At 39.7% G+C, this 144179-nt stretch overlaps 1 protein-coding gene across 1 annotated transcript; it reads left to right on the forward strand.

Annotated features, from left to right (window-relative positions):
* The first annotated feature begins 5845 nt into the window (after positions 1-5845).
* Positions 5846-63194, forward strand: LOC135709597 (uncharacterized). The gene is made up of 3 exons (XM_065231987.1): positions 5846-6407; positions 62523-62623; positions 63096-63194. Exons 1-3 carry the CDS (start codon positions 5846-5848, stop codon positions 63192-63194), a joined length of 762 nt encoding a protein of 253 aa, XP_065088059.1.
* The last annotated feature ends 80985 nt before the right edge of the window (positions 63195-144179 follow it).

The raw sequence follows: 144179 nt of genomic DNA on the forward strand, positions 1-144179 counted from the left end.
ACGATAGTCAGTTTGACCGCCAATGGATATGGGCCCAAGGCCGTAGCCAGGTTTCGAGCTAAGGACTAGCGAAAAAAAAATTTAGTATGGAAAATTTGGCCGAATGCCAGTTTACCGAACGCCATTTCACCGAACGCCATTTCATCGAAAGCCTTTGTGTTGCTGAGTTTAGGGGGAGGGGCAACTGACCCCGCTGTCCCCCTCTGGCTACACCTATGGGTATGACTTTGAATTCTCATGTGATTTAATGTATCGCTTGATAGATTTTGATTTAAAAATGGATTTGCCACTTCCCCGGGAATACCCGGAACATGTCCGGGTGTGGCCAACATGGTAGTGGTCACTCATCATGACTCTTATTGATCTTATTATTGAATTCTCATATGAATTGATTTATCGCATGGTGGGTTTGGCACGTTTGGCTCTGGTCTGAAGAAGACCCATACTCACCGGAATATGTTCCGGCCATTGCTCTGCAACCAGCGGAACAAATCCAGAAACATACAATAACGTTCTATGGGACCATGGTATCTTTCTACTGTTCAATACTGTGCTAAACTAATGCAGCATCGTCATGGAATTGTGACTGACTTGCGGCTGTTTTTCTCATTGACGTTAAATGTAATCGCAAGTCAGTCCCACTCAGATTTTGGCCATAAAATAAAAATTTCACGAAATTTTATCCATTATTTTTTGGTAAATAAAGATGCATTCTATCACATTGTACGTTTATTTTTAAATTTATCCCTCTAAAATAAGTGTCAAATCAGAAAACTTGTAAAATCTTTGAACGCTGTTTTCTCATTCCCAGGTTTTTACAGATGGGACTGACTTGCGATTATGGGCAGATTAGTAACCGGTCACTACGATTAAAAAATCCAAATCTTAAAATACTTAAAAATACTTAAGAATACTTATCAGATACTTCGAAAAACTTAATTGATACTAGAGCTTTAGTTTAGAATGGGATGCCCCTAGAATGTTATCGTTGATCTGTAAACTTAATTTTAAGATTTTCAATAGACCATAAAGGTTAAATGAACCTTCCACCATGGGGGCTTCAAGTAGTCTGTTGGTGAGTAAATAAATAAATAAATAGTTGGTGCTTCATACAACGTTTCATAAAGCACAAACTTTGGTTCTTCTCTCCCTTGTAGCGTATTTTCTACATTGCTAATTACCCTAACCCTCTCTTTAAAATCATTATCGCCGTAATTTCCATGATTGAATTCCAACTCCGCACTGGCATGATCACACGTCTCCGAGAATGAATAAAATCCGCGATGGTGTCCAGCCGACTAGGTGTGAAACAGCTGTGAAGAAATTGAAAAATGAAAGAAAATTGCCGAGATAAGGTTTCAGCGATTGCGTTAGTCATTACTATTTCATGCACTTTTCTGCGATTAGCTTGTCTCCGGAGAAAATGTAATTATTTTTGAACTACTAACGACTGCCAGAGCCCACATTAACATACACCTGCCTTCGCAGCGCCACCCACCGTCATATTTCACGGATAACTCAATCACAGCCAGCAGCAGCGAGGGGATTCCTTTTTCTCGCCAGGAATTTTCGCATTCGTGGGAAAACTTTTCTACATTTCGTCGGCAGTAGAACTCAGACTTTCTCTCCTACATTCATACACACACACAAACACGGTTGCTCGTTACAGTTGCACGAAGCAATGCAAACTTTTCACGATTGGGAAAAATGACAATTTAATTTTCCTTTCCCTTGACTGCTGCTGCGCTGCTGGGAGAGAATAAGTCGCTTGCTAAGTCGAACGTGGCGCAAACTTTATGTGAAAATATTAAAATTAGATTTTTGCTTCCATGGAATTCCACGAACCGACTTTTGCAGGCTCTTTCGTCCCCTTAGTCGACCGAGGTGGTAAGCGATCCAAATACCTGGTCCGGAAGCCAGCGAGGGGGAGCTTAGAAAGAAAACGCAAAGTCCCCCCCCCCCTATCCTCGCGTTCCTGCCCAGTGTGCACAGACGGAGACTGAAATTTCAATACTCAATTTCCGTTCATAAATCACGACCACCTTCGTTTTGGATCGAGCTCAGGAGGTATGAAGTAGCTGGCAGCGGAGAAATGAGAGTTTGAATGAAGAAATCCCGGAAACAGTGCTAAATATATGTGTCTTTTTTCATTCCTTTGCTCTATCACTCCGCCAAGCAACTGCAAGTTTTCTTTTCACATGTGTGTCTCACTCCCGTTCCGATCGAGTGTATTGGAGTGTGCATTTCCAATGGGAGAAATGTAAAGTGAACTGTGGGTTTTTAAAGATGTCAGAAGTATTGAAAGTAGGGTTGATAAAAACTTTTGCATAAGCGCCCAATTCCGTCATATGGAACAAAAATTTCAGAATGTGTATATCAATGATTTCGACATGAACCAATCAATCATACGTATGGTGCGGAAGATTGGTTCAATAGTTAGAACATAAAGATAGGAACGCATAATATTACTATTTACACCCATTTTGTACGATCGGGGGCAGACTTGAAAACTGTCACTGTAGAAGTCCCGAAATGACTGATCATAGTCACCCTTTTTTTAATTTTATCACTCTCGAATCGGTTTGTGATGTAATCATCTGAAAAAAAAACATGCCACATCGTTAAGCATGTGTTAAACTAGTCCTTGATCGTTCGGTTTTTTTTTTTAATTTTTTTGACAAAATGGCAGCCTTGCAAAGTTGAAGTGCCAATTTTTGATCCTAAGAATATGTCTTTGATCGGCTGTAAAAAATCGAAATTAAATGATAGACGAAATCCGAACGATCGTGGACTGCACAAAATAGTACTGAACACGAATGTATACATTTCGAGAAATTTTTGGCACTGGTTTTGAAAATATGATTCCGAGATAATCGCGTTTAAAGTTTCAAGTTGGCTTTAGTCCACTATAAGTGAATATTTTTGTACGTCGCATAACTTTCACAATTTTCATCGGATCAACTTGATCTTTTGAGGAAATATTCTTGACTTTATATACTATACTTTAAGACAATAAAAAAATCGATTTTTTGAAAGTTTGCAGGTAGGCGTAGCCCCTTAAAAGTGAGTGTCATCTCAGCAGCAATTTTTCTATCAATCAGTATTGTTGACATTCGTTTACCTATCATTGATGATAATCGTGACATTAATTTTTTCCTGCGGTTCTAGCGCACAGTTTTGGTGGCCTTCCCACGAAGAAACTGAAAAAAAGTTTTTTTTATTTATTAATATCAACTGAAGGATTCTGCATTTTGAACGGTTGTTAAGGCCCAAACGCAATGTGGACGGAAGCGGAACGGAAACGAGAAGTTTGACAGTTGTCACAAATGACATCAAGATGCCTAACCGAAGTCAATTTGATTCTAACTAGCTTTCAATCCGACAAATACGCTAACTCAGATCGGGCTTTTCCGCTGCCGCTGCCGTTCCGCTTCCGCTGTCATTGCGCTTGGCCCTTTATCCCTATCCGAATAATTTTAAACTGATAATATCCGACTAAAATTATCCGGATTTAAAAAAGTGGATAGGGATAATATTCATTATTTTTCTACATGGATACTATCCGGAGTTCTCCGAACAGCTTATGTTTAGAATAGGGATGTTTGATATCAAATATGTACCCATAAATATGTGAATTTTTGGAATCGGATGTCTAGAGTCTGGAAATCGATATCCGACGCCATTTTGAAATCCAATATGGTGACGATTTTGTAAAAAAAGAGGCCAATACGCTACAATATGGGTATTTTCGGAACGGGGACGACGTGTACATACCGAAAATTAATTTTCGACGCCATTTTGGAATCCAATATGGGGGTCATTGGGTTTCTGAAAAAGCAACAAATACCCATCAATATGGGTATATTTGGAACGGGGACGACGTGTAGATACCGAAACTCGGTGTCCGACGCCATTTTGGGCTCCAATATGGCGGCCATTGGGCTCTAAAAAAGTGGTAAATACCCTTCAATATGGGTATTTTTGGAACAACGTTGACGAGTAGATGCCGAAAACTGATGTCCGATGCCATTTGGGAATCCAATATGGTGGCCATTGACATCAGAAAATGTGGCAAATACCCAACAATATGGGTATTTTTGGAACGGTGACGACGTAAAAATGCCGATAATTGGTGGCCATTGGGTTCAGAAAAAGTGGTTTACCCTACAATATGGGTATTTTGGAGACAGGGATAATCGGTAGATTTCGAAAATCCTTGTCCGACATCATTTTGAAATCCAAGTAGCAAATACCTTACGGGGACGACGTGTAGATACCGAAAATCAATGCCTGACGCCGTTTTGGAATCCAATATGGCAGACATTGGTTTCAAGAAGATTCAAACACCCTACAATATGGATATTTTCGGATAAGAGACGACGTGTAGAAGCTGAAAGTCGATGTACGATTGAAGTCCAATATGGCGGCCATTGGTTTATAAAAACCTGTGAAATATCGTACAATATGGGCATTATCAGAACGAGGACGACACGTAAAGGCCGAAAATCAATGTTCAACGCCATTTTGGAATGCAAGATGGTAGCCACCTGTTTTAGACAAAAAAAAAACTACAAGGGACAGCCCTATGGGATTGTGCGCAATGGTGACATAGGACTACGTGGAAATTGAGTTGGGTTCACAAAGTGTACCCCCATATAGAAATCATAGACGTAGTCCTACGTGAATAGTTTAAAATATTATACGATATGGTCGCCATCCTGGATTTCGAATAGGCGTGTGACATCAATTTTCGGTATCAACCCGTCGTCCCGTTCCAAAAATACTCATATTTTAGGGTATTTACCACTTTTTCTGAACCCAATGACCACTATATTGGATTTGAAAAGGCGTTGGACATCGAATTTCGGCATCTACACGTCGTCCCCGTCCCGAAAATACCCGTATTGTAAGGTATTTGCCAGTTTTTCGCTCCCATAATGGATTTTAAAATTGTGTCGGATATGAATTTCCGGACTCTAGACATCACCCCGATTCCAAAGATACCCATATATTTATGGATACATATTTTATATCAAACATTCCTATTCTAAACATACTGTTCGGAGTACATCAGGATAGAAAAATAATGGATAATATCCAAGTTAAAATTATCCGGATAATTTTTTACTTGGATATTATCCGGAGGGAAAGAAATGTGCATAGGAATATACTATGTTTATTTCTATCCGCTGGATAGGTCTATCCAGATAATTATATTATCTATATAGATTAGTGACATTTAACGCACGCCGTGTAAAGTTGTTTATTATTTTCCTATGGCTAACCTAAAAAATGTATGAAATTATGTCTGTCAAAATGAGTTCGACAGCGATTAGCTATGTATTTTCCTCGGATTTTCACTAAAACGCTCTCACGTATTTGATTTTGTAACCAAACACGCGAAGAAGTCGGTGATTCTCGCAAATAAAACCTCGATCTCGCAAGGAGACAATACCAAATGATATAGGAATCATTTCTCTACCTAATTGTGGTGTATGCTTTCAAGGTTGAGATTTTAATTGCGAGAAATCGGTGATTGGCGTGTTTTGTTACAAAAGTAAATACGTCCAAATCTCAAAATTCTCCAGCTCACGATCATCAAAACAACAACAACCCTAACTTGTTGTCTGTGTCACACTCAGTCTTGACTTGACGTCTCATCATCTACTCACTCAGTCGGCACTCAGGTTCCGATTGATTGATTTATCTTTATTAAGGAGGCTTACTCAGGTTCCGAATGTCAGATATGAACGTCACTCTTTCGAAGAATTGTCAGATAGCTCAACAAGTCAGTCGGCAATGTGTGATCTGTCGTATTAGGAAGGCTGTTCCACAACCACCCATGATGGCGCCCCTACCCGAGGTGCGAGTTACGGGACTAGTTCATCCCTTCACGCACACTGGAGTGGACTATTTCGGACCGATACAGGTTAAGGAAGGATACAGTTTGGTGAAGAGGTGGGTGGCGCTTTTCACGTGCCTCACGGTTCGCGCCATACATGTAGAGTTGGTGCATAGTCTATCAACTCAGTCCTGCATCATGGCGATTAGGCGATTCGTGGCCCGTCGAGATTCCCCGGAGTCCTTCCACAGTGACAACGGAACAAATTTTCTGGGGGCCAGCAACTTGTTGACCAAGGAGATCCAGGATATCCATGAAGACTGCGCGGCGACGTTCACCAATTGGGCGACCAGCTGGGAGTTCAACCCAGCATCGGCGCCCCATATGCGCTCAATGAAGGTCGCGATGTCAGAAATTGCAGGTTATCCTCATCACCCAAGCGACGAAGTACTACAGACGGTAGCCACAGAAGCGGAGCCGATTGTAGATTCCAGGCCGCTCACCTACATTTCACTGGAGTCTACGGAGCAAGAGTCTCTAACGCCGAATCATTTCTTGCTGTTCGGTACGAAGGGAGTCGTTCAACCAGCAACTTCGGTGAACTCAGTAGTAGGGAGCAGTTTGAGGGACAGTTGGCACCTTCCGCAGCACTTAGTGGACCAGTTCTGGTGTCGATGGATACGCGAGTATGTGCCCACTATTACGAGACGCTCTAAATGGTTCGAACCAGTCAAGCCTTTAGAACCAGGGGATCTTGTCCTCGTCGTCGACGAAGGCAAACAGAACGGTTGGTTGAGAGGACGGATTATGAAGGTGACCAAAGCAGCGGATGGACAAGTTCAGCGAGCAGTAGTGCAAACCAAAAATGGACTGGTGAGCCGACCTGCAGTGAAGTTAGCCCTCCTGGACCTTCGGAAATCTGGACGGTCCGAAACTACACGGGTGGGGGGATGTTACGATACCACAGGGCATTCTCATTGGTAGCTAGGTGAGTGCCGTACCACCCAAGAGCTGGCAAACAGCAAACGTCAAACAGAGCATAGCCGGTGACGTGCCGCTCAAACGTCACTTGCAGCATAAAACGACAACGTGATCGAAGAAGTTATAAAGTGATCGTGAAAGTTCTTAGGAGTAATTTAATAGTATAAAATTGAAAATATTAATAAGTTAAATTCTACCTAAAGTTATCTTAAGTCTAGATTTTTTGAACTATTGTCTAGAGAAGTGAATGAAATATCAACCTAAGTAAAATTATATACATTTTTTGCATATTTACGAGCAATGTAAATTCTAACCCTAAATTTCTTATAGATAACTAGTACGGCTAGTAGTACGGCTGGATTTATATTAATTGTTTACTTTTACAAACCTAAGAGTAAGTACTTATTGAAACTTATCCTAACATGCAAAAGTTGTTAAACCTAATCACAATTTATAAAACCTAGGTCAATTTATTGCTAGCGGAAATTCACGTTCATATAGTTTCGGGTTTGAACAACACGAAAATGTAAGTTTATTTTAATTTAAAAACCATAAAACTAAAACAAATATACAAATACAGCTTTGAAGTTGCTTATGCTGCTATCAAAACGTGTTTACGTGTGCCCGAAAATCTATCCGAACATGATCTTTGATGACCTTGAGTTATTGGAGATCAGCTTCCGATGTTTTGGGAACTGCAGACATTTCAATGAAGTCGACTTCACAGCGCTGTTGGTGACACGAACTCAGTGTTTACTTTTCATTGCCGCTGTTACAGACTCTGGACGACTTGTTCCAATGTTTTAATTGATCGCTCAAACCTTTCCAAAAGCCTCTGAAGACCGACCACTGATTCCATTCCAAGGTTTGGCAGTATGTAAAGCGCCTGAACCCACGTTTTCTTTAGCAATTTGCTGTTATTATATCGCCTTTTAAGATTTGTGATTTGCAAAGAATCTACTAACGACTGCGCTCAACCTCCAAGATAACTCTTAAGGTAATGGAATTTTTCTACTTCTGATAAATCTGGCTTCCGGTGAATCAATCAATCAATGAAAGCTCAGCCAGTTTAATATGATCCATCCTTCCATGCAACATTGCAGCTGATTCATCAAGAGCTGACGTATCTGTGAATTTCTCGGCCTTGTCATGCAAAAATTACTAGACGTCATTAGCAAATCAAAGTTGGCTCCCGTGGAGCACTTTTTTAAAATCTGATTACTGCTGCGATGGTAAAAAAGCTGAAATCTATGTGCACAGCTTAAAATCTGAAAAGAAATTAATTTTTCTATATTATATGTCTAATGAGTAGCCTTTAAGTTTTCTACTATCTTAGCATCAACCAGATGTTATTAAAATAATTTGTTTGCAAAATAAATGCATGTTAAGATTGCACTCGTATGCGAAAAATTTGAAAACATCATCACTTTCATAGTTCTTCTATCCTCCACTGGAGTCAACTTTGATTTGCCAATAGCATTGGTTTACAAAATCCGAACGTTGCTTTGAAAATGCATCACTTTCAGTGTATTCCTCGTGAGTTTCGATTGAATAGAGAGAATCACTAGTTTTCTCCCATAGATCATCTAAACGTTCAAGACGCACGTGGGTTTGGCTAGCAGTGGTACCCTCCGAAAGTTTACAACAAATTCGCAGATATTGTTGACGGAATTAACGCGACTTCAGTGGTAGCCCTTCCTTGGATCTTGAAGGCACCTTGACGAATTTTAAAATAGCATCGTCTAAACGAATTTATGGACGATGCACCCCGGTACAACAAATCCAAAATCGAAAGAAAATAGAGGTGTAGTATCTAAATGGCCCACTTAGGCTAAACATATACTATGTAGTCTCACCCAGAGACGATGTTTTATAAGTGACGCGCGGAGGAGAGAATAAAAGTAAATCTGGTTGCACGGCCATCTAAGTTATTTTGCTGCCAGGTTTGGCAGCCCACAATTTTGTGTCTACTTCGAGTGACTTTTAATTTGAGCGAATACTTTTTTGATCGTTTCGGTAGTATCGGTATTCAAACGAAGTATTTGAATAATCAATTTTTGACAACACAGAGTGAAACCAAGTATACCATATTGGAGCGGATATTTTACAAAGCAATGCGCAAAATTATGCAATCTGTGGGTCATGCTTCCTACCCTATATGAATGAAATCTCGAATGAATGCATTTGCTCGTCGATTTGGCTTAACTGGTAGCTCGCCAACGCATCTAACACTACCATCATTACCTGATATTGGTGTTAGTATGCGTGGGTGAGCTACCAGTTAAGCCGACCGATGATCAAATGCATTGTTTACAAAAGCAGATATGTCCATTTAAAAAAAGTAATCGAGAAGTTCCTTTTCTGAAGTCTTTCACCAAATTCATTTGTTATTAAAAACTTGACAATCGACAGCGGCTTTGTAATTTTTTAAAAATATTTGCCTCTTGGCATTGATGTAAATATAGACAAATTATCTCAAAAGATTTTACTTGTGTTTTATTTGTATTGCAAAAGTCAAATAGTATCCAATTGCACTTTTCATGCGGCAACCATAATGAAATTGTTATGTTTATGTTGCCCAACGACGTATTTCGGGTATCATTCAAACCATTTGTAGAATAGTTCAATAAGTTGTGTTATCATTCGTTTATGGCATTTTTTATTGGGGAAACTTAATTATAATCATTTAAATCTTAAAAATTTAATTTAAACCGCCATCTCAATACTCCTCACGCTTTTCCTCTTGAAGAGCTCGTGTTTATTTACATTGCTCGATTGGAACCACGTTTGACGGTTCGATTGGAACTTTTGGCTTCAGTCTTCGCGCGTCTCTTGTTATCGTCTCTGGTCTCAGTCTCACCTTTGAAACTAATAGCTGCGCTCGATGACCGAAGAATTCCAGAAGCAAACTTCAATTTTCTAAAAGCTCGTTGCATACTGATTAATGAATTGAATTCCATAGGGGAAAAGTTGGCTTCGGCAATACCTTAACCTATTATCGACAGGGGGGGGAGGGTGTGGTAACCAAAGTCCTAGAGCACTCAAATTTAGCCAATAGTTGCTCTGAAACACAATATATCCACATGCCAAAATTAAACTCTCAAGGACATTGTTTACCCTCCTGACGATAATAGGTTAAGGTATTGCCGAAGCCAACTTTTCCCCTACGGACATATTTCAAACTAGAGTCCAGACGACGTTCTGATGTGACGAATTTTATGATTTTATGATTTTTCCACAGACGATACTCTTACCCAACCGCAACAAAAAAGCTCCTTCACCGGTGTTCCGTTGGGTTGGAAAATCGTATTCATCGCAAAACTCGAAGGAGGAAGCAGCAGTTCAGTTCAGAAGAAAGCAGCCCAGCTGAGGGAAAAAGCTGAATACTGGACCGGAAACTGTTGGTACTGTTGCTTCTACTGTTGATGGTGTTCTTGACGGTGGCAAACATACAATACACCCACACACACACACACTCCATGGAGAAACAGACAAGCCCGGAGAAATACGAGGATCGGAAAAAGTTTAACGAATAAATCAAACCAGGCACTACACTACCTACCGACTGCCGACTGCTCCCAGTTCCAACGGACGAGTAGTGTAAATTTATTGCGATAGAAGAAACAGCCAGCGTCTTCCTCTGTGTGTGTGTGTGTGAGTGTGTAGTGTGGAACAATCAGAGAAAAACGAGCCTTCGGGGCTCAGCTGCCAGCAGGCTTCAGCAGAGGGCAGCAGCGGGGTGTTAATGGGACGATCGTGATTTTCGGCACTTTCCAGCTTCGGCAGTGGGTCGTCGACTGCTGTTGGAATATACTTGGGACAATCCAAGCATTATTGTGAGATGGGAATAATTGGAGCTGGATATTGAGGTAGGGTGTCGAGTTATTCCAATCAGGGGATTGCATTTTCCAAGCTTTACTTTGAGCAAAACGGAGACAAATGAATAAATAACTTAGTTTGACATTTGTGTCAGTGTATGGTTATTTTGACATGGGCAAGAAGGAGGTTGTATTACACCCCACACGCATCAATATATTGACGCGAAGGGGAATTATTGACAATAATATTGATGATGTGAATTCAGAAATATTGTCAATCTCGATATATTGACGTCAATATAGAATGTATTGACAATACGATTATTGTCAATAAAAGTAATCGTGTAGGGTCCACTTTAGATTTATTTCGTCCTCGTATGGCTTGCAGAGGTGGCCCACACACACTTGTTCGGTTTCTGGCTTGATTGAAAGAGGGAAAAGCAAGGTAAAATTGCAACATCGGCAATACCTTAACCTATTATCGTCAGTGGGGCAAACAAAGTCCTTGAGTGCTCACATTTAAATAATCGATAACACAAAAAATGGCGCTAAAGAACTGCATCTATCTCCTTGACGATTATAGGCGCCAAGTTAGGAGGACATTGTACTTAAGGGCCGCCCGTTAATTGTCATACATTTTTTAAAATGTTGCACTGAAGTATAAAAAAAGTATTCTTCAAAAAACATTATTGAGTCTGTTTACAGAAGCTGCTATCCCAATGAAAAATTTCAATCCAACCGTTAATTCAAATAAAATTTTTGAACAAAGTGGCCACTAAATCGGAAACCGGAAAAACTGGGAAAAAAACGGGTATAAACAGGAATGTTATTGCAACCCTAACATATTTTGTTGATCTATTTTGGTCCTACATGCATTAATTTCACATCATATGTCACTGCTGTTGCTTGCAATGACATCTATCGGAAACCTTTATAAAACAGCAAAAAAGGGGTTATATTCCATTTAATTCCACTTAATTAATTTTGGTATCCATGACAGATACGTATTTCGACTACAATGTGCATTTCATTACTTCAACAAGCATAACCTGTTTTCCGTTAGTGGTTCACAGAGGACAGTGCACAGTGGACCAGGGATTCAATTATACAAGAAAACATATTAACGCTCTAGCATTGCATCCAATTGAGTTGACGTCTTCGCACTGCACTAGTTTCTTGAATTAATTAGGGCTACAATTTGGTGGATAAAAATAGTTCTAGATAGAGCTGGGATTAGGGCCTAACAGCTTTTGTAAACAATCCCAAGTAACAATTCAGTAACCATTTAGCATCCACTCTGATTTATGATGGTTTTATAACGGAAATGAACAATCCATTTAGTTTAAATATGGCATTTCAAAGTGTAATACATTCCTACTTAGTAATTCAGCTTTTTGCTGTTTTAAAAACCTTTTATAGTCTGGCAAGAAAGTCAGAAACTGTCTTGTTTTAAAAATAAATTTAAAACAGTAATCAATCCCTCCTTAAAACTGTTCTGTAATTCAAGCATAAACGTCATTAGCAATTGTTTATTAATGTCATGATAAAATACTTTATAAACGTGTTCTATCATTATAAAAGCATCCACTAAACAATTAGGTCTTGCATTAGAGAAAAAAGCATTTATTGTTGCTTTTTAGCCTTTTTAAAAACATCACTAACTCACCAATTACTTTGTTTACTAATTCAGCTTAAAAGATGGTTCCTCATAGTTAATAAATGCCAAATTTATGACAAGGAAATCTCGAAGGATAGACGAAGTAGGATGAAAAATTCAAGTCGATTTCAGCAAAATGTTCTTCTCTAGAAGAACCAGCACACCATCACCGACTGACCATCTTTCAAAGAAGAGTAAAGTGAGCGGGGCTCTCGAATTCATAAAACATTGTCGAAAGATTAAAAACATACCAGCCTTCTCCAGATCTTGCGAATAGATGACACTCGAAATCGATGTGCGGTATAAGAGGTGAGGAGAAAGGAAACTAGTGGACTCTTTCGTTCTCGCCTCTTCTTATGCAGCAACAGACGTGACGTAACGTCTGCTGTTGCATAAGAACACCGTCAGAATGAAAGAGTCCACTAGTTTCCTTTCTCCTCACCTCTTTGTGCGGTAACTCGAAATAACATCCGACAGCAAACCACTGAAATTGTTAGTTAGCGGAGATTAGGTGGTTTCCGATCCATAGCAGCGATTTTATTCGGCGAAAGAATCAACTCTTCGCAAATTTCATTCAAGCGTACATCCCTGCATCGTTGGATGGTGCACTTCTGTAACCATCCGGAAGAAGAGGATCTTTTTCGGGAACGATTACGCTTCCAGCTGTTCGAAATCCGAAAACTATCTGAGTAACTGCTCCCAATCCATCGGGAGAAAACCGCCTGGAAGAACACTGGATCCCACAGCGCAACTAAATATCGAAAGATAAACAAACTTTGACGTTTAACTTTTTGCAGCCAACTTTGCCTCCATAAATGCTGCCATAAATCTGAACGGGTTAGGATCAAGCGAAATGGCTTTAGATAAATACAATTCAGCCTGCAAATTTTCTTCATAAAAGCCATTTTAAAACCTCCATGAAAATCAACTTTTATGCCACCGCCATGTTATAATTAGTTTGCTTGTTTTTTACAAGCTTCGATTTTCAATCTATATTTCCTTAGATATAACTAGATGTTGGTAAATTTAGCAATGAGCGAACATTTAAATGCAAAAATAATAAAAAAAAATCTCGGCCAAGCTCGATCTGAAGAATTTATTTTATTTTTCAATGGTTAATTAATTAGTGAAATCGACGTTTTACGAGGGTGGACCTAATTTTTTCGATGTTTTCACGTAAATTTTACATAAAATTTAATATGGCACTTAAAACTAGCCCATCTAATGAGAACTATTGTAATAAATTTGGATAGTCAACAAGATTTTTATACCATCAGTTTCTATTTTAATTATTTTGATAAGATCGGATTCATAAATCCTTTTCTGTCTTGATTGATGCTTTCCTAGTGGATTCAGCATGCGGCTAGGGGAAATGGCTCTGAAAGGGTTTTTATTGTTGCTTTATTATAGCTTTTATTGTAGCTTTCAAATGGTTCTCAATGCGTTCGTCATACAATCTTTTGCAGTAAATCAATCCTGAAGAGTTTTGAGAATACACTCTTCAGAACCTTCTCCAGGGTAGGCCAACTAGACATATTCTAGTCTTAATGAGGTTTTGGTGGATGCATTAATGACAAAATAGCCTTGACCAGGGTTTTATGAATGTTGTTTTGTAGTTGCTTTGTAGTATTTCATAGAACTTGAAATGTTACTTGGGAATGACTTCTATCGATGATTTTTAGAAATTCAAGGATCGCCCACGCAGACCAACATGCTCATCTTGTAGGGAAAGCCTTCACCTATCCGATGGTTATGTTGATCTGCGTGGGTGTGCCTTGAGTTCCTAGAAATCATCGATAGTAGTCATTGTTTAAAAAATCTGTTAGGCCCTAATTCCAGCTCTATCTAGAGTTTAAGTGTTGGCCACAAAGATGGAGTGGCGATACTTTTTTTTCACAAGATAGAAATTTTCTGTCTTGGGCAAAGTTGTAGAATATAGAGTTATATGAACTTGAGCACAACTTGACATAGAGGTGTTTCAAATACTGCCTTTAAACATATATGAGTGTTCAAGTTGATTTGAAAATACTTCATTTCATACTGTTATACAACTGAAAAAGCGCAAGTTTCGAAGCGTCATAAAACAAATCAACAATTATATAACATGTTTTGCAAAACATCGCAATAACCAAAGCCATTTACAGAAAGTATTCTCCAAAACAAAAATAGGACATAACCGAGCATGAGATTCGAAATCAGGTATTCAGCGTACTAGGTTTGGAACTTCTCTAGTAGACCAACTCCACTTCTTATTAAAACATTTTTTATTATCCATCAAGTTCTCACGCATATGGCAGAAAACCAAGCGAGAGGAGGAGCTTGTAACAGTAGATTATGGTCTTATAACTTGTTTTGGAAAACATCATAATAACCAATAAATTTTTGGTGTAAAATTATAATTTAAACAAAAATTAGCATGGGATTCGAGCACTGGTTCATGGCGTGATAGGTTTGTACTTCCCTAACTTGACTAATTTCGAAAGATGACTAACTTAAGCTTACTATCTATGATGTTCTTCGTCAATGGCTGGAAAATTATATTCTAGAGAAAATGCATTTGGTTCGTCATAAAGATGTTTTGAAAAATACTGGAAGCGGCATCTGAATTATCATTTCAACTCCTTTATGAAAATCGAACTAGCATCTTTTCATGATGTGTTGTGGTATTATAAAAATAAGATGCACATTTATATAACTTTTAAAGATCAAAGTCAAATACGATCATCTTGGAAGATGAAAAATCTGAGAAGTAGTCAGAAAACATTTACAGAGCTCTTTCAAAGCTCATGATGACTTATAGAACATGCTCTCGAATTCTTATATAAAAAGATTTTTTGTGTGTTACTTGGGATCTTCGAAAAACTGATGTACACGAAGTTTTATAAAATTTGACTAACATTCATGTTTTAAAAATTATATTTTGAACAATCGTTCCAAAGAATACTTTTTATCTCTTATCCTCGATCGATACTGATGAAACTAATCGTTCCAGATCAATACTCGTGTATTGTTATGAAAATATATATCACATGATATTTAAAAAAATGCGCAAGTCATCGCAAAATGTTATCGATTATTCAAAATGTACACCAAACACTTTAATTCTTAAAAATATTTCAGTGGCATTTTGAGATATATTCAAGATATTTTAATTAGACTCAAACAATATATTTATCTGAAAAAAATACAGGAAAACTATTATGGTGCTATAAAAAATTAAAAAAAAAAATCAATTCAGTGCCAACATTTCAAACGTGCGTAATTGCATTTGTAAACAATGGTTTCAGTCGTTGATTTCTCGCGATTGAAAGCTCACTCATGAAAATGAATGACACCAGCACGCAGATGAATGTTTCTTGTATCAGCTAGCATTTGTAATTTGGAGGGGTGGGTTTTCATTTGCAAGAAATCGACGTATAATGGCATTTTTTACAAAAGCAATTACGCCCCTTTGAAATGTTGGCGCTGAATTTTGATCAAACTTGAAAATTCAATTGGAAAAACTATGCAAAACAACGTTGTTCAAGACTGGAAATTGATTGGACTATTCTGCAAAAAGTTATCAACATGGCATCCTTTACCGAGGATAAGCAAATAAGATAGTAGAATTAAATGGAAATTACTAATCCTTCTCTCTCTCATTATATAGGTAATCTACTAAGACGCCCACATTCATCAGGATCCTATACTTTCTTCTTCTTCTTCGTCGCATTTCAAGCTTATTGGTTTTCGAATATTAGCTTATTGCGTGCTCTCGAGTTAGTGTTCCATAGATGCACTTCCACAAATATTAATTGAGAGCTTTCGATGCCTGTACCATTTTTGCATAAGTATAATTGAGTGATAAGCACAATCATACTCTATATGCCAACGGAAGTTGATCAATTTTCCAACGCGAAAAATTCCTAGACTGAACCAGGAGCCATCAGCCACCTTCAGCATGGTCTTGCTTTGTAGCTGCGCCTTTACCGACTGAGCTAAGAGAGAACCCCCCCCCCCCGCCCCATACCGACTGAAATAAAGGAAGCATCTTTTACCTTGCTCATACATTAATGGTTGAGGGGACTTGAAGTTTTTCTTCAAATCCACAGGCAAAAGAGTGCGCGTTTGACTTGCTCATATACTGTCTGCGGCTGTGGAATATTTCTAGTGAAGTTTATCACTACCTAAAGCCACACGTTGCCGAAAGCATCAAGTCCCCTCATCCAATAATTTATGAGTTAGGTAAAGGAGTGTGCGTTTGACTAGTACTGTCGCATTAGTGGCTCTTTGCTCAATTTCAACTTCTATTCAATTTTCACACTGCCGTACTCTAGCGGAACTATAAATCTACCCTTTTCACAGACCTTCCTCCAGATAATAAATTATTGCGCTAAAGTTTCACGTTGATATTAGTACACCAAAAACTCCATTTACGAACCAAACCGGGGGTTCTTAAATCGAATTAGTGTGTAAAAAACCTCGCTTTTGAAAATATTGTCAAATACCCCAAAATATTGGTATTTTTTTAATCGGAGTGACATACAGGAGCCAGTAATCCATGTATGACGCCATGTAAATTCTGAAGAGCTTTGAGTGGGTTGGTTTATTTTCTTTAAATTCCGTTATAATTTCTTATCTTTTGACAGATACGCGTATTTCGTCTACTACTTGCAGACTTCATCAGTGCCGAGTACTCATGGTGTACTCAGTGGTGTTGAGTACTTGGCACTGATGAAGTCTGCAAGTAGTAGACGAAATACGTGTATCGGTCAAAAAAATAAGCAATTACAACGGAAATTAAAGGAAATAAACCAACCCACTCAAAGCCTTCATAAAGGGATTCCGTTAAGAGGTTCGCGACAAATTTAAAGGATTGAAAATTCTGTCAAATATCCCACACTATGAATAGTTTTGGAATCGGAATGACGTGAAGGGACCGGAAATTTATGTCTGTCACCATTTTGATATCCAAGACGGTGGCTTCCAGTTACAGGAAAACTAGAAAATTCTGTCAACTACCCCACAATATGGGTATTTTTGGAAGTGAAGTGGCGTGTAGGGAACAGAAATTGATGTCTGACACTATTTTGAAATGCAAGATGGCCCACTATATGGGTATTTTTGGAATCAAGGTGACGTGTAGGAACCGGAAATCGATGTCTGAAACCATTTTGATCCAAGGTGGTGGCTTCCGGTTACAGAAAAATTGGAAAATACTGTCAAATACGCCACAATTTGGGTATCTTTGAAATCGGATTGACGTGTAGGGACCGGAAATCATGTTTGTCACCATGTCATGTCTGATATCTAAAATGGTGGCTTCCGGTAACAGAAAAACTAGGAAAATCTGTCAACTACCCCAAAAGATGGGTATTTTGGGAAATGGAGTGGCGTGTAGAAACCAGAAATCGATGTCTTAAGCTATTTAAAACGCAAGATGGCGGCTTAAAAAAAACTTGGCAATTCCGGCTACATAAAAACAGAAAAATAAAGTTCAATAACTTACAATATGCTAAGTTGAGAGCACGCAATAAGCTAATATGCGATATGCAATAAGCTTGAAATGCAAAGAAGAAGAAGAAGATGGGTATTTTGAGAATTGGGGTGGCTTTTTAGAACCTGAAATCCATGTTTGACGTCATTTTGAAATCAATGATTGCAACTTCCGGTTTCAGAAAAACAGAAAAGTACTGTTAAATACCCAACAATATAGGTATTTTTGGGATCGGGATGACGTGTGAGAACCAGAAATCCACTTCTGGTCCCATTTTGAAACCCAAGAAAGCGGGATCAGGTTAGAGAAAAAAAACTGGGAAATACTGTGAAATACCCCAAAATATGGGTATTTTTTTTAATCTGGATGACCATCCAACATCTTGGATTAAAATTGCGTCATACATGGATTTCCGGTCCCTACACGACCCCTAATTCCAAAAAAAATCCGATATTGTGGGGTATTGCACAATATTTTCCAGTTTTTCTGTAGCTGGATGCCGCCATCTTGGATTTCAAAATGGCTTCAGACATAGATTTCCGGTTTCTACACGTTACTCCGATTCCAAAAATATCCATATTGTACAGTGTTGCTTTTTGCCGTTTTCGTGCGCTTTTTTAATTGCTTCTCAAACATTGATTTTAGGGGTATAGTTTGTTCAAAGATGTTTTTGCATATGTTAAACCGCTTCTTTTGATGTATCCACCTTAAATTAAGATCAAAAAAATATTTTTTTTTTATCTGATTCCGATAGAGACTTAACGTCTGTAACCTAGGGGCATCCCACTCTAAACTTTAGTTCCAATGTTTATTAAATATTTTTAAATATCTCGTAAGTATCGCTAAGCATTTTTAAGTATTTTGTTTCTAGGTTTTATTTTCATCGTAGTAACGTTTGTTTATGACCGGTTGCTAGTGCTGTGTTTGTTGTTTTTTTCTCCATAAAACCATGGGACCGTCCTCAGGAAGATCCGGAACATCCGAGAAAGTGGAAAATTCACAAAACTGATCCTAGAGCTCCGTAGTTTTCTTGAAAACGTTAAGAACTATGATATCAGAATGAATTTGGGATCGTGACATAATCAAGGACTCAGATGGCCATCGGACTGTCCTCCGGAAGTTTCGAAAAATCCGGAAAAGTGGTCAATGTGTGGAACTGATCCTAGAGCTCCACGGTTTTTTCAAAAACACTTGGAACTGTCATATATAAATTAATTTGCGGTCGTGACATAAACATGTACCTAGAAGGTTATGGGACTGTCTTCCGCAAGATCTAGAACATCTTTTAAAATGGTCAATCCTCGAAACTGATCCTAGAGTTCTGCGTTTTTTTTTTTCGAAAGCATGTGGAACATCCGTAAAAGAGGTCAATCAATAAAACTGATCCTATAGCTCCGCAATTTTTTTTACAAAAACATTAGGAACTGTGATATTTGTGGTCGTGACAAAAACATGAACCTGGATGGCCATAGGAAGATACGGAAAATCCGTAAAAGTGATCCAGTGGTTTCTTATATCACAGTGTTTAAAAAAGAACTGCAGAGCTCTAGGATCGATTCGCGAATATGAACCCATGAATCCCGGCCGGTATTGCCCCACGAACTCTTACAAATGGTGACAGGCGGCGGCATATAATCTGGGAAAGTGCCTTGTAGGCAGCGCTCAGCATTGTGATCGCGTGGTAGTTGCAGCAATCCAACTTGTCGCCCTTTTTGCAGATTGGACATACAACACCTTCCATCCACTCATCCGGTAATATCTCCTCCTCCTAAATATTGGCAATTACCCAGTGCAGCGCTCTAGCCAGTATTTCACCACCGTATTTTAATAGCTCACTTTATTGTTGGTCTACACCAGTTGCTTTGTTGTTCTTTAGCCGACCGATCTCCTCCTCAACTTCTTGAAGGTCAAGGGCCGGTAGCCTGTCGTTTTCTGCGCGTGCTCCAAGGTCTTTTGCCGTGCCACCTTCGTTTTCTGCTGCATCACCGTTGAGGTGCTCGTCATAGTTATGCTTCCACCTTTCAATTTTATGGAGTGACCATTTTACGGATGTTGTTGATCTTCCGGAGGACGGTCCCATGGACACCCAGGTTCATGCTTATGTCACAACCCCAAATTGCTTCTATCATCACAGTTCCTAATGATAAAAAAATGCGGAGCTCTAGGACCAGGACCGCGGATTTACTACTTTTACGGATGTTCTGAATTGGTCCATGACCCAAATTCATTCTTATATCACAGATCTTAATGTTAAAAAAACGCGTAGCTCTAGGATCAGTTTCATGGATTGATTACTTTTACGGATGTTCCGGATCTTCCGGAGGACGGTCCTATGGACATCCAGATTCATGTTTATGTCACAAGCCCCTATATAGGAACTGAGACTGTTTTCTGGCTAATTGTGAAAATTTGTGCCCATTAATCTAAATTACAGATCTTGCGCCACTTGCAAAACCTTTCAAACACACCTTTCAAAAAAACGTGTAACAACTCTTTTCGCTTTTTAAAAAAGTAGACGACTCTATTTCCAATCTTTTTGCAATCAAAACCATCTACAAACCCTAGAAATTCTAAAGGTATCACAGTTTTTGAAATTCATTAAGAAATGGCTAAGTTATGACATTGCAAACTTGCCGTTACACGTTTTTCGGAGGCATCGTATTCGGAGTGTTAAAGAACATTTAATTACTGTACAGTCAGTCTAGCGTGTTCATCATATGGAAGTGATTCATATTTGTGGAAGAATGTATGTTGTTGTTGACTGTATATACTATGAAATAAAAGCTGAACACAATGAAACTGTTTATTCTCAAGACTACCAAACATTTAACAGACTTATCATAGTTTACCAAACCACCGAATCTATAAATAAGAATAATTTGAAAATAACAAGATGGTTTTTTAAACCATAAAATGAAACATGAAAAATGGAGTATTTTTATAAGCTTATCGTTCAGCTCATTAACCCATTTAATGAGCATGCCCCCAATATCGCCACATTTTTTATAATCTGTGACGTAAAATCATTGTAACTATCCACTAGAAGCTAGTTCAAGCCTCTAAGGGAGCATCCATTAAGTACGTCACGCTCTGGGGGGATGTTACAAATGTGTGACAAGCAATGCATTAGGTAGTCGAACATAGTGACGAATGGGAAGGGGGAGTACATTTTCTCTAATTTTTGGGAGGATTGCTTAATACATGCTTTCCAACTCAATGGTTCCAACACTATTGGTTTTTTTAGGGTGAAATAATAGATTTTCTTTAAACGAAACCTTTAGGACCATAATTTCCACATGAGAATGTTCAAAGTAAGCGTCTGTAAGAAAAATATCAGGTGAATGGAATGTTATGATACTCAATTTTAATAACCGTTCTAAATTTTGTTCTGAACCGATTTTTCGATTTGCACTTGTCTAACTTGGCGACCTTTATGAGCTTCAAGTTGAAGGGCATCGTATGGGGGGGGAAATCCATGGCAATGTTGTTCATTTCTGCGGCCCATAATACTACGGAAGCTATGAGACTCGGCTCTAAGGATGCCACAAGTTCCGATACCAGCTCCCATTAGCATGAATGTTCGTAGTCATTATCACAGGATCAAGATCCTAGTGGGTGAAAACTTCGGTGAAAACCTTCGTGAAAATTATACTTATAACAAAATAGTCATTTCCAGATCTGTATTTTGAACGATACATTTTAACGAGCACTAGTCGAAAGGTTCCAATGGCCATCAGCATAGCTTCCTCCTGGGACTGGATCAAAGAGTCACGTACGATACCGTCAGTGGCGTGTAGTTAATTCTATTAATATTGAAACTCACAACTGTTTGACACCGAGACTTCTGCGCCGTCTCTGAAGGGGACGTGTCTACATCCCTGACTGCTGGTCTAAGCCAGTCGGCAGTTGTTGAGGTGGACACCAAAGGCCTGTTTTGCTCCCGGGCCTCCGGGCGTTGGCGAGGTAGGGAGAGTTTTCGGATTTATGAGAAGCTTTACGAAAAGGGTTAATTTAGGCTTTAATTGAATGGTTTTATTGATCCAATGGCGGGCGGGAGGTGAAACACTTACACTGCTGCAATGTCTATGTCAAGCTGCCGATCCTCGTGGCTATCGGCGGCTGTAGTGTGAACTTATCCCAGATCCTGGGAGACCACGGACGTTTGCTGTCCCAGAGGTTGCAATCTCAGTCTCCGAAAGGCACACTATCACCGCCTTATAGGCTCTTCACATACTATCTTCCAAAAGTGCACTCTAACAACGTGCCTCACGTCTCGTTATTTGAGGAGCAAAAACCCCTAAAAATATCGATTGCTTAAAAATAACTTTTTTGTTTCAAGAGATAATTAGTTACAATGTTCAGCAAACGCATCTGTTTAAACTTGCAAAATATAGTTGTAGAAGAAACCAAAATTGTAGAGTCTCAAGAAAATCAGTTAAACCAAAAACATGATTTAAAGGTGCCTTTCACGAAAAATGATACATTTCTCGCAATTTATAAGGGCTAGAAATTGGGGTGTTCAGCAAAGTTGCTTAAAATAACATTTGCTACCACTTTATTGCAGACGTTAAGTCTCTATCTGAATCAGATAAAAAACTACTTTTTTTGATCTCACTTTTAGGTGGATTAATCACCAAACCGTCTACATCAAAAGAAGCGGTTTAACATAAGCAAAACATCTTTGGACAAACTTTACCCCTAAAATCAAAGTTTGAGAAGCTATTACAAAAGCGCACGAAAACGGAAAATTGCAACACTGTGTATTGTGGGGTATTTCACAGTGTATCCCAGTTTCCCAAAATCGAAAAAAAAATTGTTAGGTATTTGGAATTTACTTCGTATAAAAAACCTTGTTATTTGGGATTTACTTCGTAAAAAGAGGGACGTAAATTGAATACTGCGTAAAAAAGACTTCTTAAACTGAAGTTTCAGTGTAACAGGAAAATCGAGACTACTTAAGAGAAGTTTCGAGAACATCTTGTAAATTCTGGAAAATCAGAGATTTTTAGAAATTCCAAAGAATTTCTGGGAAGTACAATGAATGAATGCATTTCAGGAAAATTCAAAGAACATCGAAAAGTCGATCAACATTCCCAAAAGCTTAAAAAACCTCACAGAAGTTCGTGAAAGTTCAGAGAATTTCAGGAAAACTTTAAGCTTATGGGATCTTTAAGTCCAATCAATGAACATCTGGAATAATAGTAAAACTCTAGAGAAGTTCCATCAACTTTTAGAAAAATTCTCACGGAATGGTATGTGATTTGATGCGACACATAAGCCTTTTGGTTTTAGAAGAATCTGGCAACGTTACGGGGTCAAGCAGCGTGACCAGAGATTCTATGCCTCAGAAAATCCCGACGGCACCGACTGGAATTGAACCAAACGGCCTGTTTGAAGTGAGAGGAAATCACGCTTACCACTACATCAAGGTTGCTGCTAATGTTTCTAGTAGTAGGTTTTGTAAAGAATGAATGTGCTTTTTAATATTTTTGAAATCAATCTGAAGAATAAAGATTTTAAAAGTGTTTTTTTTTTATAGGATTTGACCCCTCGGATTTTTTAGTATGTTAAAATGTAAGAATTATTATGAACAACCGTTAGAAAATTCTAATCCATATGCAATTCCTTATCGACTAAAACTTATTTCAGCAAAATCGATCTATATTTTATTTTATTTTTTAAATCCAGGGTTGTAGCCCAAAGGGAATTAAGAATATCAAAATGGGATTCATTAACTTCAGAGAAGATGCAGGAAGAAGTGTTCTGAAACCTTCAAGGCCAAAATTAGCGAATTTTTTGGATATTTTTCACTCGAAAATTATGCGACATATTTCAAACAGGTTTTCACAAATGTATTGTTCTTACATACGTGTTCGAATATCATTATATAACATGTTTACTGCTGATTTTTTTCCCCAGGATGCCACTCCCAGGATGAGGTTTTTTTTTTTCAAGACATTCCGCGGCACGAGCAGAAATTATCTGAAATCGAAAATGTCAGCCTTTCAAAGTTAAAAAACTAAAAAAAAAAAAAAAAACAGGTAAAGACTGTATTTTTATCCACTCTAAAATATCAAATTTTAATGATATACGAAATCCGAACGAAAATGACCTTAAATAAACAGTTCTAAACAATAAACAAAAACAATTGAACAAATCGGATGTATTGAATTTTAGTTATCACGGACACCGAATTTGAAATTGAGTCTTCGATAATCGCGATTAAAGTTTTAAACTATATTCTCGGTATCATAGTTCAGAAAAGTTGAAAGTCGCATAACTTCGTAATTTTCTGTTGGGTCGACTTAAAATATTGGTAAAATTGTCTAAAATATGTAAACTTAACTTAACTCACAGCATTTCTCGAGGGAAAAATTGTTCGAGATAAGAAAGTAAGAACAAATTAAGAATCAAAAATTTCGAAAAATCTTGACATGTGGCAAAAATTGTGAATAATCCGGTTCTTATTTCATTTCATCAGGTTTTTAAGATACTGGATTTTGAACGTCATGATTCTGATATTTGAAGTGAAAAAAAAGTAATAAAAGTGATAGAAATTTTTTTTTTAATTTAGAACTAGCTAACATAATCAAGATTTAACTATATTTCTAATCGAAGGAATACACTCGAAACTTGCATGATTGTGTTTCTGCTTATAACTAGATAGTAATTAAACATTTTTTTACAAAAAATTGGACTCTTTTTTATATTTTAAATTTAGTTAGTTGTGGTTAAACCCATTTGGTATCAATTTATTATTTACATGTACATTATACAGGTAAGAGCTTTTTCAAGAAATTTATTTAATCAAAAAATATACACAAAAAGCACGCATTTTTTTAGGTACTGATCCATGCAAACTATCCTGCAGCTGGATTCCGGGCATACAATTCATCGAAACGAAAGAAATTTAAACATATTAGGCATATGCAGTAATTGAAATTTCTGCCCGGAATTTAGCTGCTGGAATGCAAATTTGTGACAATATAGCTAAAACACCAAGGCACGGATCTTCCCTATAGAGAATGTACAAATATGGCCATAAAATCTAGATTCATCATTCAAGATTCCATCTGATTCCAATAGCTGGAAAACATTTGAATACTTTCTGATCAACCTACAACCTACCAAATATCCAGTGAACTTTACTAATATCTTGGACTATATGGAAATCTTTTGAATATTTCCTAGGAAGGATGTTTGAAAGAATATCTTGTAACTTATGCAACGTTTCCTGAACATCTACAAAACTTAGGTTTTACAAAATTTCCTCAACTTCTACGAAAATCCCTGAATTTATTGCAAATTCCATATTTTTTCGATTTCTTTAAATTCTACAAAAATCTCTGAACATGTTTGCACTTCTGGAAAGCCACCTAAGACATCTACAAATTTTCTTGAACACATAGAAAGTTCCTTGAACTTAACGAAGTTCCCAAAACCTCCAAGAAGTTCATGGTGCTTTTTTGGAGTAAGATCTCTGAAAAATTGCAACGAAGTTCCCTTAACTGAAGCGGAGATCCCTGAAGTTCTTAGAAGTTTATTGAACTATTTTTAGATCTTTTAAAAAATTCCTTGAACTTTTTCAAAATTATGATTATATATATTATTATATGAAGTTCTACGCAGCTCCTCAAAATGCTACGAAATTTGAAAATCTTCTAAAAAGTTTGCTGTTGAATCTCTATAATGGAATAGTTCATGAGGCTAAAAAAACTGAAATTATGTAGAGGTTCCCGAACAATAATGAGCTTCCCGAAAATAAAATAATGTTCCTTTAACTTCTACGAGGCTCCTCAAATTTAAATGAATTCTCTACTTCTACGCAGTTTTCAGAACTTTTCCAAGTTCCTTTTTTCAACGAATTTTTCTGAAGGTCTATGAATTTCCCAGAATTTCTACCAAGTTTACTTAATTCCTACGATCTTCCCTGAACTTCTATTTGAAGTTTTACGAAGTTTCCACAAGTTAAAGAAAAATTCCTGTGCTCATGGATAATTTGTAGAGCCTGAAGACGTCTTATTGCCATCGATTTGATATAATATAATTTCTCAAAATTGTTTCTTCTAGTCCAGAACATAACAAAAGTAATCAACATTAAGGACTTTAAAAAATCTTTGTTGGTGGTGCAATTTTATCACTGTTAAATAGTAGCATTGAACTTAACAAGCTTCACAAAATACCGGTGAGTCAAAAACAAACACCAAAAATTCTGGAGGGGGCCTAGATAATTCTGAAGGGGGCCTGGCCCCTTTGGCCCCCCCCATTAGTTACGCCAATGGGTAAGACCAAGGTGAATGCATATAATCGATCGGAAGAATAATTTTATAATTTGACACTTCCTTATCCGAACATCCAAAAAGCAGCAAAACTCATGGAATTGAGCTTAAAGTAATTTTTCACATAGTAAATGTTTTAAACTGATTTAATTAAATATAATTTATATAGATTTTACATAAGCAAACTTTTCTACGATTACTGCGTCAAAAAATAATCGATACAGCATCATTATTGGCCACAACAGCCCTCGCAATTCAATAAATAGAAGTCATAATAACCTCCACTCAGTAACGATAATTGCCCCAATCATCAATCGGCAACGTCTGTCATTAGTTTGTGTTGAGATTGCTTTCTCTGATGTGTATAGCCCATGCCTTTTGCTGCTGATGCTGCTGCGACAACCAGCTAGAGCACACTCTAAACACCATCCATCAAACGGTCTATCGTCGTCGTTCCGGACCAATTAGAACACACCACTAATTGACATGTGTCGACCTAGGTGAACAGATATCCCTCTGAAGAGAAAAGCAAAAAGGCACCAGACATGCAGGCAGTCCCCAGTCAATGCTCAGCGAGGAATATTACTGCTAACCGTTCCGATCAGCTCTCGACCCGACGATAGCAAAAACCAAAGTCCAATTGGAGCTGTGCTTTTTCTGGCTGTTGTAAATTACCCTATCAATTATGTTCATTATCAGCAATTATTAATCATGCTGTCAGTTTAAAATTGATTAATTTGAAATGAAGAGGGAAAACTTTTTACCCTCGGTCCTTTGGCCAGCAAGACCACGATTTCCAAACAACGCAGGCCACCCACCACCCATCAGGTCATCATCGTTATTATCTTGGCATTGATGACCCTCCATCACCCTGTGTGCATCGGTTTCAATTTTTTACATGTTCCATTCTCATGATATACTGCGATTCCGATGAACTTCTGAATCAAAATGAACGCATCTGTCAGCGATAATGTCCATAAAGGGGATTTTACCTCACTGCATGACCGATCACAGCCACGAAAGTTCAAAATTCAATCAATGAACGCGGTAGGAGGCAACTGACCTTTTGCTTGTCCATTAGCGAAAGCATTACGATCTTCGTGATTTACAGCCATACTTGGCATACACAGTTTTGGTCACGAACTGCTCATTTGCTAATAGCTTTACATAGAGTTGACGAAACATTCTTTTGAAGGCAGAAGATAGAATAGAGTTTAAGCTTGTTATAGATATATAAAACAAAGTAGATTTTAATTCTAGTAATAAACTGTATTTGTTTTTGCGTTGTAAAAATGAAGTGAGAAATGCTCGCTGCACATCTTGGACTTTAAGAGTAAAAATTCATTGGTGTTGATTCAAATGTTGTAATATAGGAGGAGCACTACACCAGCCGGTTGAACACAGTTTTCCATGAATATGTATTGCGCATTGAGTCGGAGGCAAAGCGGGATCTATCGTCTTTTTGGACCTACGTGAAGAAACTTAGGCGGAAGGTTGCGTCCATCACACCTATTCACAAAGCTGGAAACATCCACAACGTTGAAAATTATCGCGGAATTTCGATTCTAAGCTGCCTCCCAAAAGCTCTGGAGAAGATCGTATATGAGGTCGTATATCAAGCGGTTGGGCCAATAATTACCGAACATCAGCACGGCTTCGTGAGGAAACGCTCTACAACAACCATCTTAATGGTGTTTGTCAACTTGCTGATCAACTCCATTGAAAAACGACGACAAGTTGATGCGATCTACTTGGACTTCAGTAAGGCGTTCGATAGGGTTCCACATGTGCTTGCAGTGGAGTAAATGAGGTGTATGGGTTTACCTAATTGGGCCACGAAGTGGCTACAGTCTTACTTAACTGACCGCTCAGCCTATGTGAGCATTAACGGTGTTAATTCGCCTAGTTTCGAGATACCCTCTGGTGTTCCCCAAGGTAGCCATTTGGGGCCTTTCATTTTCATCCTGTTCGTGAACGATCTGTGTAGTCGACTGTGTTCTTCGAAACTTATGTCCGCTGATGACTTAAAGATCTTTCGTACAATTAAGTCAAGACTTGACTGTTGCGCACTACAGAAGGATATTGATTCCCTTTTGCGCTGGTGTACATTGAATGGTATGCAGGTTAATGTCACAAAATGCTGCGCAATATCTTTTAGCCGTTCACGCGAGCCCTTACGACATGACTATAGGATAGGACTCAGTAGTTTGCTCTTCGTTTCTTCAGTTAAGAATTTGGGTGTTATCATCGACTCTAAAATCAGATTCAATGAGCACATCTCCATGATAACTGCTAAAGCATTCGGCACATTAGGTTTCTTGAAACGAAACACAAACGCATTCCAGGACATCTACGCACTGAAATCACTATACTGTGCTCTCGTCCGCAGTCTTCTAGAGTATGCTGTTGTTGTGTGGGCACCCTTTCACGCTATTCAAGCTAACAGAATCGAAGCCATTCAGCGAAACTTCGTAAGATTCGTGGATTGCAACTCTCTTGTGAGCCAAATCTACATCAATGCTCGTCAAAGAGTTCTACGTAGTTACACGCTTCTGTGACAACCAACCCATCGGACCAACTATGGATTCAACGAACCGTGGACTTTGTGCTGTCGTGTGTTTAATGAAACGTTTGATGTATATGATTTTAAAATTAGTAAGTCTACTTACAGACATAGAATTCGACACCTATCCTAGAAAATATCTTTACAAGATTATGTTGAAGATTTAATTAAATAAATAAATAAATACGTATGGCGATTTTGGTGGAAAGCGGTCCAGGCATTCCAGAGTTATGCTAGAATAATCATACATACAAACATGCAAACAAACATTGACTTTTGAATTAGGATGCCAATGAAAATTATCATCTCAAATTTCAAAAAGATACTCCCTACAAAATGTAGCTTCTAAAAACAAACCTGAGTACAAACGAGTGTAATTCAATCGTTGAAATACACAGTGTATTTTGCTAGAACGTTTTTCTGAATTTTGGTTAAAAAAATTTCTTTAGAAAACTTAATTCAAATTTATTTATTTAACAAGGCTGTTACAACTAAGGCTTCGATAAGCTTTTTCTTAACCGGGAAGCCTACTTTTTCGTCGAATAACACATCTCGATAATGGTATAGTCCAGCTTCTGCAAATGAGTCAAAAACTCTTCACGGCTTTCGCAACTTCTTCATCGATAGCATCAAAATCGTTCAATATTGTCAACAAGTTCAAATCGTTGTTCGGTGCCATGAAGGAAAAAACCATTCAATACAAACATCAATATTGAAAATCTCGCATGCAACTCATGAAAACATTCTAAGTCCCAGTAAGTCGATTCTTGACAAGAAAAAGGTTTCCAAGATCTCGACGTTTCTTACATTTTTAAACTATTTGGCATCGAACTTTTTTTTTGATTTACACAATTTCATAAGTATTACAAGCAATCAGCATCCTATTACACTAGACACCCCGCAATCTGATGCTATCATAATTTTCAGCAATGTCCGAAATGCTCACGAACCCCCAGCATTTGACAGAAAACTTACTACCACCTCAAGGTATCTTCCAAATAAGCTTCAAAATTGCATTTTTTTATAAAATTTTAAATTCAATCCTCTATATCGATAATACGCGCGCGAGGCTTTAACCTTTGTAGACTAATTATTTTTTGTTAATATACTTCTATTAAATCAAATATTAAAAATCCATCATCACCATCGTGGCGAAAAGAAATAGTTTTTGCAGTGCTACAATAATTATTAAAAAGTCGTTATGACAGCTATTCATATACAATAATCCGTTAGAGATAACTTCGTCAAGATACATAATGTGTCAATTCATAAAAAATCACTGGATAACCAAAAGACATTTTTAACGTTTGAAATGCAACGTCTTTTAAATTCTGTAAGTGTTGCTGAACGTTTGATATATCTAGGCATCGAATTGAAAACATTTCTTGATAGATCTGGAATTAGGGCGTAACAGCGTTTGTAAACAATGACTTCTCTCGATGATTTCTCGAAACTCAAGGCACGCCCACGCCAACCAACATAACCAACGGGAAGGGGAAGTCTTCCCCTACCCGATTGTGACGTTGATTTGAGAGGGCGAGCCTTGGCTTTCTAGAATTCAACGAGAGAAGTAATTGTTTACAAAAGCTGGTACGCCCTAATTCCAGCTCTATCTAGATTTATTCCTTGAAAATATAATGAATTTTGTGAAGTACAAGTCAAGAAATGTGGTGTTCTTATTTTAACCGCGTTTCTAGTATTATATCTCTGAAAGTCACTTCCTCTTTCAATTCGATCACACAAATATCGAGGCAGCAAACCGTTAACTACTTTAAAAATGAACACCATAGTTAAATATAAAATTCTTTACTTCACCGACAACCATTGTAAGGCGTCTAACATCAAAGTTGAGGTAGTGAATAAAGCTTTGAAAAAAATCACCTCTTTTATCCTGCCTTATGAAAAATGTGATGTTCAAGCACAACATGGGCAAGAGTGGGCTAAGGAAAACCAAGTTGCATAATCTTTATTATTAAAGACTTTTTTTCGTCAATCTCTTCGATGACATTTTCCTTCATTCGGCTTCGATTTTGGACCTACGTGAAACACAAACAGACAAGCACTGATTATGCAGGGCTAGATGAGCTGCTCGATCGATTTCAGTCCCAGTTTCTTGAGCCGGTCTGGCTCCCTCCAGATTGGGATCAAAGGGCCAAAGGCAGCACAGAACCCTTCCAGTATGAGCGTGGGTCTAATCTTAATGGCATTCAAAAATCGACAAACATCGTCGAACCCTTCTTCCGTCCGCTGGGAGTACCTGCGGGTACTGGTTGGGAGCACTTCAAACGTAAAAGAAACCCTTTTAGATCCGGGAAGGTACTCACCGGGGGACACTTTTCAACGAATTCAAACACATTTTATTGCAACCTGCAAGGAAGCAGAAAAGGGACTTGCTCGATTTCACATTAATGCTAAAACATTTCTGCCCGTTGGAAACGCAGTTAGCTACTCCCAGCAACAAATTGAATCATCGAGAGAATATCGGAAAAAGGTTGAATGGAGTCCGCCTCGCAACACTGCTGCTTTCAACGCGAAATATTCAACATCAATGTGACCTTGATAGGAGGAAAAACCTTTTCCACGAAAAGCAGGCTGCCCTTGCTCATTCACATTCATCACGAGCGTCAATCGCAAGGTAGCACTGCAGCTCTGCCACTTTTGCAAAGTATGCTTTCAAACCGCATATTTGCGCCCAAAAATGACCACTACTTCCCGCTAATCGCAGCTCAGTTCTACTCCCATGAGAGAGTGTTGTAATAATTTACAATAATTTCAATTTCAATCACGTTTGCGCGCCACTGCAGCACCAACAGCACCAGAAACTGTGGGAAAGTACGCAACCGGCCCCTGATATGGCACTTCTACCATGATGGCAACCAACAACGTGTCAGGACTATGTGGTAGGGTGCCAGTGAATGTATGGGGATAACAGTAACCATCGAATTGTACGCAAACTGTTTATTTTTTCGAAAAAAAAAGATCCCAAGCACAATTTGGGCTCATTCGAACATGATTTTGGGATGTCGCAAAGCGGTCAAAGGTTGAACTTTTTTCGTCAAAAAAAAGTTGTACCGTGGACCCCCGTTTTTTTCCCGTGATGGGTTTATTCATCACTGCGACCATAACTTTGATCTATTTTGATATATTTCCCGTTTTTATATTGCTTTATCAGTATGTCATATCACGATTTTGTGACTGACCAAAAGCATTTTCCCAGCCAGATATTACATTTCTAATGAAATGTACTACTTGACTGTGACCTGCATTTCAAATATCAAAGGGTTCTGCCAGCCCCTTATCCTGAAAATACGCCTTTTATTGAAGATTGCTGCACAAGAGCATAGCAGGAACACGTGTTCAGAGTCTTCCTTTTCTATGCCACAGAATCGACACATGTCCTCTTGAAGTTTTCCTATCAACTTCAAGTGATAATTACATGGACAATGTCCTGTTATCAAACCAGTATAGACACTTAGATCTTTCTTTGATAATTCAAGAATTTTGCTAGTAATTGAAATGTTCGAAATTATGAACCGTTTCGATTGCCTAGCAATGGAAGTGTTGTTCCAATTGGTCTCCACTTTCATTTTTTTTCCATATCTTGATCTACATTTTAAGAGAACAAGCAGAAACTCTACATAATGATTCTGGTCCTATGAATTGTTGAGATCAGCGTTGCCAGTATTCCAGATTTATATGGATTTTCCAGATTTTTAGTCGTCTTGCCAGATACACAGACAGGCCACGTCTATTTCCAGATTTTTTAAAATATGTTTCAGATTTTCCCAGATTTTTGAAACATGTTGATTTAAAAATATCACTGCAATTAATTTACCATCTAATCAAAAATGTAAAAAGCAAAACTTGCTACTCAACGTCTATCAACGTTGGACATTACATAATTATGGTAATTCTGCAAATAGTTCACCGTGAAGTGTAAGGTGAATTCCTTGTGAAATAAAACGAGAATTTCAAGCTACTTCTGAGTAGCTAGTAGTAGTATAATTAGGAAATACTGAAGAGGATTTCAAAACAATTTTTACCTACCACGCAGTTCAAAGGTAATTATCGGAGTCTGAGAAGAGCGTGACGGTCATTCTGAAGAGTGTACTAAGGAAATTATTATGATTTTTTTTCTTCAGAATTTCATAGAGAAAAATGGACACACAATTGTGCCAATTCTTGGGAATTATTACCAATTTGAGGGAATTGTGGAATTGGGGAGTGATTTATAAGAGATTAAAAGAGGTAATGCTAAGAACTCTTAGAATGTTACTCTAAAAGTTTGGATATTATCAAGATTTTTTTAAGGGGATATAGAAATGAAGTATGATGAAATTCTAGGATGATTAAAATGGAACTCAACAAAAGGGCGAAAATATCCTGTGAAGAGTTCCAAGTATAATCAGACTAACGAAAAGTTTCATGCTCTGGGTCCCAGAAAAATATAAATTCCGGAATTTAGAATCATTTCAAGATCCTGAGGCTTCCAAAGTGAAGCTATCAGACTTTCATTTTAATAATATAATAAAATTATTCCTTGGCATAAAATTATTCATAATGGTCATGCGAAAAGTGGAGTTATCCGTAGATTAGGTAAACTGTGTGTGAGTACCACGAAGTAAGACTTTGATTCCCACGTCAGCCAGGTGAATTTTGCTTCAAAATAAAATTTCCTACTGGTTGTTGCGTTTGTATGATGTCAAGAATTAAATTGTTAATCTGATGAACCTTAGGGTAATATTAGAATTATTTTAAACTAATAAAATCTTTAAATACTGGTACTGTATCAAATAGGAACGACTACATCGATTTTGATTAGTTAAAACAAATCCATCCCATAAAATTTACTTGATTCTTTGCTTTTCATTCTTTTTTTTTAAAGATACATTTTAAAAAATAATTCTAAACATATTTTCTGCAGTATTTTACCCACATTTGACTAAATTTTTCAAATGCTGCGTAATGCAAATTTTAACTTTTTGGGCACACTGTGTCAATACTTTTCAACTTTTGGATGTTTTCAGCAATGCTAGCTAGTAATTCGCTTTATATAATTTATTTAAGCATGTAAATTATAACCATTTTAGTACTTTGAATAAATTCCAGGTGATCATACCGACCGATTTTTACGGGAGATTGGCACATAACTTTGATTTCAATATATTTATGTTAAAAACGGGATTTTTTGAAGCATTCCAGATTTTTCCAGATTTTTCTGAAAATGACATGGCAACGCTGGTTGAGATGATCCTAGCCTGGCTAACGTGTCGGCTTTTTCATTCCCTTCAATTCCACAGTGGCCAGGAATCCAATATAGGTTTACTTGGTTATGACAGGCCAATTTCTGAAATGACATTGCACATTTTCATACGAGTTTTGAATTGCATGTTGCTGACTATCAGACATAATGAAGATATTCGAATGTTTATAATTTCTGCGCAAGCACATTACAGAGCATTCAAGAGATGCTCGAATTTCTGCTTGGAACAAGGTTGGCCAGTAACCCAAAGATATTGAGATATCTATCCCTGGACCAGTTACCCCTGCTCCCACACGATTGTTCAATTCTGTATAAATAACCAGTTGAACCTGGACTGATGGTTGGTCCACCACTTTCCCAAATATTACGATGAAATTCTGCTGCATTGTATGAACGATCGAAATTATATTTTTTTCCATCCAGTCTTCATTTTTGACGTAGGACTACGTCTGTCCGCAATATATTGGGGGTGCAATTGAAAAAAAAAATAAATAAATAAATAAAGAAAACCGCGCTGAGGCATTCCACGAAGGTTCGCAAATCGATCCTGACCGATCATTTCTAATTACGCTGAAACTTTGCACAGTTGTTCCTTTTTAGTAAAGATGCCAATTTGTTTTATCAGTTCTTCAAATTGAATCATGACTACTTTTTGAAAAGGGCCTGTATAAAAATAGTACTAATGAGTTTAAAAATATATATTGCCGAAACGCTTTGTTCGATTGATTTGGTGTTCTAAGCAAAGTTGTAGATATTATTTTGGCAATTGTGTAAAAAATATACACTGTAAAATTTTTTGATTGTTTCAATGAAAAAAATATATTTATTATTAAAAAAGTTAATTTCTCAAAAAGTACATTTTTGAAAATTTTCGTTTTAAGCCTCATTGAAGCTCATAAAGTATCTTACTAACTGGCAAAGTTTGGTGATGTTAAACTCAAAAACAAAAAAGTTATGGTTTTTTGAAAATTTCACGATTTTTACATTTTTATTAAAAACATATGCTCTTTTTTCCTTATTTTTTATTCGGAAACCTTATGGACAGATGATACATAATTTATTTTCATTGTAATACACTTACTTTCTATTTTTATTTACATCACTTCTTAAATACATCGAATATTTTGGCATCATTATCATTACAGTTTGAGTAACGTTTGGCTTTAATTTTATTTTCTGAAACAGGAATGAAAGAATGAAACTTTTGAGTTCCTTGAATTATTGTTGCATTATTATATTGCTCGTTGAGGTGTGAAGCCATACTTTCGTATTCCTCTGTTGTGGCAAAACTAAATGATAATTTTGTTAATTCTTCTTCTTTTCTATTATTTGCCCAATTATAAAGCTCTCTTGCATTTTTTATTAGATGTTCACGTTCTTTGGCCAAACTTGCTCTAGTAGCCATACGTTTTATTGTACCTCCAATAGCGTCACAAGGACTTTTCCCATGTAATGTTGCAAAGAAATGCCATTCGGCTTCAATTCCATACTATGATTTAAATTTACAAAGGCTAGCAAAAATTTTCCGGTTCTTGTACTGTGACGCGGCTCCATCGGACATAAAATAAATCTTGTTGATATTTTTACTTTGGTTAATGCGTGAAAAACTTATCATTTTAGAAATAAATAAGTTAACAGCCACTGAGTCATGCCTTAACTCTTCACAAATTATAATAAAACTTAAATGTTTAACTTGCATATTTTCTCTAAAATATATAACAAATGGATGAATGGTAGCTTGTTGGACATTCCAGTGATGAGACTGAACTTCATCCTGTAACACAAAGCTGTAGTTTTCGGAAAAATCGCAAGTAACTAAAAATTCACCTTCTTGCAAATTATTTCGTTTTGATTTCAAAAAATTAGATTGCTGTGTTTTTATAAAATCATGTGGTATCAAACTTGTCAATTTCAAGCAGAAAAATGAAACAAACTCGTCTGCAGGCTTTACAATAGTTTCTAAATCACATCTATCCGTGATAAACCACTGTTCAAATGAAAGCTGATCAATGCATTTTTTCTCTAATTGTTTTAATTGTTGTCTCAAAGTCATCATTAGTAATCTTTTTTGAATGGCTTGTCGTTTTCCTTCTTTCTGCACAGACACATAATCTTTTTGACCAGGCATTGCCCGGCTTATATCATCATCTTCAAAAAAATTTATGACTGCCAATTTTGTTTCATCACTTAAGGCTGTGCCATATTTTGCGATTTTTGACGAATGACCTTCCTTTATCAACTTAGCCTCTGTTGCAATATATATACTAGCATTAAATTGATCCATAATTTTTTGTGTTGACCATGAATAAGGCAATAACGATAAAATTAATAATTTTTCACTTCTTGCAGTGGATGCATTGGAAAACTTTTCCTTCATGTTTTCTAAAACTTCTTTGAGTTCATTCACTTCGTCAGCCTCAGGCGCGAAGTTGAAAAGATTCTTTCAAATACCTTCGTTGATTTCACGGTGCTTCTTTTCGGGGTAGCGAACCTCGACTACTTTTCCAATAGGGCTTGTGTAGAAAAGCGCTTATAAAATAAACATTTTAATACATTGTAAAAACGGCTTGCTTGATTGCTATGGTGTCTTCGAGAAAGTTATTCAAAATTAAAATGCAATTCTAGAAAAAATATACACGGTTGAAAAACATGTGTTTTTTATGAAAATGTAAAAATCGTGAAATTTTCAAAAAATCATAACTTTTTTGATTTGAGTTTACCATCACCAAACTTTGCCAGTTTGTAGCAAACAATATGAGATTCAATAAGGTATAAAACGAAAATTTTCAAAAATGTACTTTTTGAGAAATTAACTTTTTTAATAACAAATATATTTTTTTTTCATTGAAACAAACGAATTTTTTTACAGTGTATATTTTTAACATTATTGCTGAAATTATATCTACAACTTTGCTCAAGACACCAACTCAATCCAACAAACCGTTTCAGCAATATATATTTTTAAACTCATTAGTACTATTTTTACACAGGCCCTGTTAGAAAAGTAGTCGTGATTCAATTTGAAGAACTGATAACACAAATTGGCATCTTTACTAAAGAAGAACAACTGTGCAAATTTTCATCAAAATCGGAGCCGACAAATTAAAAAAAATTAAAGAATTCTCAATCTGTAAAGAATTGCTCCGCTACGAAAAGTGGTCAGGTTTTGAGCACTTATAACTCTGCCAATAGCGGATGGATATTAATTCTAAACAAGCCAATCTATTGGAATGTCATCTACGAATCTGCTAAAATGAACACTTCATCAATTTTCAAAAGGTCACTTTTGAAAATTGCACGAATGTGCAACTGTTGCTATAATAATGAAGCGAAAAGCGCTTTCCCTAACACAGATTTAAAAATCGAATTCACTCCAGTCTCACCAAACGGTGTTTATTCAATCACCGCGTGTGGTGAGTGGTGGTGTTCAGCGTCCATCATCATCATCATCAGCAGCAGCAGCAGCAGTGCTTACGGCGCGTGGCGTTATAGATTGCTCTCCAGTACACAAATAAACACTGAACGGTCCGAAGAAGGAGAAAGAAGTTTCCCCGTTACTGATCGGATTTCAGTTGCTCGTCGTGAGCCGCTGTGGGAAATCTATGCCAATCGCGTCACCACCAAACAACATACAGCTCGCCAGCCTTATCTCTGTAAAACACCATAATAGCTCAACATTATTCAACCATCACGACAAAACGGTCCTTTTGGACCACCATAAATTAGTTGAAAAGTATTTTCTGAAACACTTCTCGCGTTTCCTTTCGAATAGACCAATCTACATTGATCGATTCTCTTCATCGACTCTCTCTTTCGTTTCGTGCAATTTAAAAAAACCAAAGTCGGTCGCGGCATGAAAGTGGTATGATTTTAATCCAGCACACACGAATTTTAATTCTTAATACGCCAATCGATAATTTCATGAATGTGCAACTGTTACTATGAATTAAAATTATCATCGATTACCTTTTTGATGCAAAAAAAATCTTCCCGAATTTTCTTAATAAGAGGCTGGGGTATGACACATCTAAATCTCGATTTTTGATGGTAAAAAAATCTCACACAATCGAATCAATAAACGAAAAAAAAATTTCATCTCTTGCATCTAAAGCCATCTACTCACATCGCTTTCCACCTTTTTGCAGGAAATCTTTAAAATCTTCATCAATCTTCTTTCTATCTACTGAGCGTGCGCGTATCTCACAACAGAATTTTTTTTTGCAGCATAGATAGATAGAGTCGCCCACCTCGATAAGAGGGGCTAAAATTTGCATCAAAAACCATAAACTTAGGTACCGTCCGGTATGCTCAGATTCTGTGATTGATGTGTTGTCCCTATCACAAAATTAATTTTCAAATATTAAAATTAATGGGCAGTTCGATATCTTCAAATTTCAACAATTGTAGTGCGAAGTAAGTGATATTTGAGAAATTTTTTGCGCAGCATTTGGCTACACAATACAACCGCGGATCACTTGAACGCGCAAAGGAACTACAAGCGGACAAACTTCCGAAGAAACAGCTGAAAACTGATGCTGAAAGAAATCGATGACATGATCAGAACAGTGAGAGACAAAATTGCTCTATCTACTGGTTGAAATGCTGGAGAAGGGTCTTCGGTCTTCAATACAAGGTAGAGCAATTGACTATACCCCTTTGAAACAAATATGTCCATTGTTTGTGACGTATTAATTCACCAAAAACATCAATTGAGGGCTACTATGCCATCGTCTTTCACCAAAACGGTCATCAATCGATCCAAGTGCAACCCATGAGCACCTTTATCATCTCCAAGAACATCGAGGAAATAATTCTACAGCATTGTTCTAATGCTTCCGGCCTTTCCATTACAACAAATGACTGACTATCTCATTTAAGAAATCAATTTAATTTTTACTATACTTATACTGTAACATCAAAACTACCTTTCGTAATCCTACGTCAAATCTACGGTCGTGTCTTGGATACAACCTCTTACTTTTTAATACTAGAGAATCAATATCAAACATTTTTAGAATGCTAAGGTTTCCTGTTAGATCACCTTCAAGGAAGTACTTTTTTCGTTGAACCCTTAAAACGCTCCTTTCGGCTTCTAATGGAATAAATTGATGCAACGGAGGCAGATAAAGCAGAGCATCTAGTGCCACGCTGAAATATAATTCAAAGCAGCTTGCATTCAATTTGCATTGGCATTGTCAAATTTTTCTCGTACTTTTATGACTATGTCATCAGCAAATCCAATTATTTCAAAGCCCTTTGCTTCTAAGTTTTTGAGAAGTTCGTCAACTATTAAATACCATAAAAGAAGTGAAACCACACCTCCTTCAGGACACCCTTTTACAGCTCTAACTGTTATGGATGAGCTTCCAAGTTTAGCTGAGATTTCTCTTTTAGAAAGCATCTCATTAATCCACTTAACGATGCTTTTGTCGAATTCACGCTTCAAACATAGTGTTTTCTTGGATTTATAAGATGCATTATTAAATGCTCCTTCAATATCATTGAACGCATTTCTTTTGATTCAAAAGATTTTTCTAGTTTTGTAACAAGCGTGAGAGCTGTTAGAGCTGTTACTGTTGATTTACCAGCTTTATATGCAAACTGATATTTTCTCAAAGGTATTGTTATCAAGTACGTTGATTTTATATGCTGATCTATTATTTCCTCCATTATTTTTTAGCATAATGGATGATAAACTGATCGGCCTGAAGGATTTAGAAGAAGTTTTATCCTCTGAGTTGTATTGCTCCCAGTTAGTTTTCCTGGGATCTCTTATAGTTTCAATGATTTGTTGGCACCTCCATCATGATTGCTGCGATTTCTCTTCTAATAAATTCTGTTATCGAATTTTTTAATTGTTTCGTTTGCTATAATGGCAGCTCTTGGAGATGCTACCCTTCATCATAAATTAACTTACATGAATTTGTTGGAATTCCTAGAATCCTACTTTTATTTGCTCATGGCTCCCGGATTAGCACTACATCCAGTTTGCTTTCTGTGAATCGTTTGTAAAGTACAGCGGTTGCTCCCTTTGCATGGTACAGATTCACTTGAATATATTTTATTTGCTTACTTTTCAAGTTGTTGATTGGCTCTGGCGCGCTTATTGGGTTGAACTTTCTCTCCAACATTGGTTCTCCGGTTACTGATAGGTGGATTTATATTCGCCTGGAGATTTATTTTTCTGTATCACAGCGCTGATCCTGTATTTATCACTCGATCATCGTTCGTCGCTCGTTCATCGTTGACTGTATTGGCGTTGACGAGAGCTCTGTAACTTTTTACTCCTATGGAGAAATCTCATTTGTAACTGTCAGTCTATGTGTGAAACATGGCGTACTTTTTCTTACTCCAACGCAAGACCCCATAAGGAACTGTCAAAATGTGTGTGAAGAAACGTCACTTCGGGACTGGTGTCAAGGCGAATTTGTAGTATGACCAGAATCTAGTTTTTTCTCCCATGTCCTTCTTCCTCCTTCTATGGATGCTCATGTGGGCTGCAGCTCGCTGCTTGCAGGCAGCCTTTCGTTGTGTACTGGAGAACACGACCACCAATCACCGATTGGTGAGACCGGTTGGAATTCAACTTTGAAATCTGTGTTAGGGAAATCGCTTTTCGCAGGTGAAAATTTTAGTTATCATAGCAACAGTTGCACATTCGTGCAATTTTCAATACTGAAATTCTGAAAAATGACAAAGTCTTAAACTGAGCAGATGCGAAGACATATTTCTGATCGATTGGTGATAAAATTATTGAAATTGGTCCAGGGGCAGCTGAGTTATTAACATTCAAAATCTTTCATAATTTGGTTACATGCTCCATTTTCGGTTTTCACAAAGTGTACCCCCATGTTTGCATTACGGAATCTCAGTTTAGGCACTTTATTCGCACGATAAAATTCCTCACAAGAATAAGTTGTGTAAATTGATGATAAACAAATTCTATTCGTAGGAAGGATGAAATTAATATACAACATGTCCAATACAGTAGGTTGCGTTATAGTCATAAATAAGTTGCGCAAGTCAAGCATATGTTATATAAAGATCCCACCTCTTGTGTTTTTTTCGGTATAAATAAGTTGTATATTTGCTGTATAAATAAGTTGTTGTTTGTCACGAGGAATATCATCAAGATATGCAGCATATACCCGATCATTTTGCTGGTTGTGGTGCACCTGTAGCAGAAACATTTTCTCATCCGAAAACAGAATTTCGCAATCACGGTGCGGTTTGAGCAGTTTCCGGCATCTTTCGACTCTAGCTATCTTTTGCTTTCCGGTCAAACCATGCACCCGCTGTTTTTTGTAAGCATTCAATCCAAGATCATCTTTCAAAATACTCCTGATCGTTGGCTGCGTCATTCCGAGTTCTTTGGCCATGTTACGCCCAGACTTACAAGGATTCCGCCGAATTCGCTCTCTCACTCGTTTGATAAATTCCGGAGTCCTGACACTGCGTTTTCGGTCTGCCCAAGTAACAATTTCCAGTTGAAGAAACGCTTTCGTTTTCATTTTGTTCAGCTGCACGTTGAATAATAATTGCACAATGTGTTCACCACAACTTTTATAAAACCCTTGTTTACACTGGTTTGGAGAACCTATACAACTGCAACACAAAGGTGTTGTCTAACGTATTCAGTAAAACGTTTACTCAAAATCAATTTCTTGTTGAAGAAACGCTTCCATTGTGATTTTATTCAACTGCATGCTGAATATTTAATAACTGTACAATTTGTTTATTACAACTTCTGTAAAACTCTTGTTTACACTGGTTTGGAGAACCTGTTCAACTACAGCATTATATGTATACGCGGTATAGGAGTAGAAGCAACTTTTATACAACGTTTATAGATATATATTTAAACTCAAGCTTTATTATTTTGGTGAAAGCTCTTATACAACGTTTGTAGACACTTCCTGACAGCTGCTTTGAAATTTAGTAGAGAGGAAACCTGAGAGGCGTTTGTTGCACTCTTTTATGACTCCTAAATAATCATTGTACAGCAAGCGGTGAAAAGCGTTTATAGCACTTTTCAATGACTCCTTAACAACCGGATAGAAGCAACTTTTATACAACGTTTATAGATACATATTTAAAGTCAAGTTTTATTGTTTTGGTGAAAGCTCTTATACAACGTTTGTAGACACCTCCTATCAGCTGCTTCGAAATGTATTAGAGATTGAAGCTGAGAGGCGTTTGTTACACTCTTTTATGACTCCTAAATAATCACTATACAGCAAGCGGTGAAAAGCGTTTATAGCACTTTTTAATGACTCCTTAATAACCGTTGTGTAAGTACTCACAATATTCGCAGATTAAAATTAGTTTAACAATTGTCGTGGTACGCCAAAATAATTGCTTGTACAGTTTTTATTAATTTAATTTATTTGTGCACATTGAAAAAATATGTAATTATGCCATAATTCACATTCTGTGATCATGGAGGAAGTAGTAACAAGCATCTGTTTAATCTTTGATTGATATTCTTTCAATTAATCTCTCTTATCATTAATTAAGAGAATTTATCTAGAAATGTTATCGTTGATTATATGATATATGTCTTAAATTAATGTTTGCATTTATTAATAACACCTATATATAATTTACCTCTACTCCACCGAGGGTTTCACGAAGCAAGATTCGAACTCATGATCCCGGTTAGCCAGCCGCTTCTGTTTCCATCTGCTCTATTCTTGAATACATATTTTGACCATATGAGAGAAGTATATGAAGCTCATCTTGAGTGACTTCTCTTGCAGTCGAATAATTGCCTTACGGTCATATAAACATACCTATCACTTGTGCTATTTTTAGCAACAAAATTGTGGTCGAACGTAAACAATCATTTAAGAGTGCTCCAAGCAGCTTTTGAAGCTTTTAACCAAATGGCAATACAACTACATTCTTGTTCAACTCTGGAAGCTATTATTCAACGTTTGATCATCTCAGGTGTTTTATAAGAGCTCTTAATTGTTTGTTGGGTGTTATGGGAGGGATTTTCCACGAACCGGTTTCCTTGTACCGTTTAATGGTGCGAAAGATGAATCTTTCGTTTATTCCGAGTGGTTTCAGCGTCTTCAAAATAGAACACGGTCTATGATGCTTCGAAAACAGGCTTATCACGAGTTCCCTTTTCGCGTCCATGATTATCACGACTACGAGTATCAAACGAATGAAAATTCAAAACAAACTTGCATGCCGTGTTGACATTTGAACACACTCTAAAAGAAAAATATGCAGACATGTATGTGATTAACCCATTTGATACTACAATTGCTTAAAAAACACTGACAGGAATTACCTTTCAGCTTTCACCCTGTATAACAGCCAGCTGCAACGTGCCTTCTGATCGCGGCGAGGGCAGGCAAGCACGAACTCTGTGACCGGTCTAAGGCAGAATACCTGGAGCTATTCGGCACCACCAGCCGTTTGACGGCACTGATGCCGGGCGGAGACGAAGGAGCAGATGTAAGCCGGCATTCCCATGTGCTTTCAAGATCGTGCTCAGTGGATGCAGTATGATCGCAACTCGTTCGAGTGATTTTCAGCATTTGCGGTGTACGAGCAACCAGCCAGCAAAACTCAACAAGCCCGTGAGTAGAAAAGTACAAGTGTTAAGTTTAAGTAGGACAGGAAAAGAAGGTGTAGGCAAGCTAGGATCGCCTAATAATTGTGGGATATGATGTGATGTCACACAATGAATAAATAACCTGCTCCAATTTACCCCTACCACATCCACTAATTTTCGCTGATTTAGTGCGCATATGGTCCTAATCAGTAGCGGGTGGTCTGTCGTTTCTCCTTCCACGTCAGGACCTTCCTTTGCAATACCGATTCGTGCCTTCCTGAAAATTGACCTTTGCTCATTTTCCACTTTCTATAAACGATTTTCACACTGTCGTACTCGGAACTATCAGCTCTTTACTTACTTCTCCTCATACATCCTATAAAATGGAGATAATTGTGAAACAATTAAAACTAAAACAATTCATCAGTGTTCCTTTTCACTTATCTGACATGAAAAAAATAATTTATTATTGAAATTCCATGTACCTCTGCGAGATATTCCAGCTGAAAAAGTAAGAGTTTGTATCCAAGACACGATCGCCACCGATACGAAAAAGAAACTTGAACGCGGAGCCGTTTTATTCGGCTTGGTGCCGTGCTATGGTTATTCGGTGCACTCCGTGCGGCTCCGTGCCAGGGTCCGGTGTCAGATCGAATACCGTGCTTCTTCTTCTTTTTTTTTATCGCAGTCTACCTGTAGCTATTTTTTCTGATTGACCTTTCCGGCGATACTGTACCTCTTTACTCCTATGGGAAAACCCCACAAACAACTGTCATTCTGTGCGTGAAGCATGGCGGGCTGTTCCGTACTCTGTCGCTCAAATGAAAAATATCAAAGGGGCTGTTCATTAACTACGTATACAGTTTTTTGGGATTCTTGACCCCCCTCCTGAAATTTTAAAATTTGTATGGACCGTGGACAAATAGCGAACCCCCCCCCCCCAATGTATAAGTAGTTAATAAACAGCACCTAAGGAACTATCAATCTGTGAAGAGCCAATGCCGTCAATGCGAATTGATGCAACAGCGATTTTCACCTTGTAGCATGAATACGACAAATATAATTGCTTTAAAACCATAGTTTTTTTTTCAGCAAGGTCAATTCAAAGTTAATTTTGTTGTTCTTTTTTTCACTGGCGAATACAATTTGCGTCACTATAACGTTATTTAGAAAACTTTCTCTAGTTTAATAGCAAAAATAATCATAGACGAGAATGATGAGTAGTAAAATTAGCACCAGAGCATCATAGAAATTCTGAATTAACATTAGAAAAGGGCCCTTCGGCATTTGTAAACAAACCGTTCTAAAGACCTTTCCTCACAAAGCGAAGGCCACCCACGCAAACCAACGCCATATCGTGTAGGGGAAACTTTCCCTTATCCGATGATCGTGTTGGTTTGCATCTTAGGTGACCTTTGCTTTGTTAGGAAAGGGCTTTAGAACGATTTGTTTACAAATACTGATGGGCCCTTTTCTATGGTTGATCTAGACATTTTGCTTCACTCGAGTTGTTCGCAGATGACAGGCGTTTCGTTCTTGTGGTTTTCTTGTTTCTTTATTACGTAGTGCCCATCGGAGCGACGAAGTATTTTCACCCTGTTATTCATAATTTTCAACATTTCGAAAATGGCCAACACATCCGTATCCGAACGGACCCTGTTCCTGTCGAGAGAAATGACAGACGCAATTAAGAACGCGTTTTAAGTTTGCTTCGCACCATGGATTCTTATGTAAAGGGAAAACCTGCTTGGCCATTTTTCTAAACTATTTCAGAACAAATTTTTTGAGTTCATCGAGCATAATGAAACTATGACACAGAACAGAAGGAGAAGTGCAAACAAATCGGTGAAACAAAAATGGTTCGTTTTTCTGCTCAACAAGCGATGTGTTGTGGTAGCGTTCCACACGGACTTTCTATGTGCACTCACACTATCATAGCATGCTGCCTATCTTAACTGCAGGCAGAAGATGCCTTCTACCGCTAGGTGCGCTAGTGTTCGCAAATGACTAGTGGAGCCACTTTCTGATCCGAAGTTCCACTCCTGTGACTATGAGCTACTTGCTATTACTTCCATTGAAAAACTCAGTTTTGACAAAAACCCAAATGGGACCGAGTATAGCGCATCACCAACAACGAACGATTCGAAATCATGAGCGGTTCGTTGGCTCCGTGCCGCACGGTGGCGAGCCGAAGCCCGTAGCACCGCGTTCGGGTTTCCCTGTGGGTCGGTGGCGTGCTAACATGTTGCACCGACACCGGGTGCTTTATCGAAGAAACCCAGAGCTGTGTATACATGAGTAGGTTGCCACCGTACCGCACCGAGCGGTGTTTTTACCAAGTCTGGATAGTGGTGCTCATGGGTTGCACCTGGATCGATTGGTGAACATTTTGGTGAAAGACGATGGCATAGTAGTCCTCGATTGATGTTCTTGGCGAGTTAATACGTCACAAACAATGTACATATTTGTTTCAAAGGGGTATAGTCAATTGTTCTACCTTGTATTGAAGACTGAAGACCCTTCTCCAGCATTTCAACCAGTAGATAGAGCAATGTTGTCTCTAACCGTTCTGATCATGTCTCGGTAACATCGATTTCTTTCAGCATCAGTTTTCAGCTGCTTCTTCGGAGGTTTGTCCGCTAGTAGTTCCTTTGCGCGCTCAAGTGATCCGCGGTTGTATTGTGTAGCCAAATGCTGGCTATATCGATAAACTCGCAAACAATTTCTCAAATATCACTTACTTCGCGCTATAATTGTAGAAATTTGAAGATATTGAACTGCCCATTAATTTTAATGTATGGAAATTAAATCTGTGTTAGGGAAAACACATCAATCACAAAATCTGAGCATACCGGACCAGTTATGGAAAATCATTTGCATTCATTTTATACATTCATTTTCATGCCTCTAACTTTTTTTTATCAACAGTATTCCGCAAAATGATGTATGAAGCTTTTGTAGGTTTTGTTATTAGCTACAACTTTTGTTAACAAATCAGATCCGTATCGCTTATGCATCACAAACTAGAGCGGGCAGAACTTGTTACTGTTTTTCAGTGAATGTAAAATACATTCACTGAAAAACAGTAGTGACTTCTGTTCGCTCTGCTTCGGCATGCATAAGAGATACGGATCTGACTTGTTTACAAAAGTTGTAACTAATAACAAAACCTACAAAAAATCTGCAATTAATTTTGCGGAACGGTGTTGAAAAAAAAGTTAGAGGCAAATGAATGTAAATGATTTTCCATGACTGTACCGGAAAAAAAATTGAAAATTAATGAAAATTTAACTTTATTGATCACAAACTTTCGAGTCTCGCACATTCCCATGCTAATTCTTAGCTCTGAATGAAGTTTTGAGTGTACTCTAACAAGTAATGAAGAGTTTGCCTGCCTCAACCTGCCCCATTGGAAATATAAGCGATTTGAAAAATTTCGGTTATTATGGGAGATTTCAAATTGTACAAGAGCCGGCTTGGAAACAAACTTTTTCAACAATTATTTTGCAACTTTTGGAGTTATATTCGGTTGGTATAGTCGAAATATATTGTTAAAGAACATTTTCTTATATTTCATGACCAACTTTTAAAAAGGGCTTAAGCTTTTGTACAAAACGAAGTCATCATTATCATAAGTACCTGTGTTATTACGATTATAGAAGCATATGCGTAAGTATGTACCTACGCATATGCGCGGATGAGTTTAATTTATACCTAAGTCTGTACTTAACCTACTGTAGTGTCAATTTGAAGCCATAGTGTATTTTGTGTAGCTTTTATTTAAACTACTATAGTGTAATTCAAATTTACGGTTGATACCAAGTGTGAGCATGGATAATAGAACCATTATTAATCTATTAGACGCAAAATTAAGCCATAGTGACAATGTTCACAGAGCCATTGAATTCATTTGCGAAAATTATAACATCTCGGTGGAAAAACGTAAACGTCTCGATGAAAAGATCCATAAAATCGTTACTAAATACATCAACAAATGGCATGAAGCTAATCGCACGAAAGAGCGATTTGATCGTATTTTCAGAATTGGCTTGATGGAGAATATGGCATCGAGGAATTCATCGAACAGGAGCAATGTGTTGCCTCAACTTCGGCCTCGGGAACAAAACGTGGACGACCTTCAAAACCTTTCTTGGATTTGAGTGAAAGAGGAAAACGTCGCGTCATCGATAAAGAAGCAGTTGATCCAAAATTCGATACCATCGAGAAAGCTTTGTTATTTGCAAGACGGACCGCTTATAATCGAAAGGATTTTAATTTAGTTAAAGCTATTGGGCATATTTGTAATTTGGGATGATGTAAAAGTATCATATTCTTTTCATCACCGCTGGCCATTGGCCAGCGGGGCAAACGACTGGGTAATGCGTACCACCAGTACCGCGAGTACTTGAAGGATAAAATAGACCCCATTAGTGGTCCATTAGCCTCTTACCCAGTAACTCCTATCCCTACCTCCTCGTGGTGTCTCCTGGGATATGAGCAACCTTAGCGAAGATCGGGTAACCAACCCCGGTGGGAGCTTTGGTCATATGCTGACAGGGAAGGGGGCCCCTAGCGGGTTCGGCCTACACGGCCTGAGCGTCTGTTCACCATGGAGGTGCGGCTAAAACAGCGTCTGACTGGCATCCAGCGGCTGAATAAGAAATGCTGTATTGTGTCAGCTAAATCTAAGATGGCAGCCCCATCTACACAATAACTGAGCGTCTGTCCACCATGGAGGTGCGGCTCAAACAGCGTCTGCCTGGCATCCAGCGGCTGAAACAAGAAATGCTTATCCCCGAAAGCTATACCCAAGATGGCAGCCCCATCACGGCGGATAGGAGACCTTAGGCTAACTACCTACTGTCCCCGAAACTTTACAACTGTTACAGAAACCAATAGAGAAAGATCACGGACTGATATTACGGCAACGACTTTTAGCGCAAAACAACGGACAAGAATTGGAACATGGAATGTACTAACGCTAGCCCAACAGGGGAAGCTGGCACAACTCGCCAGCGAGGCTCGACGCATGAAGCTCGAAATCCTGGGACTAAGCGAAGTCCGTTGGCCAAACTTTGGAGAACACAAGCTGCCGTCGGGACAGGTACTACTCTATTCTGGTATTCGAGGTGAAAACGCTCCCCACCACCGTGGAGTTGGTTTCCTGCTTAGCGCCCAAGCAAATGCGGCGCTCATCAAGTGGGAACCTATCAATGAGAGGATAATCGTTGCCAGATTCAGAACGCGGGTTCGTAACCTAACCATAATCCAATGTTATGCACCAACCGATGCTGCCGAGTTACAGGACAAAGAGAACTTTTACAGTCAACTGAATGCAGTCGTGGATAAAATTCCGAGAGGTGACATCAAGATCTACATCGGCGACTTCAATGCGAAGATCGGCTCCGACAACACGGATTATGAGCGTGTCATGGGGCGCCATGGTCTTGGCGAAATGAGCGAAAACGGTGAGCTGTTGGCAGAGTTTTGTGGCAATAACGACATGGTGATCGGGGGTTCGCTCTTCCCCCATCGACCAGTGCACAAAGTCACGTGGGTTTCCCGTGATGGACATACCGAAAATCAAATCGACCACATCTGCATCAGCCGAAAATGGAGAAGGAGCCTTCTTGACGTTCGGAACAAACGCAGTGCCGACATCGCGTCTGACCACCATCTCCTCGTTGGAGAGATCCGCCTTCGTATCGCGCGGGTCCAGCGGCGGGAGGAGCGGCTAGGACGGCGATTCAACACACGCCGATTGGAAGATCCAGCAGTAAAAAGGTCATTCGTCGAGGAACTGGAGACCAGAGCTGCGGATATTCCTGATGGTGGCAGCGTAGAAGAGCAATGGACGGCGATCAAGGATGCCTTTACTGAAACGAGTGAAAACAACCTGGGCGAGCTGCGCGCTCAGAGAAAGGAGTGGATCACGGATGACACCTGGAGGAAGATAGAGGAGCGGAGAAATGCAAAAGCCGCGATAGAGCGGGCGAGAACCAGAGGAGCGAAGAACCAGGCCCGCCAACTGTATTCGGCTCTCGAGAAGGAAGTGAAGCGCTCGTGTAGGCGGGATAAGCGAGCGTGGGTGGACTCCCTAGCCGATGAAGGTGAGAAAGCCGCAGCAACAGGCGATATCCGTCTCCTCTACGATATCTCACGACGCCTGAGTGGAGCAAGGATGAATCCTAGGATGCCAGTGAAGGACGCGACTGGTCAGTTGCTCACCGACCCCACTGATCAGCTGAAACGCTGGTTTGAACACTTCGAACAGCTTCTACAAGTTTCGTCGGTCAACCAGCCATCAACATCTCGGCATGAACCGCCAAGAGTGCGACGCATCACTCGCATCAATTCTGAGGCGCCATCCCTACCGGAGATCGAAGCTGCTATCCGAACCATGAAATCCAACAAGGCTCCCGGGGTCGATCGCATATCAGCAGAGATGCTCAAAGCTGACCCCATGCTATCTGCACAAATGTTGCATCAACTATTCTGCAATATCTGGGACACCGCGACTTTTCCGGCTGACTGGATGCAGGGCGTCTTAGTGAAGGTCCCAAAGAAGGGGGACCCAACTGTATGCGATAACTGGCGTGGCATTATGTTACTGTGTTGTGTTCTCAAAGTTCTATGCAAAGTTATCCTCAACCGGATACAGGAGAAGATCGACGCGACTCTCCGACGGCAGCAGGCGGGATTCCGTGCTGGAAGATCCTGTGTGGACCATATTGTCTCGCTCCGCATAATCTTGGAGCAGGTCAACGAATTCCAAGAGTCCCTTTACTTGGTTTTCATTGACTACGAAAAAGCTTTCGACCGACTCAACCACGAAAACCTGTGGGGCGCCCTAAGGCGCAAGGGAGTTCCGGATAAAATCGTCAACCTCATCGAAGCTCAGTATGAGGCTTTCACGTGCAGGGTGCTGCACAACGGAGCCCTATCTGACCCTATTCGGGTAGTCGCTGGAGTGAGGCAAGGATGTATTCTATCACCGCTACTGTTCCTCATCGTAATCGACGAGATAATGGTTGGTGCGATCGACCGTGTGCCGAACCGTGGGTTGCTCTGGCAGCCTTTTACAATGGAGCATCTAAACGACCTAGATTTGGCGGATGACGTTGCTTTAGTATCACAACGGCGTTCTGACATGCAGAGTAAGCTCGACGATCTCGCCGAACGCTCCTCAGCGGCAGGTCTCAACATCAACGTCAGCAAGACTAAATCGTTGGATATCAACACGGGAAATCCATCCAATTTTACGGTAGCTGGTCAGGAAGTGGAGAAGGTTGAAAGTTTCCAATATCTTGGCAGCCAGATAGCGTCGGACGGCGGAACCAAGAGTGACATAGGTGCACGGATCAAGAAGGCAAGGGCTGCTTTTGCGAGTTTACGAAACATCTGGAAGTCAAATCAGATTAGTCTCCGCACGAAGATCCGAATTTTCAACTCTAACGTGAAATCTGTACTGCTGTACGCTAGCGAAACATGGTGCGTATCAGCGGAGATCACACAGAAGCTGCAGGTGTTCATCAACCGATGCCTGCGGTATATAATTCGTGCTTGGTGGCCTCACAACTGGATTTCGAATGCCGAGCTCCATCGACGGTGTCACCAGAAGCCGATATCGACAGAAATTCGGGAACGTAAGTGGAGGTGGGTTGGCCACACTCTACGGAAGAGCGGAAATGAAATCTGCAAACAAGCGCTGGATTGGAATCCAGCCGGACATCGCAGCAGAGGCAGACCCAGGGGCTCATGGCGGCGAAGCCTAAACAAGGAGATTAAGCAAGTCGACCAGAATTTGACCTGGGCCCAGGTCAAGGCGAAAGCAAACAATCGCCCAGGATGGAGATCTTTCACGTTGGCCCTTTGCGCCAGGGATGGCGCTCAGGACACTTAAGTAAGTAAGTAAGCATATTTTAAAAAACCAAAAAAGCTCTAAAACCATGCTGACTCAACTAACTGATCAACGAGGAATGATGTCACCAGAAGAGGCTTTTAGTGTACTTATCGAGGCTGGATTGAGTAGATTTTAATACGAAGTAATACATAGTGAATCATCTTCAAGATTTCCACCTTACTATGTAATCGGAGCAGTGAAAAAAATATGCGCCCCTCCTAGTGAATTCATCGAAAAAAGTGCATTGAAAATAAGAGTGCTGATGGAAAATACAGTGAAACGAATCGTCCAAATAATTGATGCACAGCTCAACTAGTATATGGATAGCAACGATCTAGTTTCTACGGAACTGGTTCTTCTATGTAGCTGGGGTATGGACGGATCAACTGGATATTCGCAATATCATCAAGTGCTACCAGAAGGATGTCAGGACGATTCAGATGTATTTTCGTCCACTTTAACACCAATTCAGTTGTTCATGTACAATAATCGAAAGAAAATTATGTGGTTTAATCCCATGCCTCAAAGTATTCGATTTTGTAGGCCATTCATCCTTGAATTCATTAAAGAGAGTAAAGTTATTCTGGCTACAAAACAGGATGTAGAAAAAGAAATGAGTGAACTAACGCCAGTGAAAATTGAACTCTCAAACGACTAGTTTATACTTGTTGATTTTGATTTTGTCCTCAGTATGATAGACAGAAAAGTCTTAACCTATATCACTGGAAATTCGTCGATGCAGAATTGTCCAGTATGTGAGGCAACACCAAATGTAATGAGTGATGCAGAGAAATTCGAGGAAGGATTTATATCAAACGAAGAATCCTTGCATTACGGCATATCTCCACTTCATGCTTGGATAAGATTTTTCGAATGCCTTTTGCATATTGCATACAGAATGGATATCAAAAAATGGAAGGTAACGAAACCGTTCAAAGAACTATATGAACAAAGAAAAAAACATGTGACGACACAGCTTTACGAAAAATTTGGAGTAAGAGTAGATCAACCACGATCGGGTGGAGCAGGTACCAGTACTACAGAAAACGTTTGTCGAAGAGCATTTGGAAATCCCAAGCTTTTAAGCTCCGTGCTGAACATTGATGAAGAGTTAATTTTCAGATTCCGGAATATATTAATTGCTATTAACTGCCAAGAGCCAATAAACTCGGAAAAATTTGATGCATATTGCAAAGAAACATATAGGCTCTATCTTAAATTGTATGATTGGTACAGAATTCCTGCAACCGTGCATAAAGTTCTCGCTCATGCCGGAGAAATAATCATACATTCACCAGCACCACTTGGTTCATTAACGGGAGAGGCAGCAGAAAGTCAACATAAACAATTGAAAAAATATCGAACCCATCATGCAAGAAAACGATCAAGAGTAGAAAATTTACATGATGTCTTTATTCGTGCCATTAATTAATCGGACCCACTCATCAGTTCCATTTGTATGGCAAAAAGACGACAGTTAAAAGTATCCCTGGATTATCCCGACATCGTGAAAAGTTTCATGATATTTGAAAATTCTGTAAGTGATTCAGTAGTTGATACTAATAATCTCAATGCCTTGGAGGAACTTATGAAAGCAGTCGATGAAATTGAAGAAGAATTTGTTCATGATGATATTGTAACAGAGGAATAAAAAGAAATTCGTTGAAACATATTTGATTTTGATTATTGTATCATGGCTTTTTGTATTTTTTTACAGAAGATTTGTTGAAAAAAATAAACATATTTCCAAAAAAAAACGGTTTTTTTTTATTTTTTACGGTGTTCCCCCCAATAAAACCATGGTAGGTTGTCTTTGTTCAATAGATTTTATTCTCTGAAAACAAGCTTGAAACTGTAACCGTTGTAAAATCGTAAAAATTAAATTTTAATTAATCAAAAGTTAGGCCCTTTTCAAAAGTTGGTCCTGAACATGTTTAGAAGTGATAACGCACACCTTATATTGATGAAACAAAGCAAGAATAATAGCAGAAATTGTGAAAAAAATGATAGAAATATTTTTGACCGCCTGGTTGTATGAAAATGCCCCATAGTGCACTGCTGCTGCTGCTTATGATGATGACCACTGGACACTACGACTCACCACACGTGGTGATTGAATAAACATTTTTTTTTCCGTTGGTTTGTTTTTTCCGTCGATCTTGTTTTCCGTTCTGAGCACCAATGCTACCGACGTGCCAGGAAGGCAGCTCCCACACCTGGACCCTACCACCTATCGACCCATCAACTCATGAACCGGGGACCAACGGCTTTACTTCCCATCCGAAGGAAGGCTTGATCAGAGATGTTATGAGAAAAAAATTCGATTGAATTCGATTTTTAAATCTGTGTTAGGGAAAGCGCTTTTCGCATTTTCATTATTATATCAACAGTTGCACATTCATGCAATCTTCAATAGTGAACTTTTGAAAATTAATTAGGTGTTCATTTTAGCAGATTCTTTGATGACATTCCAATCGATTGGCTTGCTTAGAATTAATATCCATCCGCTATTGACAGAGTTATAAGTGCTAAAAACCTAACCACTTTTCGTAACGCGGTCGATTTTGTTGTCGAAACACGTAATCCTACGTCAAAAAGTTCAAACTTTGACCGCTTTCCGGAACCCCTAAACCAAGTGCCATTGGACCCTCATTTTTGACTGGGTCTATATCGATCCAGTGAACGTTTTGCATGCAGTCTGTTTGTTAAATTCAAGATGACCGTTCTCATTGGCACCCTACTATACAGGGTACGTGAGGTCCACGATATTAAGCTCAATTTTCAAGCGTACGTGTGTGCTCTACTGCCAATCATCGTCATCATCATCATCATCGGGGAGGGATGGTGGTGTTGGGGAAAAATTAGCTCTCGAGTAGGAAATTATCCCTAGAATGAGATGCACACATTGCGTGCTTTAGTCGCGTATTGCCCGACTAAATTCATGTCAAGTGCGTTGGCAACGGTTACATCACCGTTGCAAGTGCACTAGAAAGCGTCGATGGGGTGTGCGATGATAGCACGTGGCAGTTAGAGCCACTTGGTGTTTATACTGCGAAAGCAGGATAATCTCAATTTTATGAATTGAAGCAATCACTCTTAAAATATAATACATTTGTTCAGGCTTTGAAGAAAAGCGCTTTGAAATTCTCTGCCAACGTTCAGATCAAAATAAACGGGCATAGACAGCACCGTACTCAGCTGGTGGTAACGTTGGCACCTGCTTGAGCATAAATGACCGCACATATCGTAGCTGCTACGTCTTGATTGACTCAGTCAGAATCGATATAATTAGGGGAAATGTATGTAATGTCGGCTTTAATGCCCGTAATTTGGGCCCATACATAAATTCAGCAATCGAAAAAAAATTCTATAGCGCCCAAAAATATCCATTAGTACCGTTCCAATGACGCGTTCATCTAGATTATATTGATACATAGCAGATTTTTAGCGATGGGCCCAATCTTAGATCCATAGGCCAACATAAGAGCCATTTCCTCTATGTAATTATAATTTAGCAAAAATTAACATTTATCCTAAAACAGACTCTTCAACATGTTAAATCTTTTTTTCAAAGCACCACGCAACAATGTTGTTTAGCAAAATAACTGCCTTCGTCTAAACGCACTAAGCAACCGTGTTTACGACTGGGTTTTCCCGACCAAAGTCGTTATTTCGATTGCCAAGTACAACATCGAAATTCAAGCATACCAGTCATTGCGTTCCAACCGCAGCTCGAACAGTTCCCGGTAGTCGAGCAGTAGTTGCTGGTTCACTCCGTGTCGTGCTACATTATGCTGTGTGACTGGTCCCAATTTACAGCCGAGGAAATTATTCCTGGCAATTACTTTCGAAAACCGCAGAATCCACCCACAGCAGCAATCTCCTGCTCCGGAATAGGTACGATAAGTACACAGCATCTACAACAGCTCTATTTCCTGCTTGCAGCAGGAGAAGTTCAGAAAACAAGCACTCACAGAAAACTTTCCAGAATCTGCGGCGGTGGATCACGCACCGATTTTCACCCCCTCGGTGGGTTTTGCGAAATCCGGCTGAGAGTGTAGTGCAAATATTTGCGCCACAATCAACGAGGCCGCCATGTATGTGGTGATGACATAAACATTTGCCTGTTTGCACGTGGGTTTGCCAAGGTGGTTCAGGTTTCTTTTTCTTACAATTCCAAAACATCACCTCCGAAATCAGTCACGCTGCAATTAACAAACTATTTTGCTTTAAATAAAAACAATCCATTTGCGGCATCATTTGGGTCTTCTCCCTCGCTGCGGAGTTCTGATAAATTGTGTGCGGTTCGGGGTACAACCAACGAGCGACAGAAGGAATTTTCACAATTAAGCCAACCGAGGACTTGGTTGCCATACCGGGGCTGTATCACGGCTTCAACAATAAGAACAAGAAGCACCAGAAGATACCGGCTATAATAGAGGAGTATCTATGTAGGTAGGTACCTACGCGTTCGCTAGGGGGGTGCTCCCAAAGGTCAAAGGCGGAGGGGCCTAAAATATCCGATAAATTTCAAAGGCATCCCTCCGGGCTGGCTGGTGCTATTTTGCTTCGAATCGGAGCGCTTTGGTGCACAGAAAACCACAGGCAACCATTTTGAGGTTAAGAAGGAATAATTAAGGCGATGATGGAAATTGTTTGCTCGGTTTGTGCTACGGCCAAGTTTGTCGCACTATCTTGAAACTGCTGTGGGGTTGCAAGGTGGGGGGAGTCTTATGGGAACCAACTATAGATGAAAGAAAAATGGGTTCATTTTACGTGTGTTTGCCAGTTCAAGTGAATGAAAAATCACACGACAGTTGGTTATGGGAATTTTGCTAGACTATTATGCCGCTGCTTCGCAGTTCGGTTGATAGAGAAATTGATGAGATTTTCATATTTGATCCGCTTATCATGAATGAAAAGACTCCTGTTGATGGAATACTTGGAGAGCAGTTTCGTTACCAGAGCAGTAATCTGATTTAAAATTCTTTTCAATTTTGTGTTATTTATAGAATTCGAAAATTTTGCATTATATACGATCAAACTTCCAGCATAAGTAGATTCCATTATTTTATTACATTTTGATTTAGATTTAGACAGGGACGTAGTGAAGGTTGGAGTAAACGACCCCCGCCAAACGCGGCAAGGCAAGGCGGTGAATACAAAAAGGTTTTCTCAGCAACTTCTCGACGACATTAATTTCATTGTCATTTAATCATTGAGCGTAATACCTAGCTGCAGAGAAAAATACTGATCGTCTATGAAAAAATACACGGTAAATAGTAAGATTTCCAAAAAAGTGTTTAAAGCTTAAATATCTCGAAATGTCCATGCTCAATATTAATAAATTTTTAATTGAAAAAAGCTCATGAAAGATGCAAAGTTTTTAAGTTCTGCAAACCTTGGACACTTATAAAGAAGAGAGAAGGATTAGTAATTTTCTATTTAATTCCGTTCCCTTAATTGCTTATCCTTGACAGATACACGTATTTCGTCTACAATGTGCAGACTTCTTACGCGTATGCAGTGTGGTTTGGGCTCCATACCATGAAACTTATATAAATCGTAGAATCAGATCAAAATCAGTTTATGTTATTTGCTCTTAGGAAACTAGCCTAGGGTTAAGGGTTGTAATATGGGTGTAGTCCTTTCATTCGGCCTATCACGCGAATAAATAATTAATTAAGGAATAGTACCCAAAAAATGAGGAAAATATTGATCACTTATGATTGATAAATGTGTGCCACAAACAAATCAGTTTATATCAGAATATTTCAGTACATTTTCAGTAAATAATAAAATTGGTTGAGAATATCACTCTGTTCAGAGTTTTTAGCCGCCATGACTTCTCAGGTTAAGATGGGAAGGTTGCACTGACGATCATAAAATGGCCTGATTATGGCATTTATTGAATGGTCTCACCTGATAATACACACTAGATGTAAAGCTCACAGTTACTGTTTGAATATTTTATGTTTATTTTAATTGAGAATCAGTGTTTCCTAGGGAGTTTTCCGATTTTCGACACACTTTTTATGTGATTAATGTTTAAATTGTAAATGTGAAAACGCGGATAAAAGTGCTCTTTTACATTAACTTAATTTAATGTCTTCGGCTGACATATTCCTGAGTTAAATTTCCATGAGATAAAAAGAGAAGGCAAAAAAACCTACGCAGTCAATGAGTAGAATTGAAGTGGACAGTTAGGATATTTTTAAATCAAAAAGGCTCAATTAATTCGCTACGGTCAACAAATGTTGCATTAAATGGCAAGCAGTTCACTATTAGACATACTTTTATGCTCACTATGGTTGATGGGAAAGTGTGTAATGTAGCAGCTGAAACACCAACGATGAAATGTTATGTATGTGGCGCAAGTTCAATGGATTTCAATAATCTTGGTGTTAAAATGGAAATTAACACAGATTCTCTTAAATTCGGATTTTCCATTTTTCATGCCAGGATTCGTATTTGCGAGACAATATTACATCTTTCTTACAAGTTGCCGATCACAAAATGGCGGTTAACTGGCAATGAAAAGCAAATCGTCAAAGAAAGAAAAGAACACATTCAAGAAAACTTCAGAAAAAATTAGAACTCCTTGTGGATTATTCGCCAGGCTTTGGATATTCGGATGGCAACACTAGTCTAAGATCCTTTGCTGATCCGGAAGCCACTGCTCATATATCAGGTTTGATTTTAATTTGATCTACCGTTTTAAAGTTACATTGGAGACACTAGCTAGTGGTTTTAAAATTGATACGGAAAAGTTTGAAACAGCGGAGACATTCGACTGTATCCATGATACGATGACTCCAATTCTGCATAAAATTTTAATCCACAGTTATAGAACATGCACTGCCACCAATAGGGCAGTTGTCAGGAGAAGCTATACAACATGGATGTACTGAATAGACTGCTGCTGAAATCGCAGGTAAACAACGTAATTATTATCATATGTGAAAGTAAATAAATATTCATTTAGGATTAATAAAAATTCCACGAAAAAAGTCAAGGGTTTGGACGACAGAAAAATTGCAAATGTTACTCTCAGAGGACTTCATGCAAGAAAGCGAAAATCGGCTGAAAAAATAAGAGATGAAAGAAATATATCGAACTGACGTTTCAAATGAACAAGAAAATGTCTTCTCAAATTCGGAAAGAGGTTTTTTTTTTCATTTGTCTTTTTACTTGTTTTTTTTTGTTTTTGAATTGTTAAATATGTTGTTTTTTGTAATACTCGGGGTAATATCATTACTCTCTTAAGGTGAAAGTTGATGGAATCCGAAAATTGGCCGCTATTTTGTTTATTTTGCCTTACCATTTCGAATTTTTGGCGCCTTGATTCCCAGAAACGACAAAGTTTCCGTGCATGAAATTGTAATGACATGTATGCTGCAGTTCAGCAAAAGAGTGATTACAATTTGGCACACGAAATCCTTTTAGTTTCTGAGATCTGTGTCGCCAAAAATTTGAGGTGGCAAGGCAAAATAAACAAAATAGCGGTCATTTGTGGATTCCATCGGTTTTCAACTTAAATCTCAAATTTTTATATAAATATCTTCAAAGTGTTTTTATGTTACTTCATACGCGAAGTTAGAGATTTTCAGAGTTGGTTGGAAATGCTAACATGAAGCTTTAGTGTGATAATTTATTAGCTAGAGAATGATCTTTATTTATTTATTTATTTATTTATTTATACAATACAAGAATAATAGCACAAGTAATCTACAAATGATTTTCAGAGTATATGCTACTATTACACTACCGATGTACCTATCAACCTAGCTGAAATAGTTGCTGCATAAGTTTTTGAATGTTGTCAAACTTCTTGCTGTCTTGCATTCCCTCGGTAGTTCATTCCATAATCGAATCGAACGATAACACATTGATTCACTTAAAAAATGTGTCGAGCATCTTGGAATAATTAAAACACTTGACCTAGAAGATTGCGAGTTAATAAAGAAGTTTCGAAGATATATCGGACTTTCGTTTAAAATTTTAAAAGTTTAAATACACATTCTAAGTTTCATGTAGTTGACGAAATCGTAGGCGAGTAATAAATTAGAAAAGTTAGAAATGTGATCGTATTTCCGCAGGTCGTAAACGTATCTGGTAACGGCATTAAATACCAAGTTTAATTTCTTTGTATTTGTCTTAGAAGTTAAACTAAAGAGAATATCCCCGTACAAAAATAACGGAATAATCAAGGATCTAGCAAGGTGAAGTCTGATATGTTGAGGCGTGGAGTGACGTAACAAAACTAGGGAGTAAAGCGTACAATAAACTTTGCTGCACACAGCATTGACTTGAGCATTAAAGTTGAGGTTACAATCCATTACAATACCAAGGTTTTTAATTGTGTCAGAATACATAATGATATCACCACCCATTTTAACTAATGAGATATCCTGAATACCAGTTCGTTTTTATCTAAAAATAATAGTTTGTGTTTTTACCCTATTCAAAATAAGACCATTAGTTTCTCACCATTTTAAAATATTTTCTATATCACTATTTAATAATGATATAGTTTCAGAAATATTATTCAATTTGCTAGAGATGTATAGTTGACAGTCATCTGTGTGAGGTGCACAATTGACTGAATGGATTACCATTCAGTCATAGTGCAATATCCATTGATGAACCCCTCGACGAGCTGTCAACTGGATGAACAGGATGAATCTATTCATCCTCTTTAATCTGACCACCCAACGACGCTTCAATCAGCAAGCATCTCGTTCATCCTCTTTCGTCGCAGTGCAGTTGAATAGGTAGGTTGTGCCTGCTCTCCAAAAGGGTTGGGTGATTCCGGTGGGATACGGTCCAAACCTCACAATGGCGATCCTGCCAGGTTTTAGCTACTATTCAGTGCTAAAATAAATTGAACCATTTCCATTAGAATCACCCAACGATTTGAGAGGGCTAAGAAGTGGAAATTGAAGTGTTATTTAAAAGAAAGGCTAGTCGTAAAGTCCAACGTGTATATTCGTCAAATTTTCGTCTGGTCTATGAGAAAGTGTGAAGCGCGAACCGCGAACCGCGAGTGGAATGGAATGATACCAACAAAAAAAAAGTGTGCATTGTCAATGTTCCTGATAAGACATTTTGTTTTGCTTTGACGCGTTTGTTTTTTTTTTCTTCGTTACGTTGCCTTTCAAAAGTGACAATAGTTTCCTGCAGTGTAATATCACAAACGAAGTGACAGACGGAGCGGCTCGAAATTTGATTTGACGCACTTACATTTACAATTTTCGAGTGTACCTCACGGCAACACTATCTACTCATATGTACTAGATTAAACTAGGGGGTACCGCCTGTTATCTCTTTTTCTCTAACGAAAATTGAAAGGGAGAGCCTGTTGTCAAACAGCATGTCATTATATCGCTTCTTTTGTATAATGAAAGACCATAGGCCAAAATGATTAGGGATGAACACATCGGGTTAACATTTGCTTACAAGTAAACGATGTTGAGCTGTCAATGACTCGCGCTTGTTGCAACTGTTGCTACAGATTTCTTCAGTCCGTGCTAGAAGCCTAAGTCACAGTCATTCGCAACCGAGAAGACATATACATCGTTGTTAGACGCCAAACAGAACCCGGCCATACTCGGTATGCTGGTATACATTCACTCCTCCGTAGCGGAACTGGAAGGATCCACCCAAGCTGCCGGATATCAGTTTTGTCTGCTCCAGCTTCTTCTTATTATTCTGCAGAACCAGACAGTGCGAGTACTGGTCGTGTTTGCCAAACCAACCGGTGGAATACTAATCAGAAAGCCGATTTCTTAGGCACGTTGCATTTGTCGCAGTAGATCGTCACTTGCCGCTGCACTTTCATGGAGCGGATTACAATCGCCGTGGCAGTAGTTTCGTCGTACAGATCGATCACTGGATCGATATCAACCCGATAGGTATGGCCGGCATGCTTCGCGTAGTGACGCTCGCTCATGTCACGGGGAATCCTTTCCGAACAGGTGGCGCATTGAAACTTCTGTAAGAATCGATCCGGACATAGGATTTGATGTCACGCTTTTGTCTCTTGCTGCCTCGACTGCTCAGCCTCTTCTTATTCATCATTCAAAACATTTTCCGGTACGGGTGCGGGTAGTGGATGTCCCTGTCGAATTGGTTGATTAGACGAGATCATCGTCATCGACAAGTACCAGTTATCAAACTTTCCAGTTATCATGCAGATGGAGCTTTCAACGAAGTAATCTCTTCCACCTATGCAGCACAAGCTCGGTTAACAAGCTGCGGCAAGTTTTTACGTCGATGCAAATGGGAAATTGGAATTCAATCTGAAATTGAAAACCAACCCTAATAAAATTGTTATGGTTATTTTGCTTAACGACGTGTTCGGGGTATCATCCAAACCATTTGTTGAATAGTTTTATTATTTGGGTTTTCGTTCATGTATGGTAGTTTTTTATTAGGGAAACAGTAAAAAAAGTTGTTGAATATTACAGCAGCTAAGCTGCACATAACATATACACATTAATCCAGTCAGTAATGTTTTACTGGGTTTTTGAATTGCGGACTGTTCGAAAAAAGTTTAAAACGCTGCAGGAAATTCAAAAATATGAAACTTTTTCTGAACTTGTACAGATAAAGTTCTGTTAATCTAATTTCTTTTTTTTTTTCCTTTGATTTGTTTTTCGTCGATCTGGTTTTCCGTACTGAGCACCAATGCTACCGATGCCAGCACTGATAAAAATCCCCTTATACCTTTTGGCAAATTTCCATTGCTGATTATTCATAAAATGTATAAGGCTACCACCTACCAATTTGTTCCGAACGGCCGGAAGACCAAGCTGAGGCATGCGATGCTCACTATGCCCCACTTGTTCACTATGCCCCTCTTACCCCTACCATAAAATCACAACGAAAATCATGGTATATGAGAAATGTACAATAAAAAAGGGGGCTTGTTAGGCTAAGCATCTTAACAATAAAAATATTGATTGTTGTCGAACAAATTTGATCTCATCAAATTAATTTTCATTGATAATTGTATCGTTAAAAACGAAATTTATTGTTTCTCCTTTCCAATAATTTAATAATAAATTTGTAATGTGCCCAAAATTCAACCGTAAAATTCATTGTAATTTCGTTATTTTATTATAATTTTTTTTTTGCGGCCATCCTCGGTATGCATTCGTTACTCCGTAGCGGAACCGGAAGCTCTCGACGAGGGCGATCTAAAGGAGGAGAATTTACTCCGAAATCATGCCGAGATCCATCGAATCAAAGAGGCGATCGACGTGCTGGAGGTGAGAATGAAGGAGGATTGGATGAAACTTATTTTTTTTTTTTTAATTTATTACGGCTAGAGATGCTGTATGTCAAGCGTTTGAGCATGATTGCGGTACGATGCACTATTCTGGACTGGTCTACTATACGTGGCAAAACTAGTCATTATACCTGCTACGTGTACCTTGTTACCTGAAGACGAGGAGGGAATCTTCGGATTCATGGAGGAGGACATCAGAAATGAGGAAGCTCGTATGCGAGGACAAAAGTGTTACATCTGCAAGGGTTGATGCATATATTATGTCACGCTCTAGGGGGGGGGGTCTAAGATTTTGTGACAAGCAATGCATTAGGTATTGGAAAAACTTCACGATAGGGGGGGGGGGAGGTAAATTTCTCTTCGATTTAGCGTGACATAATTAATGCATGGGCCCCAAGGAACGGTATGCGAACGTTTTGTGTTGCACGAAGAAGTGCTTCCGTTCATTTCAGACGCTTTGTGGGATGCAGAATGAGTGCCTGTCGCATTACGTGGATACGTTCCAGTCGTGGTGCGATAAGCACGTAGCGCTGGTGGGTAAGGTGAAATAATCCGGGACCGAAGCCTGTGGGATTTGCTACGATGAGATGGGACCGTACAGGAAACTGGAATCGATTCGTGCTGTCAGAATGTCTGGTTCCATCGGAGCTGCATGGCACAGTTTGCCCAATCGGCGGGGTACTTTTTCAAGTGCCCTTTGTGCAACAACAAGGACGACTTTAGTCAGCAGATGCAGCAGCGTGGCATTTATATTCCACTGCCACGAGGAACTTCCGTCGAAAACTTCGAGGAACTTCCGTCGAAAAATTGCTTCGAGCCAAACCGGTCGTATCAAATCGTTGACTTCTTCGGACAATGAAGACGAAGCATCCTCCGCCGGATCGTCGACCGTGTTCGATTTCAACTATCGTGTGAATTTAACCAAAAAAGCAGTGCCGAAAATCGATGGTAGAATTGCAGTCGATCTAAGAGTTCATCCGTTCCGACACGGACACGCTAACGAATGCCTCGGTGGGACATGAGATCGTGCGTCCCAAGACGCCTGCCAGAAATCTTTTGAAAAACTGTTCAAATTGTAGCTTTTCGGGTCGAAAACCGTCCCACGAAAACGGTCCACCAGCGAGTCTGATCCGGAGTACGTTACAGCGAAGAAAATTAGGTTGATTTAATTTTAATGGTGACCTTCCTTAGACGGTGAATTTTCCAGCACTAGTCAGGTCTTTCACACGGCGCAGTGGATTACTGCCAACGGTGCCACCTCAAGTGGGAATGCGATTCGAAACCGGGTTGACGTTGATGCTCAAAAGTGAGAAAATGTTCCGGATTTCACTACCCACATTAAGCGAATGTCAGCTGGTATTGGCGTTGACGGCACTGTCGAAAAATTTGCTCTTCCAGCAAATGTAGACAGTTTCTTATGGGAATTTTCGATGGAGTGAAAGGATAGTACGAAGTCCGCAGTGTTTCACGCACAGTCTGACGTTTGCTTATGGATTTTCTCATAGGAGTAAAGAGCTACAGAGTCACCGTCAACGCCAATCACGCTGCTTTCAGGTACTGAGGGAGAACCTTCCAAAACTTCTAGTGTTTGGACTGGTGGAGATTGCTTAAGTATGATCCCGATGAAAACATTTTGCGTACACGTATACGTGACGTAGTGTGCGTAAGATAAACGTCAGCAATCTCTATGACACAAAGAATGCACCTGAAACCGACGGAGTATCGCAAGTGCTGTGGTGAGGCAGAAGGAAACAAGTTAGCACTTTCATTATCACGACGTTCTTATGCATAATCTAGTGTGACGTAACGTTGGATCATGCGTAAGAACACCGTGAGAACGAAAGAGTTGTCAACATTCCTTCTGCCACACCTACAGTAACGCACACGGTTCCCGCGCTGATTGTTCCTTACTTTCTCACTCTAATCAAAATTTCCTTCGCTGAGTGAGAAAACAGCACCACGTCAACGCGAGCGAGAAGGAGGGTTGCCAGATCATTGCACACAAAACCAACTTGAATTAATTCAAAGCAAAAATACTAGCGAACCTGGCGGTGAGGGGCGGAAGGTGGACTAAAATTCTATTACAGAGAACCACATTATTTAAATTAATTTCTTCGGAGAAAGTCGTCTGTCACTTCGTTTGTGGTAATATGATTGCCGTGTTATCTTAGTATAATCATTTTTGCTGCAATCATAACAGGTATCAAACCTGTGGTGGGACGCCCGTGGAAAAAGTGGTTCAAGACGGCTAAGTCATGTAATCATTGCCACGGTGTGGGACGCCCGGTGGAATGATTATTCAGTGATTGGACGACAACGAAGAAAAATCTTCCGCGGAGTGGGACGCCTGAAGGAAGATAAGTATGTCACGAAGTGGGACGCTCGTTGGTGAACAGTGGTGTCAGATGCCTACTACAAGACTATCTTTGCCATGGTGTGGGACGCCCGGTGGAAAGATTACTGCAAACCTTTAGTGACGAAGTGGGAGGCTCGTAAGAAGGTCTGTGAATTTGTTTTTCCACAAGTTGGAACGCCCGTTGGAAAGCTACTTCCGGAAGTAGTAAAGGATTTTTTTAAATATACGTTCTACCGGAACACCCACTCGAAGAAGGCAGATCTTGTGGATCACCAGGTTATTTAGCGTGGCGGGACACCCGCTCAGAAAAGGCAAGTCGTGAGGATTGCCTGAGTGTGGTGGAACACCCACTCGAAGAAGGCGGATCTTGAGGATCTCCAGGTTATTGAGCATGGCGGGACACATGCTCAGAAAAGGCAAGTCGTGATGATTGCCTGAGTGTGGCAGAACACCCACTCAAAGAAGGCGGATCTTGGGAATCGCCAAGTTATTGAGCGTGACGGGACACCCGCTCAGGAAAGGCATGTCTTAAGGATTTCCCGAGTGTTGTGGGTCACCCACTCGAAAGGGCGGATCTTCAGGAATAAAATCGCTCAGGAATAGATGGTCGATCATAGAATGACGCGGGAGAATCTCGAAGAGACGTATCTGAGTATGTTGAGTCACTCGATCATGAGTGCCTTAGTTTGAGGATTACTAGAAGGTAAAAAGGTGATTCGTGATGATAGCTAGAAAATTATAATTTAATTGATTACCCTTTCTGACAGTTGAACGTAGTTAGAAGTGAGACACCGATTCTGAAGAGAAGAATGAATCGATTAAAAGGATCAGAAAGTTGAGGGTTCGATCATTGTACATTTACTGAGATCCAGAATATTGGATCAGAATACCGAATAGATTCATACGGGACATGAAATTCACTGATCAGATCTCTTGAAGCTAAGCCGGATGCGGCGGTTTCGATTCCCGTTCCGGTCGAGGGAATATTTTGGGTCGGAAATTTACTCAACTTCCCTGGGCATAGAGTATCATTGTGCTTGCCATACAATATATAAATTCATGCATTGATATTGGCATCGAATGCTCTCAATTAATAAATGTGGAAGTGCATTTAGAACACTAAGTTGAGAGCACGCAGTAAACTAATATGCGCTAAGCAATTAGCTTGAAATGTGAATAAGAAGAAGAACAAGAATCTCATGAAGCTTTTGCTGACTTCGTGGCTACAGTATTTGTCAGTATTTGTGCAGCAAATGCTAAAGTCATCAATATTTTCTTTTTGATGGAGTTATTCCTATAAAGGAGTTTTATTGCAAAAAAAGACCCAGATTTTATCCACCGATTCTGTTTTAACTTTATATTTGTTAAGACGAGGGAATAGGACAATTTGTTGCAATAAATCGATTGGAATTTCTCTGAATAAATTTGAAGCCATCCGGTAGCAGTAACTACTCCAGTGAACAGATTTATTCAAATATCGTTTTAATGAAAGATATACTTCACTTCTTTGGATGTATTATATTTCAAAAACAGATTTGGCACTTCTGCAATGGCATGCATGAATTTTGAGGAGAGTTTGAATTTAAGGCAATGAAGATTAGAAAGCAAGTTATAAAAACTGACAAGAATGCAAAATTCTCAGAAGTCTTGATGTTTGATTACTAGAAATCATTTCCAAAAGTTCAGATTAAAAAAAAAATTGAGCACGTTTCTTCGGGACCTTCTGGTCTTATAGTTACCTCTATGGTAGCATTATGGTTTGCCACTTGTCATCCGCAGTTAGATTTCCATTTTTTTTTTGGGACTTTTACTAAGACGCTATGAATCCAGTTGGCTGAAAAAGTTGCGGTGCATCAGATATTAAAGAAAAAATGAACTTTGTGCAGGTATCATGGGGTCAACATCACAGACCATATAGGCTGCTGAAATGGACTGATATTATTTAAAGAAAAACAAGCACCCTAAAGCTATGAGCACCAGCGATTTTTTTTCTCGTTTTTCTTGAGAGAAGGAGTGGGATGTGAGGTGCACAATTGACTGAATGGATTACCATTCAGTCATAGTGCAATATCCATTGATGAACCCCTCGACGAGCTGTCAACTGGATGAACAGGATGAATCTATTCATCCTCTTTAATCTGACCACCCAACGACGCTTCAATCAGCAAGCATCTCGTTCATCCTCTTTCGTCGCAGTGCAGTTGAATAGGTAGGTTGTGCCTGCTCTCCAAGAGGGTTGGGTGATTCCGGTGGGATACGGTCCAAACCTCACAATCTGCATATAAGTGAAATTTACAATTTGATAAAACGTTGGGCATATCATTGATGAACATAGAAAAAATTAGGGGTCCCAAGATGGATCCCTGAGGAACCCCACTCAGAACATGCACTTAATTGGATTGCATGTTATTAAATTCAACATACTGTGATCGGCCAGCCAAATATGATTCAATTAAATTCACTGAGGAATTACCAATTTTAAAACAACTAGTGAGTTTTTGGCAGCGTTTCCGATGATCAAATGAATCAAAAGCTTTGCTGAAATCTAAGAGCGCCATCATGGTTAACATTTTGTTATCAAGAGCATTTCTTAAATCGTCTTCAATTTTTATAAGAGCTGTAATCGTGCTGCAGTTCTTACGATAACCAGATTGTAAAGAACATAGCAGATTATGATTTTTAAGATATTCGTTTAATTGTTTGGATAGAATTGATTCAAAAATTTTCGACAGAGCACAAAGTATGCAAATAGTGATAATCCTTTTCTGTAGTTGGATTGTCAATCTTACCATGTAACCAACGGGTTACAACTCGTTCTTGGATAGTCCCGAAGCTAAATGATTTGTTTGTATTCAAAACTTTCAATCAACATTCCATCTTTACCAAAATGAGTCCCATGGTTGTTCATCCATTGCGCGTAATTTCGCTGTCAGGCGTTAGGGCGCGTTTCCAATCGCTAGAAACGTAGCTTTGTTAGAAATGGATGAGAAGCTATGGAAGGGGAGTGATCTCACTAGGAAATAGGTGCAGTAAAAATAATATATAAATAAAACCAGGGCACAACCTATCTATGATAAACATTGTTTTTCCTAAAATGACATTGAAATCATTGAAATGGTATTAAAACCCAACAGAAATTAAATGAATTGATAAATATCAAAGATAGCAGTGTATGCTACAACTAAACGTATTTTAATTTCTGTTAATAGCTAGGATACTAATCGAAGGCGCGACTAGATTACTCCCAAACAAGAATTATTAAAAAAAACCTTAGATAGGGAAATCTAGTTTTAAGCAACCGTCAACACAAATCCTGCTAAATCTCGGGAGCACGAATGGCGTTATCATCTGCACGAAACATGGCGTCTACAACTCTGGCATCAACAGGAAGTGGGCGATTACCGAGAGAGAGAGAGAGAGAGAGAGAGAGAGAGAGAGAGAGAGAGAGCGGGGATCAGCGACAGGAGAGCAGAGGGTATATAAGGCATTCCACCCAGTGAGAGGGTCTCTTTTGATTCTTGGAAAAATCACCAGGAAGTTCGACTACGCGATTTTTTACTCGAGTGCTATTGATTGGAGAATCATCTCCGAAAAAGTTACATCGGGCAGTTTGAGTGCGGTAAAAACTTTAGGTGGTGAGACTGTGACTTATCACTGACACATTTACTAGGAGGTGAAAGAGGTAGAGTGGTGTCCTTTGGACCTTTTGTGTGGTGGTTTTGATCGGATTGCCTGGGGACGTTAATGATCGAACCATGCGACACGTGCCCGATTTAGTTAGTTCCCTTCCCTACCTATAAAATTCCACTCTAGTGCGCACAGAAGAAAATCTGGTGATCTCGAGAGTGAAAGAAGACCGTCCGTCAACATACGGTCCCGTGTAGTCGGTGAATGCCATCCTGCGCGGATGAGAAGACTTGTGAACGAATCCTCGTTCGATATCCAGGCGCGGCCTTGCTAGTGAGCAGCCGCAAATCATCAGCCCGAACGCGATCGGCTAATTGCCGTCAACATAACGTTCATCCGTTAACACGCGACCCGACCCCAGTTGGTAGTTCGCAACCCATACCACTACAAACACCCTGCGAAGCGATCGGCGTATCGCACGATAAGGTACGTGAGTAACCACTATCAATCTCTCCCTCGTGATTTGCCCACTATTGTGGTCGATCTGCTGATCGCCAGTCCGGCTGGATCCTCCGAGCTTGACGGCGCCCATCCAACCATCGGCCGCAACGCAGCATGCTAGCCACCGAGCGTTTCAATTAAATTTTGCAAAGTGAATTGCTTTGAATAAGAACTTTTCAAACCTATTCCAAATTAGTTTTTTTATTAATAAATATGTACACTTCAAATACTTTTGGTTAAATTGAATTTGGATATGTCAAAGAATAAATCTACCTTTGTGAGGCTATCTACGATCGGGTAAGTGTCAATTCATCTGTTCTTCCCTTGGTTTGCCCTGAGTACTAAAAAAGAGATTGTTTCAACCAATAGGAACAATCTTAGCCACTTTCCATGAACATGGAAATTCTGAAGTGGTTATACAAAAATTAAATAAGTCTGTGATGTAAGGTAGAGTGACACGTAAGGACACTTTCAAAATATTTAGAGGAATGAGATCAGTACCCACAGAATCACATGAAGCAGACGCAAACTCTTCCAAAATATCATTACTAGTAATACATCTGAATAAAAAATTAGCAGAAAGTTCATCAACTTGCTCAGTTTCAATAAACGATGATGGGGCAAAATGTGAAACAAAGTAATAATTCAATGAATCAGCAGTGACATCGCCCCAACCAACATTCATATTTGAACCTTTTAACCCGAGTCGCTTAATATTATTCCAAAGTTTTTTAGCAGGAAGAAATGCACTAAGTTGGGAAGCAAAGTATTCACGTTTAGTGTTTTTAACCGTACGGTTAGTTATGTTGCGTAGCTTAACAAAATTGTGCCATTTTTTAGCATTATTTTTATCGCGTTTCCAACAGTCATATGCTTCTGAACGATTTTTGAACATCCTGTGGACAAGTTGGTTAGAAGAGGGTAGGTGGATAGTTCCGTTAGAGTACGGCAGTATGAAAATTGAATAGAAGTTGAAAATTAGCGAAGGGCCATTAATGCGACAGTTTTTAAAGTTAGACGCACATCTTTTGCCTAACCCGTACGATGTACGCGGAGACTTGAAGTATGTCTCCAAGTCTACAGGCAAAAAATGTGCGTCCCTCTTTTGCTCATAAACTGACTGCGGCTGTGGAATAGTTCTAATGACGTTTTCATCACTACCTAAAGCCCCACGTTGCGAGAGCATTTCCAGTCGATGGTGTGTTATAATGCAATTCTTCTTTACCCAACTATTGTGTTGCTCCTCTCGTCATGACCAACTTGGTCATCTCAGAGAGAAGGCAGTAGGGTAGTTGTTGCGTGCTGTACCATCATCAGCATTGTTGACGGCTACTGCCGCCTTGAGTTGTTACATTCAAAGTGTTTTTATGTTACTTCATACGCGAAGTTAATGCTCTCGCAACGTGGGGCTTTAGCTAGTGATGAAAACGTCGTTAGATCTATTCCACAGCCGCAGTCAGTTTATGAGCAAAAGAGGGACGCACAAAGAAAATCACTGTCTCTTTCATTTAAATTTACTCTTACTCAAGTAATAAGAGTAACGTCAACAATGTGGTTTGCATTTGAATGATAAGGAACGAACAGGAAGTGAGATTTTGCCTGCCGAACCTGTATGATGAACATCACAATGTTTTGATTTCGATATTCTGCGGCCGCGAAATTTTATTTTTTTTTAATTTGAGTGATTTAATGTAGTTTTCTTAAAATTTTGTCTGTGAAATGTTTTGAAGAATGAAGAGTATTAAGTTAACAGTGACAGAAACTAGAAAAAAATACAAAAAAAACATTACCAAGAGCGTTCTTTTGAGGATCATTCAGGATGTGATGAAGTTGCATCCATGAATAGACTATAGAAAAATAGGCCCAATTTGGGGACAATAGACCGATATTACATCCATGTCCCTGGAGAGTTTTCGGCTTAAAAAAGTAAGTTTTTCAACTTTTCGTGGTTCCTGATAGCAAACGACATTCATGGGGCTTACCGGATCACACACTGCGCGCGATTCGGGGATTGCTTTATGCTGATTAGCCACTTAAACTAATAAATCGCCAAGGAACACTTTCGGACCACCAAGGAATTCGTTAAGTAACTGAACTATTGCACTTCTTTGCCTTTTCTTGCACAACCGGACAACAGGACAGAAAAAGGGATGTATCGCTTCCGACGGTATGTTTTGTACTATCCTATACAGTCAGAAATCCTTATTGCCGGATTCCTTATTGCCGGTATCTCTTATTGCCGGATCCTTATTGCCGGGCTATCCGCTAATAAGGATACCCACAGCTTATGGGATTTTCACTAATGGGGGCTGTAGTGGATTATCTCATTTGTTTCTATACATAAAGCTATACTGTCTTCGACAAAGTTGCTGTACTGGGTTAGCCCAACAAGCCTGTGCCATTGGATTCAGGTTAAATTGGGAACTACGCCGCTAGAGGCGCTTCACTTTTATGTTACTTATGACGGGCGCTATAATATATGGATCATATTTCCAACATAGAATATTTCGTGATCCTGACCATATAGAAAGTTACTGTCTTCTGCAAAGTTGTTCAGGTGACCAAGTCCTTTTGGATGGTGGCCATATTAGTTCAGAACTCTCTCACTACGCAGCGCTAGTGTGCATGTGCAATTCTTATATAAACTGTATCTCGAGAGCCTGGCCATATAGAAAGTTGCTGTTTTCAGCAAAGTTGTGCAGGTGAGCACGTCCTTTCGGATGATGGTTATATTAGTTCAAAACACGCTCACTACGCGGCGCTAGTGAGCAAGTAAATTTCCTGTATAAGCTGTATCTCGAGAACCTGGCCATATAGAAGGTTACTGTCTTGAGCAAAGTTGTTCAGATGACTAAGTCCTTTCGGATGATCGTCATATTATTTCAGAACTCTCACACTACCTGGCGCTAGTGTACACATGAACTTCCTAAATATGTTATGTTTCCAAAGCTTGTCCATATAAGATGTTGCTGTGCAATGTGAGAACAGGAACCGGAAAAGGGATGACGTGTAGAGGCCGGAAATCGATGTCAGATGCCATTTTGGAATCTAAGATGGCGGCCATCGGTTCAAGAAAAACTGTCAAATACCGTACAATATGAATATTTTTGGAAAGGGGATGACGTGTAGAGGCCGGAAATCGTTGCCAGATGTCATTTTGGAATCCAAGATGGTGGCCATCGGGTCAAGAAAAACTGTCAAATACCCTATAATACGGATATTTCCAGAAAGGGAACGACGTGTAGAGGCCGGAAATCGATGCCAGACGCCATATTGGAATCCAAGATGGTGACCATCGGGTCAAGAAAAACTGTCAAATACCCTACAATGCAATGGTCTAACCCAGTACAGCAACTTTGTCGAAGACAGTATAGCTTTATGTATTGAAACAAATGAGATAATCCACTACAGCCCCCATTAGTGAAAATCCCATAAGCTGTGGGTATCCTTATTCGCGGTTCCTTATTCACGCCCCGCCGTTACCCCGGCAATAAGGATTCCTGACTGTATTTACAATTGTCTCCTCTATCCTACCTATTTACAATGTACTTAGTGACCACTACAAGTGGACATCAGTGTGTATGCGCATGCTCGCAGTTTCCTTCTCTCTTCTCTTATCATCTCTGGTTTAGGATTAGGGTGATATCGTTTTAGTTTTAGATTCGTTTCAATTTATAGAATTATGATTTAACTTTAAGTTTAGATTTAGTTAGTTCATTTAGGTTAAGTAGGTTTAAGTTCATTAAGGATTAATTCAGTTTAAATTTATTTCAACCTCAATATCGTTTGCAGGTAAATTTTTTGATGAGTTATGATTAAAAAAGGTAATCAATTTCTGCATATTAGACCGAGGTTAGGGACGTATACCCTATATATATTTTCTCTGCAGTCTTCTTTTGCCTTGAATCGCAAGCAGCTCACCTTTCATGAAGCAGTCACGAATTTTTTAGCGTTCTGGTAACGGTAGCGTGACGGTTGTTCGACACATCCCGATCACGAAACATCTACCTTCAAATGAAGATGGCGATTAGTGGTATTGTTGCCAAAATCTAACGGTACTGTATGAGGAAAATCGATCAACATTTTACTTAGTCCAGTAGTAAAGAATGATGATGATGGTCCCACCTCTTACCCCTACAAAGGTTTGAGCTGGATGATTTATCTTTAAGATAATTAAATATGACATTTTAACCAGGTTGGCAAACAAAATCGAACTGGTTTCAGTAACAGATATAAATTCCCTCTAGAGTTTACAGTTGCTTCACAGCGATATAAATGTGGAAAAGCTCAGGCGTCCACCTCTTGGTTCACTTTTTTGTGCACCTAAAATATTCATAAGTATTACAAGCAATCAAGAGTTAATGAACAATCAACAAAGCATCCTATTACACTAGCAACCCCGCAATCTGATGCTATCATAATTTCAGCAATGTCAAGAATGCTCACGAACCCCTAACATTTGCCAGAAAACTTACTACTAACTCAAGGTATCTATCAAATAAGCTTCAAAATTGCATTCGTTTTTAAATATTAAATTCAGTCCTCTATATCCGTAATACGCGCGCGAAGCTCAAACCTTTGTAGACTACTTTTTTTTTAAATTAATCTACTATTAAATCAAATATTAAAAATCCATCATAACCCTAGTGGCGAACAGAAATAGTTTTTGCAGTGCTACAATAATTATTAAAAAGTCGTTATGACAGCTATCCATATAAAATAATCCGTTAGAAATAACTTCGTCAAAATACATAATTTGTCAATTCATAAAAAAAAAATCACTGAATAACTGTTCAAAAGACAGTTTGAACGTGTGAAATGCAGTGTCTTTTAAATTCGGTAAGTGTTGCTGAACGTTTGATATGTCAACGCATCGAATTGAAAACATTTATTCCTATATAATATAATGAATTTTGTGAAGCACAAGTCAAGAAATGTGGTGTTCTTATTTCAACCGCGTTTCTAGTATTATATCTATGAAAGTCACTTCCTCTTTCAATTCGATCACACACATATCGAGGCAACAAACCGTTAACTACTTTAAAAATGAACACCATAGTCAAATATACAATTCTTTGCTTCACCGACAACCATTGTAAGGCGTCTAGCATCAAAGTTGAGGAAGTGAATCTATTACATCTCAAAATCAAACGCATTACTTTATTCTGCAAGCGCTGTAATCTCGATATTTGTGTTGCATTGGCCAGAAATAAAATGGAGGGGCAAAAGTCTAGATGAAGAGAGATGATTGATTTGTATAGCTGTATTTTACTGGCAATAGTTAAATCGTTTTTCAGTCGACATAGAATTCCATACTTCTTGGCAATTTTCTTGATGACATTGTCAATGTGAGAGTTGAACTTAAGTGTGTCATCAATAATCACGCCAAGATATTTATTCTCCTGAACGCGATCAATAGTCTCATCATCAATTACAACAGAGACGTTCTCATTTAATCGAGTCCGCGAAATTACCATAAATTTAGTTTTACTTGTATTCAATTTAAACTGCTTATACTTCAACCATCTACTTAGAGAACACAAATCTTAATTCAAGTGTAAAACGGCATCATCTAAATCCTTAGCTGCAATGAATAACACAGTATCATCTGCAAAAAGATTAATGTCGCAAAATTGTAAAACACGTCGCAAGCCATTAATATACATAATAAATAACAGAGGCCCTAATACACTTCCCTGGGGCACTCCAAGGTTATTCCCCACGGGGCTGGAAACAGAATCATTAAAAACAGTCCGTTGAGTTCTGTCAGACAAAAAGCTTTCAAACCATGTATATGCAGTACTCGTAATTCCAAAGCGCTTGATTGATCTCAACAATAAGGGCCTAGAAATTGTTTCAAAAGCGCATTTAAGATCCAAAAAAACAGCAACAATCGTATCTTTACGCTCCAAGTTATTTTTCCACTTCGCTAATACCAAATTCAACGTGGTTTCACAAGAATGACCTTCATGATATCCCGATTGTTCTGGTATCAACAAACTATTACTATTTAAATACTCCAACAGGTGGCCTTTAACAACAAGTTCTAAAATTTTCTCTAATGTGTGCAACATGTTGATGGGACGAAACTCTTCGGCTTTAATCGTTCCAGCAACTTTTTGAATAGGGACCACTAAGGGCTCCTTCCAAATTTGTGGCACATGTCCAGTTTGTAATGATTCATTAATAAGATCCAGCAAGATGTGGCCAATGACATGAAAGCAATCTTGAATAACTCTAGCATTAACATGATCTACTCCAGCCAATTTTCCTAATTAAAAACAAATAACTCTAAGTTCATCTAATGTAATTGGGTGAAAAACTTCAAATCTACAACTACTATTAACTGGCTGTTAGTACACTATTAGATTGAGGGAGATATCGCTCGGTTTTCCTCATATTCAAGACGTGTGTTTTTCTGGATAATCAACGACAATTTTACTTATTCTCATTTCAAATTCGATTCAATTTTGAATTCCTTTCATTGGCCGTGCGATTTTTGTGCTATAGCCTATCTCTAAAATACCTCCTCAATAACTGTTGAAATATAGAAAGCTAGATTGCATTACCTTCAAAAACCTCAAACCGAACTTTTGCCCTACCTTATCTCGAGGATTAGAGGCGCAAAATTGAATGCCCAACAATTGAAATAAAAAGCATTAGAGAACGGCTTTGGCTTTTGCTATCTTTTTTTTATTTGTTCCAAATTCTTAATAAATTACATTTAATTTTAACCTAGGTGCCTCAGTTACTACAGTAGCTTAGCAGCCTTAGTTGTTATGATATATATCTAAGTGTTTTTACATTGTTCCTGCCTTGGCAATTCAATATTTTAAGCAGGTTTACATCCTCAAATTGAAAACTAGCACTTAATCTTATCTAAGTATACAGGGAATTAATCATAGCAATTGAGAATTGCAACGATTTTTGCCTGAAATTATTAATTATTTTGTTAGACATTTGTTCTAAAGTCTCAACATTCGAAATACCCCGTTTTTTTGATAATGCGGGTAACTTTGATAGTATAATGTAAAGATTAAATTTAGTCGCTGCGCTTTTTCCAAACTAGAAACATTGGTTCGATATTGTAGCTTAGGGTATTTCCGTTGATGTCGTATACAGTTTTAATATAGTATGTGTTACATATTTTACAAACATATTAAAAAACAATTTTCGTGTTTTCGCCTGTTTGAAAAAGCACTCAAACCATGACTTATGAAATGTATTTCCTATATAGCCATCACAAATTCAATGTGGTATTTTTATTACCTATGATATTTTCTGATTATATACTCATTCAAAATTTCATATTTAAAGAACTAAATTGTTTGACTTTCACCCATTTTTTTCTACATTCATCGAGCATTATCAAAGTAACCCCAAATCAAAAAACTGAAGTTCGGTCACAAAACTAAAAAAAAAAGTGCAAATGCTTTAATTTTCGTTAAACATGTCGACAAACGAATCGACACTTGGATCCTCAGTACTTGTTTTAAAAATATAAAATTTGAAAAACATTCATTGGCGTAAAAATTATTTAGAATATACTTTAAAAAACTATCAATGTTGCCCCGGTTTACGGTACCTCGGTAGTACTGTACCAGGGAGGCAACTTCAAAATCATCCTCAGAACTTTCAAAGTTTACCAGCTCTTTAATTTACCTCACCAAAAGTAAGTAGACGGAACAGCATACGTCACGTTACACCCATTATCCGCCGCCACTAAACGATCCAAAGGACCCGTGATCCACTCGAGGCCAAAACAATTCATTCCAAAGCAATTCAATGTCGAAAATCCCTCAAAGCGTTCCGCTCATAATTCAATGCCATTTATTTTCAATCCATTCACTTCTGCCGCAACGACGCGACCCCCCGAAGGCCATTAAATCCCTGGAAGCTCGTGTTTCACCTTAAACTATTTATGCGTCCACCCACGGAAAAAGCCATTTGACGAAACAAAATCGCCATCCAAGGGCCCTTAAAATGACCATCCGACCGGCCAGGAACACAAGACGGTTCCGTTTTACGATGCGGACAAGCAATAACCATCATCATCATCATCATCATCATCATCATCATCATCATCGTCGTCGTCGTCATCATTGCCCTACAGATCATCGTTACGATGGGTGGAAAGCCTTCAAAAGTGACTAAAGCTGAGCTGCCACCTTGTTTCAGCCATTCGTTCGGTCCGCATCAACTGCTAATATTATTATTTCTATTCAATCATCGTCCGGTGCCGGCTGCGAAGGTTGTGGTATTAACTTATCGTCATTCAAATATGAAGTGGGAAAAAACGGTAGATCCTGCGGACGGAGAGGTTCTGCACGAGTTGAATTTTTATGGCTGATTTCGACTTTCATCATGTTGTTTCGTTTCTATTCTCGTTTCTTATACAGGTAGTCAATCGATTTGTGAGGGAAGTCATTCAATTTTGACTAGTGGACGTGTGAGTTGCTGAATTGTTTTGTGAATTGAAAATTTCCTCGGGCTTGAGTACGGGAAAACAACTCATCGGTTAATCTTCCAGATCAAAAGATGGATTTCCAAGACGTTTAAGAACGTCAAATGGTGGTATTTCTGTACCGACACATCTCCCTTTAAGAGCTGATGCCCCATCAAGAACCGTACAAGATCTCCATTTCCTCTGATTATTCATTAATATTATGGTAGGCATCAAAATTGCACAGCACATTTCTTCGAAACAGAGGCAGAGATAGAGAGAGTGCAATGAAATTCCATGAACAATTTCCCCAACACCCACCAGCTGTCAACAATCACCTCTCATTTGCCTTAATTCCGATGGCAGCACACCTGTTGAGGGATGATCCACTTTTGTACGTGCAGCTTCGAACCCCCCTCAGCCACACCACTCGTCTTGAATCGTCAAGTTCTGAAAATAAGCAAAAGCTTTTCCAACGAATCGCAATTCACCTGACAAAGCACCTTGCCGAATGTGATTCGAATTTTTTTCCGCCCGTGAACCGACTGGCAGCGAGTGAAAAGCAGACTTCTTCAGACTGGACGGAGAAGAGCCAGGTGACATGACAATAATTGAAAGTGATGTGTTTGATGCTGTTTCTCTCATGTCATCATCGTTCGTGTATTTCTTATTTGCTTTTGCTGTTGGTCGATGCTGTGTGAGAGAGACCGGGAGGGAGGTTTTCCTTTTTCTAGTGGGGTTTATTTTTCCCCGGTGCTGAGGCAGACGGCGATCCCCTCGACATGGAAGAGCATTCTCAACGTCGATGACGATCTCTACTTTGCCCGTTGTCATCGGGACCGGTCGCAGAGCACAGTGGGAGTTTTTAGTCAAATTTTCAGAACACGGAATCAGCACTTTTCACGAGAAAAAAACAAAATCCCACGGTGCGTTGTTTTTCTAGCACATTTTCAGGTGTCTGTGCACGAAGGCGAACACTCAGGAGGGCACTTCACTGTCCCTCTTCTTTTGCGATGAGGTTCAGTTTGGCTGAAAAAGATTTGACCTGACAGCCCCGGCGACGACAAGACAGGGCCGTAATGCACTAGGAAGCTTGAATTTCGTGTCAATGAAACTTGAATGCGCTGAAAATTCTTTTTTTTTTTTTGTTTATTGTGATTCTACTCGTGGAAAACCGCACTACCGAACGCCGCACACTGGGGCAGATCAGTGATTGTCTCGGAAAAAATTAATAACTTTTGAACAAAGCATCCAATCAGAATACTGTCTTGGGTAAAGTTGTTTGTATTAGTTAAGCGCTTCTTTTGAATAAATTAATTAGTTCGCAACTTGATCGTAGAGATGGCGCGTGAATCTAACTTTTGAATAAAGCATCCTAGACGTATGGTGTTTTCAACAAAGTTTTTTATCTATTAAAATAAAGGAAAGTTGCACAAGACATAAAACTTCCATAACCTTTAGTTTCGGAGATATAGGGTATATTGAAAAATATGATGTCAAAATTCTTATTTGTTAACTTTTTTGTATATTTTCATATGTTTGCTCTGGTTTCTGCATTTATTCCAACGAAAACAAACTAGGTGCGAATTTTCATTGAACTATTTGTGTAATTTATAGTGGTTTTAGTGAAATATCTTCGAAAAACATGATATTTTGCCTGTATTTTAGGTGGGTGGAATTCTCGTAGGGGCAGCTAAGGGCAGATGGACTTTGTCTCTTTTGCTAGCTCATGTCATTGTCTAACATATACCAGAAAACTGAAGACATGATATTCGATAATTTTTTTTAATTTCACCTTTTGTAAACCGTTACTATCACGTATCACTACTAATAAGGAAACCTGTCAGTTATGTATAATTTTTATTCGTTAAACTTTTTAAATTGCAGAAGCAGTAATGGTTTAAAGATTAAACAATCTCTTAAGTTAAAGTATTTAGTAATCAGTTGTCCTTAATTGTCACTAGCGTCAAATGAATCCGGTGGTTGTAATAATGCCAATACCTCGCTATTTTTTTTTTTTTTTTTATTTATTGGGCTGAATTTTTCTTCGGTCTTTTTCGTAGGCTTGTAATTAATGGATCTGGTTGGAAAAATAGTTTGATGTGCTTGTGTGATCTATTATCTTTACTAAAATTAATTTTGAGACACCACTAAACTAAATTCATGTGGCGATTGAAATGACGTGTTTTGATTTTGCTAAAAAAAAAAGTCTCTGTGTTTTTATGGATTTTATCAAATTTGAACGATTAAAAAAAACTCTAAAATTGATTGTGTAAAAAAAAGATCTTATTCCGGATTTGTATCTGAAGGACAAAAATTGGAAGAGGCTGATAGGCAAACAGAAGGTCATCAAGATGGAGTGAATCAAGCGAGTTGGTCGCCGGTAAGGGCCAGTAAGTGCTGCCAGCAGATGAATCAAGAGGTATTCGAAACAAAATTGGCAAGAAATGTCCATTCAAGTCGATTTAATACAGTTGAACAAATTTAACTATATACGTGCCAGATTTGGAAATAATATTTTTTGAATCTGGAAGTGTGTTTATGATACCATTATCCATTTGATAAAGGTAGAGTGAACATGTGGGGCTTATTGTAAGTAAAAGTGACCTCGGAGTGGTCGTGAATTACCAGGCATTCTGAAATGGGTCACTGGAGGTGCAATAGAGCTAACACCTTCTAACTCCCGGACTAAACCTGCTTTAATTTAAGGGTAATAAAAAGCAGTTTTCTTCCATAATAACACTGCCGGACAGTGGGGGTTAGATTGTACACACACACACACACACCACTAAACTAAATGCATGTTGAGCATATGGCATAGAATAAACAATTGTTGAAAATTTACATTGAAGGTGAATCCATTATAGCAACTTTGTGGATTATTGCGCAACACCGGAAATTGATCACTGAACTGAGACGAGAAAAAAAATTCCATCAGATAGGGGAAATTTTCTCCTGCATGATAGTGGTGTTAGTATGCGTGGATGAGCTACCAGTTACACCAAACCGACGATCAAATGCATTGTTTACAAAAGCTGGTACGTCTCTTCGAAAAAGTAATCGATAATTGTACGTTGTACACGATCGCGTTGGCACGGCAGCACACAGCTTGTACGATGATGTCACATATACAACTTTACCTGGGTAATGCAGCTGATTGAGCTGACGTATACATGGTGGAAAGGGACGGATAATCGTGTAGTAAGCAGAGAATCAAAAGCAGATGATAGCATCAAAAACATGGCCGCCAGCCAGACCCCTGGTTCGCTAGCAGCTCATAATAAGTAAACAATCTCAAAATTTAGCACAGCATTTAAAAATGGTGACATGTCAAAAATTTATATAATGTTTTCCATTTTGTGAAACAGTTCATTTCAATGTAAAGGATGTTTTTATCGGTATATATAAAGTGAAATTTAAAAAAATCATCGAATATCATGTCTTCAGTTTTCTGGTATATGTTAGACGATGACATGAGCTAACAAAAGAGACAAAGTCCAGCTGCCCTTAGCTGCCCTTTCGAGAATTCCACCCACCTTAAATACAGGTAAAATATCATGTTTTTCGAAGATACTTCACTAAAACCACTATAAATTCCACAAATAGTGCAATGAAAATTTGCACCTAGCTTGTTTTCGTTGGAATAAATGCAGATACCAGAGCAAACATATGAAAATATACAAAACGTTAACAAATAAGAATTTTGGCATCATATTTTTCAATATACGCTATATCTCCGAAACTAAAGGTTATGGAAGTTTTATGTCTTCTGCAACTTTCCTTTATTTCAATAGATAAAAAACTTTGTTCAGAACACCATACGTCTAGGATGCTTTATTCAAAAGTTAGATTCGCGCGCCATCTCTACGACCAAGTTGCGAACTAATTAATTTATTCACAAGAAGCGCTTAACTAATACAAACAACTTTACCGAAGACAGTATTCTGATTGGATGCTTTGTTCAAAAGTTATTAATTTTTTCCGAGAAAATCACTGATCTGCCCCAGTGTGCGCCGCGGCAAGATGTGCATTCAAGGGAATGGAAATCAAATTTGATGCGTCTCGTCGGTCTTCTTTCCCAGTAATCTTTTGTCACCTACGGGAGTAGTGGAAATAATTCCTGTGATTTGAATTAAACGAATGGGCTTTGATAAGATTGAAAATGTGTTTCAAAGAATGTTAAGTTTAAGAGTTGCTTTGAAACCGTCGATTCGCCTTGTGATCAGGGAATCAAAACGCATAGAGTAACCAACAATAAAGACAAAACACTTGTAACGACTACCGACTTACTTTATATTCATACATATATACATATCTCAGTTCGCATCGTGCTGATCTATATCTTTTTGTCCACCAGATTTCAGATTTTCCCCTACAGCTCGCAGATGTCATTGGAATTGATACTTTGGCGGCGTTGACGATAATCTCTCCCAGACGCTCGATCGGTACTATTTCTTCTGTAGAAAGTGATTCCAATATACTATGTTCAAATTTTGGCCAATCTGCATCTTTGTACAGCCAACGCTTACGACGCTGAATCTGCGGAGAACTATTTTGGATACGTGTTCGAATGGGAAAATGGTCACTTCCGTGAGTATCTTCTTCAGTGGACCAAAACAATTTGCTTGCAAGACTCTGCGACACTACGGTAAGATCTATAGCTTAGGTGCTACCGTGTACGGAACTGATGAATGTTGGTTCACCGTTGTTGAGGACTACTAGTTGATGATTTACAAACCAGTCTAGCAGTAACCATCCACGCTTCGATGATTTTACACTGCCCCAGACTTCATGGGCTGCATTAAAGTCACCTCCAATTATAAATGGTGGTTGGTGTTCAGCGAAGATATTTTCGAGTGTGTCAATGATATCTTGTTCATTACTATTGGGTGGAATATATATTGAGGCGATGGTGACGTTGTAGGGATCGTTCAGACGAGCGACACAGAGAGGGATGGGTGAATTCATTGAGTACATCTGGTGTGGAATTTCATTCAGAATTCCAAGCCCCACAGCACCTGCCCCCTGACAGTAGTGACGGTGTGAAAGAGCCCAATCATATCGGTTTGTAAGAGTTTTGCTGAGAGTTTTCGTCATCATCTCTTGTAGTCCAATAGCTACTGGCTGCTCATGATGAATTAGATGTACTTGTTCGGTGTGATTGCACCATAATCCACGGATGTTCCACTGCAAAAGTAGTGTTTTCGTTGTTTGATCTTCGTTGGTTGTGCCCCCGTTGGTAGAACTAGGAGATGCTTCACGTTGGTTATCTCTTGCTCGGTCTCCTGAAAGGTGTGATAATGGAGCAGGATTGACTGAACTAACGACTGAACATGAAATGGTACTTGCCCGAGGATAGGGACAATCCACGTCGACTGCCGCCAGAGGCTCATCGGATAAATCCGGAACATCCCTGGTCAGGCTCGACGTGAATGGCCTCGCGCTTGGCGAATCAGTAATAATCTGCTCCGTGCTGGTCGATGGACGCATGCTCGATGCATCTGAGTTTCCTAATATAGGTATAGCCATTTTTTGTTTGGTTTCGGTAGAATTGGAAGTTTAGTAGTTGACGGGTTGAAAAGAGGGTACAGCACATTCGCCCCCTCCAAGCCGCGTTTCTTCAACGCATGAGAAGTTCTCGTTGATCGAATGAACAGAAGTTCCATGTCTATTCGAGTTTATTTGGTTTTCTGAAAGGTATGACAGCGAAGCAGGATGGATTGGACTTGATATCGGGGAAAAAAAAATACTTGCCCGAGGATAGGGGAAATCCACGTCAACTGCCGCCAGAGGCTCATCGGATAAATCCGGAACATCCCTGGTCAGGGTCGACGTGGATGGCCTCGCACTTGGCGAATCGATAGTGGTAGATTTCTTCTTCGTGCTGGTTGATGCATCGATACTGGTTGATACGAAGTTAAAACCCGACGCAAGGCTTTAAGAAAACTCAAGCGTCTATCCGCTGATGATCCTCAAAAAGAAGCCGCCCGAAAAGATTTCCAAGAAGCACGATCTATTGCTAGAAGAACCATCATACAAGCTAAAGAAGAATCCTGGGAGACTTTCTGCGAGTCTCACTAGCGTGCACAGGAATCTTGTTAAGAAGGGGAATTTTTTTTTTCTATGGTGCATTTAATCTGAGGATGGGGAGTACTCCAAAGTGCGTGGTGGATGCTGCTGTCCACCCACCGCTGTTTCCCTAGTGTTCAATTTAGCTAATTTTATTTATTTTTTGCTCCGGTGGTGGTTCATGTTCTGCAATGGAAACTGTTTTCAGACAGCCAATGGAATTGGAAATTTAATCTCCTCGACGATGTCGATGATGATCGGTTCGTCAAATGGTTGTAATAGTAGGGCTTTAATCGAAATGATACTTAGATGAATTCTCAGTAAGACTACAATAGACCAAGGTTCAATGGCAAACTAATACCCACTTTTCAATTAGGAAATTCAAAAGCTGTCTTTAAATTTTGTACAGTTGCGAAAAAGTCCATCCTCAGAATTCCTTGAGGTTCCTTTCGAAATTTTTAGAACTCTATGAGCTCTTTTAAAATTCTTCTCAGAAGTCCTCTGGAGTTTTTTTTAGAACTCTTCTTGACTTTTACTCAGAATACCTTGGAACTGAAATTCCCTTAAAGTTTCAGAAGAACTTCCTCAGTATTATCCAGAAATTATTCCCGGAATGAGCTAGAACTTATCGGTATTCCCTTGAAATTTTCCTCAAAATCCCTTCGGAATTTCACTCAGAAATTAATTTTCTCGGTATTCTTATCGGCATTATCTTGAAACTATCTGCAGGATTCACTAGAAATTATTCGCAGAATTTTCTTGGAATACTCCCCACAAATCATTTGGAACTGTTCTCAGAATTCAATATACTTGAAGTTCTTCTCGGATACTCTTATTGAAATTCTTCTTAGAAGTCCACTGGAACTCTTCATGATTTTTTTTTTCAGAACACCATGGAACTGAAAATCCTTTAGAGTTTCAGAAATTTTTCCCGGAATGAGCTAGAAATTATCCGTGGAATTCGCTTGAAATTTTGCTTAAAAACCCCTTTGGAATTTCACTCAAAACTTGATTTTCTCGGTATTCTTTTCAAAATTATCTTGGAACTATCTGCAGGAGGCACTAGAAATTATCCGCAGAATTTTCTTTGAATTCTCCCCAGAAATATTTTGGAACTGTCCTAAGAAATTCAATATCCTTGAGGTTCTTCTCGGAATATTTCTGGACTTTTTTTTTTCTCAGACCACCTTCGAACTAAAATTCCTCTAAAGTTTCAGAAGAATTTCCTCTGTATCCTCCAGAAATTATTTCCTGAATGAGCTTGAAATTATCCTCGGAATTTCCTTGAAATTTTCCTCAACATCCCTTTGGAATTTCATTCAAAATTTGATTCTCTCGGTATTATTTTCTAAATTATCTTGGACCTATCTGCAGGATTGACTAGAAATTATTCGCAGAATTTTCATGAAAGCAATCTCATATTTTTTTTTCTTTTGGAACTGTCCTCAGAATTCAATACCCTTGAGGTTCTTCTCGGAAGTCAAGTTTAAGTTGTCCTTCCATTCACCAAAACGTTGTAGTTTTTCTACCAGAAATGTTCAATAAAGCTTGCCCCTCCATTCACCAGAACTGTGCAATGTTTACATCAGGAATTTTCAAATCAGCTTGCCCCTCCATGCAACAGATTGTTGCAAATCTTACATTATAAATTTTCAATACAAACTTGCCCCCAGGTAATTCTACACCAGAAAATTGCAATTGACCAGAACTATGCAAATTTTTCACCGTTAATGTTCAATAAAAATTGCCTTTCTAATCTTCTGATTGGTTCCTTTTTTTACATTTTCCACCAGACATTTTCAATATAGACTGCTTCTCCTATCATCAGAATGTTGCAGGTTTGCCACCAAATAAAGCTTGCCCCTATTTTCAGATTTTTCATCATAAATTTTCAGTAAAGCAGCTTCCCTCCAATCATCAGAATGGTGCAGATTTTCCACTAGAAATTATTATTGAAATTTGTTTCTCTATTTAGCAGAAGGATGCAAATGAAACACCACAAATTTTCAGAAAAGCTTTCCCATCCGTTCACCAGACCATTTTCTGTTCATTTCATTTATCAGAGCGATTCAAATTTTGCATCATAAATTTTGAGTAAGCATGCTCCTCCATTCATCTCAACAGTGCACCAAAAATGGTTAGTGAAGTTTGTTTCACCATTCACCTTTGTGATGCAATTTTCAGACTTTGCCTCTACATGCACCAGGATGGTGCAAATTTTCCACCATAAATTGTCAATGAAGCTTGCATTCATCAGAACGATGCAAATTATGCACCAGAAAAATGAATAAACCTTGCTTTTACATTCACCACAGTTATGCGAACTTTCCACCAGAAATTTTCAGTGAAATGTGCACCTCAAAATTTTTGGCGTGATTCAATTTTTCCACCAGAGTTATTCATTTTGATTAGTTCCTTCATGTACCACCTTCATGATATTTTTACACCAGAAATATTCAATAAAAAGCTATTTCTTCGATTTACCATCACGAAGGTGAATTTTTTCAACCTTAAATTTACCCTCTTCTTTTAACCCTCCATGAAACACCTTGAAAAAAAAATTACACCAAATTTTTTTTGTATGCGCCACATTTCTGGTGCTATTTTAAAGCACCATCTCAAAGGTTTTCATTGCTCTTATATTATGAAATGAAGTTATTTTACCTTCAAATCAAGTTATCAAGAAATCAATTGAAATGATGATGTTGGCTACCCGATGATTCGTCGTCTCCCATTTGCTGCTAAACTAACAATGTTCAAAAGTTACAACGCTGTTTGGTCTGAAGGAAGATTTCCTGAGTGTTGGAAAAAAGGAATGGTTGTGCCTATTCCGAAAACCGGTGCAAATCACCAAAAAGCAGAAGGATATAGCCCTATAACCCTCCTAAGCTGTATAGGAAAAAATCTACAAGCGTATGATAAACCACAGGCTCATGAACTTTCTAGAGGAGCACAACATTCTGAACCCAAACCAGCATGCATTTCGGGCTGGTAAAGGCACTTCTTCCTACTTCTGTGATCTTAAAGAAATCATCGAGGACATCAAAACTACCGGTTTTCACGCCGAGTTTGCTATACTCGACATCCAAAAAGCATACGACCAAACCTGGAGGCCAAATTTCCTTAAACAAATTGGTGAGCTCAACATTGGACACCGAATGCGAAACTGCATCACTAACTTCCTCGAAAATCGGCGCTTTCGCGTTAGTTACGGAGGATCTTCATCAACTGAACAAATCCAGGAAAATGGAGTTTCCCAAGGATCTGTCCTCGCTGTAACACTGTTCCTGCTGGCCATTAATCCAATGTTTGACGCTGTTCCCAACAACGTCCGCGTCCTCGTCTACGCCGACGATATCGTGTTAGTTGCTACGTCAAAGCATCTCCCCAGAGTAAACTACGCTTCGTTGTAGTTTCAAAAGAATCGTGTAGACTTCATGCCTGGGCTTTCTTTGCCAACCTACAGGTCTTAACCCGTAGGAGTAAGAAATACTTATTACTTTGTTCAGAGTAGTCGATTGTCCAAGATCGGAGAACCTCCGGTTGGGTCGAGCTCAGAACGATTAATTCTAATTCGTATATTTCAGCGTTTCTTATTTATAGGGGTTATCGAATACAGTTTTCCTATGAGACAGCTGGGGCGACATCAATAAATGCATCCTTTGCAGTTTTACAAAATTGGGTTTTTTCGCCTAATAAACATAAAGCACTGCGGCCGGTACGGGTTTCGCTGTGCGAGGTTAAAAGTGGTAACGAGTAGAGAGACTGAAGTAGAGACACAGAAGGTGTGCTTCTTTAAGCGTAATTATAATTTACTGCCTGTGGGATATGTATGTAAATTAGCTATGGGATTGTTCTCATGCTACACCATCCCCCTTAGAGAGAATAATGTAACAGGGTGGAATTATTCAAACATAAATGGTCTTTCCCCAATTGTCTCGAACATTTTTATTGCTTGTTGATTTTGTTCTTTTTTTTCGAATTTCGCACTCTCAGTGACATTGAGAACTTTCACCCATTCCATTTTTTTACTATTTTTTTTTTTTACTTTCTTATGAAATTGGGCTCGGTAAATGGCTTATTTTTTTTACACTTTTTGAAGGAAAAAAAAATTTTGCTTAGTTTTTGATCAATCTGTTTTTATGAACTAAAATTGTTTTTCCTGTAGTTGTATTTTTAATCTCGCAATTTGGTTCACATATTGATATAACTTCGTATGGTCCAAGATAAAATGGATCTAATTTCCTCCTATTTTCATTTTTCAAAAAAACTAAGTCTTGTAGTTTGATATAAATTGGGTTTAGAGTTTGTTCATGTTCCTTTTGTCTCTTCATTTTTTGCTCTATTAATTTTGCTTTTGTTATTTCGTGAGCTATTTTTAATTTGTACTGTAGTTCATTCTTAAACATATCAAAATTATAAATTGGTTCATTAACACTGTCGAAATTGTCTTGTGGAAGGTTTGCTTTTTTACCGAATACTAACTCAAATGGAGTGAAGTTATGATCTGTGTGGGGTGTAGTGTTGTATGAAAATTCGTAATATTTAACCCAGTCATCCCAGTCTGATTGGTGTTCATTGGTGAATGACCGCAGATATTCGTTAAGACATCTGTGGTTTCTCTCCAATGATCCAATTGATTCTGGATGATAAGGTGTTGAAAATGTTTGCTTTATCTGTAGGAGTTTGCATACCTGCTCAAGGATCTCATTTTTATATTCTGTTCCTTGATCAGATCGCAATTCCATAAAATGTCCATATATTAGAATAAAGTTTTCCACTAGGGCTTTCGCTATAGTGTTGGCTTCTTTATTTTGAATCGGAATTACTACAATATATTTGGTTAAATCGCACTGGATTGTCACACAGTAGCGATTGTTATTAATGGTTCTCGGTAGAGGTCCTACCGTATCTATTGATATGATCTCAAATGCTCTCGATGGTGTTGTGGTGATAACCATCGGTTGTTTTGTATGCTTGATAATTTTGTTTCTTTTGCACAATTCGCAGCGCTTTACGAATTGAGCAATAGACCCTTTCATATCACGCCATTTATAATATTGACGAACACGTTGGTACAATCGGTGTTGTCTTACATGTCCTCCTGTGGGTGTGTTGTGGTGATTATGTAAAATTGTTTGAATTTCGTTAGCATCAGTAATGAATTTTGGTTCCTTAAAGATAATTATTTGCAAATCTTTCAAAATGTTATTTGCCATTAATTTAAAGTCATTTAAAGGTACTATTTGAAAAATTATATCCTCTGCAGAGAGCGCTATTTTATGCGTACGTCTTGATTTCGTGATTTTCTCAATTTCTGGAAGAGCAAATTCTAGCATCTGACTTCCATTTCTTACATCTTGATGCACTTGTGCGACAAGCTTGTTTCTTTTTCTCACGTTGAATTTTATTATATTGTCCACTACGGCTGTCGACAGTTTTAGTAATTTTTTTATTTCCGTAGGACTCTCGGCTTCATATATGCGGGGTTGATCAGACTCCCTTTTTTCATCTTCATAATTTTTATTTTCCTTATTTTTATTCGGAGATATCGATTTTTTCGTCATCGATCTCGTATTAACTAGTAAAATATTAGCTTTAAGTTGTTCCGATGTAGTAACAATGCGTGATAATGCGTCTGCTGCTACGTTTTCCTTACCTACCATGTATACAATGTCGAAATCGTATCCTTCTAGATCGATACGCATCCTCGTCAATTTTGACGTTGGTTTCTTCATATTAAACAGATAGACAAGAGGTCTGTGATCTGTTCTTACTGTGAATCTTCTACCATACAGGTATGACTCGAAATGGTTAATAGCCCAGTGTATGGCTGTTAACTCCTTTAGAATTGTTGGTTTGTTTCGTTCAGCAGGAATAAACGTTTTGCTTGCAAAAGCAATCGGTTGATCTCCCGCTTCAGTAATTTGAGACAAGACAGCTCCACATCCAATATCAGAGGCGTCTGTCGTCAGTATAAATTGTTTGGTAAAGTCCGGATACTGCAATATTCTTGGTGACATTAGTTGGTATCTCAAGTAATCGAATGCTTTTTGGCATTCTTCTGTCCATACAAAAATTGCATTTTTCTTCAATAGTTGGTTTAGAGGGTACGCAATTTTTGCGAAATTTTCGACGAATTTACGATAATAGTTGCAGAAAGCAACAAATCGTCGTACATCGTCTGCGCTTTTGGGTACTGGATAATTCCTAATAGCTTCATATTTCGAATCATCGGGTAATATCCCTTTGTCTGTTATCTTATGACCGAGATATGTGACCTCAGTTCTAAGAAATTTGCATTTTGAAATGTTTAGTTTAAGGTTATAGTGTCTTAAACGTTCAAAGATTTTCTCTAAATTTTCCAAATGATGTCTTAATGAGCATCCGATGACAACTATGTCATCTATGTAAATGAACGCACGTTCCGGCGTTAAGCCAGCCATTGCGATCGCCATCATTCTTTGAAAGCTATTCGGGCTAATATTCAGTCCAAACGGCAATCTTCTGAATTGATAGTGACCGGAATTCGTTGAAAATGCAGTGAATCTTCTAGAATCCTGTTCCAATGGGATCTGATGAAATCCTGACATCAGATCTAGCGTGCTAAAGTATTTCGCTCTACCAAGTTGATCTAAAATGCTTTCGATTCTTGGTAGGGGAAATTTATCTGGCATAATCTTTTTGTTCAGTTGGCGGTAGTCGATAACTAATCGCCATTTTTTGTCTGATCCTTCTGATTTTTTAGGTACCAGAAGAATCGGTGAATTGTACGATGAAACTGAAGGTTCGATTATCTCTTCAGCTAACATCTTTTGTATTTGTTTTTCTATTTCTTCTCCTTGGGAGTGAATAGTTTTGTAATTCTGGATATACACAGGAACATTGTCGTTAAGGCTAATGTTCTGTGAGTAAAAATTATTTGTTGATAATTTTTCATCTTCTAAGTGGAATATGTCAGAATAATCTGTAATTAATTCTTCTAATTTAGCTCTTGCATAGGGTGGTATGTGTTCAGTATCTATTTTGCTTAATATCCGTTTACATCTCTTTGAGTCGATTTCCTTATCTCCTCTAGTTGGAACTACATGAAAATTCTGAAATGGTTCTAATTTAGGTTTGAAATCTGAATATGATATGTATATTGATTTATCTGTAGTATTTATAAATTTAAATATTGGTTGAGCAGCAGATATGATTGTATTTCCACAAAATACCCCTGGTTGGATTTCTTGTGAGTACATAACCATATCTTCTGATAAGTTTAAATTTGGTACAAATCGTGTTACTTCATGACGAGCTGGTAGAAATAACATCCTTTTATAGTTGTTTTCAATTGGTATTGTTAATTCTTCTTCGTTTACCATGACTGTAAGAAGCCATGGCTCGTAGTCTATTTTACATCTTTATTTTGTTAAAAAATCTCTTCCTATGATTCCATCTGTTGGAATAGGAAAATCTGTTTCAACAATATGAAATTTGTGCTCGATAAATGTTTTATCAAAAATTATTTTAGCAAATGTACTTCCTTGTGAGCATATGGTATCATGACCAATGCCTGAGATAGTACATCTTTCTTCCGGATAGTAAATTTGAGATGGTTTTATTTTGTTTGATTTGATGATAGATATATCAGAACCAGTGTCAACAATAAAAGTACATCTGGTATCTGAAAAATCTACATTAAGACATATAAAATTTGATATTGACGCGTTCACTGTTTACGCGCTCCATACTGGCTGCCTAAAAAAATAGCCATTTGTTGCGGTGTTGGATTTGCTTGTTGAATATATAGACTCTGAGCTTGTGGTTGATTTGGTATTTGTTGGTTTGATGGTTGTAGAATCATATTATTGGGACTTAGTTGTTGATTTTGATTTGCATAGAACATTGCGTAATTTGGATTAAAATTTCCTTGCTGGGGCCAACTTCCTCTCAGCTGAGGATATCGTTGATATCCTCTTCCTCTGTTATGATTTCCGCGTTGTTGTGGGTAACTATTATTTTGATGATTTGGGTAATTTCGTTGGGTTTGGTTATGATAACTACGGTTACCTCGCCAATTTCCACGTCCATTACCTCGTCCATTTCCACGTCCTCTTCCAGAGAACCGTGTTTGTATTTGGAAAACATGATTTGTTTTCTCAGCGGACTCATTTTCGGCTGCTTTTCCAATAGCAGCAGAAAGTGTCTCAAATTTTCCTGCTTTGAGAATCAATTTGGTTTTATTGTTTTTAATTCCTGCCGTCAGTGACCTAACAGCAGCCTTTGTGGATATTTTTGTCGCTGCGTCAATCGGTATTCCTTCAGCTATGTAAGCTTTTTCCAGTTCGAGGGCTAATCGCTCAATCTGGTTCGTGAAAGTTGCCAATTCGTTGGTTTGTCTAGTAGCGTTTAATTTAGCGATTATAACTTCAGGCTGATCAAGCTTGAAACATTTCTGTTTTAACCTGTTTATAATTGTAGGGATGTCAGCAGGGTCTTCTCCAACCGCTGACCTTGCTTTTCCTTCCAGTTTTGATAAAACAACCTGGATTGACAAAGCACGATTGTTGTCATTAATGAGTGTATCTATAGCAGTCAATACTGCTACCACACTATTTAGTTTCTCGGTTGATCCATCATATGATGGTAAAAGTGAACTTATCACTTTTATTACTTCAATGTTATTTTCCATTTTTTCTCGAATATTTGTTTACGAATTACGAATTATATTATATTATATTATTACGAATAATATAGCTTGTGCTATTGTTTTAAATTTTACTAAGTGTGTGTTGAGTTCTAAACGACAATTTATAAAATCAATTGTTTCACTATATATTTTTCGTACTGCTGCTAATAAAAATTTATCCTCTTCTAGTAAATCGAGGAGTTTATTGTAAACTATTTTACTTTCATTAAGTTTATTTATTAACGTTGATTTTAGGAATTTTCTATTGGGCGATTTTTTTAAATTTTTGTGTATGGCCGTTAGTTTTTTGACCAATAAATCTATTTCGATTTCTGATGTCATTTAAATGTTTAATACACTGAAAATTTACCACTTCTCATAACTTCACTTAAGTTGTTTATTTTTTTAGCCGCGTTTAGTTTTTTTAAAGTGTCTCTTAACACTTCCATTACTGCCTTGTTCTTTTCATTTCGCACTCAGCACATTGGTTAAGGACACAGCAGTCTTGATCGTTTCGTTTGTCTTCAATCTTTCGTGCTTAATCACTGCACGCATAATTATATACGCGACACCAACCACTATTATTGCTAGCGTCACATATGCTAGTATTGACGTAGCGTTGGCTGTTTTCTCCAAATGCGCGGTTTGATTTGTGTTGATTATTTTTATGATATCTTCATGATTCGTTGGGGGTTTTTCAGTGGACGGTTCGTTCCCCATTGTTGCACTTTAAATTCACTTATTCTTCACTTTTGCACGGTTTCGTGCCACTATTGTCGGTCGCCATAAACTACGCTTCGTTGTAGTTTCAAAAGAATCGTGTAGACTTCATGCCTGGGCTTTCTTTGCCAACCTACAGGTCTTAACCCGTAGGAGTAAGAAATACTTATTACTTTGTTCAGAGTAGTCGATTGTCCAAGATCGGAGAACCTCCGGTTGGGTCGAGCTCAGAACGAATAATTCTAATTCGTATATTTCAGCGTTTCTTATTTATAGGGGTTATCGAATACAGTTTTCCTATGAGACAGCTGGGGCGACATCAATAAATGCATCCTTTGCAGTTTTACAAAATTGGGTTTTTTCGCCTAATAAACATAAAGCACTGCGGCCGGTACGGGTTTTGCTGTGCGAGGTAAAAAGTGGTAACGAGTAGAGAGACTGAAGTAGAGACACAGAAGGTGTGCTTCTTTTAGCGTAATTATAATTTGCTGCCTGTGGGATAAGTATGTAAATTAGCTATGGGTTTGTTCTCATGCTACAAGAGTCCGAAATGCTCTTAAAAATGCAGTTGACTCTATCAATGCTTGGGGTAAAAGTGTCCGCTTCTCATTGTCTGCTCCAAAATCTTGCATTATACACATATGTACGAGAAAAAGGCATCGATGGCGCAACTCTCGTAAGGATATCAAAATCGGCGATGAAACCATTCCGGAAGTCAACCTTGCACGATTCCTTGGCGTCTGGATCAATCGTAAGGGAGATTTTTCGGCCCACGCAGCGAAAACAAAGATGACAAAATCGGATACAATACATAAAAGCCGTAGCACCAAAAGCCACTAGATCATCGTTGTGGAAGATCGCAGACTCCACATGCATGTCCAAACTACTATATGGAATTGAACTCTTCGGTCTCAAGCTGTGCGACTCTTTTCAAACCACCTTCAATCAAATCGTTAGGATAACCTCGGGAGCAATACAGTCGTCACCAGTTACCAGCCTGGTTGTTGAAGCAGGGGAACTACCACTCAATCTACGTATGACTGAAACACTCATACGCAGATATTGCCGAATAGCAGAGAAATCAAAGTTAGACCATCGAAACCTTCGCGAAGCGGCAAATTCAGCACTTCTCGACGAAACCAACATGCATATTCCTGACATTGCGAAGCTTCATCGTGTTGCTAATCGACCGTGGCACAACGGAGGAATCAAAGCGGATTGGTCGATTAAGCAAGCATTTAAAAAAGGACAAAACATCAAAAACGCACAGATTACGGTTCGCGATCATCTCAATACCAAATACAGTAAACACGTGAAGTTGTATACTGATGGTTCTAAAAATAACGGTAAGGTAGGCTTGGGAGTAATTGGGCCGAATATAATATTGGAAGGCAGTCTCCCACCTCAGTGTAGCGTATTCTCCGCTGAGGCAGTTGCCTTAGCCTCTGCTGCTAACATCGCAACACACAACCCTACCATCATACTCTCTGACTCCGCAAGCTGCATTTCAGCCCTAGATAGAGGGAAATCAAAACACCCATTCATTCAAACGATCGAAAAAGAGGCAGCTTGCAAAGATATCACCTTTTGCTGGATCCCTGGACATTCCGGAATTACTGGAAATGAAGATGCTGATCGTGCTGCAGATCGGGGAAAGCTTGTCCGTCGAATTGAAAATGTTATTCCTGCATCCGATATCCTCAACTGGGTTAGAAAACTGTAACAAGAGAAATTTCAAGCCGCTTGGGACTTCCATCATCCAACATTTCTCAATCGATGCAAGGCATCGACTGAAAAGTGGATGGATAGAAAAGATCGTCGCGAGCAACGCGTATTAACTAGACTAAGATTAGGTCATACTATACTAACTAAAGAGCACTTATTCAACAAAAACGTTTAAAAGTACTGCGACGTATGTAAAACCGAATTAACAATCGAGCATATCTTATTGCAGTGTGTAAAATACAATCTTATTCGCGAAGAAAATAGGAATCAATAATGACCTGAGCATTACATTAGGAAACGATTGGAACGAAGAATTGAAGGCTATAAAATTTCTGAAAAAATGTAATCTATATGATAAGATATAATCGAATTTTCTCCAAAGAGGCGAATGAACCCGTTGGTTTAAAAACCTTTATAATAGACAAAAAAAATATATTTTTGCTGAAGGAAGTGTTACTGCTACCTAAATGCCGGTAATCGCAAGTCAGTCCTATCTGTATTTTTATCAATTTTGAGTGAGCATCATTATTCAGTTTATATTTCCATGTTTTTTGAGCTGTGCTATTGATAAATGGTGGTTTGTTCAAGAAACAAATAAATACCAAGTCAAATTGTCAGACAGCGAAAAGTAACCGCAAGTGAGTCCCATTGGATAAAAAAATATGATTTAATTAAATTACTTTACTATAAAACAACGTCACAGCTTTGTTTTCAGGCTTGCTTCTATATAACTAAGAATGTTAGACAAAAAATCGCATCATGAGATTTGATTCAATAAAGATTCTGTCCACTTCCCCTAGGGTATCCGGAACAGGGCCCCACAAAGTCACTTTCAATCGAAAATCATCAAACGACGATGAAGCTGTCAACCATCACTTTCAATTGAAAGTCATTCTGTCTTCTCTTCAAGCAGATCCACGTCAACATCAACAGCACCACTTTCATGCTGTTTGTTTTGGCTTGACTCGTGTTCATTTCTTCATTCATTGTCAAATGAACTTTCTTTTGCATTGAAGCAAAGCTGTTCGATCCAAATTCGTGCAGTTTTTATGACTTTTGTTGCTTGTTCACTCGGTTCATTTAAGTGTATCCGTATAGATCTGTGCACGTGGATGTTTGTGGTTTGTTTATCCATCAATATGGGTTTTTTTTTTAATCGGGGTGACGTCTAGAGATCAATCGGGATTATGTCTAGAGGATGAACATCGTTATCCGACGCCATTTGGAAATCCAATATGACGGCTTCCGGTTTGAGAAAAAGTTGTCAATTCTATCCAATACCGATGTCGGCTTCCGATTCACGAAAAAGGGGAAATACAGTCCAATACACATCAATATTGGTATTTTTGTAATCGGTTTGAAGTCTAATTGATATGCGACGCCATTTTGAAATCCATGATGGTGGCTTCCGATTTCAGATTAAGAGGGAAATACTGTCAAATAGCCATCAATATAGGTATTTTTGGGATCGGGATGGCGTCTAGAGGCCGGAAATCGATATCCGACTTCATTTTGAAATCCAATATGACGGCTTCCGGTTTAAGAAAAAGTTGTGAATTCTATCCAATACCCAATACAATACAAACAGTTTTTTTTTAGAATCAGGGTGACGTCTAGAAGCCGGAAATCGATATCCGACGCCATTTTGTAATCCAAGACGGCGGCTCCCGATTTGCGGAAAAGTGTCAAATATCCTAAAATATGGTTATTTTCAGAATAGGAATGAGACGTACATGCCGATAATTGATGTCGCACCAAGATGGCGGCTTTGGTTCAGAAAAACTGTGAAATACTGTCAAATATCGATCAATGTGGGTTTTTTGGAATGGGGTTGACATCTAGAAGCCAGAAATCGATGTCCGACACTATCTTGAAATTCAAGATGGTGGCTTCCGATTCCAGAAGAAGTGTCAAATAGCCGACAAATGGCAACGAATATCGATTTTCAGCATCTACGCGTCGTCCTCGTTCCGAAAATACCCAGATCTTAGGGTGATTGTCACTTTTTGTGAAACCCGATGGCCGCCATATTGGAGTCCAACATAGCATCGGATATCGTTTTTCGGCAGCCACACGTTGTCCCTGTTCTGAAAATAACCATATTGTAGGGTATTTGACACTTTTTCTGGAACCCTACGCGACCAGAAGGAAGTATCAGAAATAATACACACTGTATTACTGACACATAAAATTATTCGTAACATGGTCTCTTATAAAACATGTACCGTTAGTATTTAAAATAACAAAAAATGTAACAAGAATTCTTCTACGTACTATCAAGAATATAACAACTATTGTTAGGGTTATATCATATTTTTAACTAGTAAGGTACGTTGGTCATGATCGATCAGAAAGTGTTCCATGGATATTCAGGAATAATTTCTGATAGATATCTGATCATTTGATCAGGTTTTATTTAATATATCATCAAAAAAATTTTATTTTTTAAATAATATTATTTTTTTATTTAAATCACTGGTAAATTCTATCGGAAAGTGAATTCCAGTTAGGTACGTTGGTCATGATCGATCAGAAATTTATCAAGGCTTTTCTTATGATGGAGTTTTCCAAGCAGCACCATGCGTCTCCATAATTATTCATGAAATTAACGGTTTTGTTCGAAATTAATATATTTTTAAAGGATGCAAATTTAAAAAAAAAACTGTTTTTGGTCCTCAAATTGGCTAGAATGCACTTAAGTATAGTGTTTTTTATATGAAATCGGGCTTAAATTTTTCGAGAAATCCAAGTACGTGCCCAGAATTTATATATAAAACGATTTAAAAAGTTTAGTATAAGCATTTAAGGGAAAATAAGAGGTATGTTAAAACTGCATGACAGATTCGTAAAGTACGCATTTGGTACGTCACATTTCCGTAGAAATCTGGTCGATCGACTCGGTCATTGCTGAAATCGTATGTCTATCCAGCGGGACACGGGTTTTCCGGGAAGCTTTGAGGTACGTTCAAAATCCTTTTTTTTTTTTTTTTTTTTTTAACTCTTTATCTGTTCCAAATTCAAAATAAATTACATTTCATTTTTAACCTAGGTGCTCCAGTTACTACAGTAACTTACCAGCCTTAATTGTTATGATATATATCTAAGTGTTTTTACATTGTTCCTGTCTTGGCAATTCAGTATTTTAAACAGGTTTTTTAAACCTGCATGTCAGTATAACAATTGATAGCTTAAACTAAATAACTAAAACTAAATCTTATCTAAGTATAAAGGGAATTAATCGTTGCAATTGAGGATTGTAACGATTTTTGCCGGAAATTATTAATTATTTTGTTGGACATTTGTGCTAAAGTCTCAACATTCGAAATTCTATGTACTTCGGTTGTACTGTACCAGGGAGACAACTTCAAAATCATTTTCAGAATTTTGTTCTGAATCCTTTGAAGTGCTTTTTTCCTGGTAGTGCAGCAACTAGACCATATTGGCACAGCGTATAGCATGGCCGGTCTAAAAACTTGTTTAAATATTAGAAGTTTATTCGTCAGGCAAAGTTTGGATTTCCTGTTTATAAGAGGATACAAACATTTTATATATTTGTTACATTTGGCTTGAATGCCCTCAATGTGATCTTTAAAAGTTAATTTATGGTCAAGTATTAATCCAAGATATTTCACTTGGTTTGACCAGGAAATTGGAACTCCGTTCATAGTGACTATGTGACTACTACTAGGTTTCAAAAACGAAGCTCTAGGCTTATGTGGAAATATTATAAGTTGAGTTTTGGAAGCGTTGGGAGAAATCTTCCATTTTTGTAAATAAGAAGAGAAAATATCTAAACTTTTCTGAAGTCTGCTGCAAATAACACGAAGACTTCTTCCTTTAGCGGAAATGCCTGTGTCATCAGCGAACAAAGATTTGTGGCAACCCTGAGGCAAATCAGGGAGGTCCGAAGTGAAAATGTTATACAATATAGGCCCAAGAATGCTACCCTGAGGAACTCCTGCTCTAACAGGTAGTCGATTAGATTTGGAATTTTGATAATTTACCTGCAGAGTTCTGTCAGTTAAATAATTTTGAACTAATTTCATAATATAAAGTGGAAAATTAAACTTTTTCAATTTAGCAATCAAACCTTCATGCCAAACACTGTCGAATGCTTTTTCTATGTCTAGAAGAGCAACTCCAGTTGAGTGGCCTTCAGATTTGTTTGAACGAATTAAATTGGTAACTCTCAAGAGTTGATGAGTAGTTGAATGCCCATGGCGAAATCCAAACTGCTCATCTGCAAAAATTGAGTTCGTATTGATGTGAAGCATCATTCTATTCAAAATTATTTTTTCAAAAAGTTTACTTATTGAAGAAAGCAAACTTATTGGACGGTAGCTAGAAGCTTCAGCTGGATTTTTATCCGGCTTCAAAATTGGAACAACTTTTGCATTTTTCCATTTATCAGGAAAGTATGCCAAATGGAAACATCTGTTAAATAATTTTACCAGGAAAGACAAGGTACTCTCTGGGAGTTTTTTGATGAGGATATAGAAAATTCCATCATCACCTGGAGCTTTCATATTTTGAAATTTTTTAGTTATAGACCTTACTTCGTCCAAATCAGTCCCCCAGGAATCATCAAAAATATTTTCCCGAGAGAAAATATTCCGAAAATCCCGAGCAACCTGATTCTCAATAGGACTAGTAAGACCCAAACTGAAATTATGGGAACTCTCGAATTGCTTAGCAAGTTTCTGAGCTTTTTCCAAATTTGTGATCAAAATTTTACCACCTTCTTTAAGCGCTGGAATTGGCTTTTGAGGTTTTTTCAAAATTTTTGTGAGTTTCCAAAAGGGTTTGGAACTCGGGTCTAATTTAGAAACATTATTTTCAAAAGTTTTGTTCCTCAGGGCAGAGAATCGCTTTTTAATTTGTTTTTGCAAATCCCGCCAGATAACTTTCATGGCAGGATCGCGTGTTCTTTGAAATTGTCTCCTACGGACATTTTTAAGACGGATCAAGAGCTGAAGATCATCGTCTATTATAATTGAATCGAATTTAACCTCGCATTTTGGTACTGAGGCAGCTCTTGCTTCAACTATAGAAGTAGTCAGAGATTCAAGAGCATAATTTATTTCATCTTTGGTTTGCAAAGGAATGTTTGGATCGAAGTTATATTCCATAAATGTTCGATATTGCTCCCAATCAGCCCTATGGTAATTGAAAGTAGAGCTGTTGGGATTACAAATAATTTCTTGGGATATTTCAAAAGTTACTGGAAGGTGATCAGAACCGAAGTCAGCATGGGTAACCAGTTGGCTACAAAGTTGACATGAATCAGTTAAGACCAAATCAATAGTGGAGGGATTTCTTGCAGAAGAAAAGCATGTTGGGCTGTTTGGATATTGAATAGTGTAATAACCTGCAGAACAATCATCAAACAGAATATTACCATTGGAATTGCTTTGAGCATTATTCCATGAGCGGTGTTTTGCATTAAAATCACCAATAATGAAGAATTTAGACCTATGACGGGTAAGTTTCTGGAGGTCACCCTTGAGAAAATTCTTTTGCTGGCCTACGCATTGGAATGGCAAATAGGCAGCTATAAACGTAAGTTGTCCAAATTTTGTTTCAACAGAAACTCCCAAAGTTTCAAAAACTTTGGTTTCAAATGAAGAAAGAATTTTATGCTTGATTCGTCTATGAATAATGATGGCAACGCCACCACAGGGTCCATCAAGACGATCATTTCTATAAATCAAGTAATTTGCGTCCTTCTTAACCTTATGGTCAGGTTTAAGGAACGTTTCAGTTATAACGGCAATATGCACGTTATGAACTCTCAAAAAGTTATATAGCTCGTCTTCATTATCTTTAAGAGATCGAGCATTCCAATTTACAATATTTAATGCTTTAAAATCCATTACTGAATTTTAAAGTCATGACAATATTATTAGCAAATTTTACTCCAGTTTGAATAGCATCGAACATGGAGTTAGATTTAAGCATATCAGAAATCATGTCAATTAATGAATTCTGTAAAAATTCCATTTTAGGGGCAGTAATGCTTCCTAAGTCAAAATTGTCAAAATTTCCGTTAGAACGTTGGTTAGTATTTTGATTTCTACCCGCTGCAATAGCAGCATAGGTAGCTCCATTAACTCGCTGAACATTGTTAGCAGCGAGGGGAGTAGGTACAGGTGAAACATTTGAAGCAGGGGTGATATTTGTACCTACGGGTACGAATGTAGAATTTGTTCCTCGCTGACCGTTGTTAACAGCAGAGGAATTTGTACCTGGTCGGAAACGTTGAGCGTTTCCTACCTGTCGGTTAGAACGAGATTGTAGGATCGCTTTGCGAGTCTTACATTCCCAAAAATTGGATTTGTGGTTTTCACCACAATTTGAACATTTAAATTTCTTAGGATCTTCCTTCACAGGACAGTCGTCCTTTGCGTGAGAGGAATCACCACAATTCAGGCATTTAGCTGGCATGTAGCAATTTTTAGTTCCGTGACCCCATCCCTGGCACTTACGGCACTGGGTGAGGTTTTGGAAATTTCCTCCAGTCTTCCTGAAGTGTTCCCACTTCACTCGGACATGGAGCATAACTAGCTTTTTCTAAGGCCTTAAGGTTGTTTAGTTCACTAGACTTGAAGTGAACTAAATAAAAATCATTAGAAATCCCGTTGCGCGAATCGCCAGGACGGGATTTCATTTTCATTTTGATTACTTGGAGTGGCACAACTCCAAGTAATTTTGCCAGTTCATCTTTGATCTGATCCAGGGATTCACCACTGGGCAGTCCTTTCATGACAACCTTGAACACAAGTTCAGTTTTGGTGTCGTAAGTAAAAAATTTGTGCTTCTTCTCAGTAAGATACTTGAGAAGACATTTAAATCCATCCAAGGTTTCAGCCAATACACGGCATTCACCCCGACGTCCAATTTGTAGTGAAAACTTAACTTTCACGAAATTCAAAAGTTCCATGCGAAGAGCATGGAAATCGGTAGTGGTTATCACAATAGGGGGAATCTTTTCCTTCTTGGCATTAAGCCGGGAAAGTTTACTAGAATTTTTCTTGGATGATGGATCATTCTCATCATCCGTGAGCAAATCAAATTGATTACTCAAATTAATTTCTTCAGAAGGGGGGTCAAGAGTTTGCCCCTTTCTTTTGCGTTTAGGCGCCATGGCGGCAGTAAATTTTTTTTATCCAAAACGACTTCCAAGCAGATTACTATAAGAATCTGAAGGATCGAAGAGGAATTTTCCAAATCGATATCCAAGAAGGATTACCTCGGGTAGGGTCCAAACAAGGATCGAAGAGGAATAAGAGGAGTTGAACAAGGTAGAAAATTTTTACAGGTTGAGCACTGAAAAGTGCGATTATGCGATTATCCAAATCGACTTCCAAGCAGATTACTATAAGAATCTGAAGGATCGAAGAGGAATTTTCCAAATCGATATCCAAGAAGGATTACCTCGGGTAGGGTCCAAACAAGGATCGAAGAGGAATAAGAGGAGTTGAACAAGGTAGAAAATTTTTACAGGTTGAGCACTGAAAAGTGCTGTTTAAATTTGTTGTAGCTTTAGGTAGTAGTAACACTTCCTTAAGCAAAAAGCAAATAGATCCGCACGGCAAGAGAGCACGATGCGGACTGACGTTCAAAATCCTTGAAGGTACGCTATGGTACGCTATTGGTACATTCCAAAACACGTTTCAAATTTGAAATTCGTTAAGTTTGTCCCGCTGGATAGATTGACGTAGTGATATCTTCAAGAAATTCCAGAGAACTTCTAATAAATTTAGATACTTTTAGATAGTTTCATGATATTCAGCGAAGTTCCAAGTACTTCAAGGACGATCAGATAGCTTCAGAATAATCCCATTAACTTAAGCAAATTTGCAGAGACTTACAAGGAGTTTCATGGAATGATGGGATATTCCATGAATTCTATGATTAATCCGAAAACGTCAGAAGCGTCAGGGAATAACGAATAGGTATCAGAAAATTTTCCGGGCTATTAAACAAGTTTAGAGAACTTTAGGCTTACCATATATAAGTTCAGGGAAAATAAGTGAGCGTTAATAATGGTTATAATACTTAAGGGAAATTGTCGAAACTTCAATCTTTCGCTTTAAAGGTTTATATCGTACATAAGTGTTTATTTTTCTTTATTTAAGAGATTTTTAGCCGTAGACTGATTCATCTCCGAATATTATGAGATATTCATCGAATAAGTCTAAAACATCAAACATTCATTTTCTCTTAGGTCATTTTCTAGTCACTATTTTTACAACTATAAGTCACTATTTGGACACTTATTTATTCAACATGGTCACTAAAATCACTATTTTTGACAGCAGTGATCGTTACAAGTCCTGACTGAGGCATAACATCTCTGATCAGGGAAGTAAAGCCGTTGGTCCCCTGTGTGGGAGCTGCCTCCCTGGCGTCGGTAGCATTGGTGCTCAGCACGGCAAACAAGATCGACTAAAAACAAATCAAGGAAAAAAAACATATTAATTAACATACATTGTTAGAGATATACATTTTCCTCTAAATCTCTTTCTTGTATTACATATAAAGTATGCAATATTATTTTTTTAGTTTGATGAAACAGAGGGCAGTAGCAGACCATTTTATCATCATTGAAGTGGTGAATTATTCGATAAAACATTACAGCAACTTCAATTTGCAAAATGAAAGTTTTATCTTCCCAGCTGTAATTTGAACGAGTAAACAAATATATAAATATATTTTTAAGAATAATTTGAATTTCAACCCCAAGTAACAATTTTAGTTTTATGAGGGCCCGGTAGACCATGATTTAGACTTGTAGAATGCTATAAAACCTTGATAAAACCTGCAATTTTACTTGGGATGCCCGATATTCCACTGTCATCGTCAGGTCCAGTGATTATAGCAAAGCTTGCCGTAAAGAAACCATCACAGTTCAGGGCCACCACAACTTTCTACAAAAGAGTTGAGTTATGAAATTCACTTAATTACAAAATAATATCCGAAACAACAAACTGGAAAATCGAACAAAAATTTCGTAGTCCTACGTCAACAATGCGGTCTTGTCTTGTACACCACCCTCCAACTTTTTTCGCACCTACTCGCATCGCGCTTAATTTTGTTTTGCAGAAAATCTTCAAAATCTTCATTAATCTTCTTTCCATCAACTCAGTGCGTATGCAGCTCAGCACGTCAACACGAAACCTTTTCTGTATCAGTGAAAGAGTCACCCCCCGTCCCGTCGTCTTTTCATGTGTAGACAGTTCCAATCATGGATGATTTGATGATCAATTCAAGAGCTTTACGAAGCAATAATTTGATGTTTTTCTGAGACGCCTGCGAATTAATGGAAGGGAAACTAATTGATGGATTCAAGCTGACATGTGTCATGGAATGTGCAACCATGATGGAAAGCATTGTTGACGAATGAAATGAATTGGAATTCATCAACTGGCTGCTCCAGAATATATTTGAAACTAGGCACCCTCCAACATTATTCCGGAAGATCTTCTCCTCAAGAGTAAAAACATAATTAAAAATTACTCTTAATGAACCATTCATCCTGCAAAAAATCTGACACAAAGCTTGACTTTTCTCCTGCAATATCCATCTCTTATCATCAGCATTATCACATTAAATGAATTCCTTTCATGATGGGCCGGCTTTGTTTTGCACTTTCTGAAAGCCAAGCCAGTTTGTATCCTCCATTCTGCGTTAACACTGCTATCCATCGGAACATCGAAGACCATCCGACGACCACCTTTTGTGCAAACATTAGCACCATCTTGCCATCCCCAGCTGGAACGAAACCGGGGGGGGGGGGGGGGGGGGCTTTATCCTCTGATACAAGTTCACACAAACGAAAGCAACGGAGAAAAAAACTGAATTACGAATAATCTCCAAGTTATCAGAGGGGACTTGAACCCTACTGCCGTCGTCGGGTTTGGGCGCCGAGTGCCCGTCTCTCGGGACGAGAGTTTGTAATCTTTCGATTGTTATACAGTAAGGACCCGATTTTGACAGTCCCTTTTATCTTTCACTAATTCCACGTAACGGTAATTACGAATCTTTCTAATTGATCTGCAGGATGGATGCCTAAGGTATACTTTGGTGCCATAAGACCACTGACAAAAGCGAATGGGTTTCGTAAAACATTGGAAAACATTTTCCGGCAAAATCGGGTCGCTACTGTATAGGTACATTGTTTGCTGTTAGATCCCCCGCCACCCACTCTTCCCCGGCTGGAATCACTGCCTTGAATTGAAATTAATTTGCATGCTAATGTGGTGGTTTTTCTTTTCGAACCGATCCGGGGACAGGTCCCTGCTGAAAAAAGGAATTCGCTTTACAGAGAATAAACAAAAAAACGACAAAAAATATAAACGGATGGAGTAGGTAGCTTTGGTTCGTGTATTTTTTTCTTTGGCTAGGTTTACTCAAAGCACGATACCGATCACAAGATATTACTCGTTGCTTGCTGGGAAGGTTTTTTTTTAGGGAGGAAAAATGGAGTTCGGGAGGGCAGAAGTACCGTGATTTGAAAAGAGTCCAGATTAGAAGTTTGCTACTTTTAATTGAATAAACTGAGAGGGTCATCACAGGGTCGTACCCCTCGAAAGTGGGGTTGAATCCAGTCCAAAGTGGCTTTTCAATAAGGTCAGTCAAATAACCAAAAGTTATGTTTTCAAAACGTGTTCCCTAGTTTAGTTGGTTGAATAAGTTCTGTTGCAAAATATTTAGGTGTTTTTAAGTTCGTTTTTAAAATGAATCATAAGGCTAAGACTTACTTTTGGAATCGGTTCTGATTTGGTTGAAAATTTGTAGAAACGTTCCTTATGACCGACTATGAAATTTTTCATCTTCATATCGTAAATTTGAATTCAGTCGTATTTTTGAAAAGAGCCAACAGAAAAATATCAAGCTTATCTTTAGAAAATTTTTACTCGAAAACTGTTTGCCCGATCGGTTTGATGTTTTGGGCAAAATTGCAGATAATGGATGAGACTATTTGAAAAAATATGCACTCCACAAAAAATAACCAATTTTTTTTTATTTCAAATAAAATCTTTAAAACAATTTTTCTCAAAACATGTTTTTTTGTATTTTTTTTTTTATTTGTTAATATAAATTATGAGCATGAACAATGTTCATGGTGGATTGTGATTGTGAGTTTATAAAATTTCTCGCAGTGGGTCGCAGTCAACGAAATATTGGAACCATTTTTTCCGATCAATAAATGTCCCTATTGGTCAATTTTGATGTAGGATTACGTCTTTCGGCAACTATTGGGGGTGCAATTTCAAAAAACCAAAATTGACCACATTACGAAAAGTAGTCAGGTTTTGACCACATTTAACTTTGTCAATAGCGGATGGATTTTAATTCTAAACAAGCCAAATTTTGGTACGAATCTGTTAAATTGAAACCTTCATTAATTTTCAATAGGTCACTACTGAAAATTACACAAATGTCCAACTGTTGCAATAGTGATCAAAATTATCACCGATTCCCTGCAAACAGCGCATTCCCTAACACAGCTTTCAAAATCGAATTCGATTCTGTCGTCCTGAACAGTGCTTATTCAATCACCGTGTGTGGTGGTGTCCGGTCGATCGTCAGCAGCAGCAGTGCAGTGCTTTCGGCGTGTGGCGTTGAACATTGTACTAAATGAAAAGCTGCCCGCAAGCAACGAGTTACAGCCCACATGAGCGTCCATTCACCGAAGAAATTGGAAGAAGCTTCGCCACTACTGATCTGGATCCATCTTCGTGAGTCGCTGTGGGCCATCTATGCCAAGCGCGCCACCCTCGTTCCAAACAACATACAGCTCGCCAGCCTCATCCATGTTCAACACCCTAAAGCTGGGTTTAGACTAGGCAAGTCAAATGATCAACTCAGTTGAATTCAATTGGCTTGAAAAGTTGAGCCTTGTTGAATTCAACTAACTTGATCAATTGACTTGCCCTGTCTAAACGGCTGGGAGCCATCGTTTTCTGGAGCTCTCTAGAGAATCGCGTTGGGCCGCCATAAGGGAATTTGGCTACTGCCGTACATGTCTGCGCATCCATAAAGGATACTGCAAAGCGAAACAGTGTGGCAAAGACGGATGCACCTACCGGCACCACGAGCTGCTGCACAACGATTCGAAGGACAAGCCGAAAAGCACCGGAGCTACGGCCAGGCGCGAGCAATCTCCGCAACCCAGCACTAGCAAGTCTGGATGCAACACCCATCAGACAACCGTCAGCTCAGTATTGTTCCGTTATCTCCCAGTAGTGTTGTACGGAAACAAGAGAGCAATACGCACGTACGCATTCTTAGATGAAGGTTCTGCGCTAACGCTGCTCGATCAGGAGCTTGCTAACGAGCTTCAGCTTGATGGCACTGTAGGCCCTCTGTGTCTCCGGTGGACTGGAGGAACTGAACGACACGAGGCGGATTCTCGCATCTACAATCTTCACATTGGTGATTGGCTCGTCCACGCATTCTAATAGGGATGAAGCACGCCCAGCTCAGTCTTGGCCTGAAAAATCGTGAAGGGGGAATCGGTCAACCAATCGCTATAAAGACGCGTCTCGGATGGACGGTATGCGGAGGATGGGGTTCCGGGAATGACGCCAGCCTACAGTATTACACCTTCCACGTTTGCCCCTGTAGTGTGAAGTCAGACGAGGACTTGCACCAGGCTATGAAGGACTACTTTTCATTAGACAGTCTCGGGGTGACTAAATCGGAGAAGGTGCTTTTATCCGTTGAAGATGAACGAGCATTTTCATTGCTTCAGTCGCTGACCCGTCGTAAAGATAATCGATACGAGTCCGGATTGCTGTGGCGATACGATGACACCCGATTGCCAGACAGTCAATCAATGGCGCTGCGGCGATTGCAGTGCCTAAAGAAACGGATGGAGAAAGACCCGGAAATGTCAAAGATCCTGCAATCAAAGATAACCGAGTATGTGGAGAAGGAGTACATCCGGAAGCTTACAGACGAAGACATCAACCAGAAGATTCCACGACGCTGGTATTTGCCAATTTTTCCCGTAACCAACCCAAACAAACCTGGGAAGGTGCGAATTGTGTGGGACGCAGCAGCTATCGCTCACGGCATGTCCTTGAACTCAGCGCTGGTAAAAGGACCGGATCTGTTGAGCTCACTTCTCGCAATTCTACTTCAGTTTCGGGAACACCGCATCGGACTGACTGATGATATCCGTGAAATGTTCCACCAGGTACTGATCCAAGCCGAAGACCAGTTATGTCAGTGTTTCTTCTGGATAGACGACCATGGAGCCATAGTAGTGTACGTGATGTAGGTTATGACATTCGGGGCTTGCTTCTCCCCAAGCACTGCATAGTTCGTGAAAAATACCAATGCGGAAAGATTCGTGAACAAATATCAAGCTGCATGCGAAGCTATCATGAAGTCGCATTACGTAGATGACATGCTCGTCAGTGTGGATACCGAAGAGCAAGCGATCCAGTTGGCGAAGGACGTTAAGCATGTACACGAGCAGGGTGGCTTTGAGATCCGAAATTGGGTAAGTAACTCGAGAAAAGTACTTTCATCGCTACAGGAGGCAAACACTGACGAAAAATGTCTCGACTTATCTCCAGAGCTGGCCACTGAGAAGGTGTTAGGCATGTGGTGGAACACGAGTGATGACGTCTTTACCTGCTAGAAGGCCAACGACGTCCGACGAAGCAGGAAGTGCTGCGTATTCTAATGACCATTTTCGATCCACTCGGCTTGATTCCTATTCCTATCGTTCCTGAAGATCGTGCTCCAGCAAATCTGGCGGTGCGGTCCGGTGTGCAATGGGACGAAGAAATTGACGACGATGCAAACGAAAAATGGAACACATGGCTGCAAGTTCTACCTAGAGTTGAACAGATTCAAATCCGTCGATGCTATAACTCCAAATACCCCGCGGAGGAAGCCGACGATATCCAACTCCACACAATGGTGGATACCAGCGAAAATGGCATGGCTGCCGTTTGCTATCTGCGTTTCGTCAAGACCTGAACGATCATCTGCTCCATCGTCGCCGCAAAAACAAGAGTCGCACCGCTTAAGTTTACGTCGATCCCAAGAATGGAACTAGCAGCTGCAGTCCTTGGCGCCCGTTTGGCTCGCGCTGTCGAAGGATCGCTGTCCATCCAGATCTGCAGGAAGGTGTACTGGTCAGATTCCCGAGACGTCCTATGCTGGATCAACTCGGACCATCGCCGCTATAGTCAATACGTTGGTCACAGGATCAGTGATATTGTAGAGATTTCGGAAGCACGTGAATGGCGGTGGGTCCCGAGCAAGCTAAACTGCGCTGACGACGCTACCAAGTGGAGTAGCCTACCAGATATGTCATCAGATCATAGATGGTTCAAAGGAGCTGACTTTCTCTGGCGCACTGAAGAAGATTGGCCGCCATCGCCAACACTTAGTGGATCTACGGAGACCGAACTTCGCCCTTCCTTTCTGGGTCATCACGCACCGTCGGAACCCGTCATCAGTGTCAGCAAATACTCAAGCTGGAAGAGGCTGGTTAAAGTTGCAGCACTCGTTCATCGTTTCGCGAATAACTGTCGCCTAAAGCACGCCAGGAGACCGAATAACACGGCACCACTTACAGCAAATGACATGCTGATCGCCGAGAGTTCGCTGATACGACTCGCGCAACGGGAAAAGTATCCCGACGAAGAGCCGATTCTTCCACAAGTACTGTCCCTAAAACCAGCTCGCTATACCAGTTATCGCCATGGTTGGACGAACGTGGAGTCCTGCGCATGCGAACGTGGATTGCTGCTTGTCACTACGCCACCGATGATGCGAAGCAGCCAATCATTCTCAATAGAAATCACCACACCACCACCCTGATCGTTGCATACTACCACCACAAATACCACCACCAAAACCACGAAACCGTTATCAATGAAATACGCGCCTGTTACGAGCGAGTACGGAAAGATTGCCAGTGGCGCAAGAACCAGCACACAACACCCAGCCCACCATATATGGCCGATCTTCCGCCAGCCCGCCTCGCTGTATTTTCACGACCATTTACGCATGTCGGAGTTGACTATTTCGGGCCGGATGAAGTTGCCGTCGGAAGGAGGGTTGAGAAGCGGTGGGCAATGTTAGCCACTTGTCTGACAGTGCGGGCAATCCACATTGAAGTTGCACATTCGCTTAGCACAAGCTCCTGCATCATGGCGATCCGTAACTTCATTGAACGGCGTGGCACTCTCCAGAAGATTTACAGTGACCGTGGTACGAACTTCATCGGTGCAAATCGGGAACTGAAGCAAGCCAACGAAGCATTAAACCAACACAAACTGATGAGAGAGTTCACGAGCTCTGGGATTGAGTGGGTGTTCAACCCACCTCTGTCACCACACATGGGCGGTAGCTGGGAGCGATTGATTCGCACCGTCAAGAACAACTTGATGGTTGTTTGTTCGTCGAAGAAGACGTCCGATGAAGTATTCCGCAATCTGCTAACTGAAATGGAGAATACCGTCAACTCGCGTCCACTAACTCACGTGCCGATTGATGAGGCCGAACAGCGTTGACTCCGAATCACTTTCGGCTTGGATCGTCCAGCGGTTCGAAACCGATCACAAGCCTCGATGATAGCGGCGCAGCCCTGAGACAGAACCGGTGTACGTCGCAAATTTTAGCGAACCAATATTGGAAGCGTTGGGTGTCGGACTACCTTCCAGAAATCACTCGCCGAACTAAGTGGTGTCGTCATACAAAACCGATCGCCGTGGGCGATATTGTAGTCATCGCTGATTGCAACATGCCCCGCAATTGTTGGCCGAAGGGTAAAGTCATCAGCACCAAAGTCAGCCAGGATGACCAGGTTCGGTCCGTAACCGTGAGGACAGCGAGTGGCGTATACGATCGCCCGTGGACGAAGCTTGCTGTTCTAGACGTATGGTGCGACGGAGAGTAAGCCAACCAGGGGTTGTTGTACCCTGGGGGGAGTGTTGGCCACACTGGCCTGAGCGCACCTACCGTTGTGTCAGAACATCCCTGCAGTGGGTTTGACAGCGGAGTGTCAGGTACCGATCTGACACCGGGGTGAGTAAGCAACAGGTTAAAAAGATAGAGCCACACGATTGGAATCGAAAATTATAATGTTCTCAGTCCTAAAAGTATCTTATGCATCTATTATTAAATAGAACTTTAATTAATCTTAAATTAGTGAACCTAGGTGCTAAATATTAAAATTTACCGTGAAATAATTTGAACCGGTAAGCTGAGATCACATAAAACTATCTTAAACGAAACTTAATTGCTATTAGTTATAATTAGGTTACCCACAACAATAACACCAGCTTTGCAATAGTGCCGCCATTCTATTAGACACTACAATCGGTGAGAAACTTAAACTACATTGTTTCCTCGAAAATTACTTTTAATCTACTTAATTATGTAGAATATTGCCGTGAGTTGCGTTTCAACGGTCACGAGAGGATTAAACCATATTAATCTTACCCTACGAAAGCCAATCGGTAAGGTCATACATAGGTACAGTGATAAATACAACAAAGGCTAAACTCTATTACCATTAGGACAACCAAGTGATATAAAAGCTACAAAGACTCATCCCATCATGAGTAGTTCGCTATCAAGTAGTGACACTGGCTCCTTTTCTTTTGCGTAGTTTGTTAATGGCAACACCTTGAAAGTTAGCGGCACCGGTGGTGTAGTGGTAAGCATGATTACCTCTCACCCCAGCAGGCCTTTGTTCAATCCCAGTCGGCGCCACCGGCATGTTCTAAGGCATAACATCTCTGATTACGCTTTCCTTCGGGAAGTAAAGCCGTTGGTCCCGGTTGAGTTTGATGGGTCGATAGGTAGGGTCCATGTGTGAAAGCTGCCTCCCTGGCGTCGGTGGTATTGGTGCTCAGCACGAAAAACAAATCTCGCGTCACTTTTTAATATTTTCTATCTACATTGATCGATTCTCTTCTTTCGTAAATAGCTCGGCTTCAAAATGGCCGTCTTCGTCAAATTAGATGCTAGATTGTTGCTTCTTCTATCGAAAATATCCAGCCGTGGCGATTCAAAGGAAAATTTGATGAAGAGAATCGATCAAAGTCATTTGTCCAAGTAAGGTTACATGAGCATTTTGTGTGGTCGTTGGGGGCGTGTGATTCTGAATATGGACAAACAGGCAGATGAATTCTATTCCTACTCTTTACTGTAATAAGCATGGTGGCCCTGAAAAGGGCCGTTTTGTTGCCAAAGTTGGTGATACAGAGTGCATACAGAGTGCGTCTCTGTCGATTCAAATCGTAGATGACATCCATAGCCGCTTACACTTGGCACGTAGATCAGACCGGAGATACATTTAACATCGCCACGGCAAGCCAGACGACGGATGGTGGTTATCTCGAAGAACTTTGCGATGACGCTTGGCACCTTTTCCTCCTTTGCCACGACCAGTCACTTGTTGCTTGTTGGGTATGGAAGAGTGCACTAGCCACCACCTTCCTACTGCTGCTATTACTGACCACCACGCCGTCCAAAGCGAAAATGAGCTGTTGCCATACAGCAGCGCTGTTTTATATCTTTTCAGGTTAGAGCAGAATGATGTGCAACCAAGTGGTACTCGATTATGAGAACTGGGTTTGGGAAGAACGTTTAACAGTGATACAATTATCACTTTTTATTTGTACATTCGACAATGCTTGACATTACCACTTTTTCAAAAGCTTCTCGTTAAAAATCATCAGTTGCTATAGATGCGTAGACAATTTTTGTGATCCATCGGTGTTCACATTATTGAAATTGGTCCAGGGGCAGCTGAGTTATTAGCGTTCAAAATCTTCCATAATTTTGTTTCATGTTCCATTTTCAGTTTTCACAAAGTGTACCCCCAGTATAGAAATGAAATACGTAGTCCTACGTCAAAAGAGTTAATTAAAGAGTTCAAGTAAGAGCTTGCATCCAAGATATATCGTCCAGGATTGGCTTGTACTACATGAACATCGACAGAGCACGTCATAAACAGGACTCAGAAATTGCTGCCGAATTTCAACCTATCGAACTTTATCACTGATAACGAGTTAAGAAATCAATTCAATATACACTTTACTTTTGCTGTGACATCAAAACAAGCTGAACATTGCAATAGATCCTAAGTAACATTGATAGATTCTCTTCGTCGACTTTCTCTTTGTATCTCCACGGCCATGTAAAGACATTCACATGTATTTTCAGCACACAGATCGGTAAAAGAAGCTTTTATCTAGCATCTAATACGACAACCACAACAAGAAACGGTTATGTGCTCAAGCCATGAACGAAAGAGAAAGATTCGATCAATGTTACTTAGGACCTAATGCAATGTTCAGCTTGAAAACTACCTTTCGTAATCCTACGTCAAATCTTGGGTCGTCTCTTCGATACAACCTCTTACTTTTTTTTTAAGTTACTAATTGTTCACTGTTTTCGTTATTTTAGTTAATCAAGACACTACTTGGAGTGGCCAGAGCCCGAAAAATACGGAAAACCCGGGAAAATCACGATCGAAAGAACGAGTAAAAAAACGCGTGCGAATTACTTCACCGATGATTCAATCGATTTTATTCTTCCAATTCAATACCTTTGAAGTTGGTTGTAGGAAAGAGAATACAGTATATGTAAAGAAAAGAGACAAACTTATCGATCAATAACCGCTACAGGGGATGCTGCACTTCCATAATCCTCCATGGTGTGGAGACCGAGCTGGAATGAAGTTCCATTCCACTCCCTTGTCGGTTAGAAAGTCGACCACTTCATCGTTGTGTACAGAAAAGTTGAGTTGCGCGTACATTTCTCGAAGGTGCTTAGCTGTTACTCGGAAGTTCGTTGCGTTGTCCGAGAACATTTTCGCTGGCAAACCGTAGCGGCTGGAAAATCGAGTGAATGCCGTTAAGAACGTAGTAAGCTCAGACACAGCTTCCATACGCACGGCCTTTGTTGTAAAGCAAACGAAGAGTGCGATGTACCCCTTGCTTTGTTTCGCACCTCTGGTCCTACGGCCAACAATGCTGATTGGACCGGTATAGTCCACGCCAGTAATCGCAAATGGTGGATTCGGTTGAACTCGATCAGATGGCAGCTGACCCATTTGTATATACCTTGGTACTGGCTCAGCACGTACACACGTCACACACTGACGATAAGCTTTCCTTGCTGCACTTGCACCACTAATGATCCAAAATCTCCTCCGAGATACGGCTAGCAGTGTTAGTGGCCCGCAGTGGTGATGGACGATGTGGTCATGGTTTAACAGATAAGATGTGAGGATAGAATGGCGAGGTATCAATATAGGATGATGAACGTCGTAGCTGAGACTTGACTGTTGTAGTCTGCCGCCCACCCTGAGCATACCCTCTTCGTCCAGAAATGGCTTGAGTTGGTGCAAACTGCTGTGCGAACTAACTTCTCCTTGCTGCCACAGACGATCCAGCTCTTCACGAAAGTGCTGTTGCTGAACGTGGCGAATGTAAACTGTTTGGGCTCGATCAAGCTCCCGTGGTAACAGACGAGGAATCGATCGAGAGTCAGGAGACCTCAACCGAAGAATATGAGCAGTGACCCGAAGCAACATCGTGAGATCTGGATAAGATCGTGCCATTATTCCATCGAGAAAGTCATTTTCATAGAGAGTGATGAGAGAAACGGCTACTGCACCAGCTCTTTGCTCCCTATCAATGTGCTGTTGGTCAGTGTTGGTCAGTGTAGGGATGTCGGTTGATTCACATTGCTCACCTATGGGGCTCCATGCAGGACCATTCCACCACAGACTGTTGTGCTGAATTTGTTCTGGCGATACATCGCGCGAATTGAGATCAGCGGGGTTTTGCTCCGATGCGATGTGGCTCCAATTGACTGCCGGTAGGTGCGTGGTGATTTCTGCCACCCAATTGACCACAAAGGTTTTCCAGCGGGAAGCACCGCCATTGAGCCAGGCAAGCACAACACTTGAATCCACCCAAGCTCGTATCTCGACGAAAGGTTGATTGATGGTGCTTGTTACGTTGTTGATCAGTCATGCGAGGATCACCGCAGCAAATAACACCAAACGTGGTAGCGTCGTTCGTTTATTTCCAATTGGCGCAACCTTGCACTTTGCGCAGAGAAGATGCGAACTATTATTCCCAGCATCGTCGATCGCCCGGATGTATATGCAGGCACCCATGGCTCGCTCGGATGCATCGCTGTAGCCATGCAGGAAAATTCGCGACGTCCTGTTAGTGCCGATAACTCGAGAGTTGAGAAGGGCCAGACCTTGCACGAAAACTTGCCAGATATTAGTCAACTCACCAGGGGGAATAACATCCCAGTCCACCTTCAGTTCCCACATATGTTGCATCAGTACCTTCGCTTTGATGATGATAGGCGCAAGCAGACCGAGTGGGTCGAAAAGGCTGGCGATGTTGGAGAGAATGAAGCGCTTTGTGGGCTGAAGGATCTTGTGTGGTTGGACGCTGAACAGGAATTCGTCGCTGCACGGCTGCCAGTGGATCCCGAGGGCCTTGATGGTGTTGGGTTCGTTGAGCTCGATGGGAATTTTCATTTCAAGGTCCGCCTCAGGAACACCTTCTAGGGCTTCGTTGTTATTAGAAGCCCACTTCCGTAGGTGAAATCCTCCGGCAGAAAAGATGATGGAAAGCTCTTGTCGAAGTTGCTTGGCTTCATCAGCAGAATCAGCATCCGTCAATACGTCGTCGACGTAAATTCCCTAGATAGCCTTCTCGACTGCATCCGGAAATTGCCCTTGATGGGAGAGCAGAAGTTGCTGTACACATTTTGTCGCCAGGTACGATGCGCTTTTGGTACCGTAAGTAACGGTATTTAGGCAGTATTCCTGGATTGGCTTGTCCTCTGACCAGCGCCACAAGATCATCGTAGAGAAGCACCATTCTATACATCTGTTTCACATCACCGGCGAGTACAACTGGGGGAAACCGGAATCACAAAAGGATGTTGACCAGAGAATCCTGTAACACAGGGCCCGCCAGGAGGATGTCGTTGAGGGACTTGCCACTGCTTGTTTTAGCTGAGGCATTGAAGACCACCCGGCACTTTTTCGTCGAACTATCCTCCTTTACAATGCAATGGTGTGGAAGGAAAACACAATTCTCCGATACTGGTGTAGTGGCGAGACTCATGTGCCCGAGGTCGATGTACTCTCGCATAAAGGAAACGGTACTGTTTTTTCAAATTAGGGTTCCTTTCCAATTTGCGCTCGAGGTGTAGCAGTCTTTTCTCTGCAATTTCCCTCGATTTGCCAAGAGAAGTAGGGCTTTCTAAGTATGGAAGCTGAACGATGAATTTTCCGGTACTATTACAAATCGTGTGCTTCGTGAAATGCTCTTCGCATCGGATCTCTTCATCGTTGAAGTGCGGAGATTTATTAGTGTATTCCTCCAGTTCCCAGAACTTGCGGAGCTGACCGGAGAGAGGATCATTGGGAGCCGTCAGTAAGCATGAAGGAGCGTGTTAGTGTGTGGTTGATTTTCGCAGTCTTTGTAGCCACCAGGAATCACCCATTCTAGTTTAATATTCTGGAGTACGGGAAGGCAGTCGTCCAAACCAAGGTTGATTGTTCCAGGCTCGAGCAGCTGGAAGAAGAGTTTGTTCCCGAGAAGGATGCTGACCTTTCTGGGATGGTGAAATTGGGGATCAGCCAACTGAATCGACCCTGGAATTGGCCAATCCGTGATGTTGATCGGCTTTAACGGGAGCTCAAAAGTAAGTCGCTCAATAATAATGCACGGCACTATATTCCGATAGTCAGAGCAACGTGAAGCGAATGTAACCACTGCTCCTTTATTCGCGTGCCCAGAAATATTAGCAATTCCACCGAATTCGAAGTCCACATCGGCAGTGGAGAGACACAATTTCTTACACAAATCTTCAGTGATGTAGCTTGTGTGGGACGCGCGATCAAGCACTGCTCGACAAGCATGTGGACGTCCAAACTTGCCAAAGACGTTGATGGTAGCGGTCAGGAGTAGAACGTTGGTGTCCATGACATCGGTTGCCCGACAGAGCGGTGCAATCAATGTTTGCGACATCGAAGACAAACCATAGATATTGGTTGTGGCCGCTGTACTGTTGCCTGTCGTTGAAGTGGCAGTCGATTGGAGTGCTTCGTGCAGACGAGTGTGGTGTGGAAGATTACATTTCCGACAATTGCCGGACTGGCAAGGTTCGCCGGAATGTTGCTTCAGGCAGTTCTCACAGAGGTTCTGCCTACGGCTAAAATGGAGTCGTGCATCGGAGCTGACATGAAGAAACTTACCACACTGATACAGTTGATGCGGTGATTTTGCACAAAAAACGCACATTAGTGGAGGAGAGAGGTGCCCGGTGGTGACGAGAGCTGTTGGTCCCCTGGTAGAATGTTTGCTTGGAAAAGGCGTGATAAACATCGGTTTCTTCTAACGAATTGGCTGAACAGATTTCAGTGCGCACCTTTGGGCATCGATAAACTTCAGGAACTTCCCCAAGGTAACTTGTTCGTCTTTGAGCTCCGACCTTTTTTGACACCACAACTGCTTACTTTCAGGATCCAGTTTTTCGGCTAGAATGTACAGCAACCATATATCCCTTCCTTCCTGATTCATGGCCTCCAGTGCTCGAATAACTTCAGCGCAAACCGGCAGCTGATGGTGACGTCATGGATTGTTGATTCAAGAACCGATGAATGTGCTGTGCAGCGATTTAGAGCGGCTTGTTGTACCTAGCCTTCAGCTTGGCTAGAGCGGGAGCATAGTTGGCGTCTTCTATACGAAGGTGCGAATCAGAGCGGCGGCTTCTTCGACAAGGTTGGTCTTGAGGAAGTAGAGCTTCTGACTATTCTGTAGAGCCACGTTCTTGTGTACCGCACTGTCGAACAGGTCAAAAAGGAAGGCCAATCGAGGATGTTGCCTCCAAATGTAGGCAGATTCATCCGAGGGAGCTTGACATCGGTGTGTGGAGAAGCATTTTAGGCAACAACCGTTGAACTGCTGTTGAGTTGAGTTGGACGCCGTATTAAAGCTGCTGGAGATCAGTCGAATGAATTCTGCCAGTTGTTGAATGGCAGCGCCGCCATCTTGTGATGCTGCCTCATTGCGGGTCGAAGAAAATCGAACCTTTTTCGGAGCTTCAACAGGGTACCTTTCAGGGGAGCGAAATTACCTTCGAATTCGGCCTGATGTTTTAGGATTTCATCCATCTCGTCATCCTTGCAACTATCCACCATTCGCTTGTGAACCGAGAGATAAGCCGCCCAAATTTCTAGAATGTTATCCAGCTCGGTTTTGATGTCAACGTTATCGATATCATTCCTATTATGAAGCTTCTGGATATTTTGCGATGCTCGGTATAAACGTGCTTCGAGCGATCTCCTCTCACGTAGTAGCTTGTCCATTGGTGGGTAAACTAGACGATGATAAATTTCAGTATCACCCACTTTCACCGGAAATGTTCTTTTCAGAGGTGATATTCCAACCTCACTCTGGTACACACTTTCGCGAATCGCGGCACAGTGATAAAAAGTGGATAAACGCACCTTTTTGATAACCTACGGCTCGATCCGGTTCGAAGGACCAATTTATGGAGTGGCCAGAGCCCGAAAAACACGGAAAACCCGGGAAAATCAAGATCGAAAGAACGAGTAAAAAAAAACGCGTGCGAATTACTACTTGATTTTATTCTTCCAATTCAATACCTTTGAAGTTGGTTGTAGGAAAGAGAATACAGTATATGTAAAGAATCGAGTAGAGTGGAAACGACTTCTTCGGACAGCAGAGGACAACAAGGTCTTAGCCTGATTGGTAAGGTAAGTATATGTAAAGAAAAGAGACAAACTTATCGATCAATAACCGCTACAGGGGATGCTGCAGGGGACAACTGTTCACATCTTAGTTGGAAGGGGAACGTCCAGAGATGTCGCTTGAACACTACTATTATATTACATATACACACTACGAAAAATACATGTAAATTTCAGTGTCCTGAGACCGACACATGCAAGCGGCTCTTTTGACATAACAATCAGAATTCCATATGTTTCAGTTTCAGGACACTTAATTTTACATGCCATGTTTGTTTACGTTCCATGATTTATGTTAAAACTGAATTACGTCTCGTGTAAAAATTGATTTTAGTATCCACCAATTCACAACTATTTAAACTTTGTTGGGGGGAATCAAACAAAAATGGAAAACGTATTGGCTTTGACCAATTTATGCTGTGTATGATTACTAACAAAGGAGAAAATAAGACAACAGTGAGAAGTCCGGATAAACTCCTGTCATTCCTCTTGGCTGAATAACATGTCACTACCAATCGTGGCCAGTTTCACGCCTGTCAATCCAAGTCCTTAACATACACTTCTATCTAGCAGAGATTCGATAGAAGCAATTTGATGCTGCAACGGCTTTCTCGTACTCACCCGGCCAAACGAATAATGAATCCGTTTTCCGACGATGCTAACAGCATTCCGCTGATTCTAGGAAATAGGAAAACTTTTTCAGAGAGTTCCAACCAGTTGTGGTCGTTTACAAGTAACAACGGCTGACCGATAAACCGCCATTGGATTGTTATGTGGCAACATTGGTATCATCCCCGTAGGAACTTAATAAACCGGACCAGCGTATTTAAATGCAATGCACGCTGCATCTCCTTAGTGCTAACCACGACCCGAGCGCAGCAGCGTTGCATTCATGTGATGGTTCTATGATTGAGCGTAGGATTTTCTCCACAATCTACATTTACTTCTGGGGAATACCTGTTGTTTACTGGCAGACAACAAACGGGCCGCCCACGTTGCGGTCGGACTTCATAAGCTACTTCTGATGAAACTGTTGGCATGGCATCACATTTACGCCCTGAGCTGCGGGTATTCAGTGTTTACCACCGCTTCATTCTAGGACCGCACAATCCGATTGAATGAAACCTCCGGCCAGGGATTTCAACCTACCAATGTCACTTGAAAATATTTCCAATTCGCTGTTTCTCCAATCCAATCGAATGGAAAATTGATGTATTTTTTTTTTCGCAGCAGCAGATGGAGAAAGCACATAAAAAGAACAAATTCTACTCCTTTTCCATTTGTTTCCAGAAGTTGTTGAGAGCATGTAGGCTGCACCAGCAGCAGCCGCTTGAACAACATCGGAAGAGATAATATTTACTCACCAAACCAACCTCTTGCTGTCCGACGAAGCACCGAAGGTAAACGTAATATAAATACCTACACAATCAACGGGTATTGTGGGAACCGGTGCCAGTACCGCAGATTTATCTGGAACGAGTTCGATTTCTTTGAATATCAGTTGAGCAATTTCACGCCGAATGACAAATCGGAAAACTCGACCTTCTCCGATTTGCATGAAACATTGCATTTTTTTAACTCTTTATATGTTCCAAATTCAAAATAAATTACATTTCATTTTATCCTAGGTGCTCCAGTTACTAGAGTAACTTACCAGCCTTAATTGTTACGATATATATCCAAGTGTTTTTACTTTGTTCCTGCCTTGGCAATTCAGTATTTTAAACAGGTTTTTTAACCCTGCATGTCAGGATAACAATTTAAATCTTAAAACTAAAAACTAAAACTAAATCTTATTTGTATTTATTATATAAATCCATCTGACATCGTGGTCTTAATGAATAAAACTTAACTAAAAAAAACTTTAACACGTTGAACAGAAAAAAACAAAATCATTCTGGTCGATTCCGTAGGTGGTTTCGAAAGACGTTGGTAGAGATATTGAAGTCAAACAAGCGGTAATTGTTTTGGAGTCTTCGACTTATCGAATCGATGGGATTGTTGGATCCGTACTGTGTTCGTCTCGTTGGCTAGCACAATAGCTGTCTAGATCGCAGCACTCGTTGAGGGGCGTAGATGTTGAGCTGACTCAGCAATGCAGGGCAGTCTATTTCGGAGCGTAAAATTTTGGCTCCTAAGATAGCTTGGCTGAGCTTGCGTCTATCCACTAGCGGTTCAATACCAAGCAGCGCACAGCGGTGCTCGTAGGGTGGTAGTCGTAATGAGTCGGTCCATGGCAAGCCTCGTAGAGCACATCTCACAAATTTCCGCTGCACTGATTCGATTCGTGAAATCCACACAGCATCGTACGGAGACCAGACGGCAGAAGCAAATTCAAGAATTGATCTAACTAGCGAGCAATACAGAGATCGCAAACACACAGGGCCATCAAATTCGTTCGCTATCTTGAGAATAAATCCAAGTTGATGATTTGCTTTATCGATTATTTCCGAATAGTGCATTTTTTATCTAAGTATAAAGGGAATTAATCGTTGCAATTGAGGATTGGAACGATTCTTGCCTGAAATTATTAATTATTTTGTTGGACATTTGTTCTAAAATCTCAACATTCGAAATTCTATGTACTTCGGTAGTACTGTACCAGGGTGGCAACTTCAAAATCATTTTCAGAACTTTGTTCTGAATCCTTTGAAGTGCTTTTTTCCTGGTAGTGCAACAACTAGACCATATTGGCACAGCGTAAAGCATGGCCGGTCTAAAAACTTGTTTAAATATTAGAAGTTTATTCGTCAGACTATGTTTGGATTTCCTGTTTATAAGAGGATACACACATTTTATATATTTGTTACATTTGGCTTGAATGCCCTCAATGTGATCTTTAAAAGTTAATTTTTGGTCAAGTATTAATCCAAGATATTTCACTTGGTTTGACCAGGAAATTGGAACTCCGTTCAAAGTGACTATGTGACTACTACTAGGTTTCAAAAAGGAAGCCCTGGGCTTATGTGGAAATATTATAAGTTGAGTTTTGGAAGCGTTGGGAGAAATCTTCCATTTTTGTAAATAAGAAGAGAAAATATCTAAACTTTTCTGAAGTCTGCTGCAAATAACACGAAGACTTCTTCCTTTAGCGGAAATGCCTGTGTCATCAGCGAACAAAGATTTGTGGCAACCCTGAGGCAAATGAGGGAGGTCCGAAGTGAAAATGTTATACAATATAGGCCCAAGAATGCTATCCTGAGGAACTCCTGCACTAACAGGTAGTCGATTGGATTTGGAATTTTGGTAATTTACCTGCAGAGTTCTGTCAGTTAAATAATTCTGAACTAATTTCATAATGTAAAGTGGAAAATTAAACTTTTTCAATTTAGCAATCAAACCTTCATGCCAAACACTGTCGAATGCTTTTTCTATGTCTAGAAGAGCAACTCCAGTTGAGTGGCCTTCAGATTTGTTTGAACGAATTAAATTGGTAACTCTTAAGAGTTGATGAGTAGTTGAATGCCCATGGCGAAATCCAAACTGCTCATCTGCAAAAATTGAGTTCGTATTGATGTGAAGCATCATTCTATTCAAAATTATCTTTTCAAAAAGTTTACTTATTGAAGAAAGTAAACTTATTGGACGGTAACTATAAGCTTCAGCTGGATTTTTATCCGGCTTCAAAATTGGAACAACTTTTGCATTTTTCCATTTATCAGGAAAGTATGCCAAATGGAAACATCTGTTAAATAATTTTACCAAGAAAGACAAGGTACTCTCTGGGAGTTTTTTGATGAGGATATAGACAATTCCATCATCACCTGGAGCTTTCATATTTTGAAACTTTTTAGTTAAAGACCATACTTTGTCCAAATCAGTTATGCACTCTATACTTCGTTCAAATCAGTCCCCCATCTCCGGAGAAAGGAGAGGGCTCAGAGTGAGTAACCTCTTAATGCATGGTATATTAACATTTTGTAACTTTGGTTGCTGGCTCTTCAACTTATATAGCAAAAATAACAATATATAAAATTATGAAACAAAGGAACAACAGAAAACAAATTGATTTAAGACAAGCTACAAACGATTAATCCAAACAAAACAGAGCTCAGTTGGCTTGGGTTCAATATGAGGAAATCCATCCAGCTGAGATGTCCCGATGGCCGAAAGAAATTCCTGCTTTACCAAGTGGTAGATTTTGGCTTCTTTTAAAAGGTTACTAGTGCTGCCGAGGCCGAAGTATCATTCCCGAGCAGATCGCTGATGCTGGAAGTTAGACAGAGTGATTCCCGAAGATTTTGGAACTCCAGGCAGTTGCACAGGATGTGTTCGACGGTGTAGGGTACCCCGCAGATGATGCAGCTTCTGCGGAACGGCAGGCCACCATAATTATAGTAGAGTTTGGTGTGCCCGGTTCGAAGCCGCGAAATCACGCGTTGATCCCTCAGGTTGTCCAGTTCGCTCCATGGTTCAGTTGACCCTTTGCCTTTGCAGATGAAGGCAGTTCTGTTGCGGAACCACTTGGCTTCCCATGCCGCTCGAATGGTCCGCATGATCCACCGTCTGACGTCCTGTAGGGGTACCTTGTCGGTGACTCTGGGACCCGATGTCCCAGCTCCGGCAAGGTAATCAGTAGACTCGTTACCTGGCACTCCTCAGTGTCCGGGAATCAATGTGTACACGGTGTTCGGTGGAGCGTACTTGATAATCACCTGGATCCATGGGTGTTTTGGTGCTTCCAAGGTAATCGCTTGAACGACGCTGTGTGAGTCGGTTAAGATAAGTATCGGTTTGTTGGTTGGCGTCGTAGTGCCACGGAAGATCGCTGCAGCCTCGACCGAGAAAACCGAGCATTGTGGAGGAAGACTGCTGCTTTCAGCAATACCGTCTCCAAAAATCCCGATACATACCCGTTATAAAAGGCAGCGGCTTTTGTGCCAATATTTGCGTTTAAGCAGAACCGGAAAGGAAGAAGACCCGCTTCGATGCATGCGGCGTCTGCTGGAGTGGATGGCAGGAGACCAGATATGATGCGGATGTAGCTGTTGGAGACTGGTGCTAGGGTTCTAACCAGCTTCTCGGAAGCGATGTAAGGTTGAGTCTACTGCGGCAGTCCTTTTTAACCTGTTGGAAATGCTGGTCGAAGGAGAGCGTTCGGTCGATCAGTACGCCGAGGACGCGAACTGTTTTCCTGTTTGGAATGGCTTGGTCGTGGATCGTAATTGGGGTGCTATTGACTCGGTGCTGAGACGGACATACGTGGCATCGGATGCTCTTCCTGTCGGACAGCTAGAAACCCATCGAGTCGGTCAATTTGACGACGGCAGAGACTGCCGCTTGCGCTTGCCGTAGGGTTCAGATCTGTGTAGGACTGGTGGCCACAATCAGCACATCGTCAGCGTTAACAAATATATAAATGCGCACAGGTAGCCGGTCAAATACCCCGTTCATTGCCACCAGAAACAACGTGACGATAACGGAGCCTTTTTTTTCGTGTTGGGTGTATTCATCACTTCGACCATTACTTTGATCTATTGTGATATTCCCCGTTTTTATATTGCTTTATCAGTTATGTCGTATCACTATTTTGTGAAGCGACCGACATAGACTGACCAAAAGCATTTTCCCAGCCAGGTATTACATTTCGAATGAAATGTACTACTTTACTGGGACCTGCATTCCAAATATCAAAGGGTTCTGCCAGCCCCTTATCCAGAAAAATACGCCTTTTGTTGAAGATTGCTGCACAAGAGCATAGCAGGTGTTCAGAGTCTTCCTTTTCTATACACACATCTACGACACATATCCTCTTGATTCCTATAAGCTTCAAATGATATTTACATGGACAATGTCCTGTTATCAAACCAGTATAGACACTGAGATCTTTCTTTGATAAATCAAGAATTTTGCTAGTCATTGAAATGTTCGGAATTATGAACCGTTTCGACTGCCTAGCAATGGAAGTGTTGTTAGAATTGGTCTCCACTTTCATTTTTTTCCATTTCTTGATCTCCATTTTAAGAGAACAAGTAGAAACTCAACAGAATGGTTCTGGTCCTATGAATTGCTGAGATGATCCTAGCCTGGCTAACGTATCGGCTTTTTCATTCCCTTCAATTCCACAGTGGCCAGGAACCCAATATATGTTTACTTGGTTTTGACAGGCCAATTTATGAAGTGACATTGCACATTCCCATACGAGTTTGGAATTGCATGTTGCTGATTTTAAAGCATTTAATGCTGCTTGACTATCAGACATAATGCAGATATTCCAATGTTTATAATTCCTGCGGAAGCATATTACAGAGCATTCAAGAATTGCTTGAATTTCTGCTTGGAATACGGTTGGCCAGTAACCCATGGATATTGAGATATCAATCCCTGGACCAGTTACTCCTGCTCTCACACGGTTGTTCAATCTTGAACCGTCTGTATAAAAAACAGTTGAACCTGAACCGATGTTTGGTCCCCCACTTTCCCAAACATTACGATCAAATTCTGCTGCATTGTATAAACGATCGAAATTATATTTTTTCTCCATCCAGTCTTCATTTTTTAATAGAAGAGAATCAATATCAAACATTTTTAAAATGCTAAGGTGTCCTGTAAGATCACCTTCAAGGAAGTACTTTGTTCGTTGAATCCTTAAAGCGCTCCTTTCAGCTTCTAATTGGATAAATTGATGCAACGGAATCAGATAAAGTAGAGCATCTAGTGAAATACTCGGTGTGCTGTTCATTGCACCAGTTATTGAGAGAGTAGCTAGTCTTTGCAGTCTCCCCATCTTCTTCTGAGCCGATTTTTCATTAGTTTCCGGCCACCAAACTAATGATGCGTAGGATATTATGGGTCTTACAATCGTCAAATAAATCCAGTGGATCATTTTTGGTTGTAGGTCCCATTTCCTACCAAATGTTTTTTTTTTTTACTTATACAAAGAGCATTTATTGCCTTATTAACAACCTGCTCTATATGTGAATTCCAGTTGAGTTTACTGTCAAGAATGATTCCCAGATACTTGACTGTTCGTGAAAGTTCTAAAGAGGTTTCTTTCAATTTTAAGTTAATTATAGAAAATTTCCTTTTCCGTGTGAACGGTACAATAGTGGTCTTAGAAGGGTTAATATTCAACCCTTCTTTAGCGCACCACGACGAAACATAATTTAAAGCAGTTTGCATTCTATTTGGAATGATATTATCAAATTTTCCTCGTACTATTATGACTATGACTATGTCATGTCACTATGACTATGACTATGTCATGTCACAATTATCTCGAAGCCCTTTGCTTCTAAGTTTTTGAGAAGTTCGTCAACAATTAAAGACCATAAAAGAGGTGATGAAAGCACACCTCTTGAGGACACCCTTTTACAGCTCAAACTGTTATGGATGAGCTTCCAAGATTTGCTGAGATTTCTCTTTTAGAAAGCATCTCATTAATCCACTTAACGATGCTTTTGTCGAATTCACGCTTCAACATATTGTTTTTTCATGGAGTTATAAGATGCATCCTTCAATATCAATTAATGCTGCTAGTGACATTTCTTTTGATTCAAAAGATTTTTCTAGTTTTGTAACAAGCGTGTGAAGAGCTGTTAATGTTGTTTCAACAGCTTGATATGCAAACTGATATTTACTCAAAGGAATTTTAATCACGTACGATGATTTTATAAGCTGATCTATTATTTTCTCCATTATTTTTAGCATAATGGATGATAAACTGATCGGCCTAAAGGATTTAGAAGAAGTTTTATCCTTGTAATTAGCCTTCGGAATAAATATAACATTTACTTGACGCCAAGTTATCGGAATATAACTTAATCTTAAGCTTTCTCTAAACAAGCCTGTTAGAATGGGTTTCAAAGTTTCTTTTCCTTTCTGAAGTAGTACTGGAAAAATTCCGTCTCTACCTGGTGATTTGAAAGGAGCAAAAGAATCAATCGCCCATTCAACTCGTTTTTCTGTAAAAATTCTATTGGCCCGATTACGAGCGTCTTTCCTGGCAATCTCTAACCCAGTCGATTCATTCATTGGTGCCTGAACTTCCGTCTTGATTTTTCCAGAGCCAGTTTGCGCTGCACGTGTATTTTGGTCTTCATTTATGTTGGTAATTGAACATGGAAAGTGTGTTTTCATCATTGTTTCTAATGTTTCTTCCACAGACTTAGTAAAAGTGCCGTCTTCATTTTTAAGAGTTCCTAAGCCATTTGAATGATCTTTCGAAAGGACTTTTTGCAATCTGGCAGCAACTGGAGTATTTTCAATGTTTTCACATGTATGCCTCCAGTCCTTCTTTTTAGATCTTCGGATTTCCTTATGTGAGGGCTTCCCTGTATTGATCCCATTGTCTTGTTATTTTCGCCCGGGTAAATAGCTTCCGGGTTTTCTTCCGTAGTTTCTCTGAGGTTTTATTCCACCAAGGTACATTCCTATTCGTAGAGCGTTCCTTTGTAGGACAGCTATCGTAATAAACTTGTTGGATTAAGCTTGAAAGCTCATGAGAATTTTTCTCAAGTTCATTGCATGTTTTTGAACATCCTCTCAAGTTATTAACTCCAACTATAAGCTTTGAGTTGTATTGCTCCCAGTTAGTTTTCCTGGGATCTCTTATAGTTTCAATGATTTGTTGATTAACTTCATAATCAAATATAATTTGCTTATTATCGGACAAAGATACGTGCCAATTCTTGATTTTGTCGGAAATCGTTGGACTACATAGTGTTAAGTCAAGAACTTCTTGCCTAATTGTGTTTATAAAAGTTGGACCATCCCCCTTATTACATATATCTATTTCATGTTTTGAGATAAAGTCTAAAAGGCCTTGAGGGACTCCGGTCTCCTCGCTGAAACTTTTCGACCGCGTGTTCCCCACCAATACACGGAATGACCGGTCGGTCAAGAAGTTTCGTATGAAATACATCATATGCCCCTTTAAGCCAAAGTTTGTTAGTTTTTTCAGGACGGCTGCCGTCCACGTCCGGTTGAAAGCTGTCCAAAGAGATGATTTCAACGTGGTGTTCCTGGTCGTAAGCTTCCTTGAACACATCCCCCAGAGTGGCAAAGCCTTGTCGAAAGGCATGTTGTCGGTGGTCGAGCAAGCTGTTGGTCTCAAGCAACATCTTGAGTCGACGGTTCACCATCCGTTCGAATACCTTGGCCATGCAAGGTGTGAGAGTGATCGGCCGGAACTTAGATGTGCCCCTGTCTTTTTCGTTTGCCTTCGGGATGGGCACGACGAGACTCTCCTTCCACAGCGTCGGGTAGGTATCAGAGACCCAGAGTTGGTTGAGCATCTCAAGCATGCAACACTTGCCCTCAAGGGGCAGCTTTTTTAAAAGTGGATACCCAAGATCGTCAGATCCCGCAGATTTTCCGTTGCTGCGGCTTAGTGCGTGCTGGAGTTCCTGCCAAGAGAAAGGCTCGTTGATCTCGAGGTTGTCCGTGTCAGGCGGGATACTGAACTCAGCGACTGATGTACGGGTAGGCTTTGTCAACCACTGAAAGTGGCTATCGTAAGCGGAGATGGCCGAAATTTTTGTTAACTTCTTGGAGAGCTATCAGCCAGGGTGGATTGCTGTGGCAAAGCATCTCCAAGTCACCGAGGTGGTTCAGGAAACCGTTCACGTTCCACTGGAGGATAAAGTTGATGGGTACTGGTAGAGCAGGAACGGGGTTTCTGCTGGTGGTAACGTCCTCGAAGGGACAGCTCAAGTCTTCCAACTCGCTGATATCAAACAAGTGGGAGGCTTGCGTCTGACTAGAGTTGCTGCTTGGAAGCTTGCTGTGTCCAGAATAGGACAGAGTGCCACCCCCCAGAAAATATTCAGATAATCCTGAGCAACCTGATTCTCAATAGGACTAGTAAGACCCAAACTGAAATGATGGAAACTCTCGGATTGCTTTGCAAGTTTCTGAGCTTTTTCCAAATTTGTGATCAAAATTTTACCACCTGGAATAGGCTTTTGAGGTTTTTTCAATTTTTTTTTGTGAGTTTCCAAAAGGGTTTGGAACTCGGGTCTAATTTAGAAACATTATTTTTATTAAATTGTTCCTCAGGGCAGAGAATCGCTTTTGAATTTGTTTGTGCAAATCCCGTCAGATAACATTTATGGCAGGATCGCGTGTTCTTTGATATTGTCTCCTACGGACATTTTTAAGCCGGATCAATAGCTGAAGACGTCTATTATAATTGAATCGAATTTAACCTCGCATTTTGGTACTGAGGCAGCTCTTGCTTCAACTATAGAAGTGGTAAGAGATTCAAGAGCCTAATTAATTTCATCTTTGGTTTGCAAAAGAATGTTTGGATCGAAGTTATATTCCATAAATGTTCGATATTGCTCCCAATCAGCTCTATGGTAATTGAAAGTAGAGCTGTTGGGATTACAAATTATTTCTTGGGATATTTCAAAAGTCACTGGAAGGTGATCAGAACTGAGGTCAGCATGGGTAACCAATTGGCTACAAAGTTGATCAGTTAAGACCAAATCAATAGTTGAGGGATTTCTTGCTGAAGAATAGCATGTTGGGCTGTTTGGATATTGAACAGTGTAATAACCTGCAGAACAATCATCAAACAGAATATTACCATTGGAATTGCTTTGAGCATTATTCCATGAGCGGTGTTTTGCATTAAAATCACCAATAATGAAGAATTTAGACCTATGACGGGTAAGTTTCTGGAGGTCACCCTTGAGAAAATTCTTTTTCTGGCCTACGCATTGGAATGGCAAATAGGCAACTATAAACGTAAGCTGTCCAAATTTGATTTCAACAGAAACTTCCACCGTTTCAAAAACTTTGGTTGCAAATGAAGAAAGAATTTTATGTTTCATTCGTATATGAACAAAGACGATCATTTCTATAAATGAAAAAAATTACGTCCCTCCATAACCTAATGGTCAGGTTTAAGAAACGTTTCAGTTATAACGGAAATATGCACGTTATGAACTCTCAAAAAGTTAAATAGCTTGTCTTCATTATCGTTAAGAGATCGAGCGTTCCAATTTAAAATATGTAATGCTTTAAAATCCATTTCTGAATTTCAAAGTTTACTCCAGTTTGAATAGCATCAAACATGGGGTTTTATTTAAGCATATCAGAAATCATGTCAATTAATGATTTCTGTAAAAATTCCATTTAAGGAACAGTAATGCTTCCTAAGTTAAAATTTTTAAAATTTCCGTTAGAATTACGTTGGCTAGTATTTTGATTTCTACCCGTTGCAATATGTAGTTCCATTAAATCTTTGGACATTGTTACAGCGAGGGGAGTAGGTATAGATGAAAAATTTGAAGTAGGGGTGATATTTGTACCTACGGGTACGAATGTAGAATTTGTTCCTCGCTGGCCGTTGTTAGCCGCTGGTGTACCTGGTTGGAAACGTGGAGCGTTTCCTACCTGTCGCTTAGAACGTGATTGTAGGATTGCTTTGCGAGTCTTACAATCCCAAAAATTGGATTTGTGGTTTTCACCACAGTTTGAACATTTAAATTTATTAAGATCTTCCTTCACAGCACAGTCATCCTTTGCGTGTGAGAAATCACCACAATTCATGCATTTAGCTGGCATGTAGCACTTACGTCACTGGGTGAGGTTTTTTAAATTTACTCCAGTCTTCCTGAAGTGTTCCCACTTCACTTGGACATAGAGCATAAGGCTAGCTTTTTCCAAGGCCTTAAGGTTGTTTAGTTCACTAGACTTGAAGTGAACTAAATAAAAATCATTAGAAATCCCGTTGCGCGAATCGCCAGGACGGGATTTCATTTTCATTTTGATTACTTGGAGTAGCACAACTCCAAGTAATTTTTCCAGTTCATCTTTAATCTGATCCAGGGACTCACCACTGGGCATTCCTTTCATGACAACCTTGAACACACGTTCAGTTTTGGTATAGTAAGTAAAAAATGTGTACTGCTTCTCAGTAAGATACTTGAGCAGACATTTAAATCCGTCCAAGGTTTCAGCCAATACACGGCATTCACCCCGACGGTTCAACAGTTCCATGCGAAGAGCATGGAAATCGGAAGTGGTTATCACAATAGGGTGAATCTTTTCCTTCTTGGCATTAAGCCGGGAAAGTTAACTAAAATTTTTCCTGGATGATGGATCATTCTCATCATCCGTTAGCAAATCAAATTGATTACTCAAATTAATTTCATCAGAAGGGGGATCAAGAGGTTGCCCTTTTCTTTTGCGCTTAGGTGCCATGGCGGCTGTAAAACGTTCATCCAATCGACTTCCAAGCAGATTACTAGAAGAATCTGAAGGATCTAAGAGGAATTTTCCAAATCGATATCCAAGCAGGATTACCTCGGGTAGGGTCCAAACAAGGATCGAAGAGGGATAAGAGTCGAACAAGGTAGAAAATTTACAGTTTTATTGAGCACTGAAAAGTGCTGTTTAAATTTGTTGTAGCTTTAGGTAGCAGTAACACTTCCTTCAGCAAAAAGCAAATTGATCCACACGGCTAGAGAGTACGATGCGGACTGATGAAACATGGCAAATTGTTTTTTTTTTTTTATGGGCATTCACAATTTTTTCTCCAATTCGGTCATTTTGGATCTTGATTTGTTTCAGAATGGCATCTTTGAAATTTAAAAAAAAATAGCATGCACACGGCATTTATGATCGAAATGACGTCTAAAATAAAGATGTAGAGACAATTTTTTAATTTTTGTTTTTAAAAAAGCTAAAAGCATGATAATGCACAATAATGCAAACTTTAAATTTAAATTGACACAAATTGTAGAACAAGAACTTTTGGAAAAAATGTCAACTTTTTGTTTAAATGTTTTTTTTTCATGAAATTCATGCCCTGAAAACAATGTTTGAGACATTCTAAATAATTTTCTATGAAACAATACTCAAAACAGCGTACCAACAAACAAGTTCAAACATTTTACGAAAAGTTTTTGACGTAGACTACGTCTTACAGGAAGGTACTGGGGGTTAATCGAAAATCTCAAATTGCGACCGCCATAGATGAAATTAAAATCCACATACACCAAACGTTAGGAAATTCCTTTTGAAAGCTGTTGCAATAAACGTTTCTTAAATTGTTCATAAAAAACTGCTTAAAATGGTTAAATAAAAAGTGATAATTTTAGCACATTCTTTTTTATTTTTTTTTTTATGAAATAAACGTTCTCCCCAAACCCGGTCCTCATAATCAAGTACAATTTGGTTGCGCATATAAAACAGTGCTGCGAATTTACCTCAACTCACTTTCGCTTCGGACGGCGGGTAAGCAGGTAGTAACAGCGGTTCCTGTCAAGCACGCAGCATTCGAGTTTTGCACCTCGAACTTTGCGCGTCGTTCCCGTCGAAATCACTGGCTGCTGGTAGCAGCGTCGCCTCGATGGCGTAAACGCTCACTGGCTGAATGATAACCACAAATCTCGATTACGGTTCGAAAGGACATATCAGCTTTTGTAAACAACGTTTATCGTCGGTTTGGCATAACTAATAGCTCGCCACACATACTAACACCACTATATCAGGTAGGGGAAAATTTCCTCTATCTCATGGTAGTTTCCAGCTACGCCAAATCGACGATCAAATGCGTTGTTTACAAAAGCTGATGCGTTCCTTCGAAAAAATAATCAAGAAATACTTCGTGGGCTGTGTACCAATTGCCGAGTTTTTTATCGTGATATTTCGAAAGTTATTTTCAATGTTCGAAAATGCCGGAAAACGATCAGTTTTTTAACAGACTTCAGCCACGGTTACCAAAATTTATCTTCTAATCGGTCCGAAATAACCACGCTCGTATAGCAGAGTTATTCGATACCCCATCTGTCATTTTTAACCACGAGATAAATTTAACTCGCCCATTGCTACACAGCCTTGGAAGTAAAATTAGGGCCATCCATAAATTACTTATACATTTTTGACCAATTAACCCCCCTTTCCCCTCGGAGCGTGTTTTGCAATATACCTAATTCATGGCCGGTCCCAACTTCTGAAACCCCTCTCCTCCCTCAACTACTACGTTATTTATGAAAGTTCCCACTGAGCAACACTGAAAATCAACAGCACACCAAACAAAACGAGTTGGACAATTTCGGTATTGATCATCAACATTTCGCGATCAGAACATTTAAGCTTGAAATCCCTCCATTCAACTATCGGTACATCTTTAATCTATTGATTGAATAAAAAAATCATAATATGGTTTTTTTTTTAGATTAAGTGCGTTTTGTGAACGCACATTCATTATTTGGCATAAGAAAACGGGAACAAAGTGTTTCTGTGGTGATAAGAAGGATTTCCCTACACAGATTACAGTTTTCTGTTTCAAGCACTGAAATTATCAGACGGTACCTCTATTTATGCTTTTAGATTAGCTATGAAAGTCCCTCCTATTTGGAAAATTATGCTATAGAACGGTTTATACAACCTCCGTTTTTTTATGATGGGGGCGAGGCATATCCAGCCGTTCGATTGCATAATTCTTCAGGTAGGAGGGACTTACAATGCTTATCTCTTAGCATAAATAGAGGTACCGTCGAGTTTATTTTCAGTGCAAACCCGGGAAGGACCCAACGCTAGCTTCAAGCTACAGACCAATCAGCCTCCTTTCAGCGCTGAGCAAATTGTTCGAGAAACTCATTCTCAATCGTTTGCTCAAGTTTGTCGAGGAAAATAACATTCTCCTTCCGGAACAGTTTGGGTTCAGAAAGGGGCACTCCACCAATCACCAGCTAGTGCGGGTGATGAATAACATCCGAAGTAACAAAGCTGTATCCAAGTCCACAGCCATGGCCTTGTTAGACGTTGAGAAAGCGTTTGATAATGTCTGGCACAATGGGCTTGTATACAAGCTCTGTAACTTCAACTTTCCATTACATCTGGTTAAAATCACCCGTAGCTACCTCCAGCAAAGGTCGTTTAAGGTATCGTTGAATGGTTGTCTTTCAGACACGTTTTCCATCCCTGCAGGAGTCCCGCAAGGCAGTCTGCTGGGCCCCTTGCTCTACAGCATTTACACTTCCGACATTCCTCCCCTTGGAGACGGTTGCGTGTTTTTCCTGTTCGCAGATGATACCGCAATAGCCGTCAAAGGAAGGATGCCTCGCGAAATAACGAACAAACTTCAACGATGCCTTAACGCCTTTGCTGATTATGCCACCACGTGGAAAATCAAAATCAATGCTTCCAAAACACAAACAATCATGTTCCTCCATCGACAATCACCCAAACTAAAACCGGCTCCCTCTTGTACTGTAATCATGGATGGCACAAGGGTTGAGTGGTCCGCCGAAGTAACCTATCTCGGGATGTTGTTTGACGAAAAGCTTCTATTCCGCTCGCATGTGGAGAAAACCGTAGTCAAGTGTTCCGCCTTGGGTAGGTGTCTGTATCCGCTGATTTGCCGCAGATCCCGCCTCTCAAGGGTGAACAAACTGGCCGTCTACAAACAAATCATAGCACCTGCGATCCTCTACGCAGCTCCGGTGTGGGAATCATGTGCACAGACTCACAGGAACAAAATTCAGGTAGCTCAGAATAGAGTGCTGAGGATGGTTCTTGATCGTCCTTTCGACACTAGAATAACAAATTTACATGAAGAGGCAGGCATTGCCAAAATAGATTCCAAAATTAACGAAATTAAGACTAAATTTGCACAAAAATGTAATTTATCAGAACATGCTTTGTTAAGCAATTTGTATATAGTAGGTTAGGTGTACATAGTAGTTGTAGGTTAGTTGTAGTTGTAAATAGTAGTTATAAGTAGTCTCCTTTTTCCAATTCAAATCAAACCAATCCCACCAAGGTGGTCATACTTTAAAATAGGCCTGATAGGACTAGGAACTGTAAATAATAATTAAAATCTCAAATGTACTAAAGTTGAAAAGACGCATCTGTGTCACTTGAAAAAAAAAATTCATACATGTAAACCACACAATCACAAGAAATAAAGATCATTTAAATCGCAAATGGTTTATTTTCAGTGCTAGGTTCTGAAATTCGACAGTGAGCGTTCAAAAGGGCCTACTTGTAATGTTCGATTCTCTTCATCAATTTTCTGTTTACAGCTAAGCAAAACAATTCAATCTGAACATTGCATTAGGTCCTAAGTAACACTGACAAGATTCTCTTCGTCGACTTTCTCCTTGAATCCACTCGGCCCAGGTATTTTCAGCACACATATCGATAAAAAAAAATGTTTTCAAGCATCTAATACGACAAACACAACAAGAAACAATGCAGTGCTCAGATTATTAAGGCTGTGTTCCATTTGGTGAATTTTTACATAAATTTGACAGATGGAATTTTTTTAAATAAACCTGCTATTCCAGCAGACTTATTTCTGACAGACAAAGAATCAGTTTTGACAGACGCTTTCTCGAAAATCGGCTGATCAACAACAGAGATTTTCGAACATCTTAATTTATTTTCGAAGTGTCAAATCTAAGTGAAAATTTTCCAAATGGAACACAGCCTTAGTATTTTTTTTTATTTGTTCAATCGGTAGATAAAAGATGTACCGAGAACTTATTGAAGGGATTTATGGCTAATTGATATCCCGATCAACTATGAAATGTTGCATATTGTGTACTCCGTTTAGCGTTTTGAAGTTTAATCGCTGAGGAAAACTTATTTCTGATCAATCTCAGTACCACATAAAAAAAAAATCAAGAGTACAGATATCAGCTCTCAGAAAACTTATAACAAAGAAACTGGAACTTCACGTTTGTTGCAGTTCAGTACACAAGGAGTTTCAATTTCATGAGTGATGTCACAACCGTCCTAGATTTGTGTCCTAGACATTCTTGAAGTGCTAGGGAATATCAGCCACCATGACGATTATTGTTGGACGCTTCAATGAATCACAAAAAGAAAGCCTTACTCATATCTGATTGTTATTTAGGAACCAAATTTAATAGAATATGTATTCGCATTTTTATGAGGGCCTGAGTTTAACCAAGTTTTACGAAGTAGGAAATCCAAAATATGTACATATGACCGAAATCATAGGTTTCTTCTACTGTTTTTTAAATCAATATCTAGAAAAACGCACGAGAATTTCACTACACAGCTTAACGTAGTCTACATCAACCATGTGGTCGTGTCTTGTACACAACCCCACCCATTTTTGTTCTATTCATTTTGTCAGTTTTCAGGTATCCATGGTTTTAACATTTCAAAGAGACATTTATTCTTCATTCCTTTATTTAACGTCCACAGCAAAAAAAAAGTAGTGTAAATTTCCGTTACTATGATGCACATAAATGGAGCGTCATATATCATACAAGTTTAGATTATAGATCGTGTAAATTTATGAGACATGTCATGCAATATTCCATATATTGTATGCAACTGTCCACTTTTGTTTGCAACATTTCTTGCAAGCTGCTTGTTTACGTGAAAAGGAAGTTTACACGTATGAATGTTTGCATGCATGGATATTTACATCGCCAGTAAAATTCAGAATTTTTTGGTGTGTCGTCTCTGTTCCCCAATCTAGTGCAAATCACCGACGGACATCGATTGCCATCCATTGACGACAACCGAATGTGCAGGAAGGCAGCTTCCACACCTGCCTAGGATATCGCACCCATTCAACACACATGGGCCGAGACCAACGGCTGTATTTCCCTTCCGAAGTAAAAAGGTGACCAGAGAATTTTATGCCTCAGAAAAATTCCACTGACCTCGGCTGGGATTGAACCCAGACCCATTGGGGTGAGAAAGCAGTCACGCGTAACTGAAACCCTGATACAGTTGTGAAACCACCAAGCTAACATGGCATCTGATCGATCGTTTTATGTGTGAAAATAGACAAACCCTTCAACATTACCTGAATGTATAGAATTAATCGGAAAACCTTTCCCACATATTACAACGGAGCGTAAAAATAACTAACTCTGTTGGAATAGCAATTTCAGTGGCGCAAGCCATGCATAATGAGTCCCTTCGCACTGCCATCTCACTCTGTGGGTCCATGGCGAGAGATTCTACCCAGGCGCGAAATATTTCATCCAACTTCCTCTCACCTTTCGCATCCGCACATTAATGTGTATGCTGCCGTCACCCAGTGAAGCTGTCACTTTTAATGATCTTTCACTCCCGCTCGGTTCCGCGGAAAATATGCTCGGAGGCGTTCAAAGCTGCAATTTTTCAACCTGATGGGAAAATGATTAAAATTCGTTGAGTGGAAATTTTAATGACCTCCAGCCTCTCGCTACCCTTCTGACGAAGGGTGGGATCCGTATTTCCTTGCATTCACGGGCTCCGGATCGGAAAGTCACCCGGGCTAGGAAGTGACACTGAAGCTATTTGGAAAGCTGCTGATAAGGTCGCCGAGGCAATCGTAAGAATCCGATTTTACGAGGACATAAAATTATGAACTTTAGTGTGTGTTGTATGTGAGAGTGCAAGGTGTGGACATGAAGTAGCGGACTGCGGACGCTGCTGGCGCAATCTGGGAGTGCCGGTCGGTGTACCTGCTGGTTCCGGTGCTGCAGAGCGGGAATTGGTTTTACGAGCTGAAATCTGCTGGAAGCTTTCTGTAGAGCTATCGCAACCTTCGTGGGGTGGAGTATATTGGGCACCAGTCTGCACGCACAGTTGGTTTCTCCATCAGTGACATGTGACGCTCTTGTTTGCAAACGGAGACAACTGAGCCACCGTCGTCGTCGTCGTCGTCCTAGGTATTATTGGAGCAATAAAATTTTATCAAATGATGAACATAAAATGGGCTAGGTTATGCGTGTTCGAACCATTCAATTTCCGATCGAATAGCTTTCCGATAGGAAGTTTTAATGGTTTTTCGTTGTTGCCTTAGAGATGAAGGTTGAGCTAATCAGCTTTCCGTGAAGCAAACTTTCTGCCAACGAGTCACATGCAAGGCCAATAAACCGACTGGTTATGACGAAATTGGCTGCAGCATAACCATCACCACGGTTGCAATATTGCTCGACTTGGGTTACCTTCTCTGCATGTTTCATGAAAAATTTCCAGGCAACAGATAAGAACAGAACTGTGAACGTCAGCATGGACCAATAATGCAACTTCCCGGACTTCCTCGTCAGTTGGTTTTGCGGGGGTGGGAATAAGTAGCATGAAACTATTCACCAAGCAAATTCGCTGCTCCACTTTCATCACACTTTCGGTCTTGCATCATCCGTCAAGCCTGTACCATCTGGCGAACAATGTGGGTTGAGGCTGGAACTTTTTTTTATAGACCTTGACGTCGTCGACAGCGTCACCCTGGCGATATGATACCAATGTCAAACCGGTTTCCCTTTATTACATATCTGCACAACAGCAACCGTAAGGGGTGTGACATTGATGTGGCATACGCAAAAATGTGCATTTGCCACCCGGAGTGGAAGGGGTTGAATCGACACTTTTCCGTCTCACTATCTAGCAACTAACTGATTGGGAGGAGTGACGACAATGAAGCGAAAATGAGCTTTGACTTTTTTTTGTTGCATATGAAATACACAAAGTGAGAGGAGGCTTGGTAGTAAGATGTGCTAAACGTGCGGTAAAACTTATCAGAGGGTTCGAATAGATATGTGCTATCTCGGTTTTGGGCCGAGTTTTATTGGAGCATCGTTAACACTTGAACAAAACAAATGGAAAATCCATCCATATTACATTAAGATGGCAAGAGCAGTTGTTGTCGTCCTCAGTGAGGTCGTCGCAGGAATCGAAATATGGTAACAACAAATTGAACGGAATTTTTTTTCCTTCTCTTGATTTGATTTCCGTCGATCATTAAAATCGGTTTTTTTTTCGTGCTGAGCCTCAATGCTACCGACGCCAGGGAGGCAGCTCCCACACCTGGACCCTACCTATCGACCTATCAACTCATGAACCGGGGACCAACGGCTTTACTTCTCTTCCGATGGGAGGCGTGATCAGAGATGTTATACCTCAGAACATCCCGGCAGCGCCGACTGGGATTGAACCCAGGCCTGCTGGGGTGAGAGGTAATCACGCTTACCACTACACCGCTGGCACCGCTGAACGGAAACTTGATCGTGATTGTTTTGTGATACAATGATCTCGGTGGTCTAGTGGCGACCGATTTGGCTTACTGAGCAGCAGACCGTGGGTTCAATTCTACACACATAGAAATAACTACTTTTACACGAGACGTAATCCATATTGGACGTAAATCGTGGAAAGTAAAGCAAATTTTATGTAAACTTAAGTGTTCTCAAACCAAAACATAAGCAGGTCGACGAAGAGAACGTTTGATTGAATTGATTTTCTCGTTTCTTTCAACTGACTCTAATGTCAAAAGGGTCGCTTACATGTGTCGGTTTCAGGGAAACGAAGTTAAGGATGAATGCTAGTCCGTCCCCGTTCTGAAATGACAGTATTTTTAAACCGATGGCTGCCATCTTAGATTCCAAAAAGACGTCCAGCTTCAATTTTTGACCTAAACACGTCACTCATGTTCCGAAAATATTCACATCCTATAGGGCAGCCTTTCCAGACATAGTATACACGCGTGCACACTAGCGTTACGAAGTGAGAGAGTTCTGAACTAGTATGACCACCATCCGAAAGGACTTGGTCACCGAAACAACTTAGTTGAAGACAGTAACCTTCAGAATTGCGAGACACAGCCTATAGCTAATACATAATCATGTGCACACTAGCATGATCACGCATGTCTACCATAACGTGTATTTTTTCATATTTGCTGCATTATGTATTGAACGTAGTATTGAATCTAGTATTGAATATTTCCTCGCCGTTTCCAGAGCATCTGTCAAGCTTTCAATGGTGTAGGGCATCAAATTATATGTGGATATAATTTTTATTCTATGCGCGGAAATATGAACACCAACCCTTTTTTTTAATTTTATTAGGCACAATCGAATAAACTTTACAGTTCCAAGATTATTTGGTCGCTGTACAATACATCTTAAAATCATACCCAAGTAACAATTCAGTAACCATTTGGCATCCACTCTGATTTATGATGGTTTTATAACGACAATGAAGAATCCATTTAGTATAAATACATCATTTCAAAGTGTAAAACATTCCTGATTAGTAATTCAGCCTTTGCTGTTTTTAAAACCTTTTATAGTCTGGCAAGAAAGTCAAAAACTGTCTTGTTTTAAAAATAAATTTGAAGCAGTTCTCAATCCCTCCTTAAAACTACTCTGTAATTCAAGCATAAACGTCATTCGCAATTGTTTATTAGTGTCTTGATAAAATAGTTTATAAACGTGTTCTATCATTATAAAAGCAATCATAAAACCATTAGGTTTTGCATTAGAGCAAAAAGCATTTATTGTTACTGTTTAGGCTTTTTAAAGGGCATCATAAACTTTCCAATTACTTTGTTTACAATTTGAGCTTAAAATATGGTTCCTCACAGTTAATAAAAGTCAAATTTATGACAAGGAAATCTCGAAGGATAGACGAAGTAGGATGAAAAATTCAAGTCGATTTCAGCAAAATTTACTTCTTTAGAAGAACCAGCACACCATCAACGACTAACCATCTGGCGGATAAGAGTAATGTGAGCGGGGCCCTTGAATTCATAAAACATTGTCGAAAGTTGAAAAACATACCAGCCTTCTCCAGATCTAGCCTACCGGTCGCCTAAGAACTCTGGAACGCATTGAAGTTTGCACTATGGAAGCCCCTTCTTCTCCCGCCACAGTCGAGTTAATCCAGTCATCGTTCTGCAGTTGTCCTGGACCTGTGTGTGGGCTCCAACCCGCAACTCTAGGCAAGTACGATGGTGTCATGATCAGTCCCGCTCCTGATTCGTATATTGGTTTTAGCGCTATACCAACCTTCAACCATCCATCGCCCGCCTGTCACCTGAACCAGGGCTGGCAAATGTCATTTTCAATGAAAAATCTCACATGATATTTACAGAGATACTTCTGTCACTATCGTCGGATGAACAAACGATGATAGAGATTTTTTTCAAAATCTCATCGAATTTTTCGTCATGACAGAACGTGACAGTGTTGTGATCATCGTAATATCTAGCTAATTTATTGCTATAAAAGTTACTTGTACCGAGAAAATCTTAATAATATATTCACTCTACCGATTACGTATGGTTGCTTGCTGATGTCAAAACCACATAAGAATTATTCTCATGAGTGCTTGATCATTGGAAAATGACAAGAAATCTCGTGATAGGTAGTTTCGTCTCGTGATAGTGAGAGAACCTGTTTTCTCATTGTCACATGACGACCGTGATGTTTACCAGCTCTGACCTGAACACTCTGGAACGCATTGAAGTTGGCACTACGGAAGCCTCTTCTTCTCCCGCCACAGTCGAGTTAATCCAGTCATGGACCTGTGTGTGGGCTTGGAGAAGGGGTCTTCCAACCCGCAACTCAAGGCAAGTATGTTCGTGTCATCACCAGTTCCGCTCCTGATTCATCCGTTGCTTCCAGCGCCTCACCGCCTCAAGAGCAACAACCGGCTGGTTCGACTGAAACGTCATACTCCGATGGCTTCAAATCCCACATCACCGATGGGACATACAGCACTGTACCGGATCTTGCTCGCCACGTTTTGGAACATCCCAGACCAGAACGCGCTGCCTGCTGCTTCAAGAAAGACCCTGAGCCACTCAACCCAGTCGTGCTTGCTGATTCCTGTCATCCTAGTCGTTCTGGCCCTGTGGTTGAGAATGGTGTAGGGGTCTTCCAAACAATCATCAGGCAAGTATGCGTTTGTTGAAAACAGTTCTTCTCCTGATCCGTCTCTGTGTTCCAGAGTACCACCATGCTCGTTTCAGCTGATCGATCATTCTGCAGACCTCCAACCGACTTCGTTCGACCGCCTGTTGGTGTATTACCAGAACGTTCGTGGCCTGCGAACAAAGATTGATGATTTTTTCCTGACTGCCGTTGACTCTGACTACGATGTCATAGTTCAATTATTTGGCAGTCTATTCACGGTATTTCGAAACGACCGCAACCACCAGAATAGTACCAAATCGCGTGGGGGAAGAATCTTGATTGCGGTATTCAAACGCCTAAGCTCCTGCATCGATCCTGCTCCAGTTTGCACGTCTCTAGAGCAGCTGTGGGTCAAAATATTGACGCCTCGTAGATCAATAAGTATTGGCGCTATGTATCTACCTCCAGACCGGAAATCTGCTTCGATCAGCACTGCAAACCACATCAGTTCGATTGGTACCGTGTTCTCTCGACTAGAACAAAACGACCTAGCTCTGGTATTTGGTGACTACAATTAGTCTGGGCTCTCATGGAACGTTCCTGCAAACGATCTTCCTAGAATTGATGTTCTTCGCTCGAACATGCCCGCATCCTGCTGTGCTCTCCTTGATGGTTTCAACCTGCATGGCTTAACGCAAATCAACTCGATACTGAATATCAACTCTCGGCTGCTTGATCTCGTTCTGGCGAACGAAGCTGCAGGCCTGGAATGTTCTATCCTAGAAGCCCCAGAGCCTTTGATTGACATCGACACCAATCATCCTGCTACGATAACCCCCTGTTGATGTATATGAGCTCGACTTTCGTAGAGCAAATTTCGTCGCGCTGAGTCACTCACTTGCCCAGGCAGATTGGCAGTTCCTTGACACGTGTTCATATGAAGCCGTCAACTACTTCGCTAAGGTTGTTTCCCGGGCAATAACTGATTCTGTCCCATTGAGGAGACCCTCTCCCAAACCCGCATGGTCCAATGCTCGACTACGGAATTTGAAGCGTCTGAGATCGAAGGCCCTCCGTAAATACTGTCGTACTTGTAACCCATTCACCAAACGATTATTTTCAACAGCGAGCAACGAATATCGCACAGTGTTCACTCGGCTGTCGACAAAAGCAGGCCACTCTCGATGTGTGATACGCGATCGTCTGTTTTCTCGGCAGCAACCATTGTGTGGTCCTCCTCATTGTTCTTCATCAGCAGTTCTTTCGGTCGATGCGTCGTCGACTTTGGAAAGCAACCGTTTCGTGATGAGTGTGTGAGTGCTGACCACGTTTTGCGTCCATTGTTGCAATGGACGCGCTCTGACCCTCGTTGGCGTACAACAATTTGCCATACAATTAAACTACTGGAAGCGGCTCCAGTTCTGATGGAGGAGGCTTTTTGGATAGCGGAAGATAAAGTGTTTATTGTGTTGTACCTTTTGACTATAGTTTTAAGATGGATTGTAAAGTGACCAAGAATCCTCGGTTCTGTAAAGTTAATTCGGTTGAGCCTTATCAAATAAATTAATAAACAAAAAAAACGAATATCGCACATATAATCGCATTCTTTACAAGAGCTACACAAGGCGTGTGCAGGCTAATTTACGGCTTAATCCAAAGCAGTTCTGGTCATTCGTGAATACCAAACGAAACGAGGAGGGGCTATCAGTCGAAATTCACCTGGGTGATAGAATCGCCAGCAATTCCCTTGAGAAATGTAATATTCTGGCAGAGCATTTCAAAAGCATTTTCAATGACACTACGGCTTCGTTGTCCCAAGTTGCTGAAGCGGTGAGGGACACTCCCAGGGATGCTTTCAATTTTTCGATTACCTCGGTTACAGTAGACCTCGTCGAATCCGCCATCAAGAAGCTGGAATTTTCTAATGCTGCTGGCCCTGACGGGATCCCCTCAAGCATCCTGAAGCGATGCTGTTCAGAGCTTACAACACCGCTTTCGATGCTGTTCAATATTTCATTACAGCAGGGGGAGTTCCCTACGCGTTGGAAATCGTCATTCATGTTCCCGATCTACAAAAAAGGAGACAAGAGAAACGTCGAAAATTACCGAGGGATACCATCACTCAGTGCCTGCTCTAAAGGTTTCGAAATCATCATCAACGACGCATTATTAGGTACATATCTCCTGACCAACACGGTTTTTATCCCAAGAGATCAGTTTCAACAAATCTAGCTCCGTTCATTTCTTTATGTCTTCGGAGTATGGAAGCTGGAGCGCAGGTGGACGTTGTATATACAGATCTTAAGGCTGCATTCGACCGGGTTGACCACTCCATACTGCTAGCTAAACTTGAAAAACTCGGTGTATCCTCGGGTTTAACTCGTTGGATAGGACTTGATCCTATCTGACCAATCGGGAACTTTGTGTTAGAATCAGATCAGAGCAATCGGACTATTTTACAAACAGCTCCGGTGTTCCTCAAGGTAGCAACTTGGGACCATTGCTATTCTCGTTTTTTGTGAATGAGGCTGGACTGATCCTCCCAACGGGTTGCCGATCGTTCTACGCGGATGATGTGAAGATCTATGTGATTGTTCGTAGCTTCGTCGATTGCTTGCGGCTTCAGCACCTAATCGATACTTTCGAAGAGTGGTGCTACAAAAATGTAGTATTATCTCATTTCATCGCAAGCCCAATCACCAACTTCTGCTACGTGTGGACAATGTTCGTGACCTAGGAATCACGCTGGACTGCGCCTTAACATTCAAGCTTCATTACTCGGGCACCCACACTGGGGACAAAATCGAAACAATGTGTTAAAATTCAATAACTTCGGTGCTCGCTAGAACAAGAGACTAAGAAATAGTCATTCTTATAGAAAAAAGTCTCAGAAATCGATTGGAGTGAGTTTCATCTTGGGCACGATAGGGTAAGTTGGGGTTTTTCACAGTTTTGCCCTAGAATCTCCTATTTTGCATGATTTGAATCCTCTATGTCAAGATACCGATAATATAGACGGATAATTTCTTAGGCAAAGTTGATCAAGAGGT

This window comes from Ochlerotatus camptorhynchus, unplaced genomic scaffold (genome assembly GCF_037179485.1).
Source record: "Ochlerotatus camptorhynchus isolate MF236.1 unplaced genomic scaffold, CSIRO-AGI_Acam_v1.1 ptg000361l, whole genome shotgun sequence".
NCBI classification, from domain to species: domain Eukaryota; kingdom Metazoa; phylum Arthropoda; class Insecta; order Diptera; family Culicidae; genus Ochlerotatus; species Ochlerotatus camptorhynchus.

Coding starts and splice junctions, on each gene's coding strand:
- LOC135709597 (XM_065231987.1), top strand. CDS start 5,846: ATGGCGCCCCTACCCGAGGTGCGAGTTACGGGACTAGTTCATCCCTTC. Junction 6,408..62,522: donor GAATCATTTCTTGCTGTTCG/GTACGAAGGGAG, acceptor GTTACTCCGTAG/CGGAACCGGAAGCTCTCGAC. Junction 62,624..63,095: donor AGGCGATCGACGTGCTGGAG/GTGAGAATGAAG, acceptor CGTTCATTTCAG/ACGCTTTGTGGGATGCAGAA.